Genomic DNA, 121,896 nt, shown 5'->3' with positions numbered 1-121,896 from the left:
CTATTAGAGACTGGAACAATCTTCCCGAACACATAAGGAATAAACCCACTCTTAACTCTTTTTCACAAGCACTATCAAAACTTTCGACTACAAAATCAAATCCACTAAATACGTATGGGCATGGAAAAGGTAAAATCAATCAATGTAGATTAAAAATGGGCCTTAGTGCCCTAAACAAACATAGATTTTCTTACAAATTGACACCAAATAAATATTGTGATTTATGTGTAGACTCTCCTGAGGATGAAAAAACACTTCTTTTTATTATGTCCTAGATTTATAATCCCACGCACAAAACTAATTCAAAATACTTGTAAAGAGCTGGCTCCAAATGTCAATCCTGACCTTATCATCAATCTCATACCTGATATCTTTGTCAAAATTTTATTATATGGCTCTAAAGATAATACGGATTCATCAAACAAAATTATTTTTGATTCCGTTTTCGAATACATCATCGACTCCAAAAGATTCTAAATAATTATTTCTTTACACTTTATTTCCCCTCCCATCTGCATCTGCATTGCTCTCTCCCCCTCCTTCGCCTGTCTCTCTCTAAGTCTCACCCTCGTCTCTCTCGATTTTTTTCTCCCTCTTCCCTTTCTCATTTTTTTCATGGAATGTTTGTGTGAGTGAGAGTGTGTGCGTTATTCTAATGTATTGTCATGTATATATTGTATTGTCATATGTGTCGAGGAGAGCATCTAGTAGCCCTAGGGCTGTGTGCAATCCTCGTTAAAGAAATAAAGAATTAGAACATTGAAATCTGTGCATACATCGGAAAACCAGTTTTAATGGAAATTAGATCAGTCTTACTGTGACATGCCTGAAAAGCCCATGGTTGTGACATATGTGTAGGTGTTCAAACTCGCTCGCTGTCCGCCATTACACATTGTGGTCGAACTTCTTGTTTGCCGAACCTGTCCCTTGCTCGTAGAGTAATGAAATTTTTGTCTAGAACTGTTCAAATCACTCTAAGAGTAGTGTGTTTACCTTATTAGGTGAATTGTCCTGCCTAAAAACCATTTTATCACCTTCACAGTGGTTATGTAGTTTATTTGTTTAACGTGCGTGACTTTGGCTCGGGTATGGGTACAGCGTCCATATTGCACCTGCTTAATCGTATTGATCAACGATTTGATATTTCAACAATATTAATTAAAATACTAAACAATGATATGGAATTTGTCAATATTTTATGTTATATGTTTCATAAGAAATGTAGAACAAAACATTTATGCCGTATTTTGCTTCTTGCTTATGTAAAAATTAGCCTGAGTGAATTGTCCCTTTAAAACACCGCGTCGTGTTGAACGCATCTCTATATAAAGGGGGCTTGAACATAAATTTTGGTTCTTTGTGTACTTGAGCTCATCAATTCGATCAATTTTATCGACCATTAATCTTGATCCATTCTTATTCTTTCAGATTACGACTACTTTAATATGATATAGAAGATAGTTGAAGTGCATTTCTGTTCTCGAAATCGATGGCAAGTTTATTTCCGTACTTTTAGCAGAGCATTAATTTGACAACTTGGGAGATTCTCCTCTTCCAAATGGACGTGGTTTTTTTTTACTTAAACTGGCTTCCTTCTTCCTATCTTACTTTCTTCTTTCTAACTTCTCGTTTGTATTGACATAGCCTAACATCAGACGTTAAGTTTAGCGCTAGCCCCTGTGAGGAAGGCTCTGGATTCTATCCCCTGGCCGAGACACACCATGGTCTATAAAGTAAAGTTTCTGCACCTGCTTAACGCTCAGCATTAAGGGAGTGGGACGACTGGTTTGCCTGATGTCAGTATAGTGTGACCGGGTGAGGTGTGCTGTTCGTTGTTTTTGGCGACATGCTTCAGTGAGATAGCAACATACAATGAGCAAGAATTCTACTTTTACAAGTAGACAGATCACAAATAAACCGTAGTCACCCAAAACATAGAAAACATATATAAACAGTCACAAACTAGATTGCTATTTTGTGACGTAATGTCACAGGCAATATTTTTTCGCGTGACTTTCACGTTAATTTCATGTGAAAAATTCTACGTGCATTTTACGTGAACCGGGGCAAAAAGTGATATTTACGTGGGGTTTTTTCACATGAAATTCGCGTAAAAGATATTGCCGGTGTAGGTATCGCCACGTATCTTGTTAGTGTAATTCTCTACAATTATAGCTTATAATACACTACAATATAGGTATTAATGAATAAATCACACAACAAACCTCATCACCTAGAATATCTATGCTTTAATTTCTATACATTAATTCACACGTCCATTCGAACATAGTTTTAACAAGGATAAACTATCCAGTTACTAAGTGTATCATTATATAGGGCATCTCAATTCCCATGAGAGAGAATAGTCACCAATGGGGTCCTTACTATTGGACAAAACGAGATGTAGTTGATAGTTAATATTTCATTCCGTAAAATAAGATTACTGTCTTTGAAATAAAAGCCATTCGCTCAACTGATTCAGTCATGATTATATGATACATTGAATCCTCGATAATCTGGACACCTTCAGTCAAAGCTATCACCATCCGGTTTAAGAATTATCCGGACTGCCGAATTATGCGTTCTTATATTCCGTTCCCTGACACTTTCGTCCGGACCGCGAATTTTCCGGACTTTCCGCGTCCGGATTATCGGGAGTCCAGCGTAATTCTAAATCAACAACTAGGGACTTAGTAGGGCTGTGAAAACTACGGGATCAGGATATCGCAAAATCTCGTGAGACAAACTAATAGGGATCGCACACATATCTATATAATATCACTTCAGACCTTTCATCCAAATCTGTTCAGTCACTCAGGACTAGTAGCGTTTTAAATGATATTCGTCAGACAGACGGACATTCATCTATCCATTCATTTGTACATAACCAGTGTGTTACCGAGGAGAAATCTAACATACGCATTGTCTGTTGTTCAATCAAATTTCATTGTATTATTGAGAAAAAAAATGTTGAAAAGAAACAGACGAACATTGCAATGCATAGGTCACAAGTCCTTAGGACCAGATGAGCTTAACATAAACTCAGACATTACTATTTTCTATCGATATATGCTTTTCCAATCTATTTTTCATAAAATCAATTTCACTCTGAAACGAAACCCTATTTTACAACCATATACATGTATAACAAATTCCAAATATCCAACAATGTTAAATCTATGTTTTTGCATTAATCCCTTTTTTACATTCGTTCAATCAAGAATACTGCAGGCGATTATCTTTATGCGCTTTTCAAGCAAAAAATGTTGCGCTGAAATATGATATCGCTATTTGTATTTCTTCTGTACAGTGTATATTGTTTATATAGCAATGACGACTGATTGATTCCATCAGATAAGGAAGGTAATCTCTCAATTCATAAGTGGAACCCTTCCCTCTGGTGTTTGAAAATGTCATTTTATGATGTTTCAGATCACATCTGACATGATTTGTTTCTCAAAGATATTCATCAATCAGAGGAAAACCTCTGAAAATAGAAAGAATCACATTGCTGATTTCTAATAGCCATTATAGTGATTATGCAAATTATCATCAGGGTTAACTCATCAAAATTGGAAATTTACAAGGGATTCTGGTATTAGTCAAACTCCTACTTCAAGTGTTCAATGCTACTTCTAAAACATTAAATTTCGAGAATAAATAGCTAGTAATAGGATTGTAAAATGAATGTCATTGTAAACACTAATCTTGCTGACCACACACCGTTAACATGCAAAATACCAAATGATTGAAACAACAAACAAATCAAAACATTGGTCATCGATCATTTTACAAAAGTAACCAATCAAAATCCTGCTTCCTTAATTACATGATTCTAAAAGACCAATGGAATCAATCCTTGTGTATGTTAACAGTTTTAAATGACCAATGAAATCATTCCTTGTGTATGTTAACAGTTTTAAATGACCAATGAAATCATTCCTTGCATACAAATGTACATGAACAATGGCCATTACATCAATGACCAGCATTATGTAGGCATGAAATACAATAAATGGGTTACCTAGCAGTACAATGTAATGAACTTATTAAAGTGAATAGTCGGGCAAAGAAAACCAGTCTAAATGCGTTCATTGGCCTTCCAAAAGTCCTCACATATTAATACGACGGTCAAGTTCTGCTTAGTTTCCCAGTTCTGACCATTAAAGTAAAGAAAAGTTGAAAGCATTGAAAGCGAGGCTGCGTGGAAATGTAACCACGGACATAGTGAGCCGGGAGGACGTTTTAGAATTTCCATACTTTAAATTAATTTCTTCGTACGCAGACAGATTTTGACGAGAGATTTTAAATTTTCCATTTCATAAGAAATTATACTGGATACATTCACACCATTTTTACCGACTTTAGCCATCCTTGCCCGACTGTTCACTTTAATTATATGGTTTTTGAATGTTTCTAAAATCTGTATTGACCAATCAATTCAATGGTAAGACTACATTGTCTGTTGGCTCTTTCTAAAAAACTGACCAATCAAATTACCTATCAATTAACTGTTTCAATAATTGTCCGATCAAATCCAGATTTGTATAAACATGACATAGCTTTCATCTTAAAACTGACCAATCAAATTAGAGCTTGCAAATATTTCACCTGTGTACAATGACTTAAAAGACCAATCAAATCAAGGGTTGTAACATTGTCTCATCTTTGATAACAATGGTGACTAAACACTATTAGGCCCAAAAAATATATGTCTGTTTAGGATTATATTGGCAAAAATGAATAGGGTCAGAAGGTCGGCATATTTTTTTTGTGTGTTTTTGTTTTTGTTAGTGTATTTCACTCTAAAATAAAGGCCGGAACCGGAGTCTGAGATCGAAATCCTGATTTTTTTTTCATAGAGTCGTAGGGAAAAAAATCACGGTCGGGGGTAAAAAATTAGTGTTGGTCGGGTAACCCTAAAGAGACACGTATATATTTTTGGCCTTATTAACCTTTGTACAACATGACTTTGCCATCATAAAAGAATTCAAGTGAAAAATGATCACCAAACAATTCTACATTATAAATGTAGAATCCAGTTGATGATGACTATTTCTGTACCACCCTGTAGTCTGTATACTGTTCACCCATTCACCACTGAACTTTAATAATGGAATGTCCTGGGTATTGATGTAGAAGAGTCCAAATGTGTCTTCAGGGGTGAACCATTACGATTAAATTTCTTTCTCAAAAATTAAATCTAGAGGTTAAAGAATTTCTTTATAATAATAGTTTATCTCTATAGCTTTCTTGTGATACCCGACTCTCAAACACCATCCATAACACAATATGAGAAACACAATTATAAATTAATCATTTTCAAATGACCATGATTTTTTTTATCTATTAACTTTATATCAAAACAGCAAAGTTTATGTTAAATATGAAAATTTGGTGTTTTTTAGATGTTTTCATGAAATCTTAAAAACTATACAATGTATATATAAGGTAATTACTAGTATCATTTTTTCTATCAATTATATCTACATAAATAAATGGCAAGGTATTCAAAGTATAGGAATAGTACATATACAACAAAATCATGTTAACAAACTGTCAATCTGATTTTACTACAGATCTTTATTCTCACTCCGTTCAATACAAACAAAAACCAGTGTGAAAATAAGGATCTGTATTTTAAACAGACTGACAAAAATTCTGAAAATAATTGCAGTTACAAGATGCTTAATTCATTATGCAAATCATCTAATAACATACTAATAACATTAATGAACACAGTGAGATAAGAAACAGTTTTATAAAGGCTACTAATCAAATCAAAATCATTCAAACATTAAACAATTCAGTTTCAGTATTATTTGTTCTTCAATTAACTGATACATCCCTGAAATTTCACAATGGACTAATCTAGTCTTTGTTTTAGAAGAGTCTAAATGCATCTTCAGGGATGATCAAGTTAAGGAACATGTAGTATTGTCCAAGTCTTCCTTCTTTCAAAATATAATAAATTATATCACAGAAAATAAAACTGAATTAATTATTATCATGAAGTTACCCTAAACATTTTGTCTATCCAGATTATCCATCTAATCCATCTAATTCAAGTTAAAATGAGAAAGAATAAGACATTAACTAATGAAATATCCATAAGTAAATACATGATCCTCGATCCCAGGTGTGAATCGTACATTTACTTACCCTTGGTTCATGTACATCTGCCGCATTTGCTACAATTTAGTATTTGCATATTACAGAGTTATCTGCCCTTGTGGGTAGGTATTGATTATGATGTCATGTGTTTCGAGTGTAATGTCATACTTTTCAGAGAAGACGAGGTGGATTGCCCTCATAAAATTATAACGTAACAATCGATACATACCCTGAAAGGAGCTAACTCTATAAAATCCAATGACGGAACTTTTGCGCTAAAAAGGCATTCTTGTAATTTTGCATAAATTTCACATCTTTGATCGAGAATGAAGCAAATAATACTTAGTATAATACTAAACAATGTAAAAATCTAGGGATATTTGATAATACATGCTTATATTTAGTATTATACTGTTTTTTTTATATTTATGGGATTTCATCTTGTGAATATAAATTTGAAGTTAAAACATTATCAGATATTTGTTACTGGACTACAATACCATGGGCTTAAATAAGGGTTTAATGGACTCATTGTCTATATTCTACCACTGAGAAGGATAGGGCTTATCACCTAGCATATAGTTACTGTCAATTATCTACCATAGTCAATTGCTTATCACCTAGCATATAGTTACTGTCAATTAACTACCATAGTCAATTGCTTATTACCTAGCATATAGTTACTGTCAATTAACTACCATAGTCAATTACTTATTATCCGGCATTGTCATTTAACTACATCATAAGCTTATTATGTAACTAACCTGACATGGCTCATTGTCAAGTCACTACAACAGTCAATTGCTTATTACCTGGTAATAAACGATTGACTCAAAAGACTTATTACCATGCAGTATGAATTTATTGTCAATGAACAGCAGCAGCCAAACGCTTATTACCCTGTGTGAACTTATTGTCACTGATTTCAACAACCATGGGCTTATTACTGATACAATCATAGAGTCCTTTATATAAGATACCTAACTCAGCAATTTGCATCTATCTCTCAAAATAAACAACAAAGAAAACAAAAATAAAAACAAAAACAAAAAACATTAACAGCATCATAACTCAAAGAGTTCATCGTTAACTCGCTCCTGTTTCTCCCGCGACGTTTGAACTTGCCGAGTTTTGTTCCGAGACTTTATCAGAAGTACAGGAGAAGATTCGCAGTCCATACTATTTGTTTTACGTTTGTCAAGATCAGACATATGGGCTCCAGTGTCCAATTGTCGAACAGTCACGGCAGTCCCCGAATGACGTCTAGCACCATTTTTATTTTTCCGTGGAAGAAACGTTAGTGGGTTGTCAGACTCCTCTTTGGTTATAGATCTGTTAAAAAACAATTGGTATTACATCTAATGGTAGAAACATATGATTAATCTGACTTAATGAATTCATAATTAAAAATATTGATATAATAATACAAATGTATATTCTAATTAAATCATATGCAATTTTTTTTTTATAAAAATATGGAGAATTAGTCATAAGGAAATCAGGTCTGGAAATCTAAAAAAAATCATAAACTTGTAAATTCTGAATGGACAAAGGGACATCACTCTTAATGAAATGATATACATGAATGTGGAACAACTTGGATTTAACAAGTATGGTAATCTAATATTTGTTCATTACTTAAATTTAATGTCCTTTGTTGTATTGTAATTACCAAAGACTTAATGCACATTTTTACCAGCACGTTTGTAATTGTTGTAAAACATTAGCCTATATTTACACTTGCTAGGCTTGGTCACTATACGCTAATACTAGCCGATTTTGTTTACCATAACTGCATGGTAACATTGAACTTTGAACTTGCGTATGAAAATGTTCTGTGCAACGTAAAAGGACTACTTTTTTTAAAAGAAACACATGGCTTTGTTTACATTTTGACGAAACATTACGTGTATATTGTTGTTTTTCATAGAATTTTGGAAAAATGTAAACAATATATACATGTTTTATATTTATATATGATTCAAACAATTTTTAAATTAACAATTGTATAAAGAAACGGAAAAATATCCCGACCGGGGCGACGTGCTTTCATTTTTGTTAAAAATGATGGGTGTCAAATGTAAACATTACCTCTGTGCCTATGTTCGTCCTACGATCGAGCCTTTGAGGTGGACGGGTGTGAGACCCTCTGATAGAGGTCAGTTATAAACATATCCTCTTGTCTTTGTTCTTTGAGTATTTAATCATGTGTATTATAAAACATGCACCGCTAATAATCCACGTGTTTACAGTTCCGCGTCACCACAAATACATTGTATCCATCGAACACAAGTGAATTTGTTTCATCTATCGATGGCGATATGGATCTAAGCGTAGATTATATAATCACATGGCTCCCAAGGATGTAATATCGTCAGGTCAGACGACATCTCAAACACATTGAGCTAGGCTACTTCAAAATCGGTGTTTTCACAACTTCCGCAAACTAAAGTGTGTAAGCGTGCGTCAGCTTCGCCTCGCTGCACAATAACGGTCACCGAGTTCACACATGTGGCCGTGTACAAATTCTTTATGTTATTACGCTATATATTAACTTTTAGCAAAATTGAATATATATTTAAAGTTCTGATCTGATTAAATAAAATTATCTCTGAAATTTACTTTGTTTGTCATGTTTATTTTACACTAAAATATTGAACTTTTTTGTCGTCGCGGATGAATAATTCTACCTTACGTGAAGCGTCATCATTCGCTGTTCAAGTGAGTAAGCTCCTCCCACTTTTGACCGACTTTTATTGAATAATTACGTCACTTTCAAATGACGATTTTATTGCATAAAATATAAATAAAAAGTCGTGTGAGTGTAAATATAGGGATTGGATTTCGTTTTTATGTTAACCATGCTTGTATGGAGCAATTCCTCTAAGAATATATTCAATATGGGGCGCGTTAGCGCCCCATAGAATATATTCTTAGAGGAATTGCTCCATACAAGCATGGTTAACATAAAAACGAAATCCAATCCCTATATATAGGGATTGGATTTCGTTAGCGTTAGCGCCCCATATTGAATATATTCTTAGAGGAATTGCTCCATACAAGCATGGTTAACATAAAAACGAAATCCAATCCCTATATTTACACTCACACGACTTTATATTTATATTTTATGCAATAAAATCGTCATTTGAAAGTGACGTAATTATTCAATAAAAGTCGGTCAAAAGTGGGAGGAGCTTACTCAATTGAACAGCGAATGATGACGCTTCACGTAAGGTAGAATTAATCATCCGCGAAGACAAAAAAGTTCAATATTTTAGTGTAAAATAAACATGGCAAACAAAGTAAATTTCAGAGATAATTTTATTTAATCAGATCAGAACTTTAAATATATATTCAATTTTGCTAAAAGTTAATATATAGCATTATAACATAAAGAATTTGTACACGGCCACATGTGTGAACTCGGTGACCGTTATTGTGCAGCGAGGCGAAGCTGACGCACGCTTACACACTTGAGTTTGCCGAAGTTGGCAAAACACCGATTTTCAAGTAGCTCAATGTGTTTGAGATGTCGTCTGACTTGACGATATTACATCCTTGGGAGCCATGTGATTATATAATCTACGCTTAGATCCATATCGCCATCGATAGATGAAACAAATTCACTTGTGTTCGATGGATATGTACAATGTATTTGTGGTGACGCGTAACTGTACGTCAACACGTGGATTATTATATAGCGGTGCATGTTTTATAATACACATGATTAAATTCTCAAAGAACAAAGACAAGAGGATATGTTTATAACTGACCTCTATCAGAGGGTCTCACGCCCGTCCATCCCAAAGACTCGATCGTAGGACGAACATAGGCACAGAGGTAATGTTTACATTTGACAACCATCATTTTTAACAAAAAAAGAAAGCACGTCGCCCCGGTCGGGATATTTTTCCGTTTCTTTATACAATTGTTAATTTAAAAATTGTTTGAATCATATATAAATATAAAACATGTATATATCGTTTACATTTTTCCAAAATTCTATGAAAAACAACAATATACACGTAATGTTGCGTCAAAATGTAAACAAAGCCATGTGTTTCTTTTAAAAAAAGTAGTCCTTTTACGTTGCACAGAACATTTTCATACGCAAGTTCAAAGTTCAATGTTACCATGCAGTTATGGTAAACAAAATCGGCTAGTATTAGCGTATAGTGACCAAGCCTAGCAAGTGTAAATATATATCTTTATAATAAGGATGCTGAAAAGAAATCAACAAGAGTCTTTTTTTAAACAAGGACAAATTTTTTTTCTATGATTTTATAGGGAAATCAGCCCTAGAAGGTTAATATTTATGTTTGATTTGAGGAAGTTCATACTCCGCCCATTACTTCATTATTTTAAACAAATTTCTGGAAATATTCATTTTAACAAATATTGGAAATTCATTTATACATGTGACATACAAGCAAATACATGTAAAAATATTTACACAGAATTTGAAATCTTTAATTTCTTCTCCTATACTTCAATTCGGGAAAAAACTTAATATATAGGCTTTACCTTTTGTTCAATCCATTTTCGGATTCTTTTACTTTTTAAAATAAAATTGGATGAAATGGAAATTTCTATGAGATACTGTTGACCTTCTTTGTAGCACTCAACACAATTTAATATCAGCTTAGTTTTGACTGTTGACTTTTGCTTATTGAAAATCATTATCAAATCAGATTTTTTTCTAATCCACCACATATTTTGTTTAATTTTCATTCCAAGAAAATGTACATGCATGTACGTATACACATACATGTACCTACTTGATGAAAAGGAGATAATCCTAATTCTTGACCAATCAAGTACAGCTACTGGCAGTTGACCAAATAACAATTCTCCCCATCGAATGTGTATTTGTGTGGTTACCAACAGATTTTCGTGAATAAAGTCATCTTCTAATAGAAGACACTTAACGATGCAGGTTTCCACAAAATAGTGCTTGAAAATTTGTGTGTTATCATACAAATACACATGTGAGAATGGGTGCTTGCCGATAATGGTCGCTAACCAGAAGTGTATAATATTATTTGATCAATATAAAACCTATTTCCCAGCTTGTATTTGCTCTGATTTCGAGACAGGAAAGTTAATAAAAAATCCACTAAAATTAACTAAGGTTTCATGACATTCTGAATTTGCTTATTGCATGATTAAACTTAAATGGATTTTTTTTCTAAATTCTTTTAAAAAACTAATTTTTAGATCACTGCTAGGCTCTTAGAAAAAACATCTTTTCATATTTTATTTATGTACCTCCCTTACTATGCTAATGCTAGTGTACATGTGTAGCTGTATCAATTAATGTGAAATCTGTCAAAGTGGTCATACCAATGGAAATAACTCTGTTAGGTCAGAACAGAAAAGCTTATTCCTTCATGGCATAAAATCTAAGAGAACTGCAGCTAGAAGCATGAGTAGCGACAGAGAGGAATGAAGGGAGATAACTAATCCTTTCAGGGTACAAGTTCTCAAGAATATGAACGGACTTGATCTAGCATTAACAAGCATGAGTAGAATCAAAGCAAGCTACAACCATGCAGCTATGGCTATATAAATGTGAAAATATTAAATTCCAGTATAAAATTCATTATTGTTCGACCATGAAAATATTGGTACACATTTAAATATTTGATCATAACAATCACATTTCTCACAAGATTTAGTTTTTAAACTTTAACATTCAGTTTGATGTCCTTTTAACGCTATGCATTCAGGGCATGCTAGGTATTGCAAGTGAAAAAAACTGGAGTTCCAAGTAGAAAAAGCATCAAACTACAGCCAGCATAACAAATGGTTCACGTATTTGACGAGAATAATATTTATGCTAAGTGACTGAGTGGCAATTGGGAAACAGCTTCCTATATAATGTAGATTCAAACCTGTGTCATAATCATGGTCAAAGATTTGGAAGTCAAATACATGAAAACACAGACATTGTTTTAACAGTAAGGTTTTATACAACTTAACATTTCAATTCTGCATGCAACAAGCATTTTCATTGGTCTGGCAAATTTTGATTTATCAGCTCAAAAAGGAAAAATTTGATTTTGCCGTTTGTAATATATTGCTTCTGATTGGTTATCATACAACGATGTAATGAAAATGAAATTTGACACGATTATCTGTAGTATATCAAATTAAAAAATTGAACTTAAATTTATCTTTCCCTCTAAATAAACCATGAAACAGTTCAGGACGAGATGAGTCCTAAAATACACCTGTAAGCATGGAACCTTTAAATGTGTCAGGTAGAGAATGTATTCTGTAAACATTTAATGCTTCATCATGAGAGCATGTCTTACACTTGTAACACTTCCTGATATAACATGTACTTGTACACTATCAATACTTTAGTGACGACATATGCATGCATCTTCTGCATTTACAACCAGGCAGAAAGGGGGAGATAAGCCAGAGAATAACTAAAACTAGCTATCAGGTAATGTGACAGGTTATATGGACTACGGTTCTGAGAAACTAACTTATTGTTAGTGAAACACGATTCAAGCTTTAAATAATTTACACAGTTTTTAGGACTAAAAAGGAAGCAAAAATTTAAAAAAAATCTTCATGTATTCATCATATATAGCACATAAATAATGTACATGCAATATGATGATAAATACGGATGATATTTATAACTCATTCACCCCTGAAATTTCATAATGGACTAGTCTAGTCTTTGATTTAGAAGATCCCAAATATAATTATAACTTCAGGGGTGAATGAGTGAAGCAAAAGCAGCTTTTTCTTAACTTGAAAACAGCTGTTCAGAAAAGGTCAAATAGAAATCAAAAATAAAAGCAATGAATCATTTTTGAATAATCTTCTATACAAAGTGTTAAAAAAAATCATCAAATTACGATACTTTGATCAAATCAGTTTCTCAAAAGACTAAATTTCATTCAAGCATGAGGCTCCATGTAACAAGGCACCCTGATTACCAAGGTAAATAAAAATTATGTAACAATTGGATACCTCCAGGGGTCAAAGGTGAGAGGTTAAAGGTTAACATTCTGTTTCTGGGTTATGTAGTGCATAAGGTGAGGTCAAAGTATGTACGTTGTTTCTATGGTTACTGGGAGATCTGGAACTGAAAAACACCAAACACAACATTAGAGGACAAACTACAGTATGTGTATATTGTTTTATAGCCCTCAAGTCATGCACAGGCAATAGAAAATCAACTATGTATACATGTATCTATCATATCCATAAACATAGCCAGAGACACTTGACCCTACCCTTATGCCATCTATAACTACTCAAGTTCTATCAGAGAAAATTGTTTATGTTAAGATGTCATCAAGAAATCACATCATTATTTGTTGTGTTATTATATCTCTATCATCAATTGTTGTGTTCTTATATCTACAGAATCAGTTGTTGTGTTCTTATATCTACATCATCAGTTGTTGTGTTCTTATATCTACATCATCAGTTGTTGTGTTCTTATATCTACATCATCAGTTTTTGTGTTCTTATATCTACATCATCAGTTGTTGTGTTCTTATATCTACATAATCAATTGTTGTGTTCTTATATCTACATCATCAATTGTTGTGTTCTTATATCTACAGAATCAGTTGTTGTGTTCTCATATCTACATCATCAGTTGTTGTGTTCTTATATCTACATCATCAGTTGTTGTGTTCTTATATCTACAGAATCAGTTGTTGTGTTCTTATATCTACATCATCAGTTGTTGTGTTCTTATATCTACATAATCAATTGTTGTGTTCTTATATCTACATAATGAGTTGTTGTGTTCTTATATCAACATAATCATTTGTTGTGTTCTTATATCAACATAATCAGTTGTTGTGTTCTTATATCAACATAATCATTTGTTGTGTTCTTATATCTACATAATCAATTGTTGTGTTCTTATATCTACATAACCAATTGTCGTGTTCTTATATCTACATAATGAGTTGTTGTGTTCTTATATCTACATCATTAATTGTTGTGTTCTTATATCTACATCATCAATTGTTGTGTTCTTATATCTACATCATCAGTTGTTGTGTTCTTATATCAACATAATCAATTGTTGTGTTCTTATATCTACATAATCAATTGTTGTGTTCTTATATCTACATAATGAGTTGTTGTGTTCTTATATCTAAATCATCAGTTGTTGTGTTCTTATATCTACATAATCAATTGTTGTGTTCTTATATCTACATAATGAGTTGTTGTGTTCTTATATCTACATCATCAATTGTTGTGTTCTTATATCTACATCATCAGTTGTTGTGTTCTTATATCTACATAATCAATTGTTGTGTTCTTATATCTACATAATCATTTGTTGTGTTCTTATATCTACATCATCAGTTGTTGTGTTCTTATATCTACATCATCAATTGTTGTGTTCTTATATCTACATAATCAGTTTTGTGTTCTTATATCTACATAATCATTTTTTGTGTTCTTATATCTACATCATCGTTTGTTGTGTTCTTATATCTACATAATCAATTGTTGTGTTATTATATCTACATAATCAGTTGTTGTGTTCTTATATCTACATCATCAGTTGTTGTGTTCTTATATCTTCATCATCAATTGTTGTGTTCTTATATCTACATAATCAGTTGTTGTGTTCTTATATCTACATAATGAGTTTTTGTGTTCTTATATCTACATCATTAATTGTTGTGTTCTTATATCTACATAATCAGTTGTTGTGTTCTTATATCTAAATCATCAATTGCTGTGTTCTTATATCTACATCATTAATTGTTGTGTTCTTATATCTACATAATCAGTTGTTGTGTTCTTATACAGTGGAACCTCCCGAAACCGATCATGGTCGGTGCATATAATTTCGGCCGGTTTAGAGAGGGTTCGGTTTGGAGAAGTGAACCGAATACCGATCATCACGATCCGGATTTAATCGATCGGAAGTCGTTTTTTACATTAGTGCACCGCACGTATGCCTAGTGTTCGTTAAAACCGACCGATATTGATTGTTAATGTGAATGTTATCACAAAAGAGAGAATCATACGTTTAAAAGGAATGTATTACAGCAAACTAGACTTTGTTACCGCTTATATACGTAGTTTAGTTAGTTAGTTGCGTGAATGTTCTTGGGGATGTTCTCGTCTGCAACCTACATACGACCGATCGCTTCCGGTTACGTCAAGAATCAAATTTAATGGTCTAATTACACTATGATCAGTCGATGCCGGTCATTTTATGACCTAGTCATTTTCTAAAACAATACATGGCTTCGGCTTCTTCATACAGATAATTTACGTTATCCGACAACTACATATGTAAATAAAAAAATGTGTGATTTGCATACGAAACTTTCTCTTTATTACTAGCTCTGCTTGTTTTCCTACAGTAAACAAACCGCGTGCACATGGTAGACCTTCGTTAGATATCTAAAAATAGGCATGATTAAATAATAACACCACCATCTCGGGTATAATTACCGTGTACCTATAGCCTTCACATCTGTATACATGCCCAAGGACATGGCATGCAACAACTATGGTACAGGTACGTGTGTATTTCACGGTCGGTTGATGAGACCTCAATGCAATCTATCGGTGTCGCTCAGGTAAGGCCGGTTTTCAGAAGTGTATTTTAGTTACATTTGACTATTCCGATCTCAAAATCGGTCCGGTATTCGGAATTGGGAGGGATCGGTTTTGGGAAGTTTTATATACTATTAATAAAGAGGAATTCATTCCGTACATGACATCCATGTTCGGTTTCTAGAGGTGATCGGTTTTGAGAAGGTTCGGTTTTGGGAGGTTCCACTGTATCTAAATCATCAATTGCTGTGTTCTTATATCTACATCATTAATTGTTGTGTTCTTATATCTACATCATCAATTGTTGTGTTCTTATATCTACATAAACAGTTGTTGTGTTCTTATATCTACATCATCGTTTGTTGTGTTCTTATATCTACATAATCATTTGTTGTGTTCTTATATCTACATAATCAGTTTTTGTGTTCTTATATCTACATAATCAGTTGTTGTGTTCTTATATCTACATTTTTTTTGTACACCATCGTTTGTTGTGTTCTTATATCTACATAATGAGTTGTTGTGTTCTTATATCTTCATCATCAATTGTTGTGTTCTTATATCTACAGAATCAGTTGTTGTGTTCTTATATCTTCATCATCAATTGTTGTGTTCTTATATCTACATTTTTTTTGTACACCATCGTTTGTTGTGTTCTTATATCTACATAATGAGTTGTTGTGTTCTTATATCTTCATCATCAATTGTTGTGTTCTTATATCTACATTTTTTTTGTACACCATCGTTTGTTGTGTTCTTATATCTACAGAATCAGTTGTTGTGTTCTTATATCTTCATCATCAATTGTTGTGTTCTTATATCTACATAATCATTTGTTGTGTTCTTATATCTACATAAACAGTTGTTGTGTTCTTATATCTACATAATGAGTTGTTGTGTTCTTATATCTACATCATCAGTTGTTGTGTTCTTATATCTACATCATCAGTTGTTGTGTTCTTATATCTACATCATCAGTTGTTGTGTTCTTATATCTACATCATCATTTGTTGTGTTCTTATATCTACATAAACAGTTGTTGTGTTCTTATATCTACATAATGAGTTGTTGTGTTCTTATATCTACATCATCAGTTGTTGTGTTCTTATATCTACATCATCAGTTGTTGTGTTCTTATATCTACATCATCAGTTGTTGTGTTCTTATATCTACATCATCATTTGTTGTGTTCTTATATCTACATAAACAGTTGTTGTGTTCTTATATCTACATAATGAGTTGTTGTGTTCTTATATCTACATCATCAGTTGTTGTGTTCTTATATCATCTACATAATCAGTTGTTGTGTTCTTATATTATATACATCATCTCATTTGTTGTGTTCCTCAATCTACACCATTACTAGTTGTGCTCTCCATAATTCAGGGTTGTGTGCCTCAATTATAAGATACTTTAGTAAACTATTTATAAGCATTAGGCCAAGCATAAAAAAAATTGTGTTTCCGTTTGATAACCCTACCAATCCTAAATAATTTTAAACTCAATCATCAGAACATCAGAATATTATGTCCAGATTCTGTCTCTATAGGATACCAGGAATGCTCTAGGGAACAAATACATGGTCTAAATAAGGTTATAGATGAAAAAATGAAGATAAGATCTACATACCAACCTTCTTTTCTAAAGTATGTTATTGGAAACATATTTTATTTTATTTGGCCTTATATACAGTACCTATATGGTTACATTGCACAAGAGCATTTCACCTAATAACATGATTTCCATCTGAATTTTGCTTAATTAGCGGTGAATATTGCAATCCTCATGCAAAAAAAAATGATAAAATAAAAGCAAAAAACACAAAATTGCAACAGAAATAAACAATTAAACACAACATTATATACAAAGCACTACCTATAATGTAATAAAAACCATTAATGGTAAATGATAAAAAGTGGTTACGAACCAAGTTCAATCTATGCATGACCTGTGCCTCTCCTTAGCTGCTGGTGGATAGGCATGCAGACAAAAGGAAGTCAACAGATTAACTATAGGCATGCTGTCAAATGATCTCAAAATCACTTGTCAACAGGGGAGGTAACTATCAACAAAAAGGGGAGATAACTAGCAAAGTATAGGACAATAGGCATGACTTGGCTCTATATGCTATACATACATATACATTGTACACATGTGTGTTTTCAGATTTTGTCATGGAATTAATTTTCAAAAAAACAAATCATAAACAAGAGGCCCAGAGGGCCTGTATCGCTCACCTGGTTTGTAATGCCAAGTAATGTTCTAAATACAGGTTCATTGTTTCTTTTCTGAAGGAATTCGAATATTTACCTCTAATTCACCTGTTCTGTTCCCCTTCCCCCAAGGATGTTTGTGGCCAAATTTGGTTACAATCCATGCAGAACTCTAGGAGAAGTAGCAATTTATAGGATTTACCTCTATTTCCCCTATTGGGCCCCGCACCTCCTGCCCCCGGGGGGTCAGAGCCAAACTTTATACAAGTTCTGTTCCCCTTCCCCCAAAGATGTTTGTGGCCAAATTTGGTTACAATCCATGCAGAACTCTATGACTAGTAGCGATTTAAAGGAAATGTTGACGGATGGACGACATACGGACGACGGACGGCGGACGCTGCACCATGACATAAGCTCACCGGCCCTTCGGGCCAGGTGAGCTAAAAAAGTAAAAGCTTAAGATAAATCTGTCCTGGTTTAGAGCAAATAGAAGAATATATATATGCACATTTCATTGCCATCAATATCCATGGCACATTGTAATAGGTAATTATAATGATTTATCTTATTATAGTACATTAATTGAATTATCTATGTTGCTAATTTATTCTGCATTTGCAAATTACAGAGTTATCTGCCCTTGTGGGTAGGTATTGATTGTGTGACATCATGTGTTTGCGAGCGTAACATCATACTTTTCAGAGAAAACAAGATGAATTTTGCTCACAAAATAATGATTTCACAATGGATGGCTCTCTCCAAGGGAGGTAACTCAGTACTAAGTGAAGACCGACTACAAGCTGCTTACATAATTCAATTACCTCCCTTAAATATGTACAGTCAAACCTGCCTTAGTGACCACCTCTGTATAAAGACCACATCTGTATAAAGACCACTTTCTTGAGGTCCGGTTGACCTATCTAGCTCTCTCTGCATAATTTGACCTATGTATATTTCTTCTTTGCCTCTAGGGTGACCTATATAGGCAGGTTAAACCATATACATATACAAAATGTAGGTGTAATTTACACCCCTTATTTGGTTTGTACACTGTACAAACCTGTGTTAATTATATATAATGTACAGTAATTACCTCCCTTTGATATATATTTATACATGTTGTGTATGTTTTATGTCACTGATAAGTTACTTAATGTTCAGTAATTACCTCCCTTTGATATATATTTATACATGTTGTGTATGTTTTATGTCACTGATTAAGTTACTTAATGTACAGTAATTAGCTCCCTTTGATATATATTTATACATGTTGTGTATGTTTTATGTCACTGATTAAGTTACTTAATGTACAGTAATTATCTCCCTTTGATATGAATTTATACATGTTGTGTATGTTTTATGTCACTGATAAGTTACTTAATGTTCAGTAATTACCTCCCTTTGATATATATTTATACATGTTGTGTATGTTTTATGTCACTGATTAAGTTACTTAATGTACAGTAATTACCTCCCTTTGATATATATTTATACATGTTTGTTTGTTGTGTATGTTTTATGTCACTGATTAAGTTACTTAATGTACAGTAATTATCTCCCTTTGATATATATTTATACATGTTGTGTATGTTTTATGTCACTGATTAAGTTACTTAATGTACAGTAATTACCTCCCTTTGATATATATTTATACATGTTGTGTATGTTTTATGTCACTGATTAAGTTACTTAATGTACAGTAATTACCTTCCTTTGATATATATTTATACATGTTGTGTATGTTTTATGTCACTGATTTAGTTACTTAATGTACAGTAATTACCTCCCTTTGTAATATATTTATACATGTTGTGTATGTTTTATGTCACTGATTAAGTTACTTAATGTACAGTAATTACCTCCCTTTGATATATATTTATACATGTTGTTTATGTTTAATGTCACTTATTAAGTAACTTCCCTGACACTTTTAGTCATGTTTTTATGTGGGTTTTTTTTTTAATTTCCTTCCTGAACATTAATAATGAACTGTTCCAGCCTTTGAATCAGGAGAGTTCAAAGTGTCTTCAGGGGTGGACAAGTTAACAAGTTCCCTCCAATATATATATTAATACCTATCACTTATGTAAATTACTTCCCAGTACATATCTATTACTGTCACTAATGTGAAATTACCTCCCTTTGTTGACTTTCTTCCTTACAAACCTGTGCATTATGTTTACATTTAGGAAAATATTGACCTCGAATGAGTCAGCTGACTTTAAGTGATAATACATGTGTGATATCCGTTACAAGTTCAGCGTACTGTCAAGGCTATGTGTTAAGACTGAGGCGGGTGATCAAGCTATATTACACTGATAGCTTACCATATTTCACTGCAAATAAGAACCCCCACCCCCACCCCTCTCTCACACAGAGATGAAATAATCAAAAGTGGTGGAAGGAAGGGAGTCTTATTTGCAGACAACAGTACTTAAGCTTGGCAACATCAATAAAGTAGCTAGGTCATCATCTTGGAACTTTGATGGTCTGTCACTTGGGGTGTTATTTAAGGTGAAATATAGTGCCTTCGCTTCCATAGACACAGTATAATTAGTACTACAGTATAACCTGTCTAAACAAGACCTTGTCTAATCCAGATCACTGTATATCCCAGCATAACTGTCTACAGATCTTCCTTCTTAATTTATGGTAATTAAAATGTTTATAATCCAGAAACCTGACTATACCGACCAATTATGCTGGTCTCAGTGACATTCCGTTTAGATAAGTTGCACTGGACTGTACCTCAGATTAAACGAGTATCATGATTAAAATATGAAATTACTGTAATATTCAAAAGGGATGAAGGATGCTGGTGGTGGTTAAAGTATCTAGCATACTAAAACTAGCCCTCTCACATGTTTGATTTTCACAGAAGATAATTTGATGGATACTGCACATTAGTTGATGGTTTTACTTTATAGAAATCTGTATTGGTTTTCCCTCTACAACTAATCTTAAATAATCTAGCTATTAAAATGACAAAAAACAAACTTCTTAAAATCTAGCATCAAAATAATTAGATAATCAATGGATATAATATGATAGAATTCAGCCCTAATTATGTTTGGTGGTGGATAAGACCACTCATACATAACCTATACAATCTTTTGGTGGCTCCAGGCCACAGGACAACAGCTAGTATCTCACGTAGTTTATCACCTATATGACTCTGCCTATTAGTTTTACATAGAAATTAGTATCCCATAAGGCAGTGTATCCCATCTACAGTGTTCTCTTCTGATCTATATTATCACCAGACAAACCACTATGCTCACATGCATGAAATATCATAGTGTTGCTCAGCTCTCTAATTAAATAATTTTTATTTTTGCTGTCCACATGCATGTTAAAAATTATATCCACTCCGAAAAAAAAAAATTCCTTCCCAAGATATTGTTTTTCCCTTTCAAAGAAATATATTTGAGGACAAAAAATTTTATCAGAATTCATCATAATTCCAATACAATATAACAATGCTTACCTTGTATTTGACTCCATTTTCTCCATATTAGATTTTAACTTTGCTATATCTGAATCATATTTATTTAGAAAATCCAACGCTGAAGATTTCGTTTCCACAGAAACACCGTTACTGGCCGAGTCACCATGTTCACCACTCTCCGTGCTTTTACGACTAGAATTTGACATCTGACTTCCTGACCTTGACCTACTTCTAGGGTCAATGTCAACCACTTCAAAGTCATCTGGTAGTGTTGCTATGTCCTCTCTAGCAACAGGGACCAATAAATGTTCCCTTAGAAACAAGCTGTCGTTGGTCCAAAGAGTGTTCTCCCTCTTCAGTTGTTCCACCTATAAAATACATGAATAGTACTAGTCAAATTGAAAAGGTAGAATAAAACTGAAATATAATGATAATATTATTTTTCTGATAAATAGTGTTAACCTTAAGCATTCTGGTGTAAAATAAAATGTCATATCAATACATATAAGGGTAAGTAGCTGTAGCTACATTGTATACTAGACCCTTCTGTTTTTTTTTGTTTTTTTTTTCTTTTTGTTTCTCTTAACTTAAACTAAAACTTCATCTAGAACCTGATTTGGACCATCACGTATATGATTCCAACATGCTATATGGTTAGGTATTCTATATTGATAATGACAGAATATATATAATCTGCAATTAAAATTACATTTTTGTGTAAAATAAACAAATATTTTGGTTGTTATTGTTTTGCTCGATGATTTAAATTTGACCAAAAGACTTTGGATAGGCACCGATCCTATTAAAGTCTATATGTACATGTAGGATTATTGGAAACAAAAATATTTGGTTGCATAGCTTTACTCAATCTGGTCAATGTACTCATCTGATAAACATTTGATGATAAAATTGTCAACTGGTTATATATATATATAAATATTATTTTTGACAATTTGCATGACACCTCTTAAGATCTTTAAAATACCCTTGTGTGATCAATTATTGATAAAAAAAATAGTATTACAGGGATTTCATTATCTTTAAGGATAAGCGATACAATTGCAATTTCAGGGGGTACTTTTCTATACCACCTGTATGCTATCTAATGTAATTTAGCCCAAATCAGGTGGTACCACAGCCAGGTTCAACCAGCCAAAAGTACCGGGTACCGCCTGACATTGAAACCCCTGTATTATAAGTGAGGTAACTCTATAGCTAAATTATTTAATACAAAAAAAGAAAGTGTATTTATCAACATTATATCAATTTATATATTAGATGACAGTTATTTTTACAAACATATTGATTTAGGGAACATGCTGTGCAATATAAAATAACTTCCTCTCCATGTTAAATGCATCAAATAGTTTTCTCTCCTGGTAGTCTGACATTTCATCCGTGTCTTATATAAACAAACATGAACAACTGGCGCTGATGACCTAGATAAATATGTATCGACTCGGTTTTGAAAGTCAGAGTTGTGAACTAAAATTTAGCATAGAATTTATGCCCCTATTACAGATGTTGTACAAAAATACATTTAATCTATGTCTGACACTTTGAGCTTATCAAGTATGCATTTGTAATATTAAATTCATTTTTCAATTGGTGTTCAGGCAGTCTTACATGTATGCATGCAACTAAATATTGATATACATGTAATTATGAACAAAAATAGTATGCTTTTCAACTTCCAAAATAACACAGTATTATGAGTGATACCTGGCATATTTTTGTAAAAATCCCCTAAAAAGTTTCCTTAAGAACATACAGCTACATGTAATAATGTCAACTCATATCTGTAGAAATAGAAAGAGAAAAATAGATCATTTTTGCAGCATTGATGCAATGCCAGTGCAGCCAGAGAAATCAGTTTAATAATATGCTTATATAGTATATCTGTACCTGATATTAAATTTATTTTTTGAAAGTGATCACATTTCAATTACATTGTATATTACTGGTTCCTTCAAAATCAATAATTAAACAAAAATACATATATGTTACAATAATAATGAAATCATCAGTTAGAATCAAATGTTACATATGCATAATCAATAATTACTATGAATTTTAAACAAGAGGCCCAGAGGGCCTGTATCCCTCACCTGGTTTTTGTTTTTGTTTTTTGTAATTTATCACAAAGACTCGTAGAATTAGAAAAATTACTAAAATTGTCTCCAAAATTTGTTTAATTTTGAAACACAACCATATAATGATGCTATAGATACCATACAAATATGCTATCCAATACAAAGGTTCAGAGAGGAAGTAATTTATATGAAAAAAATAGCCTAATTGACCTTTTTTGGCCCCGCGTCTAAGGCCCCAGGGAGTCAGCCCTATACTTTGTACAATTTTAAATCCCCATCCTATAAGGATGCTACCATTGCATTATGAGCGTAATCCCATGTTTAGTTACAGAGAAGAAGTCGTTTATACGGAAATAGTCATATTGACCACTTTTGACCCCACCCCTCAGGCCCCCAGGGGGTCAGCCCTATCATTTGCACAATTTTGAATCCTCACCCTATAAGGATGCTACCATTGCATTATGAGTGCTATCCCATGCTTAGTTTCAGAGAAGAAGTCGTTTATATGGAAAAGCCAAATTGACCCCTTTTGACCCCGCCCCTCAGGCCCCTGGGGGGTCAGCCCCATCATTTGTACAATTTTCAATCCCACCTTATAAAGATGCTACAATTGCATTATGGATGCTGTTCCATGCTTAGTTTCAGAGAAGAAGTCGTTTATATGGAAATAGCCAAATTGACCACTTTTGACCCCGCCCCTCAGGCCCCAGGGGGTCAGCCCCATCATTTGTACAATTTTGAATCACCACCCTATAAGGATGCTACCATTGCATTTCAGGTTCTATACCATGCTTAGTTTCAGAGAAGAAGTCGTTTAAATGGAAATAGTCAAATTGACCCCTTTTGACCCCGCCCCTCAGGCCCTCAGGGGGTCAGCCCCATCATTTGTACAATTTTGAATCCCCACTCCATAAGGATGCTACCATTGCATTTTGGGTGCTATATATCCCATGCTTAAGTTTCAGAGAAGAAGTCGTTTAAATGGAAATAGCCAAATTGACCCCTTTTGGCCCGCCCCTCAGGCCCCTGGGGGGTCAGCCCAATCATTTGTACAATTTTCAGTATGTAGCCCATAAGGATGCTACCAGTCAAATTTTGTTGAAATCCGACCAGTGGTTATGGAGAAGAAGTCGATTGTTGACGGACGGACGGACGACGGACGCCACCACGGTATGGCATAAGCTCACCTTGGCCCTTCGGACCAGGTGAGCTAAAAATCAGAAAGCGTCTTGCTTAATCTATTTGAAAATATTCATTATTATAATGAATAACAAATAAATTAAATTCTTCATTAACATCAATCTATTATATCAAATTTTAAATGTTATAAATTATTTTGACTTATAGTTCAATATAAACTTACATGTGTATACACAGACAGTGTAAATATTTACATATTTAAGTTAAACTGTTTATATATGTATATATCTATATATTCACCCTCTGAACAACAGGTATGTGTATATCAATCATTATCTGATTACAATGAATTACACAGTCTGAAGAAGGACTAACAACTACATCAACATGTAGAGGGATAAATTCTGAAGAAAAATACATAATAAAACAGCCTTAAAAATCATATTGTACATGGATGTATGTCCATTTAGAAAGGTACATGTACAATATAAATGCCAGAACAAAATGGGCAGTGGCATGGGTACGAGAAATATATATGTTATATACATTTTTTTAGTTTTACTGATGTTACACAGAAAAGAAAGCTAATAAATTATCATTTCCTTGAATAACCATATGATTAGTGGAATTCTACTTTCTTTTTATCATGTGATATTAAAGTACGGTATCATAATAAATTAAATATATTCAGGGTTTATAATTGTGTTAATGGGGTCCCCATATTCATGTTAAAGATATCCCACCGCCGACAGAGCATAAACAATACTCATCATTTTAACAGCTTTTGGTGATTAATTGTGTACATATATATCAAATTAACACAAACAATAAAATGATATCAAATAATTATTTTTTTTCTTTTGGTGCATGCGTAATCATTCCATATAAGACATAGTGCTGCTAATTTTTTTTCTGGATCATCCATGCAATTAGCTACTGTTGTAGCGGAAAAGATATCACATTCGGGAAAAGTCAGTCAGAAGGTGATATCTTTTCCGCTACAACAGTAGCTACCATGCAATTAAATTATCTTTTTATATTTTTAAAAGTAGAAGTTCAAACTTTTCAATGATGTAATGGTACAGCAAAGTAAGTAACTTTTGTACCTAAAGAAAAATACTAATTCGTCTGCTCCTGTTTTTGATAAAGAAAAAATACCATATGTCAGCGGTGGAGCATCTTAACATATAAAAAAGGACCACACTTCTTTGCTGAGTCCTTTCCATTAACACAAGCACACCACATTTTATCTGAAAAGGACCAAATTTATAGAAAACCCTGCACAAATGCTGGGTTTCAATGGACTTCAATGGACTAAAAAGAGGTCAATAATTCATCATTCAACCAATTATAATTTATTAGATAGACTTCATCTTATCAACAAAGTTCGAGTTTCGACTTTATACATACAATATGGGACGTGCAATAATTCACAAACTCCACAAGGAAGTGTTAGATTCCACATCTGTCAATGACGGCCCAAACAACATGTAAACACAACACAATGAATTTAACAACAGATCGCCAATATGTATGGTGATCGTCAGTTATCGTATAATATTGACAAGTTATGATTGATGTGTGAACTTCTTATATCGTCTTATCGAAGCACCCGGAAATAAGATATGCCTGCAGGCCAAGATTTAGTCTCTGATTTCAGTTACTATTCGGATGCAATTTTCCGGATTGCAGATGATATTTAGCTCACCGTAATTCCGTATTTTAGAGCGATTCCCATCATCGTGTCCTTTTCCGATATCTTGTGTTTAATGAAGGTCGTACTTTTCGGGGCCAACTTCGTCGTAGTTCCATATTTCGTCTGTTTCTGCACAAATTTCCCTAGGAACTGCTTCTCGGTCCCACCACCTTCGGCCATTTTGGCCAAATACACAGAAATCACGTGATTTGCTTCTGATACAGTGTCAAATTAACGCTTGAATGTCATAACTAAATCTTTACAAATAGAATTATTATTTAAAAATGTAATACTCTTTCCACATAATCAGTTAACTTAAACATAAAGCATCACAAAATGTGTTGTATATGAACATAGACTAATCAATCTTGCAAGTCTATCAATAACCGGAAGTGGTAGAGAAAAATCGCTGTCAACTCTGCGTTTGACAGCAAGGAATAAACACATACACAATACACACATTGTCAACAGGGTTAGAGCGATTGTGGATTCAGCGAAAAACTAAAATGAGCTACCAGTTATACCGAAATACTACATTGGGACATACCCTTCAGGAGAGTTTGGACGAGCTAATTCAGGTATGAATTTGAAACACTTTAATTATTTGGTTTTGTCGAGATGTAAATGCATTTTGTAGCAGAAACATTCAGCTGTTCAGTGTGACCAACCAGCCTGCTATAATCTGATGCTGCAGCTGGTGCTAGCTAGGCCATGTACAGAAACTGCATCTTGTCTGTTGAGAATTTTCATATTTAGGCGTACTATAGACTCTCATCTTAACAATTTGTGTTATTGCACGCATAAATTTGACAACCTGTACATGCATGCACGCTTAAATATTTTCCATTATTTGGTGATAATTGTTTCTATCTATCTCTAATTTTGATTGAAGGTTGTGGTTCAAGCTATATGTACTTTATTAACCAGACCTAACGTAGATTTGTTGCTTGTAATAATAGAAACAAGCATATCTTTGAATTGAACTGCCCCTTATACATAAATAGTGATCACCTAACATTATTGCTTCTACATGTTAAATATCATTACAGTATTTTTTGTTATTATATGATCATGTTACAGTATGAATTTAAATCAATTTCATCAATCCTGTAAGAACTCTTCTTCATATATCAATATACCAAGCAAGTCATATATGACTTTATATTTGTATTGCCCATATTAAATCTATAATTAATTGCTTGGCTTCAATCTAATCTTGTTTAATATTGAGTATATAAATCACACTATATTTCTCAGTTGCTTTAGGGCAGTAACTATTTTACTATAAACTATTTATTGAATCAAAATTGATGATAGTTAGATGAAATAAACCATCATGTTTTAATCAATCGAAGACTACTTACCTTGTCCAGGTATAACATCCACATATGTAACTGTTTCCTGAATACCGTCGCATGTGCCATGGTCGAAGTAGACATCAATATTACTGCTAAAGGTCTGTAGGGCAATCATTTTGTCCTATTTAGACAACAGCTGTAGCATAAAGAACATGCGATATAGTAGTTACAGCTAGTCAAAAATAATTTTCAGCTTTATGCATTTGTTTATCTAATATATTCATGTTCATCCACTGGGTAGTCAAATGGTTAGATGTTAAATCCAGTTAGATCACATACATCCTGTTGAGAAACATTATCAGACGATGAGACCACTAAAAATGCAAATCTATTTTCAGTAAAGTCTGAGATTTGCATATTGTCAATGACAAAATTTCATGAGAGCTATTTTGCTGTTAAATGCTTCCCTCCCAACCAGGATACATCTAGGTAATACATGCTGTATGATGTCACTCAGTTTGCATTGATAAGGTCAGTGAACGTTGCTCAAGCTAAAGTACTTCTATTACATATCTTGGTAGTGCACAATTTATAAAGTAAAAAGAGGTTGGCACCATTTCTAAAATTAAACAAAATTATTTTTTGTAACTGAAAGTATTCAAAAGATAATTTTACTGCAGTTGCTGCATTAGTTGGTTCATAGGTGTTTAGCATGCTGGTAAGTCAAAGACCCACTATAAACTGATATATTAGTTAATAGGAGATCTTTGACTTACCAGTATGCTAAATATTTCTCAATATGGTCTGTTTAAAATATTGACCCAAGTTGAGTTGATCTCCATTAACAAATCCAAAATGAGACCATTATGAAATTTCAGGGATGAATAACTTCGACTAACTTACATTTTTTCCTAATTTTTCAGTATGGCCAGATATCGCCCCAACTTGCTCTGAAGGTTCTCATCCAATTTGACAAGGCTATTAATACAGCCTTGGCCAATCGTGTGAAGAACAGGATAACTGTCAAGGTATGGTATATTGTAAAACTGTATTATGTAACGTTACCTGTGGCTCAACAGGTAAGTTGTCAAACTTGAGTGTCAATTCAATAATAGATCACCAATGTTCCACATGATCGACTCCACGTCCATTTCATCAATACATTACACCTGAACTTTTTATATGTTTTATTTCTAGGAATTTTTTAAAAGGCAAAACAAAATAATTGCAAGTATTTGAAAGAATATATTTGCCACCTTCATGCTAAGGATATTGAGCTTATAATAATAATTGAGTTCCTGGTCTCTGCTTATCAAAGTGATCCTTATAGTTCTAAACAAGAGGGAGATAATATAGTAATTTGATTTTTTCAGAGATCGTTTTTTTAAACCAAAATTTTGAATAATGTAACCCCATCTGTCACCCATCCATCCATCTATCTATCCATCCATCCATCTATGTTTCCTTTAAATTTCTACTTGCCATAAAATTGGCATCGGAATTCAATAATGGTTTTTGGCCAGAAACATCCTTAGGCCAAAAAAAATATATGTGTGTTTCAGGTTACATGACTGAAAAAATAGGGTAGGTCGGTCGGGATTTTTTTTAAATTTTATTTTTTTAGGAGGGATGGGGGAGGGGTTGAGTGGCTTTATAACTACATTAAAAAGTAATTTAATAAAACATGTAATTTGTCTTTCAGGCTTTAGGCTGACTAGAAGTCTTTTATTTCTCATTACCATATTCGTAATTGAACTTTATCTGGATAAACTTAAAGCATGCGTAAAAATCTAAGTTGGAAACTTCATACACAACATTTTGGTTTTGAAAAAGTGTGATAAAGTAGCTTGGGTCAGAAGTAAAAACTAGGGTAGGTAGGGGTACCTGAAACATACATATTTTTGTTTTAGGCCTTAGGGTAGGGGAACAGAGTTTGTATAAATCTTTATTACGAACTTCTGACTCCCTAGGACAGAAAGGGCAGGGACTCAATAGAGGAAATAGAGTTATTGTTTTGTATAATTCTTGACTGTTATAGGTTTAAAAGCTTTTCTATATCTCGGGGCTTTTTCTAGGGGCATTTTGGGGCTGATAATGGGCTCCATTACCAATGGAAATTATTTCAAATTTATGCCAAATTCCCAAAAGAATACAGTTTACTCCTGGAAATGTCCTTTCCAATTGACCAATTTCTTTCCCAAATTAAGGTGAAAAAGGCCCTTTCTCAGTTAAGTGGGGAAAAAAACAACCTGAATCTATATCTTATCTATATTTTATAGATTTTAATCTATACAATTGTATGTCACCAAAACATATTTAATGACTAATTTTATTTAAATTTATATCCTTAGGCAAAGACTGATGACAATATAATCTAGTAGTAAATACTGTGTATACCATTTCCTTAGGCCAGGTTGTAAGTACCCGAAGGAATAGTCATTATCTTATGTTTATAATCTAGATAATGGAATATGGGTAATTCCAATTCAACATTATACCAGTATTTGAGAATTAGACCAATCATCTTGCTCTCCTAAGATGTTTAGAATTTAATCATGTATTCATATAAAACTATCATCATTTCTTTTTAAACATGACAATGTATAATGACAATATCCAGTTAGGGGTCATATTCTGATGACCTTTAGACTCCTTGTCCTTCAGTTCAGATATATTTTCTCCACATTACTACATCCACTGTACACAATTCACCCAGCATGCATACTAGTATACAAACCCTCCTTTACAATTGACTTTAGATTCAAGTAGTAATTTGATTGACCAAGTCGACAGGATGCTGTCAGATCCTTAATGAAACAGAATGAGCATAAGGATCTTTATTTTAATCAGATGGATATTAAATATGCTCTAACTTCATTTACTTCCTACAGGGAAAGCTGAACACCTACAGATTCTGTGATAATGTATGGACCTTCGTGCTGAATAATGTCGATTTCCGAGAAGTGCATGAATTTGCTAAAGTGGACAAAGTCAAAATCGTGGCTTGTGATGGAAAGAGTAAGTGTTTCTGGATTTACTGTGTTGTCTTGATGAGAACAAAGGAGAATAGAGGGCATTCTAATTAGAATTAGACATGTCATTCTGCTCTGCTACTATGCTCAACCATACGCTCCAATACCAGATATAACAACTTCCCGTTTGGGGTCACCTCAGCATGACCTCTATGGTGAGCCAATCAGCATGTCACCTATGAAATCTTCAGTATGGTTAAATCTTTCAAAAGTATAAATGGCAATTAGTACGTCCTAAGAGGTTCTGATTCTAGGCAGGGTCATGCTGAGGTGACCATGAACGGAGAGTTAAATCGTATTGTAGTCAAACCGAATTACAAGTCTAACTTTGATTAGATTGCGGTAGAGGGCAAATATTCTCTTGATTAAAAAAAGGGCCTGTGTTGCCTGGGGCATTTTGAATTTGGAATTTTAAGTCATAAATAGTGAAGTTGGGAATCTTACAGGCATGCTGCAGTTCCTTTATTTCTCAAAAAAATAAATTCATTACGCTTATTACATATTATTATTTCAAGTCATGTCATATCTATTTCATATCTACACATAAACAATAAATCTAGAGTATCTAAAAGTATAATGTAGGAAATAGGAATTTGGAAAATTTCCAATAGGAAATAGGGGATCCTTTGTCTGCCTCGAAATGTCCAGAATAGATGCCGAGGTGTGATTACACATTCTATCATATCACACTGTATCTAGTGGTTTTATATAATTTAATCTTGCATTTAAGTGATGGTTGGATTCAAAAGAAAAATAATTTAGGCAATATTTAAGGTTTTAAACCATGTTAAACTAGGGATAATTTGTATGCCTATATATCACTTATTAGGTGTACTTGAACATATATTTTTATAAGAAAGTGTGTATGCATCAGGCCTAGCTTTAGATGTTACTGTTGAGTCATAGATTGTTATGTTGCTTGTAATTTTGGCAAAATATGAAAAAGAAAACAAAAATCCACATTTCAGTTTAGTAAGTCTAAAGTGTTCAGAAATCCTGGCTTTGAATCCCGGGCTGGCTGTTATGTTTTCTTCGGTCCTGTTTAAGAATCAGTCATATCCCTGATTTGTATTGTAGATCTTTAATATTTTATTTCTTGTGTTTTCAGGTGCAGCAGGTGACCATTGATCGAGTTTATATGTAGATGTGAAAGATTGTGTGTGGTGAAGGATGAGAAATGATTGAGATGAGGAAAATTGAGAAAAGGGAGATAACTATGTATGTTTACAAGTGAAGGGAGGTAATTCTATATCAGAGGGAGAAAATTATGTATATCAGTATGAAAGAAAATAACTATTTGTGTGAAAGAAAGGAGAATGTTCTGTTTGAAAAGAGGACAGTCACTGTTACAAATGAAGGGAGATAACTCTAAAAAAACAAACAAACAAAACGAAAACGATGGAGGAATCAATAATTCATTTTCCTTCATACAAAAATTGTTTATGAGAGGACTGTGTGTTCAAATACATGTATATGTTAATTCTTCTTTCTGTTGTCAAGTCTTCAAACTTTAACAAGCATTGATTAAAGAATATCTGTGTGTGTGTGTGTGTGTGTGTGTGTGTGTGTGTGTGTGTGTGTGTGTGTGTGTGTGTATAAAACTTGTAAAAGCTGCAAGTGCAATATAACTGTTTAATGTTTGTTAGTGTTATGTAAGTTTTTCATTTATTTTACCTTTACACGACCTAATTCACCCCTAAAGATACATTTGGAATCTTCTATTTCTTAGGACGGAACAGTTCATCTTGACATTATAGGGGTGAATCAAATAGGGATGATTAGTTACCAGGCTAGAGTCTGATGAGGATATATAATTATAGTAAACAATGGACTTATATTCATACACATAAATTATTTCCAGTACATATACAGGTATGTGCTAATTTCTTACTTATTTGGAATTCTACAGTAACCTAACTGAATTGTCTAGGCAAGTCAATGCAATATATATACTGTAAAAAAAAAGTTTCTCAATTCTCATTTTTTGCTGTTTTGCTCTCTCTGTGTAACTGTTAGGGTTTTTGTTTTTGAAGGAGCATCACTTGATAGATGTTTGAAACAATAAGGAATAGGCCTAGACATTTGCATTAATAAGAGAAGGAAAAAAAACACACAAAAAAACCAAGAAAATAACATTCCATATTTGAGGTGTACACAATGATCATGTAGATTTTGGACCATCAATTAGATTGAAAAAAAAATCTTTGTCATTTATTATAATTGGCGAACAAGACATGAATTTCTTGATTATAGGAAATAAAACGAGCTTTAAGAAGTTTTGTAGATTTAGATGCCATATGTTACCTCATTAATACTTCAATACATACATGTATTTAGTAGACTCTCCTAAAATCCATTTTGAAAGTTCAGATGTGAATGAGTTAATTATAAATGTATGACTGATTACTACTGAGTTTTTTGTCACATTGTATTGTATTTAGGAATATCATGATTGGTTATGTATAACAAAATCTGATAAAAGATTTAAAAGTTATTGTTAGAGTGAGTCTGAGTAAGGAGACCAGTGTACACTAAGATTTGTGTATATCTAGTTATTTTTAGCACAGACTACTGTGTATATACATGTAGCCATTTATGTTCATAGACCTGTCAATTTTTTTTCAATATGGACCCAAAACTTGATAATTAAAATTCCGTGAAACAAAATTTTCGAAATATGAACTCGAAAATTTTTTATATAAGCGAAACATGATTTTCATTGCCCGGGGTATTCGGCTTAAAGTGTATATATATTTCTAGCAAATTTCATATCGTGACCATGTCAAATACTTGTGAACTAGACATATCATGGAAATATTGTCCCCTTAATATTTCTAAACAGGCTACAATGTATACCATATTGAATAATCAAGTTGTGTATATATGTGAAATGTACAGTGATTTAAAATAGAATAATAAGAAAACATGCTTTCCTTTTTGATTTGTAGAAAATAGATTCAAATTTTAGGTCTAAATGACAGTTGGAATTACCAGATTATCTCCCCTTTATTATAAGAAATCAATGGAGATGAGAAAAAAAAATTAAAACCCAATTTCATTGGTAATTATTGTGTTCTTAAGACTGATGGTCATCCTTAAGACTTGTGGTCAGCTTTAAGACTTGTGGTCAGCCTTAAGATTGATGGTCAGCCTTAAGAGTTGTGGTCAGCCTTCAGACTGGTGGTCAGTCCACCTTTGGTATTGATTAAAAACAGACAAGGAAAATCTTGAAAAGAAATGAAAATAATTGATCATGGTAGTTTATTATTAAATTTTGAAAAATTAATGAATAGTGCTATGTTTAATTAAGTTATCTGGTAAATACACTGTATATTTGTATGACAACTGTACTAGAGTTAAAGAGATATTTTTCTGATTTAGCTGATGTAAAAACGTATCTGTATATTGAAAAATTAGTTGTCAACTATTGTTTCTTTATACATTGATGTTGTATTTAAATGATTAAAACAATTTTTGTATCTTATTAAATATTTTGTGTCATTTTATATCCTGTAACCAAGTTTATTCTTGTCCTATCAAATACACACAGATGTTTAACTACTATAAACATTCAAGCAATAAGAATACATCAAGGAAGACAACTTCATCATGTATATAGTTATTCTCCATATGACCCATCCTCATACTCCAGAGATTACTACATAATGTATTCGCCCCTGTGCCATAGTAAAACTGAAGGCAGCTTAGGAAAGAAAATTTAAAAATTCTTCACCATCGATATAAAAGCTCTCTCTCTCCTATTTGATCAGAAAAGCACTGCATTTGTTTTACCAATTATATGACAATGTTTTAATTTATATGCAATATACACATGTACATGTATATGTCTCCGTAGCGCTACTGTTGCAGCAGAGGCTGTATCTAAATAAACATGTATCAAGATAAAATACTGGTGTTGAGTTAAGAACATAATTTTCAATATATATATCTACATGTATGGATAGTTGTACCACAGGAGCCCGACGTTCTGTCAATTTTTGCAATCCCCTGAATCAATTGAATTGAATCAATGTGTCAATTTAAGCAACCCCACTGAACCAATCAGCCGATTTAAGCAACCCCACTGAACCAATCAGCCGATTTTAGCGATTCCACTGAACCAATCAGCCAATTTTAGCGATTCCACTGAACCAATCAGCCAATTTTAGCGATTCCACTGAACCAATCAGCCGATTTTAGCAATTCCACTGAACCAATCAGCCGTTTTTACCAACCCCACTGAACCAATCAGGTTTTAGAGGTCTATATCAAAAACGATAAAAATCATACTCTACATGGTACTATATCGTTTTTTTATCTTTTTTTATCTAGACCTCTAAAACGTCTAAAAATGGTCTTAGGGCACTCTGGTGGGTCCATGGTTATATAATCTGTAACTAATTCTCAGATCCCTGTGCTATCGATTGGTCATTTTATCCAGTAGAACATATTCCGCCAATTGATGCTACACTGATCATGCTGAGGTGAAGCTATAATGAGAACCTAAAGGAAAGTTTTGACTGTGACATCTTCTCCTTGTAGATCTGGTCAAACTTCTCATTGTCCGCCACAGTAAACCAGTTCTTCCAATCGCCCACCTCACCTGTAAGACGTCAAAAATATTTCAATTATTTTGGTCAGAGCAGAGACTTAGATCGTAATTAAATTATCTATGTCTCTGGTTAGAGTGGATAAAACACTCTTTGCTCAATCTCTTAATACATTTTCGCTAAGCACTATCCGTACGCCTACTCCTCTTTGCCCTTTAATTTGACAAGCGAAGATGGATTTCTTACGAAGGAATTCAGATAAAATACATAAAAAATACTAAGGTAATAAATCGATATCAAAGCAGTTCTCTTAATTTTTGACAGCAGATGTAAAATTATGAAAGGTAAGTTCAGAATAGTTCGATATCCAGATCTATTTTATCCTATTGGACACACTCCCTCTTGTCCCAGGGGTACCAGAGCCAAGATTTATACAAACTCTATTTCCCTACATCGTGTTATACCGGAAATATCAAGATCTCTATCTAAATCTCTGGGTCGATGTAAAACATTTAAACAACCGTATAAGACTTTTTTTAACCTTTTCTATATATTATCTCGGGCCCGTCCCTAGACATAGTGCTGTTAAAGCGTGAGTCGGGATTTTCTCGTTTGTCTTTCTGGGTCTGAACAAATGAGCACTTGTCAGTGATTGTGTCTAAAGTATCTCCGTCAATTGTCTGCCCGAGGAATAGAGACACTCTCTCAACTTGTTGTCGCAGATTCTGAAAAAAAAAATATTTATCATTAAAATCTATTGATTTTATAAGGATGCATAAAGATTTTTTAACATAAATTGCAGAATGTATTTTTTGATAATTTTGGAAACTTAAGATTATACATGTATGACACTGTTGCGAACTTTATTCAAGTTTTTACGAAAATAAAGAAATCTGAAGTCTGACTAAAACACATCGTAGATATAATAAAGCGTCGGACTTATTTTCATTTTTATCAACCTTTTTTTAAATGTATGATTTAAAATTTGCAAAATCAGTCATAAAATTCACTAGAATGCAGGAAATTGCATCTAGCAGTTGAATTTTTCTGAGGGATGGGGGAGAGGGTGTCTTCGAACCAACCTCTAATATATATACGGCACCCATTGCAAAGTTTTACCTATTCTTTATATAATGATCATATATCTAATTATTTTACAAATCACTAACAAGTGAACATGGAAATATTTTATTCAATCATGGTAAGGCTTGCACCTAAATAACTCGATAACTTGATAAAAAAATCTTTGTTCAATGACGGTCATGAAAAACGGTAGCGTAATATTGATCACATATTATGTACATTGTATATGAGAAACTGTCGCACGAGTCGGTTAATAGGAAATCACATTGGTTTCACATTCAGGTACAGTGAAATAAAATTAAATGGGGTTTAGATCGCGAAAATATATCACCGCTAAAATACGTTTGTTTACAGGACACATTAGACAAGGTGCACGCATCTACAGGAAATGGGTCCAACAATACATGGTTCATCCATCAGTGGTTTAATGACTATAATAAAAAAAATTAAAGGCCCACTACAAAACAAAAATTAAAAGTTGCTTAAAAACAATAATGATATACGAAAATGTATATTAATGACCATAGAGGATGTTATAACACCAACCAAATGCAGGATTCCTTGTGTAAACTGCGTATATTTACAGTGAAGATTCATATCATTGTTTTGCCGTATGCGTTTGGCGATGTGATAATCAACTAACGCGACGTTGGAAAACAAAACGACCCGCGTTATGAAAATTAACATTTTATTTACTTGAATTAAATTGTTCAGAAGGGCGACGGTGGGAAACATAAAACGACCAGTGTAACGTTGAAAATGGACCCCGTTGATTTAAAGAAAATAGTTAGAAGGTAGTAGTACTAGTAAGCCTAGTATTAACGGCATTTGGGATTCTATAAAACTACCAAATTCGTTTTATATTCCCATTTAAATATGCTCCACCGCTGACAAATGGTATTTTTTCACTATCAACAACAGGAGCAGACGATTTAGTATTTTTCTTCAGTTACAAAAGTTACTTACTTTACACTATTACCACCATTGAAAAGTTTGAGCTTCTAATTTTACTTCAAGTTAAAAATATGAAAAATAATTAATTGCATCCCGAAAAAAATCCGTGGCACTATATTCTATATGGAATGAAGGACTGATTGCACATGCACAACAGGCGAAATAAATTATCTTATATTATTTTTTGTGTTAATTAGGCATATTTATACACGATTTAACACCAATTATTGTTCAAATGATGAACATCATTTATGCTCTGTCGGCGGTGGAGCATCTTTAAAAAATTATAAAAGTCGTTTCCTTTAAGACAAAGGTTACAAAGGTACTGACTTACAGATTTCATGTCTTCATAATTCATCGTCAAAAATGGTACTTTGGGATTAGTCTGTGGAAATCTCTCCCAAGAAAGAACGCTTCGGAACCAGGAATCATACGGAACTACATTGAACAAAAGATCGGTTTAAAAGTAGTTAATGCAAAAATTACGGTATATATAGGTACGTTCACTGACTAGTATAATGTTTACTTTTAGGATCTTCACTGGTTTATTACTTCAAAGTTAAATTAAAAAAAAAAAAAAAAACACAAGCAAAATAAGCTACACAGAAATCTGGTGTATAATCTATATATATAATGATACTTAAAGTTGTTTGGTGTTTCCAAAGATACCACTGAAATAGCCCAGTTACACGAACTTTTTTTTAAAGAAATTTCTTTAGCTTAATGTTTCCCATAGGAAAGCATTATAGATAAGAAAACTTGCTTAACGGAAAATTTCTTTCCTTGACATCTATAATTTTATGGAGAATTTTAAGCCAAGGAGTGTTCGTGAAACTGGGGTTTGACCATTTCATAGACTATATTTCGAATTCACTTATGTATATACAATAATCAGTTTTAGCCACGCCTGATTACATATGTATTCAGATACAAAATGTAAAGGTAATATATTTATTATATACTTAAATTTAAACAAATAATTTGGAAACATTATACTTAAAAAATAGTTTAGAAGTGAGAAAAACTGAGCTAATTGAGAAAAAAAGCAATGCAGTAAAACATCTTTAGACACATTCCCAGGGGTTAATGTAACGTCAGTGATATTAACCCCTGGATTATCTAGGATGATCTTTTCTATACTCACCTTTTCCGTAAAGGAATTTTTCCAGGAATGCGTAATTGAATTCCCCGTCAAATGCTGTCTTGGCTAATCTTTTGACAAAGCAGAAATACGAAACAATGACGTCCTTGGGGTTTCTGGTCATGTAGATGACCTTGGCACGACCCTGTGAAAGTTGCCATGGCAACCTATCTATCGGTATGTGCGTCATGATTATCCTTGGCGACGGGGCGTTGTTGATGTCATCAATATTATCTATGTCCAACAAATGGTGTTGTCGACAGTAGGATCGGTCGTGTAGCAACATGTAAACTATCTCGTATATCCAGTGTGTTCCTGTAACCATGGTAACAATGATATATTTTTAACATAACTGTAAAAACATTATAATATTGGTTTTATATGCAGATTGCAGAATATTGCTTTTTGTTGGTTGAAGTTGCCTTATGTTTATCACAAATTGAAAACATGCCTTCTAAACATAAACATTTATTTGCTTAACAAAAACAATATCATAGGGCCCATAAATAACACCTTAGTGAGGTTTGTGAATATATTACACCTATAAACTATAACTTCAAACTTTTTTGTCAATTATAGTCTAAAAATTCAATACTGTTTGTTCATTGGCTTAAAATCTTATATCATTATCTCATAAAGTGTAAAACAATGACGTTACTGCTTGCAATGTCGCCTTTGATTGGCTGACGGCATAATGATTTCATAGAAAACATAAAAGACTTGGAATTTCACGGGATTAGCTTGTAGTTTATGTATAGAGTAAACTAAAAGTTTTAGTGTATATTCCGATCTTTTGGTGTGTTAGCTTATTGGCATGAAATTATAATTTAATCCGTTGCTCTGATTACCTGATTTCGGATATGACGTAATGAAGACGTCATCATCTTTTATTTCCATATCCCGAATGTTACGTAGATGTCCCGCGATATCGTCTGTAAATTCATATGGATAATTAAATCCCTCGTAAGGTTTCATCCGTATTTCATACCCGTCATTTCCTTTCTCCTTTGTTCCTGACTGATCTGTCTCGTCCGCCGCTCCTCCCATTCTTGTTCATTTGCCCCTATACTACTTCATTCGCTCCTTTCAATATCAATTAATGCAGAGAAGCCTTCCTGAAAAAGACACGAACTGATTATAAGCCTCGTGTATTTTTACATAGAAGTAAAATGTTTATAGAACGGGAAAAGTTGAGTTTTTCTGGAACCTCCGAACAGATTACAGATTTTCTATCAGCTGAACTCCTTGTTCGCCAATTTCCGTTACATTCATTCAAGTCAGCTATGTTGTTTTCAGTGTCATATATATCCAACGGTAGTTACATTAGCTTATTTTATACATTATGTAAACGCGTCTTGCCTGCACGTAACATTGTTCCAATACCTACCTGTAGCTATTTAAAAAAAGTACCGTCGCCTCAGACTGTTAACAATTTTCAGCTTTTATATTTTACTTGTAATTATAAAATATTTGAATCTATGATAAAGTATGTAAACGTCCCATATATCGTCCAAGCTACTGTCACGTACATATGTATATACCACCTACAGATAATCTATCTAGGTCTAGGCACTTCGCTGTCGTTATCTGTTTTCTATCTAAAACGCATTACCTGTGTATTTTAACCTCGACCTATTATTGTCGGACCCTAGGAGATCTCTATAGTCTACTTCTGTACCACTGTACCAGTGTGTCCACTGTCGTCTTTTCCCGTCTTATTCCGTATTTGACTGATTTATGTTTGTTTGTTTTTTGCTCTTTTTATCAAATTTCAAAAGGTTTATAACATTTTTATCACACTGCAAAATACGGAAGCCAAAGAGCAGCACTGGAGCTAGTTTTGAACCTGGAAATCGGGTGTGCGGCTTATACACCGGTGTGGCTTTATACTACGTAAAAACGTATATATGGATGTCCGATTGTCAGAACGAGTCCATTCGTAGCGGATTTATGCATTCGCGAATATATTGAAAATAACACAGACGAAAAATAAAGTGGCTTACAGTATTAGATTTTAAAAGCGTTGTTTTAAATGCCAAAAATATTGGGTATACAAATAGAGCTGTTGCACACGCGGAATATTGCAATACCATTCAATCAATGTCAATCCAAGAAAAACATACAAAAATACTTCACTCATATATCCAAGAAATTGTATCATAACAAATACGGCAACAACTCTGTGCCAAGAAAGAGTTTTGAAGTATAGATGAAACTTTGCCACGTCCAGATGAATAGGGTAAGAAAACAACCACAAGAAAAATAGGGCAACAAAGGATTCTCTATGGCAAACCCATGAAACGTACCTAAAATGATAACAAACATATTTCCGCGCGCCATTCACTTTAGCGTATTTTGCCGTTCGACAAAAAAAAAATCGCGAAAAATAATAACTGTGAAAATACATCAAACACTGTAACATAACAATCATACGTGAGCCTATTTTTTAAAACACGCGAAATTATATCGACGTGTTAAAGGTCGTTTACAGGCGTTTGGCACTGCGGTATATATATTTTCTATATATATATATATATACGTAATACTGTGGCTTTGAGAGGAAATTTCTTTACTGTAGAGCCAAACGCCTGTGGGTCGTTGTAGCCATGAAAACGCAAAATTAAGTGGCCACGAAACTTAGTTGATTTACACTAAAATATTTTTATAACACATAATTGTAGTCAACACACTAAAGTAGAGTTAAGGAAGGTTAAAACAGACTTTTAAGAAGGTAAAAGCAGAACTTATAAATGGTTATCAATAGTAATGCTACCTGCTTTTACCTTCTTAAAATTCTGTTTTAATCATCCATAACTTTACCCTGCATGGGAGTTGACCTTCTGTTGGCGTCAAGGAAACTCTATATTGTAGACATCATGTTGACATTTGCTGTTGACCTAATGAGAGTTTTGCTGTTTCCAAATAATATATATGTTGACCTATAGAAGCCATATACTATCCACCTAACTGAAACTCTACTCTTAATCGTATTGAAGATCGACTGTTGATTCATGGAAGCTCTACTGTTAATCGTATTGAAGCTCGACTGTTGATTCATGGAAGCTCTACTGTTAATCGTATTGAAGCTCGACCGTCGATTCATGGAAGCTCTACTGTTAATCGTATTGAAGCTCGACTGTTGATTAATGGAAGCTCTATTGTTAATCGTATTGAAGATCGACTGTTGATTCATGGAAGCTCTACTGTTAATCGTATTGAAGATCGACTGTTGATTCATGGAAGCTCTACTGTTAATCGTATTGAAGATCGACTGTTGATTCATGGAAGCTCTACTGTTAATCGTATTGAAGATCGACTGTTGATTCATGGAAGCTCTACTGTTAATCGTATTGAAGATCGACTGTTGATTCATGGAAGCTCTACTGTTAATCGTATTGAAGATCGACTGTTGATTCATTGAAGCTCTACTGTTAATCGTATTGAAGATCGACTGTTGATTCATGGAAGCTCTACTGTTAATCGTATTGAAGATCGACTGTTGATTCATGGAAGCTCTACTGTTAATCGTATTGAAGATCGACTGTTGATTCATGGAAGCTCTACTGTTAATCGTATTGAAGATCGACTGTTGATTCATGGAAGCTCTACTGTTAATCGTATTGAAGATCGACTGTTGATTCATGGAAGCTCTACTGTTAATCGTATTGAAGATCGACTGTTGATTCATGAAAGCTCTACCGTTGACCTTATGCTTACCTTTTAGAAGTTCTAGATCTACTTTTGATATTATATTAACCTTATGGAAACTCTACTGTTGATTTTATATTAACCTTATGGAAACTCTACTGTTAACATTATATTAACCTTATGGAAACTCTACTGTTAACATTATATTAACCTTATGGAAACTCTACTGTTGACATTATATTAACCTTATGGAAACTCTACTGTTAACATTATATTAACCTTATGGAAACTCTACTGTTAACATTATATTAACCTTATGGAAACTCTACTGTTAACATTATATTAACCTTATGGAAACTCTACTGTTAACATTATATTAACCTTATGGAAACTCTACTGTTAACAATATATTAACCTTATGGAAGTTCACCTGTAGATGTTACATTAACCTTATGGAAACTCTACTGTTAACATTATATTAACCTTATGGAAACTCTACTGTTGACATTATATTAACCTTATGGAAACTCTACTGTTAACATTATATTAACCTTATGGAAACTCTACTGTTAACATTATATTAACCTTATGGAAACTCTACTGTTAACATTATATTAACCTTATGGAAACTCTACTGTTAACATTATATTAACCTTATGGAAACTCTACTGTTAACATTATATTAACCTTATGGAAACTCTACTGTTAACATTATATTAACCTTATGGAAACTCTACTGTTAACATTATATTAACCTTATGGAAACTCTACTGTTAACATTATATTAACCTTATGGAAACTCTACTGTTAACATTATATTAACCTTATGGAAACTCTACTGTTAACATTATATTAACCTTATGGAAACTCTACTGTTAACATTATATTAACCTTATGGAAACTCTACTGTTAACATTATATTAACCTTATGGAAACTCTACTGTTAACATTATATTAACCTTATGGAAACTCTACTGTTGACATTATATTAACCTTATGGAAACTCTACTGATAACATTATACTTTAAAACCCTATGGAAGCTCACCTGTTGATATTACATTAACCTAATGGAAGCTCTATTATTTTAAATATATATATATATATATATATATATTAACCTTATGGAAACTCTACTATTGACATTATATTAAAGTTATGGAAACTCTACTGTTAACATTATATTAACCTTATGGAAACTCTACTGTTAACATTATATTAACCTTATGGAAACTCTACTGTTAACATTATATTAACCTTATGGAAACTCTACTGTTGACACTATATTAACCTTATGGAAACTCTACTGTTAACATTATATTAACCTTATGGAAACTCTACTGTTGACATTATATTAACCTTATGGAAACTCTACTGTTAACATTATATTAACCTTATGGAAACTCTACTGTTAACATTATATTAACCTTATGGAAACTCTACTGTTAACATTATATTAACCTTATGGAAACTCTACTGTTAACATTATATTAAAGTTATGGAAACTCTACTGTTAACATTATATTAACCTTATGGAAACTCTACTGTTGACATTATATTAACCTTATGGAAGCTCTACTGTTAACATTATATTAAAGTTATGGAAACTCTACTGTTAACATTACATTAACCTTATGGAAACTCTACTATTGACATTATATTAAAGTTATGGAAACTCTACTGTTAACATTATATTAACCTTATGGAAACTCTACTGTTAACATTATATTAACCTTATGGAAAATCTACTGTTAACATTATATTAACCTCATGGAAACTCTACTGTTGACATTATATTGACCTTATGAAAACTCTACTGTTAACAATATATTAACCTTATGGAAGTTCACCTGTAGATGTTACTTTAACCTTATGGAAACTCTACTATTAACATTTTATTAACCTTATGGAAACTCTACTTTTGACATTATATTAACCTTATGGAAACTCTACTGTTAACATTACATTAACCTTATGGAAACTCTACTGTTAACATTATATTAACCTTATGGAAGCTCTACTGTTAACATTATATTAACATTATGGAAACTCTACTGTTGACATTATATTAACCTTATGGAAGCTCTACTATTAACATTATATAAACCTTATGGAAACTCTACTGTTAACATTATATTAACCTTATGGAAACTCTACTATTGACATTATATTAAAGTTATGGAAACTCTACTGTTAACATTATATTAACCTTATGGAAACTCTACTGTTAACATTTTATTAACCTTATGGAAGCTCTACTGTTAACATTATATTAACCTTATGGAAACTCTACTGTTGACATTATATTAACCTTATGGAAACTCTACTGTTAACATTATATTAACCTTATGGAAACTCTACTGTTAACATTATATTAACCTTATGGAAACTCTACTGTTAACATTATATTAACCTTATGGAAACTCTACTGTTAACATTATATTAACCTTATGGAAACTCTACTGATAACATTATACTTTAAAACCCTATGGAAACTCTACTGTTAATATTATATTAACCTTATGGAAACTCTACTGTTGACATTATATTAACCTTATGGAAACTCTACTGATAACATTGTACTTTAAAACCCTATGGAAGCTCACCTGTTGATATTATATTAACCTAATGGAAGCTCTATTATTTAAATATATATATATATTAACCTTATGGGAAGCTCTACTGTACATTATATTAATCATTTTGCAGTTTTCTAATGACGGTTCGGAAGTTATGTCGACGTTTAACATTTCGAAAGCACTTGATTGTTTTCAAAATCGATCCTATGGTGGCTGATTACGGCCATCTCGTGTTGTTGTGTTGTCGCCTTGTCGTGTTGTCGCCTTGTCGAGTTGTCGCGGTCTCAAACTGCGACAACCCGAGATTTAACAGTTAAAATGTCGACTTGTCGCGTTTTCGAACCGCGACAAGTCGACAACACGACAAGACGACAAGTCGACAACACGACAAGTCGACATTTCAAACACGCTAATTAGCGCATACAGAATCTCGTGTTGTCGCGGTAAAATGTCGACTTGTCGTGTTGTCGAGTTGTCGACTTGTCGTGTTGTCGCCTTGTCGTGTTGTCGACTTGTCGTGTTGTCGAGTTGTCGACTTGTCGCCTTCCTGTTACACATGCGCAAATCATATGAAATAGCCACTATCTTTGAATATAGAAAAACTGAAGTCAATGCTTGTGTATGGTGGCATATGTCTGCCATCGATTTGCCGACTTACGACTTAATAATGTCGACATCGTTAAGGCATTAAGTCGACATCATATCGGAAGATGTCGACATAAACAGAATAATATGTCGACTTACCACATGTACATGCCCACATAATGATTCCAAGATATTTATGTAGACAGTCGGTAACTCGGCGATTTATGTGTTTATGCTCGGGTGTGACACCGACTTGTCAGTTATTGATGTCGACATCTAAACTAAAAGATGTCGACATCTGGTCTTGAAAGTGGAAATCAAAGGCCACCCTTTCATAGAGCACTGTGTATATGCAGCAAAAGCCATACAACAGAGATCGACGTTGATTTTGTTAATTAAAGTTTTTATTTATTTGATTTCAAAATAAAAAAAAATTGTGATCCTGCACATCCCGGCCATGAAACTGTAGCCTGCGTGTACGTAGCTGTTAGCCCGAGCTAAGGAAGTGTACAACGAATTATTAATATATATAACCTTGGGTTGAAAATTCGTTTCAAAGCTGTGTGTGTGTTTTGTTGATTGGAATTCGTACCAAGTCCATGTAGTACATACCGTACTATACTATATTAAAAGAATGAATGAAAAAAAAAATAAAAAATAAAAAGATTTTTTTTATGTTGTATTTTCTTGTGAATCCCGAAAAATACCAGTTACCTAATTTAAAAGCCATAAAGGTCACAGTATAGGTACACAATACACATTGGGAAACCAGCTTTACTTGTTAGCTTGGCCTGTCCATATATATATACATAAATATTTACATCCCTCGATACACTTATATAAAGGAATTTTTGTTACGGTCTTAATGGTCAGATTCAACCTTTGGGCTAAAAATCCTCCAGGAAGGCGGTTTTAAACTCCCAACTCGCGATACATCTGCATCTATTTTTCGTAGTAAAAACATGCGTTCTTTGTAGTCAAACGTAGTAAAAAAAAAAAGTCACGTGCTTATACCTCATTCATGCCATTGGCCGGAATATACAATTGTGTTATGGGTAACTAGTGATCACGTGATTTTGTGTTTACTTCCGAATATGGTGATAGTTTGCTTGCCATTTCTTCGGAGAAATTGATTTATTTGAAAATATTTAGACTCCAAAATGTTATTAATATTGCATGCATATCATTTTGACTTGCACATATGCACTGTTTTACTATAAATAATGAACTGAATGAGTTGTAAAACTGCCATTTTCACGTTTTGTAAATAAATGATATAATACGAATTGACCAATTCAATAGGTCTAACCGTCTAATCTAAAATCAGCGAAGATCGGCTACTCCCGGCTAAATTCGTAGAATTCTAAATTTATATTTATATATATTATTACCTGCTTTAGGGTTCAGAACATATACATATATATCACAGAGAAAATAAGGCCAAATTATTTGTAAATACCAGGTCAGAGAAATCACTCTATTTGAAAGTAAACACACACTCATGTGATCACTAGTTACCCACTAATACAATTCCATATTTATTTCGGCCAATGGCATGAATGAGGTATAATCACGTGACTTGTTTTACTACGTTTTACTACAAAGAACGCGTGCTTTGTACCATTATAGGGAAATCCTCCGCGGATCGTGGTTTCATTTCCACCATTTGAAATTGTTAGCAATACTATCATATCATAGTTTATTTTCCATATTATTTCCAAACAAATAGTTATAAGTTTCCGCATAGCCCACTTAGCTTTTTGTGAATCTAATACATACATGTACATGTATGTACACATATACTAAGAAACACGGGCTTATGTGCTTACATGGCTGCTTCCCGCCTGGTAAATTGGGACCTAGGACCTAACTCATTATGCTTCGGTAGGTTCCGTACGAAAATGTATCATTTTGTTTCTCCATAGATTGAAAGGTCTCAAGGCCCTCTACCAATATTGTGAATTTCATGGCCCTGGGGTCTCGGGAATTTTCCCCAGGAGATAGGGTCTTTACCATAGTTTAAATAGGGAAACACATTTATGAGCATTATTTGCTCAATTTTCAAAGGAAACATATGTAATGGAATCAAATACTCTTCATATATTAAAAGGTTAAATGGATATCGTCACTGGCTGATTTCATGGGCCTGATAGGCCAATATATGGTGCTTATATACAGTGTATGTATTTGTTTCATTCTGTATCCGAACTCGGGTGACCAATCAGAAAAAACCATGCATGGTTGACAGGTGGCTATGTGTTTTGTAATTCCTGCTATATAGACTTCATTTTTAGTTTTCCCATGTTATAAAACATTTCCAAGAGGAAAGAAAAAGGTAAACAAAAATACAGAAATAGAGAAAAGATCCATCTTTTATTGGCATGATTTACATCAGTCAGTAGTGGGTACCAAGTTCATCAAACTTTTTAAATGTGCAACTGCAGGGGCGTAGGAAGAAAAGGGTCCTCCTGCACATTTTTCGTACTTCATTTTAGAAAATTTTGCCGCTTTGCGGCGCATTTCCTAAAAGTTCAAGCACGTAATGTCAAAACCTTTAATAATAAAAATTCAATACACATGAACTAAACTAAAAATGTCCATCAAGGGATTCTACTATTTCAAAATGCTTCTTAAAATATTAAATTGTTTATATGTCTAAGCAACACAATTAAATCAATTCATTATTTTTTTAGTTAAACAACAATGTGCTGATGGTGTGAAGACGTATGTTCAGATCGAGCAGGGTTGCATAATGGTATGACGACATTCACAATTATAATTTCTAAATGCAGGTAAATGTAAATCGAAAAATTACCACGTTAAGAACGCATTAAAAAATCCTCAAAATACACCGTAAAACTCATCTTGGCCATTCCAAATCGTAATATTTTTCGCGGGGGAGACCCCCGGACCCCCAGAACACCAAAGTCTCGCGCAATCGGCGCTCGCAACATCATCAAAATCATATTTTTTTCCGGGGGAGATCCCCGGACCCCCAAAACACCAAAATCTCGACCCTTCGACGCTCGCACGCCATTTTGCATATTCATTAATTTCCTGTTAGCGTCGCCATTGATGTGGATGTGTACAAGGATTATATGTAATGATTTATGAGAAAAAGTATATAAAGTATATATGATTGTGTGTTGAATTAATCTCCTCCTGTGTGACCTATTGCAATTGTCTTTTGGCTGGCATCATCCAGTGTCTGTTGTAAACAATTTACAATCTTCTTAATAACCAAGAACCTCATACATGGACATGTTATTTGGCCATAGCATGTTGGGATGAAGGGATACAGAGTTTGTTCAAATCAATGATCTTGACCTATGTGCCAAGTCACAGGGCTGAGACATATTTATTTGTTTGTTTAAAAGCAAAACATTATTTATAACTGTGCATATCGGAATTCAGGTGACTGTTAGACATAAATGTATATATCCTTATTGCCTTCTGCTCATTCTCAAATCTCATCCATTTGTAAACAATTCAAATTTTAACAAACTTCTTCTCCACAACACGGTTTTTCTCATTTTACAGCAAGTACAAAAACAACAACAATCAAATAACGATCATGAATATTTTGTATTGATATTATTTTTTTGCAAATTTCCAGCAAAACAAACATGTTTCAAATTAAATTAATACACATATTTGATTAATATTTAAAAAGGATTTTTTATATCATAGCAAAGGTACATGGGTTGTCATTTTAATCAAGGGAGATAAATCCGTTTTGAAGGATTTTCCACAAAGTGGAAAAGTTAAGATTAATTCACCTCCCATGCATTATTCAACCAAATTTAGCCTGGTGCATTTCCTGGTCAACATCAATTATAATTTCAACACAAATTAATTAGATGATGTTTCAAGTAATTGTCGAGTATGTATACATGAACTTTGACATCTGCCATGGCACAACATGTAATCTTCAATTTATCAATGTTTCACAATCAACGTCTACTCTAAGCCTTCTGTTTCAAATGGTGGAAATGAAATCACGATCCGTGGGGGATTTTCCCAATAATGGTACAAAACACGCGTTCTATGTAGTCAAACGTAGTAAAACAAGTCACGTGATTTTACCTCATTCATGCCATTGGCCGAAATAAATATGGAATTGTATTATGGGTAACTAGTGATCACATGAGTGTGTGTTTACTTCCAAATAGAGTGATTTCTCTGACCTGGTATTTATACAAAATTAGGCCTTTTGAAGAAGATCTTACTTTCTCTGTGTTATATGTATATGTTCTGAACCCTAAAGCAGGTAATGATATATATAAATATAAATTTCGAATTCTCGGATTTAGCCGGGAGTAGCCGATCTTCGCTGATCTTAGATTAGACGGTTAGACCTATTGAAATGGTCAATTCGTATTATATCATTTATTTACAAAACGTGGAAATGACAGTTTTACAACTCAGTTCAGTTCATTATTTATAGTAAAATATTACATATGTGCAAGTCAAAATGATATGCATGCAATATTAATAACATTTTGGAGTCTAAATATTTTCAAATAAATCAATTTCTCCGAAGAAATGGCAAGCAAACTATCACCATATTTGGAAGTAAACACACAATCACGTGATCACTAGTTACCCATAATGCAATTGTATATTCCGGCCAATGGCATGAATGAGGTATAAGCACGTGATTTTTTTTACTACGTTTTTACTACAAAAAATAGATGCAGATATATCCCGAGTTTGGAGCTAAAACCGCGTCCCGGGAGGATTTTTTAGCCCAAAGGTTGAATCTGACCATTAGAGACCGTAACAAAAAATCGTTGTGCCTTTATTTAAGTGTATCGAGGGATGTAAATATTTATGTATATATATGGACAGGGCAAACTAACAAGTAAAGCTGGTTTCCAAATGGGTATTTTGTATCTGTACTGTGACGTTTATGGCTTTTAAATTACGTAACTGGTATTTTTCGTGATTCCCAAAAAATGAAATCTTGAAAAAATCATTGTAATATAGTATAGTACGGTATGTACCACATGGACTTGGTACGAATGCTAATCCACAAAGCACACACACAGCTTTTAAACGATTTTTCAACCCACGGTTATATATATTAATAAATGATTATGGCCAAGAGGATGGAAATTCGTTGTACAAAGCAGAGTCCTTAAATTGCACTCTAACTTCCTCTGCTCGGACTAACAGTTACAATGTGTACATACACGCAGGCTACAGCTGCATGGCCGGGATATGCAGGATCACAATTTTTAATTTTGAAATCAAATAAATAAAAACTTTTTCTGAATAAACAAAATCAACGTCGAACTCTGCTGTATGGTGCCGTGCTGCATATACACAGTGCCCTATGAAAGGGTGGCCTTTGAATTCCACTTTCAAGACCATGGCCAGATGTCGACATCTTTTAGTTTAGATGTCGACATCGATAACTGACAAGTCGGTGTCACACCCGAGCATAAACACGATTAATCGCCGAGTTACCGACTTTCTACATAATTATCTTGGAATCATTATGTGGGCAGGGTCATGTGGTAAGTCGACATATTCTTCTGTTTATGTCGACATCTTCCGATATGATGTCGGCAACTCGATGGCAGAAATATGCCACCATACTTGTGAATATTTGGTGTGTTTGTAATATATTCGATGTACACAATTAGTATTTCTGGGTCTAGAAATTCCTAATACACAAAACATGTGTTCATTTTACGAAGTGAATATCATAATTATATAATAATCTTTCTCAAAGCGATCAATTTGTGGTTAAGAGAGGCTTGGCTAATTATGATACATTCAAGTGTAATTGACCTGTGTTAATATGGTCCGAATATGCTAAGTCAATAACAGCAACTCAAGTTACATTACGCAAACATTGCGTTCTTCAGGGCGGTGTCCTATGGTCATAGGGATAACATGGCTGCATGAATGGATGAGATATATCACCCATTCTCTAACCTCCATACATGTATGAAATATGTATTTAGCGACTTATTTTTGTGTTTCCTTCTTCTTCCTTTTACTTGTTTATTCTCCCCTTTTTCAATGATGAAAATGGTTCGCATAATGGTAATTTCTGGGAAACTAATAGCCAGGATTGCAGTGTACATATACACTCTTTCATATCGGATACGTTTACATACATGTATTGCAAGATTATGTTTTTTTTCACAATTGTTAAAATTAGTCACATTTCGCTTTTTGTCGATGACCCTACGCTACATTTGTGATAAATGTAGCGTAGAGTAGTGCCATCATCCGTGGGTCACTGAAGATGGTGTCAATCTAGAGTTACACATATCTTAGCAAGTTTATTACTGAGTCCTGTACATTTATATCGGTTATCGGACTATCAGACGTTCGGACTAATGGGCCTTAGGACTAACGGTCGTTCGGACTAACGGTCGTTCGGACTAACGGACGTTCAGATTAACGGGCCTTCGGACTATTAAGCCTTAAGGACAAGGTGGTCACCCAGGCAGGTGACCTATCGACATCATTTTCATTTGTCTTCTATCACCATAAACATAACAATTCCATAATCTTCTCAACTGGTCCGAATTCAACTAAACCTGTTAGGAAACATGTTTAGGATAAGGTAAAGTGTAAAAATCAAGCGGCTGACCTCAACAGGGTAGCGGATCTACATATATATGTAGATATTTGAAAAATCTTATAATGTTGCCACGCCTAGGAATCAAAGTTCAATATACGCTATTCGGATAATATATACATGTACCTATATCATAGATGTTGTATGGCGGCTGGGAACATTTTGTTTTATTAATTACCCGATTTTATTTATTGATTGGTTAAGCTATATGTGCCGTAACTGGGCATGTATTTTTTTCTTCAGGAAACTATTGAAAACCATCAGGTTGTTTTAAGGTGTGATAATCATTCAAATGGTCAGAAAACCATGTACGATGCCTTGTAAACATTATTTACAAGTCAGAATTTATGCCTTATGTATGTTAATATGAATGCATACCTGCAGTAATCATTTTTTTATTTTCTTATTATTTTATAAAAATTTTAAATGAAATTGTCGACCACATCTTGGCTTCATAGCCTGACCGCATACGTAATGTCAAAATCATTTTCATTTTCAAAAGGTTGATGGTGAATAAAATATCAAAAAGCTCTTGATTCGTGAGTATGAAAATTACGGCACATACATGTATATAATGCTTTAAAGACCCACTACATGTACCTTTCCGAAACGAAAAATTCAATTAGCATTTGCTTCTTAATTGTTTTCATTTTCATAATATGAATTAACAAAATAGTAGCACATCTAAAATTAAAACAAAATCATTTTTTTCTTATACTGATTATCCAATGTAGACACAGGATTAATTGTCTACATGTAGATGGCGATTCAATAATTTGGACCCATCGGAGTGTCATGTATAGACCATTTTAGACGTTTTATGAGTTTAAATACAAAAATCGGTATAATCGTAATCTACATGGTGATATATAGTGAGAAGGAATGGATAGATCCCGAGACAAACGGAAATTAGTCCATCTACATGTAGTTTTAACGGTTAAAATCATATTCCTAGTAAGTCTTCACAAAAAAGGTTACTACCGTTGGTAAGAGCAATAATTTTCTTTTCAAAATCCTACACAACTATACAAAGTGCTGTCACTAAGACGAAAAGCAGCCGAAAAATTATGCATATATTATAAGCCGGCTTTGATCTTCATCATATAAATGTTTGCACATTATATAAAGAAGGTTGCACATCATATAAAGAAGTGTGTCCAAAATTAAAAGAAATTGTACCGAATATAAAGTTTAATTTTAGCTACATATTATAAAGGAAAATGCATCGAATATCTCGATATAATGACGGAGAATAATGGTAAATGTATCGAAAATAACAACGGAATTTCTGAATATAAAGATAAAAGCAATGCAGATAATAAGATATACATGTACAGTGTATAAGGCTGTATATATGTTATTATCCCGCCCTGGTAGAATAAATAATAACCCAGGCCGTACGTAGCCCGAGGTCATTATTTTAAATTATACCAGGGCGGTATAACACCATATGAACCGAAACTGAGGTCCTTATTTTTTGTACTAGATATGTATCTATGTGCATGTTAGTTACAAGAAAAAGCATTGACCATAGGACACCACCCTGAAGAACGCAATGTTTGCGTAATGTAACTTGAGTTGCTGTTATTGACTTAGCATATTCGGACCATATTAACACAGGTCAATTACACTTGAATGTATCATAATTAGCCAAGCCTCTCTTAACCACAAATTGATCGCTTTGAGAAAGATTATTATATAATTATGATATTCACTTCGTAAAATGAACACATGTTTTGTGTATTAGGAATTTCTAGACCCAGAAATACTAATTGTGTATTTTTCTTTTGCATGCAGAGTTCCATTAAATTGATATCCCCTGGAAGTATCTATGCTCCAGCATTTGTATACTATTGTATGAATTACTGCAGTCGAGTTACACATTCAAACTTTCCAGGGTAAATCTTACTGTTTAACTGTACAATATATAAATTCTATAAAAAATACTTACATTATGTACATTGTAATGCATGCTGATGATCAAAATACATGAACTAATTACCAGAAAGATGGGGCACAACACCTTATCTGTTCTATAACGCTTTGGACTAAATGAAAGTTTTTATGATTTTTTTTTCTAATCGTTTTACATCAAATTCTTTATTAGATCTTAATCAAGGTTATTGTTTGATGTACTACACACATAACCTATTACAGTAATTAGTAATAATAGATAATATTTCGTCTTATCAGCCGTGTTCTCTTCAATTCTTCAAATTGAATAATAAGTCTTAACCGATTGATAACACAATATTTTAAAAGGATATTTTACAATATTAAGTTGATATACATTTGTCGTCTCTGTCACTGTTCATTATACAAACATTTTTGTTCTGTGTTCTGACAACATCCTTTGTTTTGTTAATATTTATTTAATTTAATATTATAATTTCCGTTAAGTATAATACTTTTCAAAAGAGTTAACAATGGGGAAAATATGATTTTTAAACAATTTTGTACATCGAATATATTACAAACACACCAAATATTCACAAGCACTGACTTCAGTTTTCTATATTCAAAGATAGTGGCTATTTCATATGATTTGCGCATGTGTAACAGGAAGGCGACAAGTCGACAACTCGACAACACGACAAGTCGACAACACGACAAGGCGACAACACGACAAGTCGACAACTCGACAACACGACAAGTCGACATTTTACCGCGACAACACGAGATTCTGTACGCGCTAATTAGCGTGTTTGAAATGTCGACTTGTCGTGTTGTCGTGTTGTCGTGTTGTCGACTTGTCGCGGTTCAAAAACGCGACAAGTCGACATTTTAACTGTTAAATCTCGGGTTGTCGCAGTTTGAGACCGCGACAACTCGACAAGGCGACAACACGACAAGGCGACAACACAACAACACGAGATGGCCGTAATCAGCCACCATTTTCAAAATCGATCCACATTAAGTCACATAGATGATCACGTAAAAGTACAAGTCTCAATCAAGTATCATATAATTCAGTCGCTTACATGTATGAGCCTTCAAATCCTATATATGGCTAACATACGTTGGGTTCAGTTGTATACATACATATGTAGATAAGTGAAACCTTACTAGCAAAAAAACATAAATGATTGTATACATTAGTGCCGCTTTGTCCGTATAAGAGGTAGTAAATAGAACATGGTCTACAATTGACGACGGCTAAGCCAATTAACTAGAGTACAAATTATATACGTATGCGTGTTAAATAGGAATGCGCGTACATAAATATGTGACATTGTCATACATAGACGGCAACTTATTCAATATCGTATATCGATTTACGGTATCAACAACAATATTAATGTTTGCTTCACGTTTTGCCCAATCACCCAATTAACTTAATTACAGTTAAATGTAGTTTAGCAAAAGCCAACGCTTTAAATAATTGTACATCCATAAAGTTATTCATTAAATATGTGACAATGTTAGGTCATTCAAACTTATTAAATGAAAATAATAGATCTATATACAACAGTAGATTACCTCTCATTTTTACGGTAAAACTTGGTTTTACCAGTATTGGGATCGCAATTCCGGAACTAGCTTTTTACCCCCCCCGGCTGGTGTCGTGAAGAATAAACTGAATAACCACACATTTGTGGTATATGTAGTTGTAATTTGCACCCAGATACAATATAAACTAGTTTAGAATCATTCTGTAAACTTATTCAGCAGCATCAATATCAATTTAAGTGGATTGCGAAGAAAATAAGAAAATTTAGTGAACTGCATTTCATTAATAACCTAATAATATTCTTAAGGCAATCAACAGATACAAGTGGTGTCGTGGTAAGTCCTGAGCTTTCTACGCTGACGTCCGGGGTTCAATTCTTGTCGTCGGCAGCTTACTTTTATTTTTTTTTTATTTCATATTTTTATTTGTTGTTAATTCACCATGCTTGAAAATATTCTTTTATTTTGTCTTTATATTTATTTTTGTTTTATTTTATTTTTATTTTCCAAAAGTTTATTCCAAACATAGACATGTACTGTATAGCATATACACTAAATTACGAACATCCCACTATTACGGCCACTTATTTTCAGTTCCGATTTTTTTTCTCTTCAGAAATACAATCACACCGCTATTCCGTTTTACGACCAATTTTCATAGTCCCAACGACCACTAAATTAACACTAATTGACCCTTTGATTATGACCACAGGCACATGTGACTTCACACCTCGCTGTGCCTCACCTTCCCGCACGCAGCAACCCGTGACCAACTACCCGCAGGTGCATCAGTCAGTCTTTTGTTTCCGTCGACCTAATTATCAGGTTATCTACCTGTACTAGGAGAGTGTTAATCGCCATCATTTGCATACTTGTGACGCTGGAGGCTGGCAGTTGACGTGATGGAAACCACAAGTAATGCAACGTTCTTTCGATAGCCCTGGTGGCGAGATCGAACGATTTAAATAGGCAGTTCTTTCTCATACGTGTAACGCCAATGGAATTAAAATTCTTTAATGTATGAGATATATTGATCTTATTTCAGATATTTATGAAGTACCGTACGTCAATCATCTTATTTCAATAGATGTGTCATCTATTTTGTTGCGGTAAACAATCGGTGTTTTGCATTAGTTAAAAGTACGCTTGACTAATGCACAGTAGTCTTTCAAACACTTTACCGATTGTGATCGTAAGTTATTATTTGACCAATCATTGCACATGGCGGGATAATTAAAATCGATTTCCGTAAATATTAATAATAATTTACACAGATCAATACCAATTTTAAAACACATAGATTCTCATTTACCTCAGGTGATACTATGTGATAATTAAACCAGAGACATAGATAATTTAATTACTATCTAAATCTCTGATTAAACTAACGATATGCATTTGAATTATAATTAAAACATAATAGAAAGTAATGTCTAGAAAAAGTATTTTCATTTAGATTGTCAACAATTACTTCAGTGAAATTCAGTGTAAGATTTAAATAAGCACACACCATTAACTTTATTTAATGAAAAAAATATGTCTATGCTCTAGAAATAAATGGTATAGTCATTATATGTCCATAATTCATCAAACTTTAAAAAAATATTTGTAAATTATTGGTTTTGATTAGATACGCATGCATTAAAATATGATATGATTAAGATTCTAATGGCCGACAAAACTAATTGATCAAATATAGTAATTTGCAAATTTATCTTAACCAAAATATATCAAACTGTTTTTTTCCCCACACGTACATGTACATACTCAGCATGCTATGTTATGTTTCTTATGTGTTTTTTTATATAAATGTAATGTATATGTCATGTCAAGTTTATGTTGATGTCCCATGTATTTGTAAATGTGTTAAATGCAAAAAATTGAACAAAAATAAAAATAAAAAAATATATATATATAATATACATTTATATATACATGTATATTGCATTTTTCATAAAATTTCAATTTTGAAACAAAAATACAGTACATATATTATGTACCGGTCAGCTAGGATACAGAGTTTCTGTTCTTGATCGTCATGATCATAGAAGAAACCTGGTCCACCTCAGAATTAAGACCACCTCGCTATTAAGACCACTTTTACTCAGACCACTGGGTGGTTTTGAAAGATAGGTTTTAATGTAAATACTGTTATACATATTCTCGACACATGTTATATAATGTTTCTGACGTCCCTTGCTCATACACATTTTCATTTACAGCGGTTCGGAGCGGTAGGGAGCTGGGTTTTCGAGAAAAATATTTCAAAGATTAAAGGATAGATAACCACCCCATATATACATCTCTTCGTATCTGTAGCAGTGCGCAGCCAAGCGTGAAGGTGTGATACATTGATCATGACCACATCAAAACAATAAGCAGTGATCTAGAGATGGCTGTTCTATTGTTTAGAGGATTCAAGTGTTTCAAGTTTTTATTTCATCCAAATGCATAACAAGCATATAGGGAACAGTACAATTATTATCATTATAATATGACATACAATGTATACAAGTATAAGATGGCGGAGGACAATATTTCAGTATTTCAATATACTAATAAGCTACATATGTATAAAAGACGTGATCACAACAGAACCTACGTTGATGCTGACGGCAAATACAAAGCAATTTTATCATTTAATTAATTGTGAGCAGAGTTTTTCTTTTCTCTGTTGCACGAAACAAAAAGTTACCCAACATATTCAAAATTTTAACATCTTTACTAGAGAATAATTCTATAAACTTATGCACGCTTGGTCTATGATAAAAATATCTGTTAATGTATTTTTCTCTTAATTCAGAATATGCCGGACAGAGAAGAACAAAATGTACTTCATCTTCGACGTCATTTTTATCACATAATGAACAAGTCCTTTGATTTCTAGGAATATTATTATAACGTCCGGATTCGATATTAAGACTATGACATTGCATACGGAATTGGCTTAAAAACTTCTTGAATTTATGATTTACAGGCTTAATTAAATAGAACTGTGTACAAAAATTATGAACAATATGTTTATACAAATAACACATTTAGGAGATACATCAAACGCACTATATAATTCTTGAACAAGAACATCATTAATACGTTGGTGGTATATTTGCAAAAAATGATTTTCATTTAAAACACATTGATTTTTCCAAACATATCCAAATCCCAAACTACAAAGTTCGTGCTTAATATGATAGACCCAATTCGTTTTACAATTAGGTTTTCTGCTATTCAATTCGACTAGTGCATCATAACAAGATTTCAGAATGCAATTGTTTGTTTTCAATAGTTTTAACCAATATTTCATAACAGCTGTCTTACGTTGAACATACAATGAATATCTACCCGTTTCGAAAAACACCATAGATGTATTGACTGTTTTTCTAACATTAAGTATGTCTTTAAGGAAAAGGAGGTGAATTTTTTCAACTTGGGGCGAAACATCTAGCCCCCACACTTCACAACCATAATTTAATATGCATGTAACATATGTAACAAATAAGGATAATTTTGTTTCTGTGTTAAGGCTAAAGTTTTTCATTTTTCTTTTTAATTGAAAGTATGCTTTCCTGCCTTGAGACGCCAATGTATCTTGTGCTACAGCAAATCTTCCATTAAAATTAAAAACCAAACCCAGGTAAACAAAACTTATCAACAATTTCTATAGATTTATCATTGAAAGTCCATTTTTCACCAGGTAATATTCTTCTCCTTTTCCTAAATATAACAATTTTTGTTTTATCTGTGTTTACTTTTAAATTCCATTTAACCGTATAAGTCTGTAGACAGTTGAGCATATGCTAGAGGTCAGTAGCGTCTTCGGAAAATAAGACTGTATCATCTGCATACATTAGCATAAAAAGGTTAAGTAACTGTAAGGGGTAACTTTGACAATCCGAGTTTATAAATTCACTTTCCATATCATTTACAAATAAAGAATATAGCATGGGAGACAAAGATTCCCCTTGTAATAAACCGACATGCAAATCGAACATGACGGATAGTTTACCATTTAGTTTCACGCATGAACGTACATTATCATAAATTGATGAAATTACATTAAGTAATCGCCCTCTTCTACCACTTTTCCAAAGTTTATGCCATAAATATCGATGATTAATACTATCAAAAGCCTTACTGTAATCAATAAAAGCACAATATAGTCGTTTGTTTTGCTCTATAGAATTAATAATTAAACTTTGCAACGCAAAGATAGCATCACTAGTACCAAACCCAGGCTTAAAACCAAATTGTGCATCGGTGACAATATCTTCACGAGCACTCCACTTTAACAAGCGCTTATTTAACAAGGACGTAAATAATTTAGCTAAATGACTTATTAACGTTATACCTCTATAATTGTTAACATTATTAATATCCCCCTTTTTATGCAGAGGAATTATGACACCTTGGGCCCATGACTCTGGAAAATAACCAATTTGTAACATGGTATTAAATAATTTTAACAAAACTGGTAAAAACATATTTTTATATTCAATGAAGTATTCGTTAAGAACCATATCGATGCCAGCAGCTTTGCCCTTAGGCAGAGCCTTAATTACTTCAGCTATTTCCTCAATACTAAAATCTACATCTAACTCTGGATATACACACTCACAAGGTTAAGTGTCATTTTATAACGAAATCTTATCGTTTGGTTGTTTATGCAAATTAAATGAAAAAATTCGGAGGTGTTTAAAATATAAATGAAATTGTAATACATGTACGTACTATTCTGTACTAGGCAAATGTACTAATATAATTTGTAACACAATGGGTTTTTTTCAGAGTAGATTATCATGTCAAAGTAAAATTGCTGAGTGAATCTGCTATAATATATATTGAAACCACTGAAGCTTATAATGTTCGTTACTGTAAAGGAAATTTTAGAAATATCAACCCATTTCAAATTATTCGACTGAAACTAATTAAGTCTTCCCATCTTCTCCTCCCGGTAGGAGTATGTTATTTTTTCATTACATTGTACAGATCAATATGAAATATTTATTGTAAGTAGGAAACAAATTTGACATATTTCAGAGTCAGTCGAATTCAGGTATTCTCTGATAGCAGATAATAAAACCGTGATATTCCACAAAATTAGTACTAATCTGATAGATTTGTATCAATTCATCAAAACAGTAAAAAGTAAGCGTGTCACTATCCTTCATTAAATCATATACTACAATTATGTTTTTCTTGAACCAAGCCTTATAAGAACTGTTTTTCTACCAATATTCATATTTCAAAGTAAATTATCATGTTCAAGCCTTATGAAAACAGTTTTGGAACCAATAGTCAAATTTAAGTAAATTATCATGTCAAAGTAAAATTTCTGAGTGAATTTGCGATCCGAATGTTGGACCTATCCTTGCTCCAAATTTTGCTGAACAACTTTCCATAATGTTTAATAAGAAGATATTTACAAATTGTAGTTAGAAAAGGACACTGATGACAATATCTGTCATTTAGGTAACTCGTGCCGTTACCGTTTGATAGTATATTTGTTGTAATGTAATACAAACTTGATAGACATAGAGAAAAAAATATTAACATGTTTTGACAAAAAACATCCTTCCTGCCATTTACATGTCGTTTAGTTAACTCAGGTTATTTAGTTTTATAGTTAATATATATACATTGATGTACTTGAAACTTGATAAAGCATATACCGGTAAACAGCTGATAGCTGACAGAGATTTTTTTCTCTCTTTCCCTCTCTTTCCCCTCTTTCTCCCTGATATGTTGCCAAAGTAGTATTAGTGAAGTTATGAAGCATGAAAGTCATCCTTTATGACAACATACGTTAGTTATATATGTTACACGGTCTGACAACCATTAATTTTTGTAGTTATAGATAGTATGGTGTTCTTAAACTTGCTAGATACATTTTTGTTAAACAGGAAATCCTTGATGTCATTCATATTAGTCATTAAAGGTCAAATACGTGTATGGTATTGCTTAAACATTATATGAGATTTTATATAATATAACCAGTAAGTTTTTTCTTGATATCTGAAGAATGCCTGTTTAGTTTTTAACAAAAAAAAAAATCAATTTAATTTGACATTACAAGTCACCATAATGCTGAAACTTTTCTTTATATAAACTTGACAACATAAATACTTCCTCTTTGATTGAAGGTTCTGCACTGAAATGCATTATGTGTATTTAGAATAACTTGACCTGTACAAAATGGGAGAAAATAAATCAATGTGATAAATTATTACGACCAAATAAAAAAAACAATTATTTGTATTAGTTTTTCAGCCTTAGTTTGAGTCCTGTTTCCTTTGGATCGTTTTCCAATTTGCAGTTATACTGATAATATAACCATTGACTTATCAATCTTTAACACTCGAATCAACTCCTATCATCCAGAAGTTTTACCGCAGCAGTACTTTCAGTACTTTGATTCCTTCCACTGTTTACCTGGCCGACATTCGTTATAGCTATCATACTATAATTAGAGCATTTCTCGGTCAACCGTGTCGACCAGGGTCGTTTATATTTACATATGGTTAAACCGGGTGGTGTTCGTTTCTGCATAGCAAATGTGTTATTCTCACACGATCTCATCCTCGATATTCAGGTGTTGCAATCACTACCTTTAAAGATGCTCCACCGCTGACAAATGATAATTTTTCACGATCAAAAACAGGAGCAGACGATTTAGTATTTTTCTTCAGTTACAAAAGTTACTTACTTTACACTATTACCACCATTGAAAAGTTTGAGCTTGTAATTTTACTTCAAGTTAAAAATATGAAAAACAATTAATTGCATCCCGAAAAAAATCCGTGTCACTATATCCTATATGGAAGGAAGTACTGATTGCGCATGCACCAAAGGCGAAATTAATTATTTTATATTATTTTTTGTGTTAATTAGACATATATATATATACACGATCAAACACCAATTATTGCTCAACTGAGGAATATCATTTATGCTTTGTCGGCGGTGGAGCATCTTTAACGGGATATGGTGAGTTAGTTATCACAGAAACATATATACACAGAGATTGGCAACTCCTCCATTTTTACGATCGGCAGATGTACCTCTGTATGTGCTTAGGCTTTTTTAGATAAACTCTTGAATAGTTGAATATATAAGAATAACTTTGATATGTTGTAAAAGTTCAGTAATTTTCAGATGATTCGAGTACGATTTTGGATAGAAAAACAATATTTCAAGTTATTTATTAATAAAACAAAACGCACTTCCGGTTTTGAATGCCTGATTTTCGAAAAACCAAGTAAAATTGCTTATTTTCTTGCTTTCAAAAATCATATTAGATAACATCAATCGGGAAAACTGATCACATCAAACCATGATATAATGTTTAAACTTTGTGTTGATGCAAAAATATCATGTTTAAAAGAATACACTTAAAAGTAGTTAGCCAAGGGAAAATGCCTATAAACCGGTGGTCCCTCTGCCTGTCAACAAAGACAAAGAGGGAGTTTCCAATCTCTATGTATATATGTTTCTGGTTATCAGACTCCCTCATGTAGAACACAAACACGTAAATATTCAGTTTTTCCTGGAACCATAACAGATTGGAATTCCTTACAACCACAAATTCTCTCAAATCCTTCTACTACAGCATTCAAATCACCAATCCTTTCTGCCTGTTATTATTATTTTTTAACATTCACTTCAATTGACATAAACTTCAGCTTGATGAAGGTGGCCAGTACAATATAGATGTAGTTGTAGATGTAGTTGATCCATAATTTAAAAGCCTATATTCCGAATTTGCATATTACAGAGTTATCTGCACTTGCGGGTAGGTATTGATTGTGACGTCATATGTTTGCGAGCGTAACGACATACGTTTCGGAGAAAACCACGTGAATTGCGCTCACAAAACAATGACGTAATAATCGATACCTACCCGCAAGGGAGCTAACTCTGTAATATGCAAAGACGGAATACCTTAACATACATGTAATTTGTAGGATTTATACTTGAAACATTAAATCCAACGTCGTTTGTATAAGCTGAACAATTAGTTCGGCGGTTTGTAATACAGTTAAACATGCTGTAAAGGACACCTCTATATTAAAGCAACCTGTCTACAAAGGACAAGTTTGCTATGTCAGGTTACAGGTTTGACTGTATAATTACAATAGACGGCTTGGATCTTGTAAATTTTTAAACATAACATAAAATAGCAAACGTATAGATATGTATATGTCTTGAATTTTTGGCTATTTGATATTTTGAGTTTTGGAACCACTATTTAAATACATGTACGTGTACTTAAGTGAACGCGTTTATCATGAATCGTTCTCAATTTTATTATACACTGTATAGCATGCCGGTATTGATACTCGAAATGAAACAGATTTTTACCATTATTTAAAGTCATAGTCAGAATTATTGAAACAGAAATATGTAGAAAAAAATGTTTAGACTACTGTTTGGCATCTTGGTTATGAAAATTGCGGGATATTTTTTAAATCCCGTTATTTGGTTTCTGAAATTGACGGTTTATTTATATTTTTTTTTTCAATTTGATTATTTATATTTTTTTTGTTTTAATGTTATACTTTTTTTAAATTAAAATTGGTAACATTCAGTGCTATTTGATATATTCTTAAAAAAGAAAAGTTTAAGAATTATGGCACACATGATATTGTTCCTGATATTATATATCTGAGTGTTGTTTAAATTATCAAAAAAACTGTTTTCTAAAAGCAAGAACATTTTTAATTTTTTTTTTTTTTTTTACTTAAAAAAAAAATACATCAATTAACAGAAATGGAAAAAGCTAAGTATTAATAGTCTAAAATGTCTTTTATAGAAATGCATTCCTCCTTTACACTTTATATTAAAAATATAGTTATGATGAAGAGAACAAGTTTGGGTTCACACACTGATTTTACTCCATAGGTGAAATAAGAACCAAAATATACGAGGAGTGCCGACTAGTTCCGGTAGTGACTTCCGAAGAGGTAAAATGGCGGCCACCGGTCGAGGCAGAGGTAGAGGTAGAGGACTGTTACAACAAACACCGCCTGCTCCCGGACTGCAGAAAGATTCAACGGTAATAAACATGACACGTGGCTTTGGTATCCCACCCGATACATTTTGTGATTCATGTAACAATAGATTCGCACTCTGTTCTTTTGTAGACGATCAAGCACCTGTTAAAAAAATGTCTAAAAAATGTGATGCACGCGGCATCAGCTGTAACAGGATCAATAACAAGTAATATCTGGATGTTTCCCATTTAACATAGGAATGTTCGCTATAACTGATCCGTATTCACGTACTGCTTAAATTGGTATAGTATCAATTTAACATCAATTGCAAGTTTACTAGTCTAGTACAAATAGCCTAGGCTACTTGCATTATACATGTACATGTATATTATTTTTCCCATATGAAGTACATCATACATGTAGTGTTGGGAATCGTACGATATTCTGTTATCGATAATCACCTATAATTGCGGTAAGTGTCAGCCAATCGATTATATGTAAAAGGAGGGGGTCGGTTGGGTCTCTGTCACTCAGCTGTCAGGGAGCATGTAGAGCCGTAGATTTCCACGCCGGAGACCCGGTTTCGATTCCTGTTCGGGGCATTCGATGGAATGTGTATTTTCCCTGTTCTTCTACATATATTTAATTATTTTGGTTAGCTTAAAAATGCACAATTCTTAAAAAAATATTCCTAAGTAATATTTTGGCCCTGGATTGAATAGGTCTATTTCCTAGCCTTGAAGCAGAATTCATAGTCATTTGATTAGATACATCTTTATATTATTTGTTATCATTCCAATTCAACATAATTCAATAATCTTTATTAATGACAATATACATGCACACTTATGTTTTTTTCTCCCGATTGTACTTAAGTTAAATAGCATGATTGGTACTATTACTAATACAAATATAATAGGTAAGAGTAAAAGAACAACTCCTGTTCTCTCTTCAGCAAAAATGAAAGAAAACTGGCAATTCTGTTTTTGAAACGATCATTGATGTTAAAATCTATCTCATAATCAATTATCGAAAATCGGTTGTCTTTCCGATTAGATATTGATTACATTTGATAGTTAAGACAACACTTATATAAAGATCACACATACATGTACATGTAGTAAATCTACACATATGCATATTTTTATTTTTTGATACATACAAAATATGTGTAAGAGGCTGGGTTACTCATTGGTGACCATGTAGATGTATGCACAGTCAAACCCAGTCACTGTAATATTGAAATTCTTGCAAACTATTTCATCCCCATAAGAAATATAGAGGCAGCAATTATAGGATTGTTGTATAAACACAGATGATTTCTGAGTGCATCATTAGTTTAGCTTCTATAATTCAAATACTAGCTGTGTTACATTTGTTCACAGGCTGACATGCTCCATTTCAGTCTGTATGGCTGCAATTATTTCAGAATGACTACAACATGTGTTATATGCACATATTGGAGCAATACATTTCATACATGTACCCCTGTATGCTAACTTTTAAAAGCACTTGAAATTTTTATCAATCTCATCTGATTTAAGCATTATAATCAAAAGCCTTGGCTAGCGAAGTTGATTTCAATATAGCTATAGATCCTTATATTCATTCCGTTCCATAGCAACATCCCTAGTGGCCTTATTCTAATGGCTAGTCAAATTACTGCCTTTTAATTTCTTAAAGGAGACTAAATAGTTTGCATGAGCTGTCAAAATCATGATCATTTTTGTTGTCATTTTGACCCTTGATCATAATAATAATATACATGTATTAGCTTTTTTTTCCATTGAAACACATTTTTATTAGCCTTTTCACAGTATAAAAAGACAAAAACAAAACAAAACATCCGTCTCACTTTCTCATTTATAGTATTTAGTAACATACATGTAGCTATATAGTTTTATGTATATGAATGCTGTAACGAAATATAATTGTTTGATTTAGCCAAATGGAGAAAATGTCCTTGAACTATAAGTTCAGAGAGCTATAAAGGTCACCAGAACATGACCCCTGACAGGATGTTATTAGATCCTGTATGAAACAGAGTTAGAATAACGATCGGTATTTTAATAAGTTTTTGTACAGTAAAACATGGTTATAATGAATCGCTTGAGACTAACATTACAGTGAATAGTCGGGCAAAGAAAACCAGTCTAAATGCGTTCATTGGCCTTCCAAAAGTTCTCACATATTAATACGACGGTCAAGTTCTGCTTAGTTTCCCAGTTCTGACCATTAGAGTAAAGAAAAGTTGAAAGTATTGAAAGCGAGGCTGCGTGGAAATGTAACCACGGACATAGTGAGCCGGGAGGACGTTTTAGAATTTCAATACTTTAAATTAATTTCTTCGCACGCAGACAGATTTTGACGAGAGATTTTATTTTTCCATTTCATAAGAAATTATACTGGATACATTCACACCATTTTTACCGACTTTAGCCATCCTTGCCCGACTGTTCACTTTCACAAAAATCACTTTGTTATAAGCATAGTTCCTTATATTGTATTATAAACATATTATATCAATTTTGACAGGGCATGAAAAATACTATGTTATTGTCACAAATTTTGTTGTAAGCGTATTCATTATAACCATGTTTTACTGTAATTTTTGTTTTGTTTACCAGACTGAAGATGGACTTGAGGAAATTAATAAATTAATTAACAACCTTACCTTGAATATCGATGATGATGACTTAATACAAATACATCAGAAAACAGAGAAAACTTTGAAGAGTTCAGACGACTTGAAAAAAATCGCGGAGATGATTTATCAGAAATGCCTGAAGGACATGGAATTTGCTAAATGTGGGGCTTTAATCTGTGACAGAATGCAGGATGTCGAAGTTCAAGGTTCAAAGTTCAGAACAGCATTGCTGGCTCTTGTACAAAAAGATTTCAAAGGTAATAAAGACTGCATTCATGACTAGAGCAGACATCGGTCCGGACGGGATTTTAAAATAGGTGGTCCAAGAAAAATTTTGCAAACATGTCCATCGGACCAGCAAATTTTGCGATGTCTGCGTCTGCTAAAGTATCAAATATTTATGAAATATTTTGAAGTTTATAGATATTTAAAATAAGATTATATCTATTTATATATACCGTATGAAAGGATATTTCCAAGATTTAGAACCTACATCGTACTTGTATTGGATGAATGAGTCGTCCACCAGTCGCCTGAATGCTCAGAGGTACTGTATATGCAGGGGATTGGAAATCTGATAGTGTACACATTGTACTATTTATGGACCTTCCTCCACCTATATGATCATGGCTGTTAATCTATAAAGCTAAGTTAATCAAGCCAAACCAATAACAGGATATTATAGTAATTCAATTTACCATGATTGTTTTGACAGAGAAAGACGAGACCCGAAAGAATAACCTGAAACGATATTTGGGATTTTTCACCTTTTTGTGTCAAATCTTCAGTAATATGCGACTAAAGCAAGGTCAGTGTTTGGAACCTTTGATTGTACCGATATACGATTGTTTGGAGATGACCGTCGATGACCAGGAATGTAAAGACGATGAACTGGAAACTTTCTCTCTACAAGTAAGATTATTATGTAGTAATATAACATGATTAATTTTTGGGTAGGATCTGCAGGTAGGATGCAAAAAATTCTTAGTTATACATGTAGCTACCTTTGGATGGGTCCCTAAAATTTTGCATTTTAAATACATAAGTCTTTTAAATACTATACCAAAATCATGTTGGTACAAAATTAGTGTTGGGACGAGTCAATTGATTGTCTCTTACTATCGATAGCTATCAGGCAGGTGTCATGTCGGCAACAATCTACTTGACTCTATTGATTGTAAAAAAAAATAATGTCTTTTGCGTTTTTAATACAACGGAACACCTAGGATGTAACTGAAGTTATAGAGGTACAGATGAATGATCCATAAAGCATCCTACACCAATGGTTTAGCTTAATGAAATCAGCATCAATTGGTTTATTAAACAAAAAATAATCATAAAGATTGCAAATATATCTAGTTAAATATCAATTCAAAAACATTTCTCGAAACTGATTGTGTACTATCAATAATTGATCAGTTTTAATGCCCAATTAATAGTAAATTCTTTTGTTTTAGTTTATAATACAAGATGAATTATTTTGGTTATGGTTACAAGTGAATTATATGTTTTTTATTATAATACTGTAAGTGAATTATTTTGTTTGTAGTTACAAATGAATTCTTTTCATTTGTAGTTACAAGTGATTTTTGTTTTGTTTTTAGTTACAGGTGAATTCTTTTGTTTGTAGTTACAAGTGACTTCTTTTGTTTGTAGTTACAAGTGAAATCTTTCGTTTGTAGTTACAACTGAATTCTTTCGTTTGTAGTTACACATGAATTCTTTTGTTTGTAGTTACAAGTGAATTCTTTTGTTTGTAGTTACAAGTGAATTCTTTTGTTTGTAGTTACAAGTGAATTCTTTTGTTTGTAGTTACAAGTGAATTCTTTTGTTTTTAGTTACAAGTGAATTCTTTTGTTTGTAGTTACAAGTAATAGGGAAGGAGCTGGACACCAATAACCAGACTAGAATGAATAGTTTAATGGAGAAAATTAGAATGAGGATCATACAAGATGGGTAAGACTTGTTCACCATTGTAATGACCTAGTTCATATGGTGTCTTCAGGGGTGTAATTGTATTCATTGACTTGTTCACCATTGTAATAACCTAGTTCATATGGTGTCTTCAGGGGTGTAACTGTGTTCATTGACTTGTTCACCATTGTAATGACCTAGTTCATATGGTGTCTTCAGGGGTGTAACTGTGTTCATTGACTTGTTCACCATTGTAATGACCTAGTTCATATGGTGTCTTCAGGGGTGTAACTGTGTTCATTGACTTGTTCACCATTGTAATGACCTAGTTCATATGGTGTCTTCAGGGGTGTAACTGTGTTAACTGACTTGTTCACCATTGTAATGACCTAGTTCATATGGTGTCTTCAGGGGTGTAACTGTGTTCATTGACTTTTTCACCATTGTAATGACCTAGTTCATATGGTGTCTTCAGTAGTGTAACTGTGTTCATTGACTTGTTCACTATTGTAATGACCTAGTTCATATGGTGTCTTCAGGGGTGTAACTGTGTTATTGACTAGTTCACCATTGTAATGACCTAGTTCATATGGTGTCTTCAGGGGTGTAACTGTGTTCATTGACTTGTTCACCATTGTAATGACCTAGTTCATATGGTGTCTTCAGGGGTGTAACTGTGTTCATTGACTTGTTCACCATTGTAATGACCTAGTTCATATGGTGTCTTCAGGGGTGTAACTGTGTTCATTGACTTGTTCACCATTGTAATGACCTAGTTCATATGGTGTCTTCAGGGGTGTAACTGTGTTCATTGACTTGTTCACCATTGTAATGACCTAGTTCATATGGTGTCTTCAGGGGTGTAACTGTGTTCATTGACTTGTTCACCATTGTAATGACCTAGTTCATATGGTGTCTTCAGGGGTGTAACTGTGTTCATTGACTTGTTCACCATTGTAATGACCTAGTTCATATGGTGTCTTCAGGGGTGTAACTGTGTTCATTGACTTGTTCACCATTGTAATGACCTAGTTCATATGGTGTCTTCAGGGGTGTAACTGTGTTCATTGACTTGTTCACCATTGTAATGACCTAGTTCATATGGTGTCTTCAGGGGTGTAACTGTGTTCATTGACTTGTTCACCATTGTAATGACCTAGTTCATATGGTGTCTTCAGGGGTGTAACTGTGTTAATTGACTTGTTCACCATTGTAATGACCTAGTTCATATGGTGTCTTCAGGGGTGTAACTGTGTTAACTGACTTGTTCATCATTGTAATGACCTAGTTCATATGGTGTCTTCAGGGGTGTAACTGTGTTATTGTCTTGTTCACCATTGTAATGACCTAGTTCATATGGTGTCTTCAGGGGTGTAACTGTGTTATTGTCTTGTTCACCATTGTAATGACCTAGTTCATACGGTGTCTTCAGGAGTGTAACTGTGTTCATTGACTTGTTCACCATTGTAATGACCTAGTTCATACGGTGTCTTCAGGGGTGTAACTGTGTTCATTGACTTGTTCATCACTGTAATGACCTAGTTCATATGGTGTCTTCAGGGGTGTAACTGTGTTCATTGACTTAAACACCATTGTAATGACTTTGTTCATATGGTGTCTTCAGGGGTGTAACTATGTTCATTGACTTGATCACCATTGTAATGACCTAGTTTATATGGTGTCTTCAGGGGTGTAACTGTGTTCATTGACTTGTTCACCATTGTAATGACCTATTTCATATGGTGTCTTCAGGGGTGTAACTGTGTTATTGTCTTGTTCACCATTGTAATGACCTAGTTCATATGGTGTCTTCAGGGGTGTAACTGTGTTCATTGACTTGTTCGTCACTGTAATGACCTAGTTCATATGGTGTCTTCAGGGGTGTAACTGTGTTCATTGACTTGTTCACCATTGTAATGACTTAGTTCATATGGTGTCTTCAGGGGTGTAACTGTGTTCATTGACTTGTTCACCATTGTAATGACCTAGTTCATATGGTGTCTTCAGGGGTGTAACTGTGTTCATTGTCTTGTTCACCATTGTAATGACCTAGTTCATATGGTGTCTTCAGGGGTGTAACTGTGTTATTGACTTGATCACCATTGTAATGACCTAGCTCATATGGTGTCTTCAGGGGTGTAACTGTGTTATTGTCTTGTTCACCATTGTAATGACCTAGTTCATATGGTGTCTTCAGGGGTGTAACAGTGTTCATTGACTTGATCACCATTGTAATGACCTAGTTCATATGGTGTCTTCAGGGGTGTACCTGTGTTCATTGACTTGTTCACCATTGTAATGACCTAGTTCATACGGTGTCTTCAGGGGTGTAACTGTGTTCATTGACTTGTTCACCATTGTAATGACCTAGTTCATACGGTGTCTTCAGGGGTGTAACTGTGTTCATTGACTTGTTCACAATTGTAATGACCTAGTTCATTCGGTGTCTTCAGGGGTGTAACTGTGTTCATTGACTTGTTCGTCACTGTAATGACCTAGTTCATATGGTGTCTTCAGGGGTGTAACTGTGTTCATTGATTTAAACACCATTGTAATGACTTTGTTCATATGGTGTCTTCAGGGGTGTAACTGTGTTCATTGACTTGATCACCATTGTAATGACCTAGTTCATATGGTGTCTTCAGGAGTGTAACTGTGTTATTGTCTTGTTCACCATTGTAATGACCTAGTTCATATGGTGTCTCTTCATGGGTGTAACTGTGTTATTGTCTTGTTCACCATTGTAATGACCTAGTTCATATGGTGTCTTCAGGGGTGTAACTGTGTTATTGTCTTGTTCACCATTGTAATGACCTAGTTCATATGGTGTCCTCAGGGGTGTAACTGTGTTCATTGACTTGATCACCATTGTAATGACCTAGTTCATATGGTGTCTTCAGGGGTGTAACTGTGTTCATTGACTTGTTCACCATTGTAATGACTTAGTTCATACGGTGTCTTCAGGGGTGTAACTGTGTTCATTGACTTGTTCACCATTGTAATGACCTAGTTCATACGGTGTCTTCAGGGGTGTAACTGTGTTCATTGACTTGTTCGTCACTGTAATGACCTAGTTCATATGGTGTCTTCAGGGGTGTAACTGTGTTCATTGACTTAAACACCATTGTAATGACTTTGTTCATATGGTGTCTTCAGGGGTGTAACTGTGTTCATGGACTTGTTCACCATTGTAATAACCTAGTTCATATGGTGTCTTCAGGGTGTAACTGTGTGCATTGACTTGTTCACCATTGTAATGACCTAGTTCATATGGTGTCTTCAGGGGTGTAACTGTGTTCATTGACTTGATCACCATTGTAATGACCTAGTTTATATGGTGTCTTCAGGGGTGTAACTGTGTTCATTGACTTGTTCACCATTGTAATGACCTATTTCATATGGTGTCTTCAGGGGTGTAACTGTGTTATTGTCTTGTTAACCATTGTAATGACCTAGTTCATATGGTGTCTTCAGGGGTGTAACTGTGTTTAACTGACTTGTTCATCATTGTAATGACCTAGTTCATATGGTGTTTCAGGGGTGTAACTGTGTTAACTGACTTGTTCATCATTGTAATGACCTAGTTCATATGGTGTCTTCAGGGGTGTAACTGTGTGCATTGACTTGTTCATCATTGTAATGACCTAGTTCATATAGTGTCTTCAGGGGTGTAACTGTGTGCATTGACTTGGTAACCATTGTAATGACCTAGTTCATATAGTGTCTTCAGGGGTGTAACTGTCTTAATTGACTTGTTCATTCCTGTAGATTCCTAGTAGACCTAGAAGAGTTCATCTGATGTCTTCAGGGATGTAACTGTGTTAATTAACTTGTTCATTCCTGTAGTTTCTTAGTAGATGTAGAACAGTTCATATGGTGTCCTCAGGTGTGTTAATTGAATTTAAATAAAAAAATAATGATGTGGTCATCCTCGATACTACAGGGGTTTTTACAACATATAATCTCTACACCCCAGGACTAGCTCATAGTGAAACTGGAGGCAACATAACAGAACAGGTAATTTAGTCCTTTGATGTACATTAAATGAGCTGTATAACGGTACACTGTGTTTGACTGTGTGGCTTTGAAGTTGGGCGTTGCTCTCTCTATAGTCTTCAAAGAAAATGTTTTGCGTGCCTGTGATTGGTTCAGATTTTTTCCCCTGAGCTACCAACAGTTTTACTATGAGACTGTCCAGAGGTGTAGAGATGGTAAGTGATCAGAACCCCTGGAATATCAATGATGGGATGTGTAAAAAGTATACCTTGTAATATGTTGGGTTTTAATTTTTATATTTTTATTTTTTTTTTTTTTTGTGAAAGTTTATATTATGATTTTGAAGGATATTGCTATGATCACCAAAATTTGGAAAGAGAAAAATTGAGAAAAAGATTAAAATTTCGAATTATAATGTCAATTTTGACATTAATAATTCAATTAATAAAACATTGAGATAAAATTCCATCACATTTAACAAACAGAGTTTTACATCGTCTTATTTCTGTGATTTTTTTAGGTTAACCGCAAGAGGCAGATGTACTTTACTTGAACTTGTTGAATGTTACGCACGCTCATGGAAGACAATGCCGAACGATATCACACGCTTTTATTGTGACGCCATGGCTGATGTTTTGGCAGGAATGGTCATATGAGATGGTGGACACTGGTGTTAGTACTGATAATACCTTAGATTCAGTAAAATAAAAAAGAAGACAGTCCGGAAAACGAAAGAAGGCGATGCATGATTGCTTCCCATGGCAACCCTAAGTCTATGGGATTATTGTTGAGGGGATACACTGCTTTCTTTCACGGTTGTTAAAAATACACCTTGGATACCTGCAAGTTGATTTTGGATTCATCCAAATATAAAGAGTGCTGAAATGTCAGGCTGTTCCATTCTCGGAGTAGAGGGGTCAGGATGAGGAGAGAGCTCAATGACAATCTTCAAACAAATTTTGAATTACATTTGTATTTCTTGTTTCTTGCATAGCACCGTAAACATTCCTCAATGTTTTCTCTGACGACTGCTTTTCATGCTACAATTTTCTATAAATTTACTTACTCTTGCCAGCCAGAAGAGAGGTAAGTTTATGAAAATTCTCCGTACCTCTATTGTTTTCTTCCTTTTTTGTCATTTTTGTGAATTACTCTAAGCATCAAATACCTTGCAAAGGCATATTTTTAAAACAATGAAAAGTCACCCTTGGCCTTCTTGATAATAGATATTTGTTAAAGGTTAAAGAATATGATAAAGTCTTGATGGAAAGATAAATGATGAATTATAGAAAATATTGATACATGATATGAGTTTACTTGATAACATTTTGTCAATGGATTTGTTTGATTTTCACAGGAATGTTTTTTTCCAAGTTTTACCAAAGCCTTAAAAGAACAGAACATAATCTGCAAAATTTCTTTTATTATTTCTACTCAATAATCAAATTCCATCTTGTTTAATAGAATTTTTTAAATTACTATAACTTGGTTCAGATAATATTCTCTGGTATTTTTTTCAGGTGGTCTATTATTGTATGTATGAGTTATTTTCACTGAGGTTTGAACATTTCAAGACGGCTACATTGTCTGGCCTCTTTGGAAATTCATAAATGGCTAATACAGTTGTACTGTATCCATATCTAATTATAATAAAGAAGCAGAAGCATAATGAAATAGAAGGATCACTGATTGAGATATTATTTCTTAATATATCTATTTTACATGGTTGCAAATCAAAGTATATAACTTATACAAATCGATTTTGGTACCCCAGATGTTAGTACAGATGCAAATCACTTTCGATGGCCTAGATATTGATGTTAGCGCGGAAGAGGTCTTAGAATGGGAGGAAACTTGAGTGCCTAGAGAAAACCCACATGAACAGCCAGGTGACCCCTGACCTTTCATATCCGTGCCGGGATGGATGAGTTTATCATTTTGTCTACAATACTTAGATTGATTGTCTTTATTATTATAAATATAAATAGCAACAAAAACCAGTAAATTTTAGAGCATTGTAGTTTTAATTGGTAGTTTTGATGAATAATACTTAGATACATGATTTCTTTAGAAGTCAAAGGGACATGGGCTCTTATTAGATTGATTACAGTTACACCATGTTTTGTGGCCGAGAGTTTAGATGTCCAGGCACATTATATCAGCCATCCTCGTCAGGGTCGCAAGTTCAAATCCCATATGGGGCATGTGACCGCTGGTCGGAGGTTTTTCACCGCTACTCCAGGTTTCCTCCACTATCTAAACCTGGCACATCCTTAAATGTCCCTGGCTGTATAATAGGACGTTGAAACAATCAAACTAAATCCTGCGTACAAACAATGATTTTTTTTTGTTCCATATAAATTACTAGGAAAGCACTGGGAATCAATTACACCTCCTTACTCCTCGTCTTCATCCACGTCAAAATCACTATTAAGAATTGATATACTGTATTCATATCTTCATGGCTTTACACCTACTAACTAATACATCCGTCCCACTGCCTTATACCTCACATATCTGTTTTGTCTTTTAGTGAATGAAGTTATCTCCCCTATCAAGTAGGATGAAAATATCCTCTACCCTATTAGTTTCATTTTTGCTTGTCTAAGAGAGTGTGTGAAAAAGTGGGTTTTTTTTCTCCAAAAAAATTAATTTCCCCACAAATCCATGAACTTCCCATTTTGATGACTTAATCTTAAAAGTATGTAGTTCAAGGGTTGATCGGTAACTTAAGGGAGATAACTCTGAATTAAGCAAATGCAAAATCAGTGATTTTAGAATGTATCATTATCACTCAAATGAAGTATGAAGGAGAATAGTTTATATTTCACCTTCTAATCACAATTATTGGATGTGTATTAACGTTTTATTCTCAAGTTTAATATTATAACTTTGCTTGGTGTACCCAGGTGTCTTCATACAGCTGTCGCAATAAAATGTTTAGCAATATCTGAAGCTATTACATTGCCCATTTTGAGCACAGGGACTTGGCACGAATTTCTAACAGGGAGTAGTTATAAATATTTATATTATAGTATTTAATATAACTGCGGTTGGTTAGAAATTTGTACCAGGTCCCTGTGATATTGAGTGTTGAATTAAAGACTTGAAAATGGTGTCCTTGTGTATAAAACTAAGGATGGATATTTATTATTCAATTTCATATTGTGAGGGGCATTTCATACTCTTTTTTTGATAATTTTGAGCTTTCCATCTGTCGAAAACCAATATGATGAAGAAATTACTCTGTATTCATGATTTTAATCTTTGAGATGTATTTTTTGTTAGCTCATGTTTGATCAAAGTAGAAATTGGACATCTTGAAAGCTTTGGTCCTTTTCATTTTTCCCATCTAGGTTTTTTTTTCAAAGGCTATACAGAAAAAATAGAAGAAATTATTCTAGAGTTATGTCCCCTGTTGTGATCACAGGGACCTGGCACAGATCTTCAACCAACGGTCAATATATCTTGTATGTATTTTAGTTTTACACATTATATATAGACCATTGGTTGAAAATTTGTGCCAAGTTTTGATATCCTTATCAGTTTTAGAATGACCTATTTTGATTCTGTATTATAATTACATTCTGTATTATTATTTTTTTATTAATTTTTAAACACTACTTTACCAATGAATATATTTTCAATGATAATATTGAAAAGTATTATTATTAAAGGTGCTACACCGTGTATTCATGGTAATTTTTTATTTATTTAAAACAGAAGCAGGTGATTAAATTAGTATTTTTCTTCAGTAACAAAAGTACTGACTTTATACTTATGCCATCATTGAAATGTTTGAACTTTCTGTTCTACTTAAGCATTGAAGTCACTATTTTTTAATTTCATCGGGGTATGAAAGAAATTTTGTGTGCAAATTGTAAGAATATGCGTCACGAATTCACACAAAAGTTTGCAAACAAAATTTATTTCATAACCCGATGAAATTATAAAATAGTGACCTCAATGCGTATACGTATGATACATATGATTCCATTGATTTTTTCCAAGGGATTATTTTTTCCAAATCAATATGCAACGTCAATGTTTCTATTGTGACGTCACGATAACGTCGGGGTTTCCGCGCCATTCTCGGATATTTTTTTTTTTCATCATGGAATGAAAATAATGAATAGGCCAATCAGAAAGCCTGAAACAAAGAGAAAATTAATTATTTCAGAAAAAAAATTTAAATTGAATCTCGAAAAAACAACCCCCATATGGAATGAGGTACTGATTGCGCAGACAACACATGAATTGTATGTAATTTTATTTGGACATTTAAAACACCATTAAGCCTTAATTATTGTCCAAATGATAAATATGGTTTATGCTCTGTCACAGTGGATCATCTTTATAAATAAAAAACAACAACAAAAAAAAACATGGGCATATAATATCGGATCTATCTTAAGTCAGTATGCAAGAACCATGCCATAAGTATTATACTAATCTGTTAATTCATTCCCCCCTGAAGACACATTTAGACTCTTCTAAATCTAAGACTAGATCAGTCCATTATGGAATCTTAGGGGTGAAAAGGTTACTAGTATATATATAATCTTCTTATATTGACAGACGAATATAATACCTACATATGGCAAGAACACTGTTTGTAGTATAGGAAAGGAAAAAATTGTTTGAATTTCTTTAAAAAATCATGAAAGCTTCACCTCAATGGCATTATACACAGATATTGTCAATTTTTAATATCTTGTTGTCTTATTGTGGAGTATTCCGTCTTTGCATAATACACAGTTACCTCCCTTGCGGGTAGGTATCCATTGTGACATCATTATTTTGTGTGCAAAATTCATGTCATTTTCTCTAAAAAGTATGATGTTACGCTCGCAATCACAGTACCTACCTGTAAGGGCAGATAACTCTGTAATATCCAAATATGGAATATGATTTATCAAATTATGTTATCATTGGAAACAAATTACATTTTTTGTAGTTATCGTTTGTTGTTCAAAGTATAAACTTTTATGATGGGAAATGGTGCTTTGTTAAAATTTTTCCAATGCATTGCTCACTGCCACTGGTAACAAAATCTTATGAACAAAATTAATACATATGCTTTACTAGATAAAATACATGTTAATTGCTACATGAGCAAGTGTTTCTTTGGTGTTATAGAATGAATGTTTATAGAAAAGGTCATGACTATATAAAAAATGATAATAAACCATTAAACAAATTACAATGTTTTCTTTTACTTTGGAAGTCTAATGTGATCATCCTTGTGTCACTACATGTGCATTTCGAACTATCGAAGTTACTTACCTTCGTTTCACAAAGCTGACTAGTGCATGTGCACAGAGATGAAGTCAGTATACCATTTCAGCATTCTCTTCTCAGCAGTAAGACAAAATCATTTATTTGATAAGCACTTTATTCTCAGTAAGACAAAATCATTTCAGCATTATATTCCTATTTAAAGATTGGTTTTGGTTTTATTAGTTTAACCTCCTATTAACAGCCAGGGTCATGTAAGGATGTGCCAGGTTTGTTAGCCAGAGTACCCAGAGAAAAACCACCGACCAGCAGTCAGTACCTGGCAACTGTCCCACATGGGGTTCAAACTCACGATCCAGAGGTGGAGGGCTTGTGGTAATATGTTGAGACATCTTAACCACTCAGCCACTGCGACCCGGAAATTATTTAAAGATCGATTTTTTAGAATTTCTATGAAGATTGGCTTATTTGCAATACGAAAAGCCAATGAAAAGTATACCTCACCGCATTATTTTTCAAAATATGACCGATTTGCTTCCTAATAACCCTTAAATTTTGGTCTGAAAATGTTAAAAAATAGGCGAATCCGTAGCACATTTCAACATTTTATGTTATTCATTTACCCTTGTTAGTTTTTACCGATTGGCACATTTTTAGAGTGATACACTTCAAGTTAACACTCGAAAAGGTTCTAGACGAAATACTTGCTCGAATGCCGATTTCAGAAGCGAGTTGTAATAGATGAGTATGGAGAAATAAAATACGTTTGCTGGATTCGGATAGCGACGTAACAAACGTATGACGTCACAGAAGGGACGGTCTACGTTTGAGCTTCTTGTTTCACTTCAAGGTGAAAATATTAAAAATAATTGTGTCCCGAAAAAAAATCCATAGCACTATGTCATATATGGAATGAAACACCGATTGTGCATGCACCATAAGCAAAATGATTTTTTTCTCTCAGTAATTAGACATTTATATACACGATTAAAAATCAGTTATAATTCAATCAAATGACGAGTATTGTCATTAATGCTCTGTCTTGGTGAAGCATCTTAAAAATAACTATTTAAAATCGTTAAGGACAACCTCTCCTGTTGGAAAATGTATCTGAATGCAGACCTTTGTTTTGGGAGGCTGCTGCATCGTGTCAACTTGTGATAGCATGCATGTCCAATAAAGTCTGCAACCAAAGATACAGAACAGCAAACCCATCCGCGCCGATTGCATTATACTGACAACGGAAAACCCCTTCATTGAAGTTTATTCTAAGCGCTATATAACAGTAACAGAAATGAACTGTTATTTTTTATAAACTCCGCCGTAGCCGGTCCCGGGCAGAGGGATCTGAGAATTAGTCACATTTTATATAATTACTCTACACATAACATGTCTATATACGTAAAGGTTGGAAAGCCCCCCCCCCCCTCGACATTTTCTCAAATCTCCAACGTATTACTATATTTAGAGTATGTTTTTTACCTATTTTTGCTCTGGATATCTAAAACGTCTTAAATGGTCTATGGACACTCTGGTGGGTCCATAATTATATAAATTGTAACTAATTCTCATACCCCTGTTGGCCAAAAGTGAGACGGTGTTAAAGTAAGAGAGATCTTAGATGAAGAAGAAAGTCAGTTACATGCTGGAAGAAAAAAATACGATCGCGCAATGAGGATATAGTAGAACCGTCCTACCCGCTGGGCTTATAAGAATAGTTATTTGTGATATATGTACAAATGTCTTTACTTTTAAGAGTCGACATCTCAACTGTCAGTTTTACAATTGTAATGCCATGTGTCTAGACTGTCAGTTTTACAATTGTAATGCCATGTGTCTAGACCAAGGACGTATACGATCCTTGGTCTAGACTAATCCTAGCCCAGGTATAGCCCAGGTATAGCGGTATTAGATCTACTACTTATTTAATCTGTAAACTTTTGAGATGTGTTGCTTTATGTATTAATAAAAGAAAACAGACGCACTGTCTTCTGGTTTTAATTGTATGGTTTTTGAAAAAAAAATGTAAAATTACTTTGTATGCATTCCATGCTTGCAAAAAATCGTATTAAAAACTGATGATTGGCACATAACTCGCGTTATGGAACAACCATTTGGTTTATTTTAATCAAATTGTTCAGAAGCGATGATATGTGTTGTATCAACGGTAAGAAAATAATATCTTTTGAGACACTACTTACATGTAAAAAAAAATCAAGTAATTTTTAAGCCATTTCGGAAAGGTAATGAGCCTTAAAATTGGAGTTCCTTCTACATAAAAACTGATGATACCGAGTAAAATGATAAATAAACATAAAATAAATCAACAGTAACTTCTCAAAATACAAGGAGCACGTGCACACTTTTAGAAACGGTTTAAAATTTGGCGCCAAATAATCCGCCCAGGTAACAACATTCGCATAGCATTGTGGGACTTGTATGCACATGTCAAGGCCGCCATTATCTCAGCAGAAACTTCGCGGGAAAGTCAACAAAAAGTTATAAAAACAGGTTTGTACTACAAATTATGATTTAAAAGCGACGTTTAAAATTCCAAATTCAGTTTAGTAGATGTTTACACTATAAGAATCACCGAAATACGAACCAAATCTTTGCCATTCTTCGTCGAGAGTCACAAAGGTGGAAGCTCACCTCCTGGTTCTCGCACGAAATTTTGGGAATTTGGATGACATCAAAAGTTATAACCTACATGACAAGTGTTAAATACGGGTAAGAAATGGTCACGTTATATTGTATCAGTCATTCCATGCGGAAATAACGTGTTCTGTTTCTTCTTTCGAGACGTAAATACGGTGTTTTCAGAGTTCATACAATGACATACGGTTCAATATACACGGACACATGTGCAAATGGCACCCTGTGGCCTCGTGGGCCTGTATTGACAAAACCGCCTGTTGGATCGCGTTAACACTGCATGAACAGACAAGTCACGAAGAAATGCTAAAAGAAGAAGTTTCCATTTAGTAAAGACATGCAGTTTATAATTTTATAACAACCAGCCATTCAGGCATTATATCATAATATGTGGTTGTGACGATGTGTTGGCTTGGTGAGTCTAAAGGTAATAATAAGTTATTGTTATATTTTAGGATAATAATAAAAAAAAAAACACTTTTTTTTTTTTAAATTGTTGACTTGCTATATTTATATGGACATTTCTCTAAAAGAATTGTTATTTAAATATGAAAATGGAATATTTCACATTATACGGGCTTATGACATAATAAATTTTATATTAACAATCCGGTAGCTTCTTCAGTTTAATAAAAAAAATTTAAGAACTTTTAGATAGAAATTTACTGATTCATGGTGATAAGCTTCAATGTTAATTCATTTTAAAAGGCCATGCATTAAATATATATTTACGTTGAGAATTGAAAACAAAATAGTTATCTCCCTTTGATCATTGATTAACCCATGAAGCAAACATTTAGCAATGAACTCGTAGTTGAAAGTTTGAGAAGGTAGGAAACAGTTGCAGGCTACAAAGCCAGTTTGAAACTCGTAGTTGAAAGTTTTAGGGAAAAACAGTTGCAATCATAAAGAACTTCATAGCTTTTTAAGTGTAGAAAATCAAAAGAATTCCATTTTTTTCTGTTTTTAAGTGTAGAAAATCCATTTTTTTCTGAAACTCCATTCAGTTATAAATCAGGGACATTTTATTCCAAGACCCTATTTATTTAAAGATGCTCCACTGCTGACAAATGGTATTTTTTCACTATCGAAAACAGGAGCAGATGATTTAGTATTTTTCTTCAGTTACAAAAGTTACTTACTTTACACCATTACCACCATTGAAAAGTTTGAGCTTCTAATTTTACTTCAAGTTAAAAATATGAAAAAGAATTTATTGCATCCCGAAAAAAAATCTGTGTCACTATATCCTATAGTATATGGAAGGAAGTACTGATTGCGCATGCACCAAAGGCAAAATAAATTATTCTATATTATTTTTTGTGTTAATTAGACATATATATATATACATGATCAACACCAATTATTGTTCAACTGATGAATATCATTTATGCTTTGTCGGCGGTGGAGCATCTTTAACATTCGGCGCAAACACTGAGGTAGGACTTGGTTGATCATTGGGGACCAGGTAATGTAGCTCAGTCATCATTCGGCTACAGTTTGGTGGTCCAGGGTTTGAATCTTGGTCTAGCTGCTTCATTTTTCCTCACCTGTTACATGATTTCTAACAGTAATTTGATTTGATAGACTATTATCTTGCGTATAAAAATGGTGCCCAACGTTGAAGACAAAAATAAAGCAAATTTAATAGTCTGAACGGCACTTTATTGGATTACAACTACAAAACATATTTCATGGTGATAGATATATTTCTAGTCTCAGATTTAACTCCCAGATAATTACCTAAACTGTAACGACCCTCGACCTTCGGGTCTGATTAATCATCGAAAGACAAATGCAGGCTTTAAAAAACAGACAAATCTTGTCTCTTTAAAACCAGTTAGATCTCTTGATAGGTAATGCTGCCTGTCATTTGGGACAAGTAAAGAGGATCACAAAGGGAGGTTTGGGCCAAATAAAAAAAAATACTTGTTTCCGGTAAAACCCAATGAACAGTCGGGGTAGGTAGGGATTTTTTTTCTTTATTTTTTTAATTATTTTTTTCTTCCCAGTTTCTTGCAGTGAAAAATTAAAAAATACTCTACGTTATATATTGTATATATAAACCATGAATTTGATCCTGGGGTATCATTTATTATTACAGAATTTGTACCTAAATTCCTGATTTTGTGCAAAAAAAAAAGTTAAGGTTATTTGTTTGCTTGAGGGCAAAACTGATTACAAGTTTTTGAGTATACCGTAGGCACTGCCACTGGTTTATAGGGTGAATCAGGTTACCGGAAACACAAATAATTTTTAGTATGGCCTTAGAATGATATTAGCGTTTCAACAGGAATTTTAACACAGGGCAGAAAATTACATTGTAATACCTAGCAGTGTATTATAAGGCTGTTCTAGTCTTATCCGATTTAAAGAGGCCTACATTAAAATGAAAACATTTCAGCTATGTCGCAAAACTATAACACTGCTCACTGGTTTTACATAAGATTATATTATCTCATTTTAAAGTCCTTTATTTTTCATTTTGATTAGATGAATATTTAAAATTTGAACTTTGATCTTTTTAAAACCCCATTCTTTAATAAAGTAAAGGTCTTTATTTCCTAAATCTTGCCAATTATTTATCTTGACAAAATCAGGACATGGAGGCGAGTTCATTTAATATGTAAACATAAGAACCAGTAGGCAACTGTGGTACTATATAATAAGTATGTTAGATATAATAATAGAATGATACTGTACATGTTATGTCTTTATTGAATCGGAATTTGATTACCGTATACTAAATGTTTATTAATATGCATTTAAGTATTGTCTTTTTATTGCACTAAATTTTGCTAATACAGTCAAAATTGCCTTAGCGACCTTCTGAATTCAGCAACCTTCTGTCTTAAACGACCTAAATTATTCCTCCCAGCGAAAATTACTATATAATCTATCTGTATTAAACGACCGTCTGTCTTATGCGACAAGCGACCATACTTTTAGGATCCAACGATACTCGATGTTCTGTATTTAACGACCCAAATCACACATGCATTTGTCTTCTATTCATATATAAAGCCAAGCCAGTTAACTATCCTGTAGGGCTTCCAACCCAGCCCCATTAAGGCAAGACAAAAGAGCTATCCATATGGCTTGGTTATATACACGAGGTGTTCACTTTGACATAAATTAGCACTTATTCATGCATGAAGTCTCTCGGCTTCGGTACCGATGGCCGAAGCCGTCTGCATGTCCGAGCTGGATATTGCAAGGAAAATGTGCTATTTATTCACGATGTTTGTGATAAAAATCAAGAATAATCACTTCCAAAACCAACTAAAATAATGATGAACAATGATTTACTCACATAAGAACGACATGAATGTAGAAATATTGTACTGAAAATGTATCAGTGTAGCTTAGCATGATGGCAGCCATTTTGGGAGATAGTAACAGAGGAGTCGGAAATAGCTGATTTCCGGATTTTTTTAAAATTGTTTTTTTTTTCACACTATTTTTTTTCCCATTTTTTTATCTATAAAATAAATGAATAAAATGATGAAAAAAAAAAAAAAAAAACATTAATTTTTTTTTCTGCTTTTAAATACATTGTAATTTTGTAGCTAATTATGATATATAAGTGGTAGGCCTAAACAAATATTTGTTTTAGAAATTTTTAATCTTATTCATGAATAAAAACAGAAAGATAAATAAAAAATAAATAGATAATTGAAAAATAAAAGTGCCTAAAATTAAATACATAATTAAAAGATGTATTAGATTATGTGATATATATTTAATAATTTCCTAATATTGTGACTGTTTTAGTACAACAAAACTGTCAAAACATGTCCCACAATATACATTGATACATGTATTTAATTGTTTCGAAAGGGGTGATTCAATTAAGAGACCAACTGTCATATGTGACCTATTTTTCAATCTCCTTTGGAAGGTCTCTTAAAACAATTTTGACTGTAGAGCTCTATTAGTTCGCGAGAATCTGCGACGAAATAAGACAGGGTTTGCGTTGAAGATGTCCATATATCCTTTTTAAGCATACATAGAAAATTATAAGAACCCCAGTTTTTTCCTGAAACTACAAGCCACTTTACAAATTTCATAGGGACGGTCTGGTTTCCAGGGCCCAGTTTCATAAACATTCGTTAAAGATGCTCCACCGCCGACAGAGCATAAATGATATTAATTATTTGAACCTTAATTGGTGTTTAATCAAGAACATATATGTCTCATTAACACAAAAAATGATATAAAAAAAAATTCTTTTGCTGTTGGTGCATGCGCAATCAGTACTTCATTCCATATATAGGATATAGTGCCACAGATGCCTTAAGCACATAGCCTGATGCCTTAAGCACATAGTCTGATGCCTTAAGCACATAGCCTGATGCCTTAAGCACATAGTCAGATGCCTTAAGCACATAGTCCGATGCCTTAAGCACATAGTCCGATGCCTTAAGCACATAGTCCGATGCCTTAAGCACATAGTCCGATGCCTTAAGCACATAGTCCGATACCTTAAGCACATAGTCCGATGCCTTAAGCACATAGTCCGATACCTTAAGCACATAGTCCGATGCCTTAAGCACATAGTCCGATGCCTTAAGCACATAGTCCGATGCCTTAAGCACATAGTCCGATGCTCGCGACTAGTAATTTTACAGATGGACGAGTGCCAATGAACTTGTGGCTCCAGTTACAAACACCCAATTTTAATTGGTAAATACTATAGTTATGGTGGTCAATTGCATTTTTCAACACATTTTGAGTGCATTCTGTATGCGATCATTTCAGTCCGGATGCATCATTTTGCGTTCAAAAATCTGCTGTAAATTTATTTTGGACTAGTGGTTGAATAGTCAGACTATTATAATTTTGCAAAAAAAAAAATTAACGCACAGACTATTATATGCCTATATGCTTGTTTGAATCGCATGATGCTGATGTAACTAACTTTTATGTAGCTGAAGATGGCATTTTACGTTTGAAATTGAATAAAAAGCCTTCACACAAAATGGTTTGGTTCATGTGTTTAAGTAATACTGTTGCAAATTTTGACATTTCATAGCTCAACAACCCCAGAAAATTTCCTTTCAATTTCACAACTTCAAACCAACATTTAAATCATGTTACAGTACAAATTGATAATAAATGAATATTTATTTGTAGTTGAGCGAGAAAAGGAGATTGGATCATGCGGTCACCGAGCGCTGTGTAATCCAAGATTTAGATAAATTGGATTTGTGTACAAGTGTACTTTGTGTTAGAGATTCTGTATACATTACTCTTTGTATTTAACCTATTTACCCCTGAAAACACATTTAGGATCTTCCAAATCAAATACTGAACCATTCCAATATGAAATTTTAGAGGTGAATGAGTTCAACTTTGGCATACCTTTAAAGGCCCACTACCTTTCCGAAGCAAAATTTAAAGGTTTCTTAAAAACATTAATAACAAAAGAAAATATATATCGATGGCCTAAGATGAGATTACAACACCAAACATATGCGAGATTTCCTGCGTAATATACGTATACGATGACAGTTGAGATCTATTCATTTCGCTGTTTTGCCGTTTGGCGCAGTGATAGTCAACTACCTCGCGGTATTTAGGACGACGACGGGAAACATAAAACGACCCGCGTTATGAAAATTAACATTTTATTTATTCTAATCAAACTCTTCAGAAGGTGATGAGAAGTGTGTTAGCAACGGTAAGTTAATAACTTTTGCGACTCTACAAAATCATTGATCTTGTTTTACATTCCCATTTAAAAATCAAAAGCTGTTTAGGAAAGGTAGTGGGCCTTTAACTTTAGGGCCAAAGTTTTGTCAATTAAAACAGAAGCACAATCAAACAAAAGGTAGTGCATGTGTTGTTGATTCAAGTAAATTAAAGTATAACTTTTGACAATGATCCTTAATTCAGGTCCTTTATGAAATTATTATTCTTGAAGCCCGAAAGTATGTAAATATCAAAATAAATCATGTTTAAAAAAATGTTACATTCTTCTAGAAGGTAGATTGTGATGTTGGCAAGAGGGGAAATTGTTTGGAAGATTGGAAAGTCAAACTGCAGTCATAAACGGTATTAATCAAGCTAAATTGATAACTGCCTGTCTTTTGCAGTATGCTTCAGTGAAGTTTTGTTGAATGTAAAATGCCTGAAATAGAAATGCCAAGAATACAGTATACGGTACCGGTACATGCTATGACCTGTTTATGTATAGTCTCGCAATCTGCAAATATCTCAATAAAGCATTCTAATGATTAAGTTAATGTGATTAAAATTATACAAATTTAAATTTACTTAAAAAAAAAAAAAAAAAAATTGTATCATTTATTGGTTTTTCGTAGTAGAAGAAATTAAAGGCCCACTACCTTTCCGGAACAAAATTTATAGGTTTCTAAAAATCATAGATAACATAAGAAAATCTATTTCGATTGGCTTAAGATGAGGTTATAACATGAAGCTTATGCAAGATATCCTGCGTAATATATGATAACAGTTGGGTTTCATTTCACTGTTTTGCCATCTGGAGCAGTGATAATCAACTACCGCGCGGCATTTAGGACGACGGCGGGAAACATAAGACGACCCACATTATGAAAATTAACATTTTATTTATTTTAATTAAATTGTTCAGAAGGTGATGATAAGTGTAGCATTACCGGTAAGTTGGTAACTTTTGTGACGCTACAAAATAATTGATCTCGTTTTACATTTCCATTTTAAAAATTAAAAGCCGTTTCGGAAAGGTAGTGGGCCTTTAAGTAATAAAATAATATAGGATCATCGATGATATCAATTTGAATTATATGTCTGTCTTACTTGGATGTCCTAATCTTTTTTCATGATTACTTTAATGTTGTCTGTTTAGAAATTAAACCCAATACTTTTCTGAAACAAAATTTAAAATATTTTAAAGAACTATATAACGTAAAAAAAAAAAAAATGATATTTATGGTCTGAGATAAAGACCTAGACAAATGCAAGATTCTTTGCATTAACTATAATTAACGGTTAATTATTTTATTTAAAAGTGAAGTTTGGGCCTTAAAAAGGAGAGGGGGGGGGGGCTTATAGGATGGATGCTTATATCCGATTCTCATCACCATATTTACCTGCCATTTTGTTTACAATCAACATGAATCAAGCATTTAAAAAAAAAATCATTTGGCGGTTCACACCTAGATCTTCTTTCATTCAAGTAGCTCTTTAGACATTTATTATGTGAAATACAGCCTCGTGATGTACAGCATAAAATCATAAGGATTTAAAACATGAAGCCAATGTTAAAGGAAATGTTACTGTTGATTTATATTTTATTACCTAGGTGTGAAGTAGGTTGTAAGATCTGGATTTATAGATTATCCAATCCTGAAAAAAAATGTTGGGGTATCTTAGCAACACACCGGTGCTGTTTTGTGCTAAGCAACAGTAGTTTGTAAGGGTGACTACTATTGTCGTAAAAAACATTCTTTTTATTGTTGAGAGATATTCCGGAGATTATAGGAATTACACAATTTGCAACTGGTCTCGTGTAACCATAGAAACCGTCAGAAAGATCAGGGAAGTTGAAACAGTATGAAATTATTTTACTGTATTGTAACTTATTCTATTTATATAAATGCCTAAACCTGAGCTTTTTCTCACTGATTTGGAATGGAGCTTTTTTGTCTCACTTTGGTAAGACAATTAGTACATAGGGAAAGATATTTTCAGGAGTAAACTGGAAATTTTGGTAATTTGACTAAAATATGAAATAATTTCAATATTGTTAAGGGAACCATTAACAGCCCCAAAAGGCCCCCAGAAAAAGCCCTTATGTGTTTTATATTCTTTACATGGTTTTATAGCTGGAGCCACAATCCTATGGACACTTCAGCAATGTAACACAAACTCAAAAGGTCAGAGACAAAAAAAAAATTATCAAATCAATGTGAACCTTGACCATTTGATGGTATGTCTGACTGAAGTTCTCTAAATAATGTTTATAAGCAACTCATCAGTAATTGATTAAGGTAGATTAGCCCATTTTCATTTTCTGAGGGGGGGGGGGGGGGGGGTCAACTAGAATCTGGATTCTTTAGGTTGAGTGCTTAGTGTCTTTTGCAGTGTTCTTCAGTAAGATAACACTATAAAAAGGGCAAGAGTTCCATATCACAAGGCAGTGTTTTTCATGGGTATTTTGGGAAGTTGCCATTGATGGAAATTTTGTGCGATAAAAGTAGGAAATGAAACATTTTAACGGTGTTTATGGAAATTTTGGAAAAGGTAGAAATAAACAATTATCCTTCTCTAAGAATCAAGTATAAGAATGTATACTAAAATACGACGTTCAAACTTGGGACTTCCAGAATTTTTTTTGTTTCGTCACACAAAATAGGCGTCAACTCACTGATTTGGGAAATTTAGAAATAGATTTGGGGGAAAATAACAAGAAATACAATTGGGAATGGGGCCTTACTTCGGCCCCAAATATATAGGCAGGAAAAACACTACAAGTCGACACAACATAGACAGTCTCCCTAATCCACTCATGAAGCACAACATGTACATCACAGGCGAATGGTGATTGGGATGCTAATATCATATCAGATCAAATACAGTACATAAATAAATTGCATTTTGAAGATTTTCAAACATAACAAAATCTACATTATAGATTTTTCAAGAGATTCTAAATTTCTGATGATTTCAAAGTAAATGTAAATTTCTTCATTTTGAATAACATTCAATGATTTTCTAATTGGACTTTGAACAGCTGAGTTTGCTATCTGCCTGGATATGTGTGTGAAGGGTTTCTCGCGAGCCTGTCCTACGTAAGTCCGTGATTACCAGCCCCTCAACTGTTGACACTTCTACCTACCAAGTGTTTAAATATTCGTTTGTTGTAGATTGGCCTCGAGGAGCCAGTCTTGGTTTATTTGCTCCGATTCTTACATTTAAACTTTCCCTTGTTTTACTCTCGTTGTGTTGTCGTTTATTTGTGGTATATATCGTCTCCGAGTCATTTAAACGTTTGTCGTTGATTTGCTTACTGCCTGTTTATTTGCATGGTTATCGCAGACAATGCGTACCTTTGTGATTTTCACCTGGCTATCGTTAGCTGTTCTCTGCCTGGTAACACTGAACCTCCCTACTTACTCTCCTTATCTATAAACACCGCTCTATCTACTAAGCTGCTTGCCGAAAACTGTACCTGTACAGGTAGCTTATCAGTAATAATATTTACCCATCTGATAGCCAATCAAAGACATTGTCACAGGTCTGCAAGCCAATCAGAACCATTGTTATATATCTGTAAATCCTTGCTCCTGTGTTTTCACTGCGGAATTCTGGGGTCAGGATACGGTGATATGTTTGACCTGTGAGTAGAGTTGATGATAATGATATTGATTGAGTTCCGTTAGGTGCACCGAGATTTGGAAATCGGGTATGGTTAGCTTGCAATATGTAGTAAAATCTTCCCTGCTTCTAATTCTTTTAAAGAAATAACACTTTACAGACAAATTTATATTCTTATAAATAGTTTTAAGACACCTTAACATATTATGATTAAGAACTACATTTTTTTTTTCAAAGAAAAAAATACAAGTTTCATTGAATTTGCACATGAAATTAAAAGCAATACAGCTATTTAATCAATAAGATTTAAATTAATGAATTCATTTTGTTCGAAAAACTTTTTACTGAAGATTTATGTTATGCAAGTAAAAATGTCTCCTTTTTTTCAAGAAATTTTATGAAATTTGCATGTAAAAACATGAATTGCAAGAAGCATTTTTTTTCTTTGGAAACAAGTCTGAATCTATTGTGCATGCATAAATGATTGACATAAGATATTAGATTTAAGTTCAAGTTAATGAATGTGTATTCACTGTATTGCACTTCTAAGTTTTGTTGAATTTTTGGAAGCAAGGATTGCACTCGATATTCCATAATTGGAGAACGTTCTTCTCAGATAAAATGATGTCCATTTGTATAATTTGAATGGACGTTCAGGGAAAAACAGGGTCCTTTTGATTTGCTCTTCTTAAAAATGATATGGGGATGGCGTTAATGCAAACACTGCATGAGTCCTAGCTGCTTCCATATACAGATGCCATATATAGACAAATCTGTTCAGTGTATTTCAGTGTACCCAACTATTGCAAGCTTGCATGAAAAACAAAGCAAAATGGATAAACATTTGAATATGTTGAATTCATTGCTAACAGGATTTCATTTACAGTTAAAATCAATGGCTGGTGACACAATGAATAAATGAACACAGTATGCATGAAACTGTTTAGTTCCATACTATATTTTAATCTTTGATAATAATGGATCTGTGATATTATTGATTCAAATTTTTAGAAAATTGCGAAATTCCCAAAAGACAAATTGATAATTCTGTTGTATAAATTGTTAAATGATCTTAGAGACCAATTAAACGTTTTTAGATTAAGCTACAAATAAGATGACTAAACTTGGGCATTGTCGTGTTGACATGCCCTAGACTTTAGTGGTAAAACAAACATTGATAAGACTATGATTAGAAACTAGTCTGGGTCTCTACAATGCTTTTGATGATAACTTTGTAATAGTTGGAACTATAACTTTGTATTTCATGCTATGACAAGTTGTAGGAATTATTTTCGGTACAAATATAGCCCCAGTTCAATTAATTATGCTCATCCGATTTGATGAATGTTTGGGGCACTTGTAGGAAAATTTTGGAATTAAATTACCAAAAATGCCCTAATCCATGCATTATAAATGGAAGCATGCATGTATATATCAAAAAAATATTTTCGTGTGCCTCATTACTTGCTCCTGGTATCTTTTTCTATTAATGATAAATCCTTCGGAAATTATCTTCCAATAGTTTTGATGCAATACCTCATTTGGAGCGCTTATTATATGCACTTTTAAGGAATTCCCCATTTGGGCCTCATACATATTTAAGGTACATCTTGGTGCCTTTCTGGGAGTTTTCCCCTGTTGGGGGCCTCGTATATATTTGTGGTACATCGTAGTGCCTCTCCCCTGTTGGGGGCCTCGTATATGAGATATATAAAAACAGTGTTTAGTGAATTTCTGGTCTCAGTATTTTGGATCTCAAGTGTGTGACAATATTGACATAAGGTTTGGAAGCATATAGCTTGTTGGCCTATACCAGTCTGACAACATTGGACCTATATTAAACTACAGGTAGACGGCAAGTTACCTGGGGAATTTTAACGAGCGAAGTGCATTTACAGGTAGGAACATTGACCATCTAAATTGTTTTAAATTTTATAACTGTTTCCTTAAATGGATCTGAAAAGTGTTTGACAAAAAGTTAAATTCAAAAAAATAACTGTCCAGGTAACACTATAAAGTATATAGTATTAACTCTTTCGATTGATTTGTCAATGACATTTGAAATGGTTATGCACCTGTCATAAAATTGGGATGTTGGGAGGGTGCTGGATGGTAGTCATGTTGACCCATGTTTGCCCCATCTATCCTGTCTTATAAAAATTATGAAGGAAGAATTTATTGTACGATATCTCTTGCAGATATTTCTTATTTTATGAAAGCTTCCACCCAGAAGGAGACAAAAGTTTATTACTTCACTATTGATCTATGAGTTGAATTTAACACGTTCACCCCTGCAAACACATTTGACTCTTCTAAAAGTAATGCTGGGTCAGCTCATTATAAAAAGTCAGGGGGGAAGGAGTTAAATATCAGTTCAAGATTTAGATTTGCTAGAAGTACATTGATAGGTAGAAAATATTTACACTGACCATTTAAAAAATTGCTTCAAATGATCTAGACTTTCATGAAGCACATTTAGTTTAGGTCACGCAATGCAAGGTTATTTTTTGGCTACAAATATTCTCTACTTTTACCTGTGAATTCATTACAGGTAGATTGCATACTAACATGTGGAAACATTTACCAATGACCACTGGAATAAAGTGTACATCAAAGGAAGAAAAGTGTTGTTTGGCAATGAGTAAAACTTGATAACTTTGATTTGGTGACGAAACTGCATATAGACATGTAACACTTAAAGCTAGAACACTACAGAAAAGCTTTTCAGTTCAGATTAACCAAGCTGTGGCAGGATTGTGCAACTACAGTTCATTACTATGTATAAACACCAGTACTAGTATAGCTCCAATTTTCGCCTGCATTCCTCGTCTTTTTTCTGCCCCTTCCTGAAACGGTTTATAGTGGCACTAGTGTCATCCACGTTCATCTCCTTCATATTGAGTCACAAATGCATTTAGTTTTCACATAAACTATGAAGGCAATGAAGGCAAAGACAACAGGGATCATTTTGGTGGAGGCTTTTTGACCATTGGCCCCTAAATTTTCAATTGACCCTATGTGTGGGAAAATCTCTTTACATTTCGTTGTTAATGGCCTTTAGGAATTGTCAAAATGAAAATGACCCAAAATGATCGCTGGTTCAATCCAGGTTTGTAAAAACATTTGAGTTGGCTTATTCCGTCTTTGCATATTACAGAGTTAGCTCCCTTGCGGATAGGTATTGATTGTTACGTCATTATTTTGTGAGCATAATTTACGTCGTTTTCTCTGAAAAGTATGGCGTTGTGCTCACAAACACATGACGTCACAATTAACTGCCTACCCGCAAGGGCAGATAACTCTGTAATATGGAAATACAGAATAATGCTTTGTCTGCGGTCCTTTAGGAGTCGATATTTGATTAATTTCAGTCAGAATAAGTGTAGCTATATCTGAGTTATACCTGTTAAGTAATTTAGTGAAAGCTAAAATGTACAATTATGACAGGAATTACTCTGAACTTATAAGTTGCACAGTAATTTGAAGTTGCTTGAAGCTATCTTGAAGAGTTTGCATTTCTGCTGAGACATACACCAGGATATTATATATACAGGCATATTCTTGAAATATGACATTTGTCAAGTGACATGTGACAAAATCTTGTTTGTCAAAGAGCAAGCCGTTGCAAATTCAAAAGTAAAATTTAAAAAAAAATCCTATGTTGAAAATTGGTGATAAAATGGCTACACTACAGTACTGGTGTTATATTTTAGTTTGATGGGAGGCAGACAAGCAATATTGACATTGCTATTCACTTTGTTTACATACCATGGAAATTCTTTAATTGAGATTTAGAAATGTGGAATTTATGTCTAAAGTGTATGTTGATTTGAATATATATCGGTATGTCTAAGAATAAAATATAAACTAAGGATTCTCAATTTACAGTTATTGATCCACGTTTCCCGTAGGTCATTGCACTCAATTAAATACATGCATATGTAGAATATTCATCTTGTTGATCCAAAGGAATTCGAGTGGCCATAGTGTACTTTAACAGAACTTCATTATTATTGGACTTGAAATACAGAGTGCATTCAGGTGTCACAAGTAACTTGTCTTTGTCAGTAAAACATCTGAAATCGAAATTAGGTCACTGTTACTATTGGTGTAGATACTAAAAAAAAACTGAATTTTTAAACTTGTATCGAAACTTTTAAGAAGAAAAAGTAAGAGTAATTCTTGGCCTTGAGGAATTCATGTAAGAAAAGGGATCTGTGTATAGCTTGTACACATGTGTTTGATGATATACAGTCTCTTATTAACACTTTGGCGATAGAACATTCTTGTAAGACTTGGTTGGTAAATCTCCCATCATTCATTGATATGTCCCTGTTTTTGCTGTGAGAGATGACACCAATATTAATGTGCTGTCAACGGATCAATGATCATGCTCTTGGGGTGACTTTTATCATCTTTTCTTTGTATATGGGGGGGGGGGGGAATAACCATCCTACCTCAATGGTGTGACACAAATCACAACCCTTGGGATTCACGAATCATATCCTACCCTCTGCATGCATGGGGTTGGATCAGGGCTGTTGAAAAACTTTGATGAAATGTCTGTCGGACAAGTGGTCCTCTAAAATCTACTTGTCCAACCATTTTCACTGACTTACCCTCAATATTTTCCAGATAATAAAGCCTATGTGACTGTGTATATTGTGTTGTAAAACACCCCTCAGTTTAGTATTTCATAGTCACATATTCAAAGTCAGGAATGATTCTATCGGTCGTCATCATGCCAGAGACCAATATGGTTGAGGCATTGTCAGAAATGTGTTCTTCTGTTTTTCAAAAACTGAATCTGCAATTTTAACCAGTATATTTCTACTTGTATCTTTCAGATTTCCCTGATGTTGAGATCAAACTTCCCTTATCCCTGTGTAGAAGAAACTACTAAATTGTTCCTGAAAAAAAGTAAGTAGCAAATATTCCGACTTCATATACAGCTATTATTTCTAATCCTACATACCCCAGAGATTGCTATGACTGTCTTTATGTCTATAGTAAAATTGAAGGCAATTCAGAAGAAAGAAAAACTGATCAATCAGGCCTATTGAAGATTACAGAGAGAGGGACACCTAATTTCAAAGCCACAGAATGTAACATTATTTGGTTGTTGTAATGTACAAAAAAGGACCAAATTACCTGCTCTTTTGTTGTTGCACAAAGAGCCTTCAATTTTGCTATGATATATTCCATGGATGGATATAATGACAGGGATAGCAACCCCTGGAGTAGCAAGGATGCTGGTTACCGACCGAATTTGTCAATCTTACTGATGTGACAACATCCAATATAGGGTCAGAGGTTACTTTCTAGTGACCTTTACACTCGTTACTTCAGTTCAAATGGATTTTGTCTTCCTAGCTACATCAACTGAAATACATAAAGCTTTCTTATATTCTTTGGATGAAATTACTTCATATATGAAAATGATTTTGACCTCTCTGAAAACTTCCTTCCCTTGGAATTTACTGTCATGAAAGTAGTAATGAGATGATTGGTTAATCTAAAAGGTCAACAGAACATGACCCCTATTAGGATGTTGTCAGATCCTCTATCATACAAAGTGAGAATAAAGATTTGTATTTTAATCAGATTGTCTAAACTGTTTTAAAGATACTGAAAGTCCTTTCTATAATCTAGTTCTCACAATCTAATTAGTTTTGTTTTAAATAAACCCATACCATGATACTTGAGTAAATAAGTTGGACAGATAATTTCTATCTCTAATTAGATGTTTTATCAGTACAAAGGGAGGGTTTGTCAATTAAATGTTGATGTTAGCCGTATAAGTAGGGAGTGTAGAAATGTTTATTTTTACAAACTGTAATCATTCCACTTATAACAGTCAACATGCTTGGATTCGTACGTATTCTCTTTAGTCTCGTCATAACACAAGTTATACCGGTAGATCTTGGCCATATATGTAGTCTGGCCCCAATTTAATCAAGTCAGTAAAGTTTTTTGAATTTAACTTCTTTTGTAAATAAGGTTTATCAGGAAAACCATACAGTCGGTTATTTTGCGGTGTCAAAATTTTTGCGATTTTTTGACAAAAACATAAAATTTAATTTACCTGTTTGAAAATTTTTCAAGTTGGATATCAGAATATATAATTAAGTCGCGAAACCTGTCTATAACAACTGCTCAAGGGATGACATAGACAGGTTAAGGCTATTGTGCCTAGGACTGGGTATTGGAAGGTCTAAAACAATACGATATGTATTGAATATACACTGAAACAATACACGATACATATTGATGATATACTGGACCTCTTTTCAGTTGACCATTGTGCTTTGAATATTGTGACAATAAAAGACAATTTTTATTAATACAACGCGACTAGCGTTTGTATTAATGCTATCCGGTTTACTATTGATGTGTAAGACTGAGTAGGACTTGCCCTACAATGACATCTAGTGGTGACCTCTTGAACCATTTCATTCATAAACTTCCATTCATAAATTCCCTATTCATTGAATAATATTCCTTTGGACCAATCAGTAGTCATGGGAAGACTGCCTTCTGATTGGTAGAATACACAGAGTGTTATATAATACACAGCCCATCTAGGTCAACTGTTGCCTGCTGGTGACTCCTCTGTCCAACTTACATAATCGCTGTTAATGATAATTCAAATTGGACTTACTATCAAAGGCTTATAGACATAATAGTTTTAAAGTAAACTAATCATATGCCCTTTTTGTGTACTTAAAATTTTTTAAAGTTTTTAAATGAATGTTAAACACGGATCTGAGGTAAAAGCAAAATAACTTATAAGGCTGCCCTCATATGTGGATGGTTTTACCAAAATAAGTGTATGTGCAACATAAGAATTTAGGCTGCCCTCATGTCTGGATGGTTTTACCAAAATAAGTGTATGTGCAACATAAGAAACAAGAGTATATTAAGGATAAAAACTCATTTTAATGAAGAAACACATGTATTTTCTGTGATCAGTTGAATGTTCTTGAAATAATTGATATTAAAGTCTTTATAATATGGTTTATGTATTTTGATTTTGGAAATTCATTTGATTTCATTCTATTTTTCTGTTTCTGCTGCGTTGTATTTGCAGTACTTTGAGTACTTTGATTAAACATTCTATAACCTGGCAAAAACCTACCAAATATTTGATTTGGTTCACCATTTGTGTTGATTAATTTCTGTCAATTCGTATTCTTTGCTATGAAAAGACATTTCTAATCCATCTAGGTGACACAGATGCTTTTAACACTTCCTTTTGATTGAAATGCTCTTACTTGAATGATGTTTTAGAATAAATTTTGTTTGGAATTTCCCCTTTCTATAATGTAGTGGGTTGAGTTTTTAAAACGATACAGCAATTTACAGCATGTTTCCGTATCAATATTCGATACGCCTCAGAAAACTGATACGTATCGATATATTGATCCAGCCCTAATTGTGCCAGTGATCCAGAATCCTTGGTACTCAAGGGATTACTATCACTGAAATTATATCTACCCCTGGACTGTCTTTTTGTAAAAATGAAGGCATGTTAAAAAAAATATATCTTACCATGCAATCACAGGCCTGTAAAGATTTCTACAGTGTACTGTAGAAATGTTAGCCCCATGGACTGGTATGCATACAATAGTTAGTTGAGATATGGTTTATTGAGCAGTTAGAGCTCTTTTTTTTTGTGGCATCAGGTACTACTGAATACATTTGGGCGTTGGTCAAGTTTGATTTCCTGCAGTGCATTTAAATATTCTAAGTATGAATCATGATTATACATGATATTGCATACAACTACATGTACCGTCATGGTTTCCTTTTTAGTAGAAGCTATATATATATATGTACCATTATCAGGAAGGTAATAATGGTGACAAAAATCTTCTAGTAATATTATATAACAACCAGTCAGGTTTTGATTGATCAAAATATTTAATAGACTTTGAATTATCCTGAAGGATCTCATTGAAAGTAAAAACTACAAAATTGGTGCTTTTACATTACCTTAACTATAGGTTAGACTAAAGTAGATAGGTACACATATTTATTTAAGTAGCTTTTGTATGGTTATTGAATAGAAGGGTTGGGTTAAATATGTATTAATATTGGTGTTCTATATATTATACACCTAAAATAATGAATTGGGATGATGAATTTGGAGTTTTATTTGATTATTGAAAATATTAAATAATGAAGATTATAATTTTAAAATGTACAAAGGTTTGATTGAGATAATGATTTGGTTTACAATTTTGAAATATAAAAAAAAATGTTCTATTGTTTATTGAAGGTGCACTATTAACTCATTGGACCCTGGATTTAAAGGTCTTTTACTAATTTGATTATCGAAATATTAGATAATGAAGATTATAATTTTAAAATGTTCAAAGGATTGATTGAGATAATGATCATGATTTGGTCTTTCAATTTTATTGTTTATTGAAGGTGCACTATTAATTAACTCATTCAAACTTGGGTTCAAAGGTCACTTACATCCTTGTAATGAAATGCTTCATTGATAAAGTTTTGAAAATGAATTCTACAGTTTTGCATCTGCTTATACTTTATTTTCAAAATAAGATGTCTTCATAGGTACAAATTTTGAATAATGTAGAACAATGGGGGTAAGAAAAGGGAACAAAAAAATCAGAAGACAAAAATAAACGAGTACTGATTACACTTTAAAATTTGATGGCCAGTTAAAAAAAAACTGGAAAGGAAAGAAAAAACCTTAAAATAAATTAAAAAAATATTTATAAAAATTGGATTACATTTCAAAATATTTTACTATCAATAAATATTAACAATACATTCAGTGATACTGTACCAAAATCATTATAAATATACATATATATATATATCAGCGATTGGATCAGACAATAGTCTAAGCCTGTACTATTCCTCTCCTTGATAATAAAATATAAATTGGATGAGAAAATATATGGAACATGGATTTATGTATATAGAAACTTAATATGATTTATTCTGGCTGGTTGTTGGAGTGTGAAGTTGTCCTCCCCCTCTTATACCTATTCAGTTATAATATAATTGTAGAAGAAGAGATTGAAATTCCTTTCCTGTTAAGCAACATTGTCATGTAAGTAAAAATGTGTCTTGTACTGGGGCCCACAGGGGGAATTTTACAACTGTTTGGTGAATTATGAAAGTGTCTCGCGTTACATGTAATGCAGGCCACAAATGGGAAACTTCTTCCATTAATTCATAAACCATTTACAGACTTTCAGGCTTAGGCTATAACTTATTGGTAAAGTAGACTGTCGGTCTCAGCTCAAAAGAAAATGAGGGCCCTGACAAGAATCTGGGGACTGAAAATCCACACACTATCGCTGACAATAGTTCTAAAACAAACACTGTTCAAATATAAGTTTATCTTTAGTGACAAAATAAACAATAGTATATTGGTTTTGCAACAAAATCATATGAATGCTAAAAAAATCAGTGGCTTACTGGGCCGCTGCAACACAATGTCAAACATTAGGCATATTCTTTGAAATGCCTTAACTATGGGCTCTGAAACTTCCTGAAATGCCTTAATTATGGACTCTGAAGCTTCCTGAAATGCCTTAATTATGGACTCTGAAGCTTCCTGAAATGCCTTAACTATGGGCTCTGAAGCTTCCTGAAATGCCTTAACTATGGGCTCTGAAGCTTCCTGAAATGCCTTATCATGATAATCATGTCTTTGCCTGGTACTAATGTGAATGTTTTCTCTTTCAGGACTATGTCTAAAAGATGTCAAACCTTGCTGTACTTTGATTGGTCTGGATTCTCTGAATAAATGTTTTGAACTTTTATTTTGATCTACGTCTGAAGGAACAGCTGCTGTCTTTCAAAATTTATGATTTTAAAGAATTGTTCAAGTGTTTGAGCATGCCTTTGTTTTCAAAGTTTCTGTCTGTTTTGGTTTGCTTTTGAAATTAATGCTTCAGTCATGCTTAATAATTTTAGTTGAACACAATCTTAATTTGAAATTTTGCATGCAAAATGAATGAAATCAAAGTTCAAAGCTAATTCAGTTGTATCTGGGTTGTATCTGAAGGCAAGATGATTTTTCTCCCAAGACCGAAAAAAACCAGGTAAGTGATTTTGCTGCAGTCTAGAATATATACTGTATAGCTGTTTTGATTCGCAGGGATTGAATTTCACTATATTCATGATCAAATTCATTTCTGATAACTTAAATACCAGTGAAGAAAATAAAATGGAAACAATGATTATGAAGCAAATATAACGTTATAGCTATTTCTGTTAGAAATTGGCAAAGCTATTACAGGAATTGCAAAATATTGACAACTGTACAGCACTATTTGATCTTGCATGTTTATTCTGCAAAAGTAAGGTTTTCAACCCTGAGATGAAACCACAGTTGCTTTTCTATTTCAATTCATTGAAATCCTACTTTCTAATTGCCTGCTGTTGGGTCATTTGGTCTCTGAGCACATTCTAAGGATAATCATGGTAAAAGTCTTACATAAAGAAGCAATGCTGATAAGTGTTGTTCTGTGAAAATGTGTTGTTGAACTCAAAATCGTATGATTCTCATGGGTATGCTCATTTAAAGTTGGAATTCTGGAGTGGACATTTTGGCCATTGGTTCTTACTGAATACCGGTATTATGGTTTCAGAGGAAACATAGTTCATGACTCCCATAAGAATGGTCAAAGTTTTGAATTCATCAGAAATTTACATTTTTCATTAAGATTATGGCTGCTTTTAGAGATCTGGATTCAAGGGATAAAAATTACTTCAAATGAATGGTCATTGATGACTGTTCCATTTCAATGCATGTTTTGGGTAGTTTGGCACTCAAAAGATCAAGTGCCAAGAAGACTTCCCACATGGATGTGTAGGTTTTGGTCAGTATATTTCTTCACATTGTGAACTTAAAAGTTGTGTTGCATAAGCTGTGATAAGAATATGTGGCTATATGGTTTGGATATATGACACTGGAATGGATATGTTGAAGCACAGACCAATGACATTGGAGCATCAATGCAGCCAGCATCGTGGGCCAATGAAGACATTGCTTCTTGTTTTGCATACTCGGCAGTAGTATAGAAAATGCATTATTTAATCTAGACAATATTCAGCATACATAAGCTGAAATGGATGATCAGGTTAGCTGAAGAAATTCTTGACGAGGTCCCTGAGATATGGAGCCAGGTCGTGGTCAGTTACAAGGGTCGGTATGAGCTCAATGCAGTGTATCTGGAGCCAGGTCGTGGTATGCTACAGGGGTCGGTATCAGCTCAATGCAGTGTATCTGGAGCCAGGTCGTGGTATGCTACAGGGGTCGGTATCAGCTTAATGCAGTGTATCTGGAGCCAGGTCGTGGTATGCTACAGGGGTCGGTATGAGCTCAATGCAGTGTATCTGACTTTTGTATTGCACTCGTCCCGGCCTTTGTATCACATCAATTTATGCTGGCAAAATCTGAACAGGATCAAAAAGATAATCTATGTAAAAAATGTTTATGCATACCGAATTTTTTCTTAAAAGTTCATTCGCCAAGCTAAATCATGTCGATGCTGTATTCTTCACTTTTTAAGGCAGATGAGTTTAAGCTAATTCTTGTTGCAGGTTTGCAACTCCCTTTTTCAGGATACTGAAGAACTTGATCTAAAACCTGTATAAACATAAAATGATGGTAAAACTTAAATGGATCAGTTCATTTTCTAAAATACGAAAGATAAATAATGATCTGGGAAATATCCTTTTTCTTAGTATTTGATATACAATGTATCTACTTCTGCAACATTCTAAATAGATTTATCACATATTTTAAGTATATCTTCATTTTCTTGTAGATTCGTCTGAGGTTAGAAGCTTATAAATTTTATAACATATGTAAAAGATTTAAGTATACTACATATTTTTTAGCGTTGTGTGAAAGTATATGAGGGTTAATTAGAAATGTATTTTTTTTTATCTGCCATGGCAAGCAATGGAAAGTTATGTATCAACCCAATGTAGACAAACATGAATGCAGAATGGGAACTACAAAAAAGCTGAACCATTCGTTTCTATTATAAATCCCTTTGTCGCCAAACATGCTACCACAGGTTGCCTTTGTGTACTAATTAAGTACCCTAGTACCTGGATTAAATCTTATTTACGAACACTGCACAGCAATTAATCTAGACAAGTTCACAAAGGTGCAGTGGATTCGAAAGTTTGATTAAAGGCTTGTTCAGTCTTATCATGTGTAAAAAAAATGAATAAGCTATTTAAAACATTTAATCCAAAAGGTTACTGGCTTTTAAAACTTACTATATTTTGCTATCAAATGAACTTGTTTAAATGTTTTTAGTTCGTGTGAAAGTAAGTAGTTTAGTTTTGCTCCTTCAAATCTGGTGTGTGTAACACGTTTAGTTCAAGGTTAGTTCTAGATTATCTAGTTTAATCTATTATTTTGACCATTTTATATAATAATGTATAAATATAAATATAATTTCTTGTTTTAAAGATGCTCCATCGCTGACAAATGGTATTTTTTCTTTATCAAAAACAGGATCAGACGATTTAGTATTTTTCTTCAGTTACAAAAGTTAGTAACTTTACACCAATACCACCATTGAAAAGTTTGAGCTTCTAATTTTACTTAAAGATAAAAATATTAAAAATAATTAATTGCATCCCGAAAAAATCCTTGGCACTATGTTCTATATAGAATTAAGTTCTGACTGTGCATGCACCAAAAGCAAAAGGAATTATTCTATATTATTTTCTGTAGTAATTAGGCATATATATACACGATTAAACACCAATTGTTATTCAAATGCTGAGTATCATTTACGGTCTGTCGCCGGTGGAGCATCTTTAAAGAAATCTATCTGTTATGCATATTTTATTTGTTCAAATTGAATGAGGAGTTGAACATATTGAGAAGCGTATTAGTGTATACTTCTAAGTAAACAGAAAACTTTATTTAAAAAAAATTCCGGTTAGATTTTGCATGATGTTAAATCAAAATAGACTGGAATTTAAAAGGAGAATCGTTGAATTTTTGATGATTAATATGTGTCTTTAAGAAAGAAAAAAAAGAAAAAAAAAAACGAGTTCAAAGAGATATTTACTTGATTGAAATCCAAGTGAACCACAAATCTTTTTCCATTGCAGGTAGGAGTAAAATGAAAAACCTGTGATGTGAGAATATTGTTTACATACAAATAAATCTGTTATATTGAATTTCTTTAAAGGGAAATGGAACATGCTCTAATTTGAAAACGGTTGACAAGTCAGATATATTAGACACATACTGGCATAAACCTATTAAAGATAAAGAATTATCATTCTGGTCGTGTGAAAGAAAAAGTACATCGACATATATATTGTGTTTGCAATGCCGACAGTCCTTCCCGTCTGTAATGGTGTGGTGTCCTTTAAAAAATATCTTTGTCTTGTCAAAAATTACTCCAAATTTCATTTATAATATTACCGATTTGAATGCCATACATACTATAAAATTTTAACACGAAATTGCTTGAAATGTGTTAATATTTTTTCAAATCAGAAATGCATATAATATGTTTTATTCTGAACCTATTTCGACTGAAGTTTTGTCGTAAAGGTGGGCAATTAAAGAGGAGTGTATTTGTGTTGACGTTTTACTGCATATGGGATAGTGCATAATGGGCATGAATCTTTAGAAGCATGGAATTGTATGTGGGTTTCCTTCTTTACATCAGAAACATTTTAAATGAATACATCTGGTAGACTTGTCCAGACATGCTCTCAGAATTTCTACAGTAGTAAGACTTTGTCATGTAGAAAAGAAAACCATTCGTTGTGTCTTGTTGCCTCGATGCTGTACTGAAATACTTTAAGAGATTTAACCATCCTCCTGGTTCTTTTCCCGTTGCATTAAAACTCCATCTTATACCATATTCGCCTTAATTAGGACACGAGTCGTTTAAATAATGGAAACAAATTGAGGCGATTATTAATGAACCAAGATGTTAAAATGTGAAGTCAGACATATTTCAAAATTTTCTGTACTTATCATTATGATACATGAATCTGTTACAGTAATCATGCATGTTTTTATCCTTTGAAACGCATTATCATGTCACGATTCTCCTCCAAAAACTAGGGCTGACCATTAGTCTAAAACGATATGATACGTATTGAAAATACACTGAAACTATACACGATACATATTGACGATATACTGGACCTCTTTTTTCAAATTCAGTTGACCATTGTGTTGTGAACATTGTGGCAATGAAAGACAACTTTGATAAACCATTCTATAACCTGGCATAAATCTACAAAACATTTGATTTGGTTTGTCATCTGTGTTGATTAATTTCTGTCAAATCGTATTCTAAGTTATGAAAAGACATTTCTAATCCATCTAGGTGACACAGATGCTTTAACACTTCCTTTTGATTGAAATACTCTAACTTCAATGATGTTTTAGAATAAATTTCGTTTGGAATTTCCTCTTCCTATAATGAATTTGCGTATCAATATTCGATACGCTTCTTAAAACCGATACGTATCGGTATATCGATGCATTGATCCAGCCCTAGTAAAAACTAGCAAATTCATGTAATTTGGGATACAGTACTGATGTTAGAGGCATCCAATGTTGTAAAACATTGTTAAATCCAAGGGATGGGGACGTTTATACAACTTCAACTCTTCTCCAGAAAAGGGGAGGGGCCATTATGGCGAATATGGTATGTGAAGAATCTTGTTGAAACAAGTTTATGTAGAAAAATTCTGGCTTACTTCCTGGTTAGGCTGACCTGAACAATCGCCTTGGAGTTTTTAATGGTCCAGACTATATTAGCACGTGCTTGTTGATTTCCCTTATATGGTCATTTTCAATTATAAAAATAGAAGAATTAGAATTAGAATTAACCATAAATTGTTGCTTTTACTTTGGTGATGGCAGTCTAAACCCTTAGAACATTAGAGAAGCTTGGCATTATGAGAGTTTGAGTTGTAGTATTTCTTTAAAAAAATGTGATTAAGTGTTCATTATTTTTATGCAAAACGTATAATAGTTGGATCTCATTACTCGACGACGGTGATAAAATTTCTAAAACAAATGTTTGGTCAAACCAAACCTTTCATGCTATGATCAAGCTCCTATAACTCATGGCTTTACTGCAATCCATCCAAATCAAGTTAATAAAATTTTACTGCGTCATAGTTTTATCAATTTACGATTAGGTCTAATATACTTTGTGATATACACGTACCAGTGTAGGAGACTTTCAATGGTAGTGGGTGGGATGAAGGGGGCAGACATACGGTCCTCCTATTTACTGATCTATGGTAAATAAACGTAGGAAATTATAATTGTCCTATTTTCGGACAGAATTTGTATAATTATGGGTGCTGATATTATTAAATTCGGCTTAATTATAGGTGCTTTATTACTACCAACAAATGTTTTCAATTTTTTCCATTATATGAATACTGAAATTAAAGGGAGAAATTATGCAGCTTTTGCAGACCGTTTACAAAGACGAGAATAGATCTCATAATGGTTTTTGGAGATTTAATTAAATGATGATTTGAATGTCTATAAAAGAGCACCCCTGACGTGTCCATTAGGGTTTGAATGTTGGTCTGAATGATTACAATGGATAACTATGTCTATATTAGATTTTAATGTTTAATTGGAGAGTCGATGATATAGTACAGTTTACGGTCAGATGCACAACTATGTACAGAAATCAAATAAAAGCATGCCCAATAACAATAGATTTAACCGAATTTTATAAATTTTGGTAATAATGAATATTTTAATTTGTATTGTGAAGCAGTGTTTGGTGTACACATGTTCAAATATTCAAATGACTTCTTAAGTTGAATATAGCAATCACAGGGATATTTTTTACATGAGGAGAAAGCTTAATGCTGAAATCAGGAAATGTTTCTAGCTACGAAAGTGTCATGCTTATTTTGAGTTGTCTTTGATATATTGCTTTTGTCATACAAAACGAAAACTTTGCAAACAAAGCATTATTATAAAGTTCAAAATTGAAAGATTACCGACTTCAAAAAAAAAAATGCTGCTAACTCTAACGACAGAGTAACTATGTTGCCTAGAACACGTACTGGATACAAATTTTAGAATACGAAACGATTCTTTTAAAAACCATGATCGATGATCCAATTTGATCTACATTCATGAGCCTCTTTACCTTTAGATCAGGTTGACGACTCGCCTCTGTTATACAATGATATGATACCGTATATGTTTGACCTAGAGCGCTAATGTTGAAAAGTTTCCTAATTTAATCGTTTTATTGGTGTGTGTTGAACATGTTTTATCATCAATTGCCGTCACTTGCCAAGGTAAGGCAGATTGAATTGGATGATTACCTATGCTAAGGTAGGACAGTAATTGTAAGTTTAGATTAATATACAGCAGTATCGATTACTGGCGTGCCGTGTCAAGGAAAACACACTTGCAGTAACGTCCTATTGGCAGCCAAAATCATTTGAATATCCACTCATGTGACATGTGCTTTGCTTATTGACTTGTAGCTAGTAACGTCATATTGTTATATTTTTTCTGTCATTGTAGGAACATCTTTGCATTAAAGAGTTATCTGCACTTGCCGGAAGGTATTTATTGTTACGTCATACGTATTTGTGGGCGTAACGGCATACTTTGTTTTCGGAAAAGCTACGTAAATATCTCTCATAAAATTAATCATGACGTGATCATCACTATCTACCTACTGCGATGATTAGATTAACGTCCTATTAACAGTCAAAGTCTTTTAAGGACGGTATTCCGTGTCTGCTGTGCGTTGCGTGTGTAAAGAGCATATTTTTAAAGACTGCAGCATGATCGTGTTGCGCATATTTTTAAAGACTGCAGCATGATCGTGTTGCGCCTCGTACCACTAGAACCACAGTTTATCTTCTCCTATTAGACAGCCTTTTAAAACAACTATTTCTCTGTAAGGGTAAAGAAAAAATAATTTATATCGCACACAATAGAGTTTAAGGACATTTCATTTAACAATTAGGGACAATTTACTTGGATTTTAAAAAATTCAGTCGACAATAATATATCTGAATAAATTGTGTTTAAATATGGTTTATTTTATTTGTGGTTGGTTATAAAAGGCCTTTTGTGTCTTTGAATCCATAGTCAAAGAACGTCTTGAATGGTTAAAGATATAGCCGCAGAATGCATTATAATGCATAGCATTGAAATCGACAAAAATCAACATTAAAAACACGTTGGTTGTGTAATGCATCAGTTCTTTTCAGGGAAATTTAACATGAAGAAATGAATTAATAACAATGAACTGTCGCATAATGTCATAAGACCACACGGTAGTCTAAAAGTTCATTCAATGCAAATTTGCAATCAAATTCCATGAAATGTCTTGCGAAAGCCTTCATTCTACACAGCAATGACAATGTACACAAGTATCGCTATATACAGTTTTAAAACTAATGTATTTGATGCGCTTACCCTGTCCTAATCTTAAATATTACAGTGCTCTAGATATTCTTATAATATCAGCAACGAAGTTAGGAGGGTTTTAATACTGGAATCGGGTTTTCCGTCCGTCTGTCTGTCTACTTGGTCCTTTTAAAGTACTTGTCAGATTTTGATAAATTTTGGTACAGAAAAACCTGACATAAAGAGGATTTGTGTAAACAAAATAGGGTTCTGGATTGTCCCCTATTAATGAAGTTATTAGTAAATTTGTGCATTGGTGGGGGAGGGAGGATATTAGTCATACACTGGCGAAAGTTTTAGTTTTATTCTGTCTTCCTATTACTACTGTTGTCATACCATACATGTTCGTGACCATGAACAAGAATAACTAGCCAAGTCTGAAGAAAAATTCATTCAATGTTAAATATATGGTGCATCATAATTGGTCCAAAGCCGGACTGTAGGCTTTCACTTGAAGTTCAAAGACCATTTAATGTAATATATGGGCGATAAATGGTGTCATTGCATGGGTAGCCGGACTACTAAAGGATTTCGACTGAAGTTCAAAGACCAGTTAGTGTAATATGGTTCGTATATGGCACTGTGTCATTAGGTCAACCACTAAGACGGCATACAAATTGAAATGAAAGTAAAAGATCGAGGGAATATATATTTGATATTTCCGTTTGGATAAAAAGTTTTTGAAGTTAGAAAGTTCAACGTGTAGTGCGTAAGACTATGGCGGACGCCAAGGCAATGTCGTATATTGTTATAGTTTTCATTGCTTTCTTTAAAAGCTTTTAATTATCTTTAAAAGATTGAAATTGGTATACTGCATGACTATAGTTCTATTTTCATTGCTTTTAATTATCTTTAAAAGATTGAAATTGGTATACAAAGCCATCAATTCATCGAAGGAAAAAATACAGGTTGGATTTTTAAACATTTTAAATTTGATGGGCGATAAAAAACCATTACCTGTTGATTTTTATTGGTTTTCCCAGTACGCACGCTTTTTAAACACAGAGTATTTTTATGCAATATGGTATTCAAGAAAAACGTTAAGGTTTTCCTTTCTTGAATACAAATGCATTACGGAAAATGATTGAGTTCGCCCTTTTCAATAAAGCTATTGGTGTATTGAAGCTATGAACGTTTTTGTACTTACCATTATTCATGCTATGGTGTATAATAAGGATTATCTGGGCTTTTCTGTGAACAAATCCCTCCGATATATAACATATTGAATACAAATCTAATCTAATTCCCCCATATACATTACATAGGTCGGTGCAGGTAGAAAACTCCTATACACGTGTAGATTGTGGTTTATTGGAAAGTGGGCCTGCTACCATTTCCAATATGTACTCGTTGTTCTTGAACCTAAAATTGATACTTTGTGATTTTCAATTAAATATTTTTTTTATGATTTCACGAAACTATATTAACCGCCAAATTTAGCAGTTGTTCTTCCCCAATTTAAGCAAGGTAAATATTTTGTAAATTGTTTATTGGGGTTGAAACAAGATTAAACAAAGACATAGAGATGCGGGGATGTGGTTTTTCTTTTCCTTGGATTTTTTCTGACTGAACAAAGCAATAACTTGTCAGATGTAAGACATCATAAAATAGCCTTTTACACAAACACTAGGGGGTTTCTTTTCATTTCTCGAAATATTTCATCCCTGTGTCGATAAGGTCAATCGCATCATTGGATTTAGTATCTTGTGTTAACGATCTCGTATTGGAACCAGTCGGGTATATTGTAAAATAAACTATATATAAACGAAAATGTACGTTGTAGACATTGTACGTATATGAGAACAGATTGTCATGGACACCCCCTTACCGCAATATCACAACAGGGACATGAGTGAAACCTGTTCAAACCGACACATGACTTTTCTGACACCCTGTCTAATCCGAAATGAACAATATGTTGTCAGATTAGTCCTATGTATTTGATACCTGGGCAAATTTATTTGTGGTTAGTTATAAAACTTTAAAGATGCTCCACCGCTGACAAATGGTAATTTTTCACTATCAAAAACAGGAGCAGACGATTTAGTATTTTTCTTCAGCTACTAAAGTTACTTACTTTACACCATTACCACCATTGAAAAGTTTGAGCTTCTATTTCTTTTTAAAGTTAAAAATACAAAAAAGAATTAATTGCATCCCGAAAAAAATCCGTGGCACTATATTCTATATGGAATGAAGTACTGATTGCCCATACACCAAAGGCAAAATAAATTATTTTATATGATTTTTTGTGTTAATTAGACATATATATTCATGATTAAACACCAATTATTGTTCAAATAATGAATGTCATTTATGCTCTGTCGGCGGTGGAGCATCTTTAATTAGTACAGAAATATCATATACCACACACTGTTGATGGTGGATGAAAACATTTTCGATATACCTTACAAGCGACAGAAAGCTATTTCCGATTGGCGTTCTACGTACAGGTACAGACACGACTAAATATTGATGGTAGAGATGACACGTGTTAAAATCACATTTAATCTCCATATATCTGCAGCTTTAAGTTCCGCTGGATTGTTGAATAATGTCATATAGGAGTTTAAAAAATACTTCGATCGTTAATTTATTATTGATTGATAGGAGAGTCAGGAGACGTCGAATTTATTGCTATGTTCTCCGGTGTTTACGACAGAAGAACCTCGATAAGTATAAATGTTTCTGTACAGAAATAACGAATAACGGTAGGATAGCAGCAAAAGCTGAATTCAGACACGAATCCATCTAGTAAAAATGTAATAATGGCACATAGTTTGTATGGTAACGAGAGTTAAACCAAAAATAGAGTGGGTAGTTAGGAGTATCAGAAGAGCAAGCGCGCACTTGCCGATAACCTACGTTACATGAATTAAACCGAACTCCTGGTCGAATCGGTTCAGTCTGGTATTAACGAAAATCTATTAGTGACTGGCATTTCTAGTATAGGCTGCATATGGTAAAGATATTTGTCAATTATTTCTCGAATTGACAAAGCTTGATTACCTTCTTGAAGACGAATCTTTTTGTATTAATAAAATGTTTCTGATAAAACAGATCAATGATGAATTATTGTATATATTCCCATAATCGCAATTATCGTGTTATCTTCAATAGCGAGCTATTGGTCAAAATATCTGCAATAAGAACTGGAACTTTCATGGATCTTCAATTTGTCTGTTATTTGTTCCTCTTAAAATATACGGTTTCGTCGGGCTTGAAAGGTTTCTTGACAGATTATAAGGTTCATCCTGTGAATGAAGTCAATTCTCATAAGTTCCATGCGTATCACTTTAGTGCGTTCATCGTCTTCACGAACCATATAGTTCCACAAGTCATTATATGTGTGTACGCAGTAACTGTTCAGGATACTAGTACTAGATACTTGTAAGAGGTTAATTCGATAGACCATTGCGTTTCTCCTTATGAAAATTATATTTGACAACTTCATTGCTTCCTTGTTTGTTAAACAAAGACCTTCTGTGCAATTAGACAATTTACATGTTTGATCACGAGTGATTTGGCATGTTCGCTAAACAATTATAAATGCATTGTGAATAGATTTAAAAGTCTGGATACCTAATATCCTGTTATATGTGATTGTCTGTTAATAATACTAGCTATATCGGGGTAAACGAAGCCTTTTATCTATTACTATTATCATAATTATGTAGTTTACATTCTGTATTCCATCGGATCCGGGTGTTGGAGTAGGCTGTGTTATTGGGTGCGAAACATCGGTATTCCTTTAGACCGATAGAATTTTGGGGAAACAATGTAGTAATGCTTGGTGGAAGGATATGCTTAAGGATTATATTTTTGTATATCTATCAGTTATGAAGACGATTTTCATGATGTTATACATGTATATAAATGCTTAAGTATGCTTTGGCATGTTATAAGAGACGATGCTTTTTTTCCCGTCTTTTTCCTTCTTCGGTGGGTGTAATGTTTCAGTGAGATAACATTTAAAACTAGGACAATAGTTCCAACTATTACAAGGAGACGCAACACAAATATACTGCAGCCTCCCAAACACACTGATATTCACACACCGTAAACGTATTGCATTTTTCGGAGACCGTCGTTAAATGACCCTCGCTATTATTATGACATACCATAAAAAGGAAAATGGTATTATTGCAAGGAGACACAGCGCAAACATACAGTACCACCAAAAATCTTCCAAATATATATATACACAAGGGATTGGATAATACCTGTGACGTACTTACATCGCACTGGCAGTTAATACGACGCAAATCCTAATAAAACAAATCAATCGTCCTCGTTATGGCTAAGAATCCATTTTAAATGCTGTCTCACTGAAATATGAAAGTCGATCACACCTGTAACCGATGAACTTTTAACATAAAAATTATCTATGATCCGGTAAAATGCTTAGTCATAACGTAACCGATGTCGTGAAGTGCGTAATACTTAGACAGATTGCATTCTAAGTGGCATTGAAATGGAATTGGATTTAAAGTAGAAAATAATCATCTAGTAAATACAAAACTGAATTTGAAGTTTTGGATCGAGATGTTCAGCTTCTTCGCATGCACAAACTCCATGCCCTGTTAACGTTTGGTAGTGCATAAAAAGTTGGATCATGTAAGTAGAACAAATACAATCATTTTAAGAAGGAAAAGGGCTGACTTTTATCATTTAAATACAAAGTACAGTTTACATGCATTTTATATAACCAGAATGGTAACTATTCCGTCTTTGCATATTACAGAGTTAGCTCCCTTGCGGGTAGGTATCGATTGTTACGTCATTATTTTGTGAGCGCAATTCACGTCATTTTCTTCGAAAAGTATGACGTTATGCTCGCAAAAACATGACGTCAAAATCAATACCTACCCGCAAGTGCAGATAACTCTGTAATATGCAAATACGGAATTGAGTTAGTGCAAGAAGTAAATACGAAGACGGGAAAGAGCAATGAATGTAAACAAACTGTCAATGTACGATTCTATCAAAATGCGTTCGAGTTAACATTACATTAAATTGCGGCCGATTATCTTAATCTGTGAATAGAACAAGCCGGTTCGGCCAGCGTGCCTTGCCTCGTCCTGTGTCGGGTCCACAATAGTATCCGGTGACGTGCCGGTGACTGAACTAACGATCCGGAATATAAATATTACAGATCTGTATCTATCACCTCGTGTATCTGTTGAATACCGTTACAGATGAACAGAGATTCACACACGTAGCAGTAGTGCTTGTACCTCTTGAGTAACCTATACGGGACTCAAATCTGTAAAAGAAAAAGAAAACAATTTAAGAAAAAAATAATGTTGAACGTTTCTTTATACCCACATCTGTAAATTGTATATTGTTTCACCTTAAGAAAAAGAAAATAGTACTGTTTTGTTGCTCGAAAAATATTACTCCAAGTGCAGTTTGACTTCTATTACCCTATCAACCATTAAGGTTAAAATAAAACAATAAGGCGACAATTTAAAATTTGTCAGTGATAATGATATGCATTTGCGTTTGAAATAAGGCTCGTTTAAATGTTTTGTGATTATTGCGAAGTAACGACTGCCCAGTCATGTAAGGAACATGGCGATACCCGTGTCGACTTACTGTATACATGTAGAAGCATGCAGTTTTACCCGATAATCATCAATTATATGCTCAAGGCTCACGTGATCCATCGGTGTCCGATAAGAATTGTGCCGCGTGTATTTTCCCTCCAAAAAGGTCCGAATGCCTCTGCTACGTCACACCGGAAATCAATAGTCGACGATATGCAGTAGTTTGACTAGCAAATGTAGACCAAGTTTATGGATCGCCTACTTCGATCTGTGCGTGGATTAGAATGATTAAATAGCTAATGACCTATCGCATATCTCAGTTCATTGGGAAGTCACAGGAGGTCATACGCAACAACCAAGAAAAATATTAAATAAATTTGCACCTACATTGTTACAACTGGTAAGATTAAGATCGGATCGGCGTTGGGCTAAAGACTTGCTTGGCAAGTGTTCAATAACCGTAATAAAATATGCCACCAAGTTTGGCTAGACGTTTAAACGAAACAATTCCACTAATGGACACGATTAACAATGTAATGATTCGGTGTACATTTGTGGTAAATTTATTAAGACTTGTAGGTATATTCATTCGTTCTGTATTGATGTCGCCACGAAGTTCGGCGTCACTGTGTCCTTTCCTTACATACTACTTTTAATTACATGGGTAGTATTAATTAGTCTCACTTGACTGATCACTATTCTTACTGGTTACTTTGCATCTTAACTACTTTATGTACCATAGTTCGATTTACGTGTGATATATAATATTAGATTCAATAACTCGACCCATGTGTTGTAAACAACCTTTGGTCAAAAAAAAAAACACATTCTTTACATGGAATGGAAATTTAATTCCGGAATTACTGTCGGATATATTGAAGCCAGTTATCTGTACTAAGGGTCGTTTTGAAACAACAATAATATCTATACAATGTCGCAACATAACTGGAAAGTGTTTCCTCTTTCGCAAGGAGACACAATACGAGCAGAAGACTGCACGTTTTCGTTACGCAACATAACAACTAGATTTAAATTACCCTGGTTTTGTTGGTGGAGCGTTATGCAATTTTAGAACTAGCAAGAATAAATGTTTTAAATTACGTCGGCGAGACAAAACCTAGCAATAGGTGGAGTCATGAAGGCGGGCAACCAATAACTACCTAAACAACGTATGAAATTGCAATGCAACTATTTTATTGCCGTGGTGGTCTAGTGGTTAAGATGTTCTAGCATACTACCACAAGCCTTCCACCTTTAGGTCGCGAGTTCGAATCCCATGTGGGGACAATTGTCAGGTACTAGTAGATGATTTTTCTCAAGAGTACTCTGGCTTTCATCCACCTATATGCTGGCTGTTTCAAATCAAATTGTAATGAAGACATTTCTTCGTGCCATGTTTGTTCACTGTTTTATAACATTTCCATTACACTATTGTCGGGGCTGTCGGATATCTTTATATAATACAAGGGGTTTCTTGTCGGATGTATTTGTATTCTACAGCTTGATATAACACGAACTGATCAAATACTTACAAATTCTCTTTCAACTTTTCTCCGCGTACATCAAATTGTTGACAGCATTGACAGAATTATCATATTTTATGAAACACCCGTAACGCTGAGCAAATAGAAGCATTTAAATGTATATAGAAACTATTCGTATATATATTGGACCAGTTCTGACTTTTGTTGACTTGCGGTCTGTCGATTGTTAAGGAAATCAATTTTTGTTAAAGAGAAAATGTCACTGTATTTTAAATGATAAGTTTATCGGTAAATACCTTCAGTGTGCCTAGACGTGCCGCTGCTTGAAAGGGGGCGATTTTGCTGCACTTCTCAAATGGGCAGCAAGTGCACGTTCCTGACCCCTCGGGGTTGTACAAATGTCTAGACGTTACGCGATATAGATCCTCGGGGATTTACCCTAGGTCTCGAGTGTTTGTTTGGGGCTCTATAGTATTAGAAATATTCAGTTTTCTATATGATAGGTATTGAGCGACCTTTCATTTTCAAACGCAAGTGAAACACTTGAAACTAGAAATAAATGATTTTGTTGTACAATTCTAACACTACACTGTTGATAATTTATCAACAACGAGAATGAACGCTGTTGCCAAATTCTTTCCTGATAAACTCGGAGCTAGGGGGAAACGGTGTTTACCATTGGTTAGTTACGTCAACGACACGTGATTGGACGAAATTAATTGATGGCCGTTAATCTACTCTGAGCTATTTCACGGGGCATTTGTTCAGCAGGTCGTTCAGACGTCGGCGACTCTAGCATAAGCCGCACGAATGTAACGGGAGTAAGGACTTAGGTCTGTCCTGTTCATCGTAAGGTCTCGCTGAAGTACTTGTTGTTTCATAGTATCTGGAATTGAAAATTGTTATTCCGTGTCCAAAGATGACAACCTTCAGGTTTCGGTATTCTGTGTACTATTCTCTCGAATACGCATTATATGTTAAAGGGACAATTCAGTCTAAGAGAACATTAGAATTTGTACATATATCGGAAAAACCCTATTTCGAATGGAAATTAGATCAGTCGGTTTTACTGTGATATCATGGTGGTGAAATGCGTGTGAAATTTTCAAACTCGCTCGCTGTCCGCCATTACACATTGTAGTCGAACATCTTGTATGTCGAACCCTGTCCCTTGCTCGTAGAGTAATGCTACTTTTGTCTAGAACTGCTCCAATCGCTCTGATTGTAGTGTGTTTACCTTATCAGGTGAAATGTCTTGCCTAAAAATCATTTTATCACCTCCTCAGTGGTTATATAGTCCATTTGTGTAACGTGCATGACTTTGGCTCGGGTATATGAGTACAGCGTACATATTGTACCTGCTTAATCGTATTGATCAACGATTTGTAATTACAACGGTATCGATTAAAATACTAAACAATAACGTGGAATTTGTCAATATTTTATGTTATATGTTTCATAAGAAATGTAGAACAACACATTTATGCCATATTTTGCTTCTTTGTTATGTAAAAGAATTAGCCTGTGTGAATTGTGCCTTTAAATGGTTTTGTCTTTGGATATTTTCCTAATATATTGGTTGGTTTCGATATATGCATTGATATGAATTTTTTAGTTATGCGAGATTTCGTAGAATTTCGTTGGCCTCTGTATTGCAATGTTTATCTGGCATTGATAAAAGAATCAACACAAAATCTTCTATTTCAACAGAGGCTTTGATCACTCTTGTTTAAAAACAAAAAATGGAGACAATGCTAATAGCTTCCATGTTTTACTTATTTTCCTATTTTACTCGCCTGTCCATGAATTGTTTTGGCATTCTACCTTACTATTTACCGCTACTCGCCTTCGTACGTTGCTATCATACCCACCTGCGTTGCCCACTCATGACATTATTTTTAGCCCACCATCGTCAGATTCCGCTATTTCTCAGGAAGTACTAAAGGGATATTTCTCAAATTCCATATGCAGGTCCCCTAGGGTCCTAGTTGTGCGTATTACATTTTGGGACCGATCGGTAAACAAGATGGCCGACAGGCCGCCATCTTGGATTTTGGTAGTTGAACTTTGTTACCACTATTTCTCAAAAAGTACTAATGGGATCTGTCTCAAATTTCATATGCAGGTTGCCCTAGGGCCCTAGATGAGCATAATGCATGTTGGGAGCGATTGGCTATTCCATCCTTTAAATTTACCATATTTGCCTGTCCATGATTTTTACCATCATACTCTCTATATTTCCCCCCACTCGCCTTCCTATTTGCTATCCTTATTACCTCCTTCTTACCCCACTCGCCTGTCCATAGTTTTCGCTATTCTACCTCTGTGTACCCCACTCGCCTGTCCATGGTATTCGCTATTCTACCTCTATGTACCCCACTCGCCTGATCCAGAAGACTTAACCTTGAAGTATCGTTCCATGTTGTAAAAGACGTGGAGTAGGGCCGTGTGACAAGTAAGGGTTTATCCCACTGTCAGTGATAACGGGTAATCAATAGTAGGGATTCCTGCGGGTAGTCGTCAGGTTTAACCCCGGACACACGATCTACAACGTAACCTGTCTTCATAGTGATACTTACAATGTCGCCGAGACTTGCAGAAAGTATTCTGATATAATCGTCGTGACCATATTCCGATTCCTCGCGTGATCTTGTTCTATTCCTTCACGTGACTATGTTCCATTTCATCCAATGTTCTTGTTCTATTTCCTCACGTGACCATGTTCCTGTTCATCTTGTTTCATTTCAAAATATTTTATTTGTTAAACAAGAAATATATGCATAATGATAAATCATAAAATAATAAAGTATTAACAAATGGATAGGACAACAGCCAAACCTATAAAAATCCTTTCCAAGTAATTTTGTTCTATTCCCTCACGTGACCCTTTCCCAGTTCAGTGACCTTTGACTTTTCTCGACCATAATCCAGTCATTCGTTTTCAATAGTTTCCGGGAGTCCATCTTTATCTACTTTATTAATAAATGTATATGTTTACCAAACTGATTTCCAAACTGTAACTTCCCTAGATAGTTTAATACAAGTGTTTCATTCGTTATGTATGAACATTGGATGGAATTGTGGTCTGTAGGATTTAAACCAAGTAGCTAGTCCTTCTCTTTGAGAATATTTTAAAACTGTTTTCGGGTAGTTGTGACATCGCGGACATGTGTATTAGATATCTACTTTGACCTGGGTGATCTTAGATAATATTTGAAATACTGTTTAGATGACAAAGAATTTAATATTGTTTGGATGAAAGGGGATAATAAGAACTTTACCAGATCCAGGTTTATTTGATCTTTCGACAGTTTGTCCTGACAGGAGTTGCTTTACGCCTGACGAATGACAGTGACTTTTCGTCTCTACCTGACCGTAAAATGGCGATATCGTTATAATTACTGTATCCGAACCTATTGATCGGTATGTAGCAGGTGAGAGAACATTCAGAAGCGATCAGGCTGTGGTAAATTCATAATATACCCGCCTCTTTGTTAGCCGTGTCCCGATCTCACGGCGATGCTCATTCACAAGGTGTTTGCACACTCTGGTCTATTATGCGCCTAACGGCATGCGGTGAAACATTCTCAAAAAGCTGGACATTGTGGCATGGATTCAGTGTTACTGCCTATTTCCTCAGTAGGCAGATAAAGCTCTGTTCTACATGGGGAGCTGACACTGAGCGACCTATCCTTGAAATGTCTTTTGTTATTTCTACAATGTTGCTGTCGACTTGACAACTGATTGTGTACAAACGACAGTACGAGACAAAGATGTGGTTTACGTATATATGACCATTGTCCACTGGATCTTGTAACCACGGTGATTACAAAGACGTAGAATGTTTGATCAAAGTCATTGGGATATTTTAGCCACGTATTTAATTAGTTACCCTAACATAACTTACCTGAACTTAAGGCGTGTCTGTATTTAAGTTAGAATGACACTATGTATATTGTTTCTTTAAATTTATTCAGAAGCTGTTGAAACAATTAAATCGCGGATTTGCCCAATTCAGAGCTCGCTTGTCTGAATGACGTTTCCGTTTAGAGCATCACTGCCCTCAAATAACGGGTAGGGTCTCCCCCGTCCGCAGCCCCGCGCGGATAACTTTGTCTAAATTTAACGATCAATACTACCAAATAGCCCTAGCACAATGGTCAGGGTCATGCCTGCTTGTACTCTATGTTGGAACCCTTGTGAACCCGACTCAACAGGTCAAACAGCTGTGGAAGACCTAAGACTTTGTTTAACTTGAAAGCAACAGCATGGGCTTCCCAGCATTAATTGCTGGCTAATTGGTCAATTTGAGTCTAGAAATAACATAAGAATTGAAGAAAACGAATACTTAAAGAAATGTAAGATATGTAATATAACCATCAAACATCTTTTCCAATGCCCTTCCTTCATTCCTGTGGAAATCATCAAATATACACATTACTAGTAGTTAACCCTCTTCTTTCCTGTGAATTTGGTTTCAATTTGCGACCAATGATTATCGACTATGGCAAGAACGTTATGGAAGTTGTTTCAAAATAATGTCAATTGGTTTCTGAACATTTTCTGCTTTCCCTGCATGCTTGCTTGTGGTATCTTTACCTGACAGAGTTTCTGACTTTTAACCAACGTAAGAAGTTCCCAACTTTCACAACACAGATTAGTTTTGACCATCCATGGCGACATAAACGATTTTACTGTATCTATATATACTCTATGTAGCGATTTTAGTGTAGTATGTATGCATTTCTCGGGTGTTTCAGACAATCTTCTTGTCATATTAACTATTAACTGACCTTGACGAGTTTCTGATGTGTCGCCATGGTCTTCTAGTTGTGCCGACCTTGGCAAATTTGTGTCGACGAATTCAAAGAAGTCTTATGAAGAAGGCTTGTATTGCTGATAGCCAGAATCAGCAAGTGACTAGTACAGGTCCCCACGGCATGTAACTCTACACACTGCCCGTGTACTAATGTAGAAAGAAAATTTTGTAAATTTATGATGTAGATATTGGAGTGTAAGAGTTCTGATCTCTTTAAACGTAACATGATCTGGTTGAGTCTCCTAGACTTTGGAGTCATTAGATATATGGTTTGAAGGATCGAGGTCATTTATTGACGCATCACAATTAGCAGTGCTTTCCTGTTCAGAACTGTCCAACCAAAGTCATAGTTATAATTCAATTCTGGCTCCTTTTAGATTTTTAGAACTTTTCGAGTAAGTGTATATATTGTTCAATAATCTCACGAAGATATAGTCTTGGTATCACTATTCCAATGACATGGCATGTTTTGTTCGTAATGAAGACTGTAAGGTCCATTTATCCAGTTACCAAGGTAACACCAATCTCAACCTATATACAGGTAGCTACATATTTTGGGTACTTACTTACGGTAACTATGCGGCTCCTAATCCTATGATGTATGAAGTTGACCATTGGCGCCCCATTCTATCATGTACCTGTGTATTTGAACACCATCACCCTCGGGCGCCCCATTCTATCGTGAACCTGTGTATTTGAATACCATTACCCTCTGCTTTGGCGCCTCATTTTATTGTGTACCTGTGTATTTGGATACGTCTTCGGACGACCCATTCTATCGTGTATCAGTATTTAGATACCCCATCTGGCGCCACATTCTATCATGTACCTCTGTATTTGGCGCTCCATTCTATCGTGTACGTGAGTATTTGGATACCCCTTGGGCGCCCCATTCTATCGTGTATCTATGTATTTGGCTACCCCCTCTGGCGCTTCATTCTATCGTATACCTGTGTATTTGGTTAATCCCTCGGGGCCCTCATTCTATGGTGTACCTGTGTATTTGGATACCCCCTCGGGCGCCCCATTCTATCGTGTACCTGTGTAGTGGCTACATAACTACCTGTAGTTGTGTGAAGACATGCGGTGTTGAATTAGACATAAAACTACTACAGACGTGGTTGTACCGTTATTCCCGGTCCGTACACCGACCGAGACGAAATCTTCACTCACGGCAGTTCAGTACGGAATTTGCATGGATCAGTAGCATCAACCAGGAGCCTGTGAGCCGAACCGCAATGATGGTCTTTGAGGAACGTCCTGTCGATTGTGAAAGTTCTGATACAGTGTCTGTAGTAAACATTCACCTGAATACTAAACTACCTCAGTTGATTAGAACGCTACGAAATATTCTGTAACAAAAAGTACTTTTGATGACACAACTATCCCCAGGGCACAGCTTTCTTTGTGTATTATCAGAAGGTTTTCTTGGCGTTGGAGCTATTCTCTGATTCGTCTCCCTCAGCTTAAGTTTAACCCTGGGATCAGGACACTGGCGGTCTGTCTTGGAGGAAGCTATCCCCGGGGATCAGGACATTAAGCCGTGTAGGAGTATAGGAACTACCCAAGTGAGCGGACTAACGTATTTCTGACAGGAATCGATTGTATGTGAGGAGCAATATCTGCGAAATCAGGGGTTGTGTTTGCTTACTCGGGGTCACGGGGTGTTATCAGACAACGGGACGGTGTCGACAGCCTTTGAAGTTTGTGTTTAATTTAAGTGGAAGGGAGATGTCCTTGGTCTTGTGTGGTTCTGGTGACCTCGCATCGTGCATTCCGAACCAGAAAGGGAACTCGATTGTCATGGAGACTGGAAACGTCTTGATTGTCAAGGATACTTGGGGCAGCTTGAATGTCATGGATACTGCGAATTTCTGAAGGTATTAATCATTCCTATTGGGTAGTTTTAAAAGTCGGTATATTATATCTGTGTATTTGTTTAGATCTCTCTTTGTAATATGTTTCTCTTGATTTGCAATGCATCATAGAATCTCAATCTCAAAAGACCATGGGAGATTATTTTCGTAACTTTCTACACTATGTTGTAACTTTTAATTGCGAAGTCTTACTAATTTTTGCAATCATTGCTGGATAGTTTGAATATCGACCAATCCGAAGATTCTAAAGGGAATTTGTAGGTTATGGGAGAAATCCAGGCTCCGCTACTGTAGCTTCTGTTAGGTTGGAAACATTAGCAAGTTCGTGAAATTTGACACCATTCCAAAGGTGCGTTAAACATATAATGTTCAGTTAAACTCGTCAATTCAATACCTCTTTCGATTACAACTATCGTAATAAATACTCTCCCCGTGATAACAACAATTGACATACGGTAACACCCTTGTAATGTTTAAGAAGCTTTACGAACCTAAATGTACACGCATATCGCTACGCCAGCAGTTGGTGTAGAATTTGTATGCATTAAAGCCTAGTTCAACTCTCGTTAATCCTCGGCCGCATTTAAAATCGGGGACACGCGGGTATAGAACATTTTAAAAAGTCTCTGTCCTAATTAGGTTGTTATGGTTACCAGGTAAATACCAGTGGGCAAGGGATTAGGTTTTATCGCTACTCACGTGAGTATGTATTGGAGGGAAATCCCGCGTGTCAACGTTCGACGGGGAAATCCGCG

General features: G+C 33.9%; 4 protein-coding genes across 7 annotated transcripts; 2 read left to right on the top strand and 2 right to left on the bottom strand.

Moving 5' to 3' along the window:
* Positions 1–2,229: 2,229 nt before the first annotated feature.
* LOC138306786 (lysM and putative peptidoglycan-binding domain-containing protein 1-like) lies at positions 2,230–28,052 on the bottom strand. 3 transcript variants are annotated; one of them, XM_069247271.1, is made up of 5 exons: positions 27,639–28,052; positions 26,287–26,444; positions 21,385–21,713; positions 13,111–13,225; positions 7,309–7,446 (listed from the first exon to the last, which is right to left on the bottom strand). In XM_069247271.1, the coding sequence occupies exons 1-4, from the start codon at positions 27,745–27,747 to the stop codon at positions 13,141–13,143; spliced, it is 681 nt and encodes a 226-aa protein (XP_069103372.1). In that variant the 5' UTR covers positions 27,748–28,052; the 3' UTR covers positions 7,309–7,446; positions 13,111–13,140. The 3 variants fall into 3 exon arrangements, with proteins under 3 accessions (XP_069103370.1, XP_069103371.1, XP_069103372.1); XM_069247269.1 differs by lacking the exon at positions 13,111–13,225 and having other exon boundaries at positions 2,230–7,446; positions 27,639–28,036; XM_069247270.1 differs by lacking the exons at positions 13,111–13,225; positions 27,639–28,052 and having other exon boundaries at positions 2,230–7,446; positions 26,287–26,641.
* On the top strand, positions 26,693–32,872 carry LOC138306788 (transcription initiation factor IIA subunit 2-like). The gene is made up of 4 exons (XM_069247272.1): positions 26,693–26,852; positions 28,496–28,600; positions 30,464–30,590; positions 31,713–32,872. The coding sequence occupies exons 1-4, from the start codon at positions 26,781–26,783 to the stop codon at positions 31,730–31,732; spliced, it is 324 nt and encodes a 107-aa protein (XP_069103373.1). The 5' UTR covers positions 26,693–26,780; the 3' UTR covers positions 31,733–32,872.
* LOC138306785 (sulfotransferase 1B1-like) lies at positions 32,129–55,245 on the bottom strand. 2 transcript variants are annotated; one of them, XM_069247268.1, is made up of 6 exons: positions 55,224–55,245; positions 39,181–39,447; positions 38,336–38,647; positions 37,526–37,629; positions 35,696–35,879; positions 32,129–35,207 (listed from the first exon to the last, which is right to left on the bottom strand). In XM_069247268.1, the coding sequence occupies exons 2-6, from the start codon at positions 39,377–39,379 to the stop codon at positions 35,095–35,097; spliced, it is 912 nt and encodes a 303-aa protein (XP_069103369.1). In that variant the 5' UTR covers positions 39,380–39,447; positions 55,224–55,245; the 3' UTR covers positions 32,129–35,094. The 2 variants fall into 2 exon arrangements, with proteins under 2 accessions (XP_069103369.1, XP_069103368.1); XM_069247267.1 differs by lacking the exon at positions 55,224–55,245 and adding an exon at positions 39,945–40,081.
* An 8,867-nt stretch (positions 55,246–64,112) lies between these two features.
* LOC138305553 (CBP80/20-dependent translation initiation factor-like) lies at positions 64,113–76,128 on the top strand. Its single transcript, XM_069245843.1, has 5 exons — positions 64,113–64,245; positions 66,811–67,087; positions 67,546–67,742; positions 68,695–68,786; positions 73,261–76,128. The coding sequence occupies exons 1-5, from the start codon at positions 64,159–64,161 to the stop codon at positions 73,394–73,396; spliced, it is 789 nt and encodes a 262-aa protein (XP_069101944.1). The 5' UTR covers positions 64,113–64,158; the 3' UTR covers positions 73,397–76,128.
* Positions 76,129–121,896: the final 45,768 nt, after the last annotated feature.

This window comes from Argopecten irradians, chromosome 13 (assembly GCF_041381155.1).
Source record: "Argopecten irradians isolate NY chromosome 13, Ai_NY, whole genome shotgun sequence".
In the NCBI taxonomy this organism is placed as follows: domain Eukaryota; kingdom Metazoa; phylum Mollusca; class Bivalvia; order Pectinida; family Pectinidae; genus Argopecten; species Argopecten irradians.
Note: the sequence above shows the minus strand (reverse complement) of the source record. Positions and strands in the feature narration are given on the sequence as shown.

Bases quoted from the DNA above. Each gene is read 5' to 3' on its own strand.
- LOC138306785 (XM_069247268.1), bottom strand. From the start codon at position 39,379: ATGGGAGGAGCGGCGGACGAGACAGATCAGTCAGGAACAAAGGAGAAA. The intron at 37,630-38,335 runs GTGAGTATAGAA...TGTTCAATGTAG, and splicing joins AAAATTCCTTTACGGAAAAG to TTCCGTATGATTCCTGGTTC. The intron at 35,208-35,695 runs GTTAAAAAAAGT...GACGTCTTACAG, and splicing joins CGAGATAATATATAGAAAAG to GTGAGGTGGGCGATTGGAAG.
- LOC138306786 (XM_069247269.1), bottom strand. From the start codon at position 27,747: ATGATTGCCCTACAGACCTTTAGCAGTAATATTGATGTCTACTTCGAC. The intron at 26,445-27,638 runs GTAAGTAGTCTT...AAATGGCCGAAG, and splicing joins GGATGTTATACCTGGACAAG to GTGGTGGGACCGAGAAGCAG. The intron at 7,447-21,384 runs GTAAGCATTGTT...GTTTTTTAACAG, and splicing joins AAAATGGAGTCAAATACAAG to ATCTATAACCAAAGAGGAGT.
- LOC138305553 (XM_069245843.1), top strand. From the start codon at position 64,159: ATGGCGGCCACCGGTCGAGGCAGAGGTAGAGGTAGAGGACTGTTACAA. The intron at 67,088-67,545 runs GTAATAAAGACT...TTGTTTTGACAG, and splicing joins TGTACAAAAAGATTTCAAAG to AGAAAGACGAGACCCGAAAG. The intron at 68,787-73,260 runs GTAAGACTTGTT...TGATTTTTTTAG, and splicing joins ATGAGGATCATACAAGATGG to GTTAACCGCAAGAGGCAGAT.
- LOC138306788 (XM_069247272.1), top strand. From the start codon at position 26,781: ATGAGCTACCAGTTATACCGAAATACTACATTGGGACATACCCTTCAG. The intron at 26,853-28,495 runs GTATGAATTTGA...CTAATTTTTCAG, and splicing joins GTTTGGACGAGCTAATTCAG to TATGGCCAGATATCGCCCCA. The intron at 28,601-30,463 runs GTATGGTATATT...TACTTCCTACAG, and splicing joins AGAACAGGATAACTGTCAAG to GGAAAGCTGAACACCTACAG.